The sequence below is a fragment of the Cyprinodon tularosa genome, unplaced genomic scaffold, assembly GCF_016077235.1.
Source record: "Cyprinodon tularosa strain WSP-4 unplaced genomic scaffold, ASM1607723v1 ctg373, whole genome shotgun sequence".
NCBI lineage: Eukaryota > Metazoa > Chordata > Actinopteri > Cyprinodontiformes > Cyprinodontidae > Cyprinodon > Cyprinodon tularosa.
Window position 1 is genome coordinate 136,822 of NW_024039089.1, and position 144,179 is coordinate 281,000.

The 144,179-nt window shown below is 39.5% G+C and overlaps 4 protein-coding genes across 10 annotated transcripts in view; 1 reads left to right on the forward strand and 3 right to left on the reverse strand.

Annotated features, from left to right (window-relative positions):
* The first annotated feature begins 21,057 nt into the window (after positions 1-21,057).
* Positions 21,058-34,184, forward strand: ccdc92 (coiled-coil domain containing 92). Of its 2 annotated transcripts, none has more exons than XM_038296614.1 (4): positions 21,058-21,148; positions 28,547-28,717; positions 29,767-29,808; positions 33,111-34,184. In XM_038296614.1, exons 2-4 carry the CDS (start codon positions 28,582-28,584, stop codon positions 33,917-33,919), a joined length of 987 nt encoding a protein of 328 aa, XP_038152542.1. In that variant the 5' UTR covers positions 21,058-21,148; positions 28,547-28,581; the 3' UTR covers positions 33,920-34,184. The 2 variants fall into 2 exon arrangements, with proteins under 2 accessions (XP_038152542.1, XP_038152541.1); XM_038296613.1 differs by lacking the exon at positions 21,058-21,148 and adding an exon at positions 21,293-21,462.
* A 4,368-nt stretch (positions 34,185-38,552) lies between these two features.
* chmp7 (charged multivesicular body protein 7) lies at positions 38,553-47,134 on the reverse strand. Of its 3 annotated transcripts, none has more exons than XM_038296630.1 (10): positions 46,537-47,134; positions 44,926-45,097; positions 43,813-43,998; positions 43,397-43,530; positions 42,294-42,342; positions 42,057-42,176; positions 39,577-39,675; positions 39,431-39,488; positions 39,242-39,349; positions 38,553-39,061 (listed from the first exon to the last, which is right to left on the reverse strand). In XM_038296630.1, the coding sequence occupies exons 1-10, from the start codon at positions 46,779-46,781 to the stop codon at positions 39,006-39,008; spliced, it is 1,227 nt and encodes a 408-aa protein (XP_038152558.1). In that variant the 5' UTR covers positions 46,782-47,134; the 3' UTR covers positions 38,553-39,005. The 3 variants fall into 3 exon arrangements, with proteins under 3 accessions (XP_038152558.1, XP_038152557.1, XP_038152556.1); XM_038296629.1 differs by having other exon boundaries at positions 38,553-39,094; XM_038296628.1 differs by having other exon boundaries at positions 39,137-39,349; positions 46,537-47,132.
* A 4,454-nt stretch (positions 47,135-51,588) lies between these two features.
* Positions 51,589-65,775, reverse strand: lgi3 (leucine-rich repeat LGI family, member 3). The gene is made up of 9 exons (XM_038296612.1): positions 65,353-65,775; positions 64,588-64,659; positions 61,292-61,363; positions 59,022-59,093; positions 56,616-56,687; positions 56,267-56,436; positions 54,932-55,096; positions 54,761-54,851; positions 51,589-52,759 (listed from the first exon to the last, which is right to left on the reverse strand). Exons 1-9 carry the CDS (start codon positions 65,553-65,555, stop codon positions 52,030-52,032), a joined length of 1,647 nt encoding a protein of 548 aa, XP_038152540.1. The 5' UTR covers positions 65,556-65,775; the 3' UTR covers positions 51,589-52,029.
* Positions 65,776-101,072: 35,297 nt separating this feature from the next.
* The window catches only part of fgfr1a (fibroblast growth factor receptor 1a), a 55,588-nt gene continuing 12,481 nt past the window's right edge, over positions 101,073-144,179 (reverse strand). The window contains exons 3-18 of one of the 4 annotated variants that reach the window (XM_038296619.1): positions 135,475-135,711; positions 133,758-133,847; positions 130,203-130,375; positions 125,186-125,309; positions 123,634-123,824; positions 121,279-121,429; positions 113,184-113,380; positions 110,478-110,623; positions 108,197-108,318; positions 107,655-107,765; positions 105,115-105,305; positions 104,910-105,032; positions 104,757-104,827; positions 104,536-104,673; positions 101,795-101,900; positions 101,073-101,715 (exon numbers count right to left, since the gene is read on the reverse strand). In XM_038296619.1, the coding sequence (XP_038152547.1) occupies positions 101,539-101,715; positions 101,795-101,900; positions 104,536-104,673; positions 104,757-104,827; positions 104,910-105,032; positions 105,115-105,305; positions 107,655-107,765; positions 108,197-108,318; positions 110,478-110,623; positions 113,184-113,380; positions 121,279-121,429; positions 123,634-123,824; positions 125,186-125,309; positions 130,203-130,375; positions 133,758-133,847; positions 135,475-135,711 (2,348 nt within the window). In that variant the 3' untranslated portion in view covers positions 101,073-101,538. Of the gene's footprint in view, positions 101,716-101,794; positions 101,901-104,535; positions 104,674-104,756; positions 104,828-104,909; positions 105,033-105,114; positions 105,306-107,654; positions 107,766-108,196; positions 108,319-110,477; positions 110,624-113,183; positions 113,381-120,352; positions 120,498-121,278; positions 121,430-123,633; positions 123,825-125,185; positions 125,310-130,202; positions 130,376-133,757; positions 133,848-135,474; positions 135,712-144,179 lie in introns of all 4 variants that reach the window. The other 3 variants (XM_038296623.1, XM_038296621.1, XM_038296622.1) reach the window with 3 other exon arrangements.

The following is a 144,179-nucleotide window of genomic DNA, read 5'->3' on the forward strand; positions in this document are numbered from 1 at the left end:
TTTCTTCCCAACGGGTAGTTTTTCCTCTCCACTGTTGCTTCATGCTTGCTAATCATGGACAGGTTCCCTCAACCTGTGCTATCCAAGCTGGACTTCCATCTTCGCGGTCACTGAGTGAAGCCCTAGTATCAGCTCACGCAGTCCACTGGATCTCCCCATAAAGCTCAGCAGACCGTCTCACTAACCAGCAGTCTACAGACTGACCAACTTCATCTATCTCCACTCCACCACCAGTTTCAGGCCTGGGGGGGAAACAGCCCTATTCTTTGCTCCTGTTCATGCATATCTACTCAAATTCAATTTCCTGCCGAGGTCTGAGTGCCAAAGACTAATTAATTGTATCAATAAATTTCTTCTCATTTTCTTTTCTCTCCGTGTGACTTTTTCAGATTCTCCTGTGATTGACTCTGAAAATATATGGATATAAAAACTAAACTAAATCTCTCTGTCTTCTCCGCTCTGAAGCCTTAGTGATGTAGATCTTGGCGTTACGACTCGACTCACAAGACTTGGACTAGAGTCTGACTCAAGTCACAAATTTTATGACTTTAGACTTGACCTGAGAAAATGTTAAGAGACTTTTGACTTGTCTTAAACTTTTTCACCGTTTACTAAATCAGAGGTGTAGGGGTGCTGAGCACCCAGGGAGCTGTCTGGACAGGCAAGATGTATTTCACTATTTCTACATACATTTTCTACAATTTTGAAACTTGTTCAGTGCCTTTTGCCAATAACTGACTCTATCATTCACCAACACATCATATTGAAGACTTTTGTGTTTTGTCTTCCTGTGTTTTTCTCTTGGACGAGCTGTACCCAAACTTAACTGGCTTACTTTAATTTGCTCCTCCCCTTCCCCTTGTGCACCTCTCTCTTTGGACTTGCAATCCTAAAATGGATTCTATTTAACAAGGTAAATATATACAGAGAATTTAGACACACTCCTGATAAAGAAAATGAGTAATTCTAATGACAAACTGAAAAAAACTATAAATAAAAACATAAAAAATTATGATTTGATGAATTGATATTGATTTTGCATTGTGATTTTAAAAATAATAGTGATTTAAGAAATCAGTCCCAGACACATTAGAGCACCTTACTCTCTGTCTGGTCTTGAATATTTCACCAACAAACCATCAACAGGAGTAGAAATCTGATTTGACATTTAAGAAAACACCTGATTGCAGTGATTCCCTTAACATTTTAGTTTGTTTATCATTAATATTTCTGTGGAACCACTATTCAAAATTAATGGCATGATTTTCATAAAATTTTAGCAATTTCACTGGCTGCTGGTTTTTTTTTTCCATCTTTAATGAGAGTATGCATACTCTCTCTCTTTCTCTCTCTCTCTCTCTCTCTCTGTCTCTCACTCTATATATATATACTTATATATGTATATATATATATACCGTATATACATTTATATATAGATGTATATATATGTATACATTTATATATATATATATATATATATATATAATTATTTATTTTTTTTTTATTATTATTTTTTTTATCCAAGTACTGTATAGTTTTTAGACTGTTCTATATTTAGTATGTTTTTGTTTTACCTTTTGCAATTCAAAAAGCACTTACAATATGAAACTACTGTCATGAACCGAGGACAGATGGACCCAGTATTCAGGAGAGACAGTCTGTAGGAAAGTTCAAAAGGTTTATTAAAATAAAAACAAAACAAAAGCGGAGCTGTGGCTCGCGGACACTGCAGGCAGGGGGGGGCGGGGCACCGCCCAATCTCAGACACTCTAGGGAGGAAACACAGGTAAGTGACCACGATCAACCAATAGAAGATTAACTGTGTTGGTCACTTACCTGGTTTAACAATCCAGACCACAAGTGTCCCAGTGCTGCAGTCCCAGAGGTGATGGTGGAAGCTGATCCTGGTCAGGGATCCAGAACAGACAGGAACAGACAGAAACAGGCAGGATCCAGATCAGGCAGGAACAGAGACAGGTGGCAGGATCCAGACTTCCAGGCATCCACAGGCTTCCAGGAGGGTTCAGAGTCTTACTGGGACCAGAAGCATGACCAGTTGGTCATGCACAGGAGCAGACAGGATCAGGTGCAGACAGGCAGGCTCAGTGGAAGAGGGTAGCCGAGACAGGACGTAGGAACCGGAACTTGAAGCTGGACTTTAAACTGGTCTCCACCCAGGAGCCAGGCTTACTTAGATAAAAACTGAACCCCCCGCCATAATGAGCCAAAAACCCAGAGGACTCCGCAGGGGAGGAACAGTGGACGATCAGGAGATGAGACAAACACTAAAACCCTCTTTCCACTGGCTACCAGGATCCAGGACATGAACCAAATAAAAACTGAACAGAAAGACTGACAGAAAGACAAGCAATGATCTGGCACTGAATGCTCAGGCTGAACTGAATATAAACCAGAGGAAACAGGTGAGAGGAATTAATTATGATGAGGCAGGGAGGGAAGAGGGCAGGTGAAAGGAATTACTAATTAAGGGAGAGCAAACAGGCCAGATCATGACAACTACCCATATTTTGGGGTGCTATGATTCAACTAAAAACGCCTACTGCCTAATATTTTATAAAACAAAGTTAAAAGGTGCATAGTCATGTTATATAACATTTGTTAAATGATCTTACACCAGTAAAATCGGTGGTTGCCTACAAGTTATAAGCAATGATGTATTAGATTAGTTATTACTATTAAATTTGTATTCAGTTTTTACTTCTTTTAGATTTTTTTTTTTTTTGCATTGAGAGATACATTCTAGTCGATGCCAACTTTTTAAGAGCTTAAAAGCACCTCAAAGTGAACAAAGTAGCTCAATAAAACATTGAAATACACCAAGGTTTTACAATTGTATTCACGAGGCAAAGTTTCTAACTTTGTCATTTATTTTTCCTAAACATGGCAGCATAAAGGCAGCTAAACTGTGCCTTTAAGGTGTGCCATATATTAAAGCACCAAAAGTAAATTTCCAAAAGTTTTTTACTCATTATTAAAAGGAGAGATTGGGTAGGACAACCTCTGCATGCAGTATCAGCTGTAAGGGAGAAAACTGCTCTTTGGATATGATCGCTCTGCTGCTCTAAAAAAACATTGGCAAATTCTTTAGTGGCATCAAAAATATTTGGACAGGGAGGGAGATGGAGAGAAATTCAAGACGTAAACATCTGCAGGCAGGACGGCTCACAGGCACAGAAGTAATACCTGCCAAAAAGAACTGTGGCCACAAAGAATAAGCAGAAACAAACCAATCTACCGCCTCTCTGCTGCTTTAAATACAATCTCTGCTCACCATCTTATCTCTCCCTGTCTCTCAACCTAGCAAGTCCATTTAAAGATTGTTGAATTTAAGTAATCCAGAGATTGTGATAGATGGTTGGGAAAGGTGCATATAAGAAATTAAATATGCAGGGGCCTAATTGTCAAGAAGCATGCTGTAAACTCTGTTTGCCAAATCAAGCTTTTGGTTTGCATTATTTGGCAAGTAGAGTGGAAAAAAGCAAGGAATCAGTCTGTCAGCTGAAGCCCATAACATCCAGAATGCAGATTCTCATTGATGTTTCTGGCACAGCATGCAAAAACAACCTAGATTGCAGTTTGACATATTTTATGAAATGAGAAACAAATGTTTTTTTTTCACTACTGCATGAGTAACTGGAAGCACAAAAGGCAGAGTGGAAAAAGAGCCTCACAGGGGAGGAGAGGGAGCGACCTTCGAGAGCTTCTGCCTAAAAATATTCATTGAACTGCAGTTGTAGTGTATTTAGTTTGGAGGAGAATGAAAAAGGCTTTCTGATGCTGGCACCAGATCAGCCGATGATCAAATTTCGAGCCAAGCCTAAACGTAATGGTGCTAATAAGAGCCCGGGGTTAGCCAGGCGGACATGGTCCCAGGATGCTTATACAGATGTGAACATTTCTAAATGCAATTAGTTTTTTCTGTTTAAAAACACTCAAAGAGTAAATCAGAGCAAACATAATCTTTATACCCATTTTCTATCTATCTATCTATCTATCTATCTATCTATCTATCTGTCTGTCTGTCTGTCTGTCTGTCTGTCTGTCTGTCTGTCTGTCTGTCTGTCTGTCTGTCTGTCTGTCTGTCTGTCTGTCTGTCTGTCTGTCTGTCTGTCTGTCTATCTATCTATCTATCTATCTATCTATCTACACAGACAAAAAATAGAATTCTCAATAAGTTATTTTTCCTTAAATTGAGGAGGTAAGTAAGACACTTTGCCAATGGAACAAGTCAATTTCCTTTTAAAATAAGAAAAAACAATTTTATCATCTTATTTCAGGTAAATATTATCTAACTATCTTATTTTAAGAGTAAAAATACTCATTCCATTGGCAGATCATCTTATTTACCTGCTCAAATTAAGGGTAAATATACTTAATTTAAGAATTTTTTACTTATTTCTGGATTGTTTTTGCAGTGTATCTCTCTATCTGTCTGTCTGTCTGTCTGTCTGTCTGTCTGTCTGTCTGTCTGTCTGTCTGTCTGTCCATCTATACTGTATGTATATATATATATATATATATATATATATATATATATATATATATATATATATATATATATATATATATATATATGTATATATATATATATATGTATATATATATATATATATATATATATATATATATATATATATATATATATATATATATACAGTATAGATGGACAGACAGACAGACAGACAGACAGACAGATAGAGAGATACACGGCACTGTATCTATATGTGTACTGTATATACACTGTAAAGTATATATATATAATATATATATATATATATATATAGATGGATGGATGGATGGAAGGATGGACATTGTTGTTGTGAGCAAAGATCACATTGGTAAATAGAAACTTGTCAGAAATGAAATTTTGTCAATGAAAATATATGTAATATTATATATACATATATATATACATATATATTTATATATATATATATGTATATATATATGTGTATATATACATATATATACAGTGTATATAAAGTACACATATTATATATATATATACAGTACATATACTGTATGCTCGCAACAATAATGTCCATCCGTTCATCCGACCGTCCATCTATATATATGTTATATATATATATATATATATATATTTTTTTTTTTTTTTTTTTTTTTTTTTTTTTTTTTGTTGAAAAATGTCCATTTTAACAAGTTTCTATTTACCAATGTGTTCTTTGCTCGCAATAATAACGGAACAATATTCCCTCCATAGTATTTTCATATCAAAGTCTGATAAATGTTGCATTTAAATAGTTTTAGGATTAATGCTGTAAAATGTAGGCCTCAAATAATCTGATCAGACCCTCCTCCTTTCTAACTTCTCCAGTGTCGGTATATGTTGTTGTCGTTGCCCCTCCACCCGCGGAGGGCTCGTCACCTTCTCGCTTACTGGAGAGCCCAACACAGCTTCGTTTACACAGCCCCCAAAGCTCTGTTTCTCCCTCATCGAATGTTTGCAGTATATTTCATGCATGCCACATTTGTCAGTGTAATTTCCCTCATCAAGCACTTGGGCTAGCAGATGTGTGGTCACAGAGAGTCACAGTTCTGCACTTTGTGGAGCGATTTGTACCATTTATTTCATAGCTTGGCTCGCTCTGCAACCAAATTACACACCCTGCTGCGGTTGCACCGTGCGCCAACTTGACCTCCTGGGCTTAAAACTCCTTCAATTATCTCTTCTGTATGTTTATGCATTTCATTTAATACTTGACTGCCAGGTAATTAGAGGTGCAAGTCTGAACAATGTGTCATTTGACGGTACCACTATCAAACACCAGACATGCTGCCAAGCACTTGATTCATTAAGAGCCTCGTTCCTCTGGGACAGAAAGGCAGAGAAGTGATTTATGCTTAAGGTGTGTTTATTAGGGAGGGAAATTAAATGGAAGTTGTAATGACTGACTGTGTGGAATCTTCTGCACACTTTACCAGAACATAGAAAAATGGAAAAACAAACAAAAAATAAAGCAAACACATTTTTTTATGGTGGACATGTGAACAAATTTCCATTTGATGGTTTGTTTGGGTGTTTCTGGCACAGTGTCATTCTCAATAATGAGTCAGAGTTTGTTGTTGATAAAGACTTTATTCATTTCACAGACTGGGGCGATTGAGCAGGGCCTGATGTGGGTGGGTTTTGAGCTATGCCCTTGCCTGAATGAAAATACAGCATGGAAAGAATTTCCAGAATGAAACTCAATAAGGTTTTGCCACCGAACAGAGGAATATTAACTGGAAGACTCCTCTGCAGAGCCTTGGGTTTGTGAGGCCGCTGAAGCTGGTCTGAAACCAACGCAAAGACTCAGAGTTCCTGAAGCAAACAAACGCAAATCAATGATGTGCTCTTTTATCATAGATAGACTGATACAAAGGCTGCTGGATATTTTAAGCCTCCGTTTGCTATAATGTTTGTTTTGAATTGATCTTATGTAACAATTATTACCATTGCATAATTTTTGCTGTGTAAATGGAGGAAGAAAAGGAAATATCAGCTTCTACAAAACAGGTTTAAATTTGAGGCAAACACCTAACCGGGAGTCTTTAACAATTGTTTTGGATCGCAACAGAGCGATCTGGATATGGTGTGTAAATGTTTTGAGGTCCATCCTAAAGACATTCCAAGTAAAGACCAATCCGTCATCCGGTTGTTGGGGTCTTTTGTTGTGTATGTGTTTTGTTTTTGTCCATTTGAATCATGATGAGCATATTTGTGTAAAATGCTGATGAAGATTCAAACCTTGGAAACCAAGTCCAGTGGATTTGTTTTTTAAACTTTTACAGAATATTTGTGTAAACTCTTTGGAATGAGTTCCGAGACAGAATTGCTTTGGACAATGCCACCCAGCTTTGGTTAGGATGTTCCTTTTTTGGGATGTTTTGTGGTTCCCATGACCTTGATGACTGAGATTTAACATAGACAAATATCAGCTTCCTAAATAAGTCTTAAAAATAATCCGCTGCACATCAGGGATCAGTTAGACTGATGTCAAAATCAGAATCAGCCTTAAAAAAAAAACTTGTTGGATCTCTAATAGACAGCATCATAACTATATTTTGTCACATTCAAAGTAGGATAATTTTTATATCCATAAAAATATCTAAAAATGTGTTGAGTATTTCTATTTTTACCCTATCCTACCCTAATATAACCAGATTTCAAATGCAAAAAATAGCTTCATATGTACGAGCTTTAAGGCTGAAGTTGTCATTTCTAGAATAGCTCAAGGAAACTCAGGCTGACTAAAGAGCAAGTGCGAAGATTTTTGTTTGATCATCAATTTGTGTCATGAACCGCGGACAGATAGATCCAATATTCAAGGAGAGACAGTCAGTAGGAAAGTTCAAAAAGTTTATTAAAATAAAACAAAAACTGAAGTGGAGCTGAGGCTCACGAACGCTGCAGGAGGGAGGCGGGGCACCGCCCAATCTCAAACACAGGTAAGTGACAACAATCATCTGACTGATTTTCTTAGTGAGTCACTTACCTGGTTTAGCAGTTCAGTTCATGCCCCCAGAGGGGGTTGCGATCCAGCCGATGGGCTGACAGCTGACGCGGCTCGCGTCACCCAGAGTGTCCCCGATGCTGCAGCTCCGGAGGAGTTGCCAGAAGCCGATCCTGATCAGAGATACAGATCAGACAGGAACGGATGAACAGGTTGCAGATCAGGCTGGAACAGAACATGAGGCAGGATCCAGGCTTCCAGGCAATAACAGGCTTCCAGACGGGTTCAGAGTCAGACAGAGTTCTGAAGCGTGGCCAGACGGTCACGCACAGGAGCAGACAGGATCCGGTGCTGATGAGCAGGCTCAGTGGCAGAGGGTAGCCGAGACACAAAAACCTCTTTCCACTGGCCGCCAGGATCCATGAAATGAACCAAGGCAAAAACTGAACAGACTAACAGAAAGACAAGTAATGATCTGGCACTGAATGCTCAGGCTAAACTGAATATAACCAAGAGGAAACAGGTGAGAGGAATAAATTATAATTGGGGCAGGGAGGGAAAACGACAGGTGAAAGGAATGACTAATTAAGGAGGAGCAAACAGGCCAGATCATGACAATTTGATCTAGATAAGGTTTTGGATTAGGGAATATTACATAATAAAAAAGCTTTTAATTTTAAACAGTGATTTAAAATATTGTGTTTGCAGGGTTAAATGTGATTTCAAGACAAGGTTGAAGGTCCAGAAGATCAGTCGACTGACAAATCCTGTGTATTAAATTAGCTTTTAGCAGAAAAGCAAAATATATGGGGCTTACTGCCAACAATGATATTTTTCAAGACTAAAGCAGCACTAAGTAATTTTTGAGTGGCGCTCCTGCAACAGGACATTTTAGAAATTAGCACCGTCATAAAGACTGATTGCCCTTCATGACCCCACAACTGCAGCACTGTCACTTTTAAAGCAGCTGGAAGACCAAATGACTGTATACACAAAGAAAAATGGCCTTATTCCCTTATTTTTCTTCATGTTGCTGGATCTACTTTCTCCTAAACCACCAGAATGCAGAAATGCTCTACGATGACCTGTGAGTAGTGCAGAGAAGAGTGTGTGGCTACTGAAGCCAGTGGACTTACATGAAGCTGCTGTAAAGCTGTTCATCCAACCACGAGAACCAGAACAGAGCTGCATGTCTGCCACTGAGTCGGTAGCAGGCAAAGCTGCAGGGTTGGTTTCCCATCCAGGGACAGTGGGTGAAGATGGCAGACCATCCAATCGTCTCGTTAAGATGTCGATTACTTCATAGGGACTTAAAACAATATATATAAGAGAAAAACCTTACATAGTGCTGCTTTAATGTTGTTAAATAAAGCATAATGAGCAGTTAAACTACATTCCTATATCAGGTTACACTTGGACGAAGTTTCTTTCTTTAGAAAAATTAATCAGATGTGTGCTGCATTTTTTGTCATGGTTCTCCCCTTTTGGCACTGACTTTTTAGTTTTCAGTTATTAGTTATTCTGTTTTGTTGATCTTTGGTCTATTTTCCATTATATTTAAGCAGTCTTTAGTCTCTCTCTCTCTGTTGTCCCCTTGTGCTTGTTTTATTTCCCCTTTGGCTTCCTTCTAGTTAGTTCCATTCACACATGCTCCTTATTTAGCTCATTAGTCCATCCTTTCTTCTGTTCCCCTTATATACTCCACCTCTGCAGTCACTCAGTGCTGGTTCCTTGTTGTTTCCTCGTCTTTGGATCCCTGATGCTGTTTTGTCTTTTGGTTCTTAGTTTTTTGGATTTTTGGTTGTCTGCCTCTGTTTTTCATTACATCTAGAAGATTCACCTCTGCCTCCTGGTCTCTGCATTGAGGTCCTCAACCAACCTCCATACAAATTGTGACACTTTTTACCTTTTAGACATTACAAAATGTTGAAAATCATAATTTACACCCCATTTAAAAACCTTGTACTACTCTGTGGTGATCTGTCAGTCATTTAGGCCCCCACAATGCTTCCCCTAAGAACTAACCCTCTGTCTGCCTGTTCCCACAGAGGGTGCGCCACATTAAGGGCCATCCCAAACCATGTAGCAGGTAGGACGAGTGGACTGTTTATTCCTAAAGCGGGGCATACACTGTGCAATTTTTTTGTTATTTTTATTTATTTTTTCCTTTTCAGGACGACTTTCCAGTTGTGTGAGAATGTTTCGATCGCCCAACTTTCCGCCTGACGACGTGTTGTGCGTTGTGTACTGTAGTCTACAGGGGGTAACGAGGGGCAAGCAGCCACTCACGACAACCTCTGGATCAGGAATCGTGAGGTTGGGAGAAAATCGAGCATGTTTGATTTTTCTTCTTCCTCTCAGACGAAAACACAAAAGCATGGTGGGGCTGGGAGTGAAATAGAGTTCTTTCTGTAAAATTGACAGACTGTAGTAGCCACGTTTGCTCACCCATGTCTTTGTCCAAATATGTCGTCACCTTTTTCTTTTAGGGCTTTCAGCACAAATTTGCACAAATTGCCAAGGCAGCGCGTTTAACTCTAGTGAGCTTCATATTCCTCTTCTACTGGTTTAGGTTTCGGATAGATGAGTCTGAGTAGCACTATCTCACTGCGGAGCTGAGTCAGTGGTTTTTAAACGTACAGTATGAGCAGGTAGATTGCATCAGAGCGTCATGCTGCATAGTGTGAGAACATACATCGTGAGCTGTGAACTCACACTGTACCATGAAACACTGCAGTAGCTGCATGAAATGATTGAAAAAATCACACAGTGTATGCCCGGCTTTAGATAGTGAGTCTGCATCAGTGCAGGCTCGCTGGAATATGGCAGAGGAAACATGGACATTCAAATGTAAGTTCCAGTGGTTTGCTGCAATCAAGGCGCCATCCACAGCTGCAAGTGAGACTTCATTAATATCTGCCCTGAGTTTCTCACATTTGTGGAATGTCATGCAAATCTCTAAAACAATGGTGTCAAAATTCAGTCCTAATGTCTGCTATCTTATAACCTGGCAGTAGCCAGATTGATATGTGAAGAACTGTGTTGAGTTCTACGTTATTTGTTGTGAGATTGAAAGTTCTGATCTCACGATAATCCAGGTTTCAGTGCAAGTGCATCTTATATGTTGAAATTGCATTACAAGAAAGAAAAACAGCAACAGTGCATTACAAAGCTAATTTGAGCCAAGCGGGAACAAGTAACTAGCAGCTTTCATTCAAATGTAGTGGATTAGAAAGTACAGTATTTGACTTTGAAATGGAGGGGTGTGAAAGTTAATAGTACGCCCCCCCAAAAAAATACTCATGTAATCTAAGGATACTCAAAAAAAGTACTTAAACACTGTAATTTAGTAAAGTTACAACTGGGTTGAAGTAACACACCTGAGGCTTTTGGCTACTTTGATCAAAAATGGCGTCAATAATCAATAATACATGGCGTCTCTCAATGGATGCACCGACCTCTATGTATTTATAAACTAATTATACGCTTCAAGAAGTTTTTCATTTTTGATGTGATGTTGTCAGATTTCTGCAGAATGCGTGTTTATTAAAGTAATACTTTATTTTTGCTAATAAAAAAAAAATTTGTGACAAACTTTCCCTTCAAGGATGTTTAAATATTTAGCATGCATTGGATTTTTTTACCTAGATATATTTTCTATTCTAAGAGTTGACTTTAAAGATGCTTATTGTTCTTTTTGTATAAGTTTTATTTGATTTCATAATGACAAAAGTACTTGATTGTTGAATATCATTTTTCTTGGGTTTGAAATGGCTTTTCTTTTTTATAGGGTTTTTTTCCCCCCCAATGAATGAGATGGATTGACAGACAAGGATGACTGTGGTGTTCCTCAAGACAGTTTGTAGCTTGCAGTGTCGGCTTTAATTCTGTGCTGAATACTCTCACATTATCAAGCTGGTGTGGGGATTCTAACCCCAGCAGCTGGGGATTCTGCTTTGTTCTTCAGGTTCCTTTAATGGACGAAAGTCAAATGAAGGAGACCCTCCGTGAGGCCCTGAGGACCCAGCTGCAGCAGCCATCCTGATGGGAGATGTCCTCATTGCTGACGTTTCAGAAAGTCTGCCAAGGCTACAGGAGATCACGCAGGCACTGGAAGCCATGTGGAGGATGCATAAACAGCAGCTAATGTTGAACTCCTTCAGCAGGACTCTCATACTTGGCTTCACAGGCTGAAACAGGGATCTAACTTTGGTAGAGTGCAAAAACCACACACAGATATTCCCACTACTTTCCCTCATTTGGGATTATCAGCATAAGGAGCTCAGTGTTTTACTCTACAGTTCATAAAAGCAGAATTACATAAAAAGGAATATTAAAGATTACGATTCACATGGACTGAAAGAAGTGATTATCAAAATTTAAATAAATAGATAATCTTTTGCCTTTTTTTGTGTTTTCAGAGCATAGATACTAAGTTCTGCCTCTCTTGGTTTAGCTCTACATGTTTCTTTCAGATCAGCAATTTACATGCATTTAAATTCACAATTATTCAGTGAATAAAAATCCGGCAACAAAATTAGGCATGAATCCTTTCTTCAACAGGAAGCCAGATCACAGCTTGAAAGAGTCATGGCAGTTTTATAATGACGGAGGTATGTATGTGTGTATGTGTGTGTGTGTTTGTGTTTTTGTATATAAATAATGACAAAACACAGAACGTTCTACTAGTCCTTGACATTTCTTTTTTTTTTTTACTTTTTTCACCTTACCTGGAGTTCCTATGGGTGTCCGAGTAAAGCTGGTTGCCGGTAGCTTCTGAGTAAAAGATATTTTTCTGTAAAATATTACATAATCTCTCTTAAACTTGTCAGGGTTTGGTTGAGGTTTGAGGACCCAGATGTAGAGGCGGAGAGGCTGAGGAGATTTCTTGCAGTTTTAATGATGATAAAACAGAAAACAAAGGCAGAAATCCCAAAATCCAACTAATGATGAAAAGCAAACCAGAACTATGGAGACATCTCGGGGAAACCAAACACTGGGAGCCAGGGAGAGACGAGGCAGGAAGACAACAGCATGGGAAGAACGCAATGACAAGGAACCAACAAAGAGTGAGAGCAGAGGGAGAGCATATATAGCTGACTGAGACAAAGGGAGGGCTAACGAGCTGAGAAGGAGCAGGTGTGAGGGGAGACAACGAGGGAGCCAAGGGGAAAGGAAAACACACACACACACAAGAGGGCAACAGAGGACAACAGAAAAACATGAGAACTAACATAAATCTAGAAATTACAACAAAAAAGGAAATAACCAATAAAACTCGGAAACATGGAGCAAAATAAAGCACAATAGAAACAAGACCATGACAAAGCTTATACATTTCAGTCATCTTATTGATTTATTAGTTGCAATAAGAAATCCATCCATCCATTATCTGTCAAGCTTATCCTAAGCGGGGTTGCGAGGAGTTCCTATCTCCAGCTGTCTACGGGCGAGAGGCGGGGTCCACCCTGGACAGGTCGCCAGTCCATCACAGGGCAACACAAAGACAAGCAACCATTCACACACACACACACACCTAAGGAGAATTTAGAGAAACCAATTAACCTAACAGTCATGTTTTTGGACTGTGAGAGGAAGCAGGATTACCTGGAGAGAACCCACGCATGCTCAGGGAGAACATACAAAACTCAATGAAGAAAGATCCCAGGCCAGAAATCAAACCCAGAACCCTTTTTGCTGCAAGGCACCAGTGCTACCCGCTGCTTCACCTACAATAAGAAATCAACACTAGCAATTCTAATGAGGACAATAACATGGAATATAATACTTTTACATTATAACACAGCAAAAACTGATGTTGAACAAATAGTTTTTAAAATAAGCATATTTGGCCTTAAACTGAGCAGATTAATTAGCCTGGGTGCCATTCCGAACTTAGTGCCGCCCACAAAGTTTGAGGTCGGGGAAGTTCGGTCTGGCTCTGCTCCATAGTAGCGCGCTTGGGTGACAACAATAATGGCTGCCGCTGGAGAGTTTAGGTGAGTAGATTCTGCTATTAGGTCTGTTCTAGAAGATATCGACAGCAAATTAATTTTAAAAGAGGAACAGAGAAACGCAATCAAGTCTCATCTTCTTATTATAGGCGTACAACTGCACGCTTTGATTTTTGTGGACAACAACTATGCCTCGCTTAACATACGTCACACACTCCGTTGCTCTTATTGGTTGTAGGTCTATCCAATTGAGTGCAGAGGCATTTTTTTTCCTGGTTCGTTCGAAACACGCCCCATAATCACAGCTCTATGGAGCAGTATCAGACTCATATTCTGCCTAGAATTGAGTCGGACTACGTCAGGCTACAGATTAATATGATCTGTCCTTAAAATTTTTGCCCTTAAAATAATATAATTACATATTATCTACTTGAAAGGATATAATGGAGTTACATTTTTTTTATTTTGTTTTAAAGGTAAATCATCTTATTTCATTAGTGAATTGTCTTACCAACCTGCTCAAATCAATGGAAAATATGTCTTAAAAAAAAGACGTATATTTCATTTTTTGTTGTTTATGCTTATGGTGTTTATGCATAACAGGGGCCAGTTCTCCAGGGGTGCTGGCCCTTGTCAGCCCCTGTCTAAAATCAGCCATGCATGGAAGATATGAACCTCTCAAAGTACTTCAGCAAAATGAAAGAAGCTAATGTCGTCTGGATTTTTATTATTAGCTTTCTAGTTCACCAATCAACTGTGGTGAAAATCAAAAGCAAAACCTCTAGCTGCACCAGAAGTTGATCAAATGTTACCTTTGTGCAGCTCAGTTTCCAGTGAATGAATCTGTAGGTTTATTCTGCTCTAAACGCAGGGAAAATGAGATAAGACTAATCTTCTTGCAACTCCAAACAGGATGAAAATACATATGAAACATTAGTCTCTTTATCATATCTTTTCTTCACATACATGCATAAACTGAGTGATTAACTGAAGTGAAAATTGAAACCAAAGTGAGGAATCCTCTGGCATGTATTCTGTAGAACGTATTTGATTCAAATGATAAAGTTTCCTAAAATTTTGTTCCACTTACAATTAAAGCCTGATGTTGCTGATTCATTACTACTAAATAATAAATTTTTTACTCTCCAACTTTCATATGTGCATTGCTCTCCCTGGGCTGTATATAAAGTTGTGTAGAAAGAAATTGGTTCCTGCAGGCCGGCCTCATTAGCAGAATAAAGGCTGAGACATGTTGGCAGCAGGTATGTAATAACGCCACAGTAATGCTGCCCATCAGGATCCTGTATCATGTAACATGTTGGCTCTAATTTCCTCTCTTGCTTTCCTCAGCTTGTAAATTTCCTACTTTTTGTAAAGTTGGCACAAAGTTGTGTCCGAAAAATGTATTGCTGTTGAATTAACCCTTTAATTGGAGTGCTGTTTTCTCTAATTTTATCGTTTCATTTTCCACTTGATTTCCGTGGTTTAATGTCCTGCTACCAACAGCTTTTAAATAAAAATTAGCACTTTTAAATTAAGCCCTAAGGGCCCTCCTGCAGGACCAGAAAGGACCTAAAAATTTAAAGCAACATCTGCAGTTTTACTTAAACTAAAGAGAAAAAAAAATAACTTTTATGAAGGTAGCACAAGTTTGCAGTGAGGTCTGATCACTATGGAGATTTTCTTCATTTATTTTGCTGCAAATTAGCTTAAAAAAACTATTGGCTTAAAAGGTAAACGAGTAGTCCATGTTACCCTTTTTTAGTGAGGCGGACTGGAGGAAAGCTTGAGGAGGTAGATGAAGGCCAGACCTACAGGCTGAACTGGCTGATTTCTGACCTGAGGAGGCAGACGATGACTGACCAGCGGCTTTAAGCAGACGGGATGCAGGTAAAACGCAGTGTAGTATAGAGTGCTGAAATCTCAGAGTCCAGTAAAAGTAAACGTACCTCTACAAAATATGACTTTGGTAAAAGTCCAAGTCACTGACTGAAAGGTTACTTGTGTTAAAGTCTTAAAATATCTGAAACTTCTTGTACTTAAGTATGAAAATTACTGTAAAAATAGATGTACTCAGGTAATGTAATGAAAACTACAAGTTACAAGTAAAACAAGGCAAATGGAGTTTGAAGGACATTTTTTATATTTTAGTAAACTTTGGTAAACAATTTGGTGGGAAATCAGAGGCAAATATAAATGGGTCGTATCACAGCTGGGAGGGATGAGGGTGATTGGGAGAGTGGCAGCTCCATTTGCTTCCCCTAACTAGCAGAGCAGGGAAAGGAAAACAATTAAACAGGATCTATGACAGGAGGTCATAAGGTTTTCTGTGTGTATTTAAATGATTTTACAATTAATTTTTAATTATTTTATATGAGTTGTATTTCTAAACCATAATGTTTTTTTATGTAATTGGTATTGTAATTTTATCTTGTGATTTTATACTTGTGTTTATTTTTAAGGTTGCCTTTTTTATACCTGGCTGGGGGACTACCGATGAAAATTAGCGCCACTTAGCTAACTTGGGTATATTTACATTGTTTTAATGTTGATTAATGTACACTGTCCACTTTCAAATAAACAATAAATGAAAAAGAAAAAAAAGGGGGGAACATCGATTTTCAAGCCTGTCGTGGGGAAAAAGTATTCAACTATTCATCCTAGTTAAATAAACGGAGATCGATGGATTTCACTCAGTCGGCACATTTATTCATATCTTTGCAAAGAGAGAACAGTTCATCATAAAGCCCTTATGGCACAGCATTCAGCCCTGTTCTGCTAGAGCAAGGTTCATCCCCCCTTACTTAGAACACTGCAAAAGTAGTCAAAGTCAAAACAAATTACAGACACTTTGGTTAACAGTAACATGTTATGAATAAACCTTGAGAAAGAATCTAGTTGGTTATGGGAAGAAGCTATGCCTGGTCTACAAACACCAGCCTGGAGAGAATTGTGTGGCCTTGAGAGAGAAACAGACTGAGTGAAAACTTTTATAGTGAGTAAATAGGATAGATTAATATATAATAGAAGAAAGATAAAAATTTTCCGACAACAAAGCCTTTACCAAAGAAAATGTATTAGACTGACATGCTTCACTGGTCAATTTTATTAGATGAACAAGCTTAGATTCAAACCTTTCCATTGTAGTCTGGATGTTTTAAGTTGTAGGGAAGTCATATTTAAATGTCAAATCATTCTGGCTTAAACATGTATAGAAATGTAATCTTTATCAGACGATATTGTCCCAAAAGGTTGAAAATGAAAACTTAAAATCTGTGGGGTTTTTTCTCATTATTTTATGCAGGCCAGTTAGTTATATGTCAGCCCAAACACCTAAATTCGTCCAATCATATATAAACGGCCATCTGTCAATTAAATTTTTTTGGTCATAGCATCTTGATTCATATGTCGAAGCTAATATACGCAACAGTTGAAATAAGAAATAACAATCATTAACTTTACCATTGAGTTCTATCCCAGTGTTCCGTCCCTGGCCCCCCATCTGTCTGGACGACAGGGTCCACATTCAGTAAGCCACAGTAAAATCTGAGCTCATAGCTATGTCTATGACAGAAACAGGACTGAACACTGAAAAACAGGCCAAACTGTAACATCTATAATTGAAGGTGTTGATTGCAGAAGCCCAGCTGATATTTCCCTCCAGGATGAAGTCACCGCCAAACAGGAACAGACCAATAATAACACATCCTGTTATCCGTTACATATGAATACATGTCTAATCTGTCTGCATCAAGAAATGGGTCAATAGATGAACTTCGGAAACTCTTCTGCTTGAGGTGAACCATTCATGCTGGACCAAATGCCCTGGGTATTTTTTCTATGTTCAAGCTGGCAAGTAAGAGAAAACCCATTAAAATACAACCTGAAGTCTTTATGCAAAAAGCAAAAAAAAAAAGAAATTTGAGAGAGTGATTACAGAAAAAAATCTTAGTTTCTTCATCTGAAACTTGCTAACATATTGAAGACTATGCCACACACAAGCTTTAACCACATACAGTAACTCTATGGCAACGTATTTCTATATGTAGACGCTAGTAAAATAAAGAGCGTTGGAAAACTAAATTGGGTTTCCAAGGTTGCCAGCCTTAATATGAAAACAGTAAAACTATTACAACCTAAGAAGTGTTTGTGCTGGCAGCTCGACAGTCCTGTATGTGACGAGCTGCCATGAGCCCGCGTTTCATTTGTGCTCCTGTAAAAAAGTTCTGTTTGAAATCCAATGGCTAGAGACGCATTTAGAGAACGACATAAATCCCCTGTTTGATCTCAGCAAGGGTGATGAGTGCCAAGAAGTTTGAAAAACAAAAAAAATAACACCTCACTCTTATTGGTTTTCCATCAGTATGTGTCCAGCACCCTCACCACATGGCTTCATGTATTTTTGAATTCATGTCTGTGTTTGAAAGAAAGCATTTTATAGGTTTCTACATAAAATATGGAATTAAAACCAAGAACAGGCTCTTGGGTTGATTGGGTGCTGCCAGATTGTTAGTGCGTTAGGTCTGTTGGTGCGTGTGTGAAATATGAAGATTCACCATCTTTATTTTAACCTGAGCTTGATATCCTTTAAATAGAGGCCAAGAAAACAATAAATATAAAACATTACACTGGAGCACCAGATCTTTATTTTTGGAGTTCCTCTGATTAAGCTATTTTACTACATCAGGGGTCTTCAGCGTTTTCCAAACTGATGGCAAGACGGAGTAGGGACCTCCTAATTATATATATTGTATGAAATTGTTTTTTATATCAAACTGGTCCTATAGTCACTCTATTACAGATGGAGTAAAGTAATGAAAGTAATTTCTCCCTGGGATTATTAAAGTAGGATTCTGAATCCCGGTTGATGGGACAGGTGTTGTGAATGAAATGGTGCCCAGCTTGAAAGAGCTCCTGTGTGTCTCTGAATGTGTGCATTGATGACTGAAAGACATCTTCTGCCTCCATTTATCTGTTTACTACAGTGTGTTGAATTCATGTTAATTTGGATTTAAAACATTTATGGAAAAACTTGCAAGGGGGAATATAAAAAAAAAAAGTATAATCAACCAAAACTTTTGCAACCCCCATGCAGTACCTCTGTGGACCCCCTAGGGGGCGCAGATAGGGTGGGATGGAAGCAGGGGGCCGCCTGTGTCCAGGCTACCATCACCGGGTCGGGTTCGGTCGCTCCGCCCCAATCCGCTGGGGACCAGCCCTGGAGCTGACGGTTCGGTTTGAATGCCCAGTGTGTTTTGACTACGTGCTGCACTGTAGTAGACCAAAATCCCAGACGATTTTGAAATTTTGAAAAGTAGGACATGTCCTGGAAAAAGAGGACGTCTGGTCTCCCTAGGTGTCGAAACCCCCTGTTGTTGACCTCCATACTACATGTTATGATAAATGAAGACAGCAGGCTGTATGAAAAACTCTCTATAGGCAAAGCCAGGGCCGGCCGGAGGCATAAGCGAACTAAGCGGCTGCTTGGAGCCTCCTGGTGACCAGGGGGCCCCAAGCAGGGGGGGCCCAAAAACGATTGACCAGGGTTATTCTAAGCTCAAGTTGATAAAAACATATTTGATATCAAAGGCTCAGGAAAGACTAAGTTGACTTGCCGCCATTAGTATTAATAACAAAGTTGGCCAAGCAATACCATTCAATGATGTCATCAGTGACTTTGCCTCCAGAAAAGATAGGAAGGAACAATTTTGAGGTCAATGTTGTACAATTGTCATTGTTGAACCCTTGCTGTTCTAATGTTTGCTTTCATTACTTAAGTATCTTTTTTTTGTAATATTCTATTTTTGATTATATTAATGTTTGTCTATTTTGGTTTTATTTAAAAGATTGCACATTTGCAAATAATTTATTTGATATGTTTTCTGACAGTTTGAATTTAGAAGTTTTAATAAAAGAATTAAGGAATTTTAGGTAATATTTATTTATTTTGTATCAATACCCAACCTAACTGTATTCATTTATAATATTCGGTATAACATTATAGTCTGACATTTATGTCAATAATATTCTAGCGTAGGTGATTCTGCGTGGTGGGAGGGGGATCCCGAAATCAAATCAGCTTAGGGCCCCCAAGTGGCTTGGGCCGGCCCTGGGCAAAGAGTCTCTATTGGATCTTTCTACTTGAGTAAGGACGACTATCTTGCTTACTAATTCTTTGGAAGCCGGAAAATTTGCCAGAAACACTAAAGCTAAGGAAATCAAAAATAATTTCATCCCTACAGCAAACAGGACAAAAACAGAGAGAGATTAAAAGTCAGTTTAGAAAAATAACATTTCTGGCGGTGGAGAATAATTCCATTTACTCAAATAGCCTATATCTGCACATGTGAGGTTCATTCTGAGGTTGGAAATTGAAATCCAATGCTTTGTTTTTAGTTTGTATCATTTTACACAGTAGCTGCTTCTCATAGATTTTCTTTGGCCAGAAATAAGTTTTCTGAGTTTATAATCCCCAGACTCAGAACCTCAAAGAATTTCAGAGTTCTTAAAAGATCATTTGGTAGGTGTCTTAATAATATTTTATCATCCATATCTCTAAGTTCAAAACCTTTTGTAAATATAATCTATAACACAGTTAAATCCCTATATCTTTTGATATGTATTCTAATTTAAGTCTTTTTAGGGATATTGAACTATTTACAACTTATTTTAGTTGCAAACCTAAGTGAGGCCCAGCTAACAAAGATCTGGGATTTGGGATCTTGAACATGAAAAAGGTATATTTTTTCTCAGCTTTAAGTGGCATCGGAATCTAAATATGTCACGTTTTTTTTAGATATATTTATGAATTATGAATATTCACAGATCGATCCATCCATCTTCTGCTTAGTCCTTATCAGGATTGTCGTGGGGCCGGTGCCTATGCACAAGGACCCTGGGCCAGGAATTAAACCCGGATCCTCTATTATTTTATTTTATATATTAATAATCATAATTAGCTATTTTCCAGAAAAATATGCATTTGATGTCTTTCTCAGAACATTGCATTTACTATTTTCAAATTATCATATATTTTATTTTGTGTTTTTTGTTGTTTTATTTGTTATTTTGTTTATTTTGATAAAGTGTTTTTCTTTTCTTTTTTTTTTCCAGAAAATCTCTTATTGCAACTTTTCTTTGCTTTTTAGACTGTGAAAGTGTGAATGGCAAGAATGAGAACTAAGTTTTTTTTTAAAAGCTCCCTGGCTATCCAGTGAATAGCAACACTGCCCTCTGCTGTCTATAAGGTACCTTGCAACTTTCCCATTCTTACATTCCCTTATTTAAATATAATTAATATATATTAATGTAATACATATTATATATATATAATGTTATATTTTTATTAGTATATTATTATCATTATTTTATATATATATATATATATATATATATATATATATATATATATATATATATATATATATATATATATCTATATATATATATATATATATATATATATATATATATATATATATATATATATATATATATATATATATATATATATATATAATGTATATAAATATATAAAAACATTATGTAAATAATTGTTTATTCTACCTTTCCAAAGAAAATATAAACTGCAATGCAATTTCACGACCGTACCGCTAGGTGGCGGAAATACTTCCTTGTTCCGTTACCATGGTGATGACGCTCATAAACGCATAACGGCGAGTGCACCTGCTGCTACCTGCGCAGTTTATGTCATTTAAGGTCAGTAATTGCTTTTGTTTTGCTTTTTTTTTTTTCTCTAATAAACTTCTTGAAAAACTGAACTTGTATTTATAATAAATATGATCAGCTGAGAGACAGAGAGATCCAGGGTGTAAACGTTTAGGTCGGTCATTTGCTCTGGCTTCCCATGGTGCATCGCTTTATTTTGTCTAGTAGCTCAGGGAGATCCGACAGGCAGCATCACCGACATGCCCTGCAAGGTGGACTGCGCTTAGCCGCTAAGGCTAGCCCCTTCATCCTGTGTTTAGTAGATTTTAGATGCTCCTCGGAGGCCAACTATTTGTATCTGAAAGGTAAGCTTTAATATAAACACTATTAACGTTTCGGCGTCCTTAGCTTTTTAGCTAGGCTACATCATAGATTCATTCATTGACCTAATCCAAAAGATAAATGATTATTCTCATCAAAATGTGACAGTTTAAGTGGGATTGGAGATTAAAACCGGCTTGGTTTGTAGATTATATCGGTTATTATCTAGGCGTAAATTGTATTTTAAATGTTTAAATCATTTTAAATACGCTTGTCTCTCCGCCGGTGGTGCAAAGCGTCAATAAAAAGCATGCCCTGTTTTCTGGGAGGTGACGCATTTTCAGAACAATCCAGAACGTGTATTTTATGATCGGCACCTCCTTCCTCCTGCACAGAACCAACCCTCCTTATACCGGACAGGTTCTCCTGGAAGCAGGGCCATCCTTTGTGATGATGCATGCAGACACATTTAGATTATTATAAAGGTTTCCGTTTATATATTATGTGATAACAGCAGTGGATCAGTCCTGACTGTTGCATGTGTAAAGTTGACAGTAGTGCTGATGGAAAGCAATGATCTCTGATTGTTTCTGTCAGCAGCAGCTGAGGTTTTATATGCAGGGTGCTGTCCGCAATGCAGGTGCTGAAATCTAAAGTGTCAGGCATGCCTGCCAACCCCCTCCAGATGTTTTCACCTCATTATAGCTACAAGGAATATCTGTTATGGGTGTACTACTCTTCTTTTAACATTCTGAATGTTACTGTAATGGTCAGGATTTGGGGAGTTTGGTTATATATGAGCAGAGCCGGCCCTAGATTAAATGGGGCCCCTTAGCAGAATTTGAATTGGGGGCCCAAATTATTATTATTTTTTTTAAGTCTTAGGGAAGTCATATTTGAATGTCAAATCATTTTTGCTTAAACATGTATTTAAATGTACTTTTTATCAGACCATATTCTCCCAATACTTAGAAAATTAAAACTTCAAATCTGTGTTTTTTTCCCCCATTATCTTATGCAGGCCAGTTAGTTCTACATCAGCCTGTACACCTAAATTCGGTCAATCATATACCAACGCCATCTGTCAATCAATTTTTTTGGTCATAGCATCTTGATTCATATGTCGCAGCTGATATACACAATGGTTGAAATAATAAATAAGAATTATTTCCTTTCCCATTGAGTTGCGTCCCAGTGTTCACGTGGATGGACGTCTGTGTCTTCAGCAGGCGTAGAGCTAACAGAACTGGCAGCGTTGCGAGGCAAGGGCTCAAACATGTACAGCTGGAAGCCTTCTACACCAAACCAAGCTTCTGCCGCCCTGGCGTCCTCTTCCACAACATCTTTCCTCCTCTAAATAAAAAATGTATGATGGAGGAGACTCATCCATGACCTCCGACACTAAACTCTCCTCTTCTTGCATGTTTCCGCTGTCCATAGCGTTCCTTGACAGTGTAGTTTCTAAGTCACCAATTTAGTGCTACTTGGTCCCAATGGAATTTCCCATTGTGAACCTACTAGCACTAAGTTGCTAACTGGTTAGCAAGATGCTCCTGACAAACCGGTCCCGCTACCTTGATAATTTGACCAATCACATTCACTTTATTCACTTGTGTAAAGTCGATCCCCATTCGGGAGAATTCAGAAATGCAACATCTGGAACAGCCGCTTTCCTGTGACTAATGTAAAATAACGGTGGAGCTGATTCTTTGTTTAGAAAGCTGTGTCCTAAAGAGTCGGTAGAGTTTGTTAACAGGGTTTAATTTAGTTTTGATTAGTTTTGCAGGATTGAAATGAGTAAACACAGACAAAAGCAGCAAAAACAAATAATTTAATTTACAAATATAAAACTCATATGCTAGTAAAATTTTCACACCACATGTATATTAAAGTTATTAAGTACTTAAATTTTAAATAACGGAATATTTTGAACCTTTATGAAATCTGGAATAACTAACTAAAGATTTAATGCATAAAGATCTTTATTCTGTGTAAGAAATGAAACATTTTGAGGGCTTCTTGCTAACCTTTAAGTCCTAAATTGCATCTCTGCTCCCTTATACCTTGGACTACAAAGCTGTCTATTGATATATTAGGATGGAAAGAGAAAGGGCATTGCTCTTAAACATTGCTGTACAAAAACTGAGGAAGATACCATGAAGGTTTTCTCTTGGCTTAGGGCGGTAGCTACTTTTATTATTTGGATTCTCTTTGGAGGCAGATATTGATTGGTGTTTTAGGAAGGACCAGCTGAAGGCATCAAGTTACTGTATATCAAGGTTTGAAGAAAATTACTGATTCTAAACTGTCAAATTTGTTTAAGGGGTTTCACTGAGGGTGGATGTTGTTAAGCGTTTATGTGAGCTGGCTGAAAGAGAGCTCGCTCCAATTCCCTTTGTTTATAATAAAACCAAATTCTTCTAAATATGGTCACAAAAAACCCCATCCTGATCTGAAGACTAAAGGCTTTTTTATGCTTCTGACTCATAGCCTCTGCAACCATGAAATCCGTCTCTGTGTGCGACCATGCTCCCCCGCGCAGAGGTTCTGCAACCGTCGTCGTGCACCTCAAAAAAATCCTGACTACACATCAGACGGTTGCAAACCTGCGCAGACCTCAAGTGTAAATGCGCAGACAAAAAGCAGCTGTGATTGGTCCTTGGTATGCTTTTCCGGCTGTCTGTGTGGTCGTCCTTCTCGATTCGGTGCCAGGGTGCGCGATTTTTAAAAACCGAGGAACAACTACAATGGACAACTACGATGAAAGGTTAATCGGTCTTTTTGCCAACTCCATTAACAGAACCTGTTTCTCTTCGATGTCTAGCAACTCTAGATCCATGTCCGTGACTGTGATATCTTGCAGACATGCCATTGTTCTTTTGGAAAATAATCACTCCCGCCGGCGCCACCGAAGTTCTCGTGACCATCCACCCAAGTCCTCGAATAGGCTCCCCCTTGCTCTTTGGGAGGAAACTGCTGTGCGTAGCTAGAAATTGCAGATGGTGCAGAAGCAAACCAGCAAAACTGGTTCACGACCAGACCCAAGTAACATTTGATGTGTGCGTTTGCAGAAGTATAATCTGCCCTTAAAGATCACCCTTTGCCACTTGCAGCAGGTGTTTACTCACTGTTTTTGCATAATGTGCCTGAATCTAAGCCAAATTAACAAATGTTTAGCTTTTAAATCAAGTTATAATCTTTTGTCTTTGTGTAAACTCTATGAAGCGCAGCCCATGCATTGAATTGTTGGTATTTTAGTGCTGGACTAGACAATGTTTCTGTGATGGTCTTTCATTGCCGTAGGATGGAAGCTTCTTCCTAATGTTTCATGCTGCTGCAGCTCATATATTATTCAACATTGATCTCAGTTTGGGAAAATACTGATGGGTGTGTTTATGAATAATCATAATAAGAAGGATAATTCAAATAAAATCTAGAGTTAACTTTTTTTTTATAGGTTTTATGAAAAGGGTTCAGTTAGCGTGTTTTTTTTTTCTGTGTCCGCCATGCTGCATTATGCTTTATGAGCCACGTCGATGGGGAAGTTGTCTGAGGTCACGTCTTTGCAAGTGGAAAGCTTTCTGAGCTATTCTAGGAAAGAGCCGGGATGAGAGATATGCTCGCAGCGCAGGGTTTACCGGAAGGACTCCACATTACTCATCAATTATAGATTATCCCCTCAGCCTTTATCACACACCGCTGGCTGTGTTTGTTCTAAACAGTCTGTGTTTTGGTGTTGGCACTCTCTTTTTTTTTTTTACTTTTCCCCAGCAAGTCATGAAAAGGGAGACGTTTCTGCTGAAACCAGGGAGCCTGCTCAGTCAGGAGTCTTAAGATTAATTATTCATGTTAGTGAGCTGGTGTTATAAGTGTGTGTGTGTGTGTTTGGGGGGGGGGGGGGGGGGTGTGCAGGGATCAATGTGCTTTTATCCCTTGGTTGTTAGACTGAGTGATTGTGTCTGTCCGTGGCCCAGTGAAGGAGGGAGAAAGGTGGAGCATGACGGAGGAGGATTTTTTTTTTTGTTTCAGACTGACCTGCCCCACCCAGTGTCATCATCATATGTATCAGTGCATAAAGCTGGGGGGGGGGGGTTTGTTACTCATGGGATGGTTACTGGATCAGATGTTCCGTCAGTGTGAGCATTAACATCACAATTTGTCATTTTAGCATCTAAACGATGAGTCACTAACAAATCATCATTGGCTGTTATGTTCTTCAGATCATTTACTCCCACTTTAACTGACTGGGGGGAAATTTCTGGGTGAATTTTTACTGCATCACATTCCAAAACCTGACACAGATCATAGTCCCCAGGATGCTAAATGCCACACAGAGCTGGAAACACTGCATCAATGGATAAGACATAAAAACACGGTTAGAGCGGCACATTTATTGCTGCTGATATTGTTTTCCACAGGATGTGCCTTCTGTGTTATTACTGTTCCCAAAGAAAACGTCTAATTTCTAAAGAACTCAATGAAATATTGTATTGTTCCAAGCAGCAGCATGTTGGTATTTGACTGTGTTGCTGTTTGACAGGTTTCCAGTTTGGTTTGGGAGTTGGGATATCAATTTTCTTCCTCAGCCACAAAGGCACAAATCACATCCTTTTGCTTGTTTTTCAAAAAAGAAATTGAGGGTTTTTTTTCCCAGCTAAAACAGACTAAATAGTTTTAGAAGACAAATATGAAGCAAATATGAAAACTGCCCTTTGGTTAGCATAAGCAGAAATCTAACCTACCAGGAAAATGGCTCCTGTGCTTCTTTAATTCGTCACCAACGCTCAGAAGCTTGACCTGTCCGCTTAAATCGGAGAAATCTAAAACCAAGAAGAAGTTAGTTTGATTTAGAGCTACTAGGATCTGGTAGAAATAAACAATTATCTGTCAAAAGTTATAAACAATTATTTATATTAAGGCCGAAACAATGAATCAGATGAATTGTGATTAAACAATTACTGAAACAATTGTCAGCTAATTTAGTAATTGATTAATCGTTACCTGGATTGCAGAGACTCTAAAACATGCCTTCAGCTAACAGAGCGACCCACGTAGAGCAGTAATTCTATCAACATTTAAAAAAATATATATATATAAACATTCTGAATTTAAGATAAAAAAAAAATGTCTCCTTTCAACATGTTGTATCCAGAACTCCTCAAGTGGAAAAGTTTTAGTTCACCTGGTGTCATTTAGAAAAATTCTTCATGAAGGAACCTATCTGATTATAAATCTAAAAAAATTATCCGCAGATTAATCAATTTGTAAAATAATAATTACTTGCAGCCCTAATTTGTATAGTAATATAGCAAAATTAATACTTTTTCTTTGCCCTACTTTAGACTGTATGGAAGATTTTCTATTTTTTAATAAATCCTTTTGATAAAAATGTTTTAGCTCTGAACTTTAAAGTCGTAGGGAAATCATATTTAAATGTCAAATCATTCTGGCTTAAACATCTATACAAATGTACTTTTTTTCCAGACGATATTTTCCCAAAATATAGAAAAAAAATCCTGTGTAAAAATCTGTGTTTTTTTCTTTCATTATCTTATGCAGGCCAGTTAGTTATACGTCAGCCTGAACACCTAAATTCGGCCAATCATATATCAACATTCATCTGTCAATCACATTTTTTGGGTCATTGATTCACATGTCACAGTTGAAATAAGAAATAAGAATCATTTACTTTACCGTCCCCGCTTTCCTCCTCTAAATATAAAATGGATGATGTAGGAGACTCATCCACGACCTCCGACACTAAACTCTCCTCCTCTTGCATGTTTCCTCTGTCCATAGCGTTCCTTGACAGTGTCGTTTCTAAGTCACCAATTTAGTGCTACTTGGTCCCAATGGAATTTCCCATTGGGAACCTACTAGCACTAAGTTGCTAACTGGTTAGCAAGATGCTTCCGACAAACCGGCCACAACCAAACTAGTTTGCAAACCTTCTGCCACAACAATCCCGCCCCCTAGATAAAAGACAAATCACATTCACTTTATTCAATCATGTTAAGTCGGGCACCACTCGGGAGAATTTGGAAATGCAACGATTGGAACGGCTGCTTTCCTATGATTTTAAACAAAGGATGAATGAGCAGAGATGTAGCCAGTTCCTACTGATGATTATAGGTTTGATACAATGAGGCTTTTTTTCTCTAAATGATTATACCTGGAGATTTTAAACAAACATCTGTTGGACATACCAAGAAACTGAAAAGGGGTCACCTTTTGGTTCCAATGAGGATCGAAACCATGGCGAAATGATCGAACAAACGGAATAAACTAAAAACCAACCTTCTGTCCAGATCATCTTAGTCCCGACCATGATTCCTGTAGTAAAACTTTGAGGGCAGGAAAACTCTTTCTTCATGAATACTGAGTAATATGAAGAGCTGCCAGTACTGAAACAGGCTGTGTTCACTTAAACTTGTATAATAAACATATTTTTCATCAGCCTTTTGCTTTCCAATTTTAGATTTTCTCTTTCTGGCAGATTAATTTGCCCATTCTGCAGCCAAGTGAGGTGCATGCATTGCCGCTCCGTTTTCTTTGATCTGTTCTTGAATCACTTTTTTGTTTGTTTAAATTGAGACTTGTGTAACTGTTATGATTTTTGTCAATTTTTTCGTATAAAAGAAGAAGAAAAAAACAACATCGGCTTAAAAAATCAGGCCCTAAACCAATTAAGATATTAGATATTGACATCTTAAAGCCGATATTAATGCAATTGTGATGAAAAGAGTAGTAACAGTGATAAAAAAAAATTCTAGATTCTGTTTCATTGGTAGGTTGGGCTATTTTAGAGTTGGCTTGTAGCCTCATGTTGTCCATTAGGGCTACCTGAAGCCCACAGGCACCATGTTAGCGACCCCCTCATCAACAGATTTAGCTACTACGAAGGGCTTACTAGATATGCTTACATAAATGGATGGATTTAAAAAAAAGTTTTAGTCTGAGCTGTTTCTAAAACAACACATAATATGTCTTTAATTACTGGCTTTATTTAATGCTGCATACTTTGGACGTCATACACAACAAACTGTAAGAATTCCAGTTATTGTGTGCTGGAATATGATGTTCGTCTTCATTTTTCCCTCTATCGCTTTGCCTTCTCTGTCTTCTCAGTTTTAAGGGTGGAATAAATCCAGACATATATCACCATGGCCTCAGCAAACGTGACGTTGGAGAATCAGTTGCACAGCGCTCAGAAGAACCTGCTCTTTCTGCAGCAGGACCACGCGAACACACTGAAGGGGCTTCATGCTGAGATCCGCAGGCTACAGCAGCAATGCACGGGTGAGCTCCTGCAAAAAACTTCAGCTTTTCATGTTTCTCTGGGGAATCAGCAAATTTTAGACACATTTTCAAAGTATCAACATTTTGAAACAGAAAAAAGAGTCAAAGCGTATATCGGGTATTTGTACCACAGGTTTAAACAATATCTGAGTCATCAGATATTGTTTAAAATAAAACGGTATCTGATATCTTCATGTGAAAAGGTCTTATAAGATAATGGCTCTGCCCAGCATTTAAAGGGATTGTGGAGGATTTTTGCTATTTTTTTAAAAGACCCGCCCTGTCCAGTTTAAAAGAAATCCACATGCACAACCCTGTACCCGGTCCTGAGCGGGACCGCCTATTAGACGTGTACGAGAGCGTGCAGAAGCCCATTTCTCTTCGTGCATGCTCTGTATAAAGTTGTTGTTTTCATAGCTCATATAAGCTTACTGTGTCCGAACGTCCGTCCTAACCCCTAAATCCCTCAATCACTATATATTAGTCGGGTCTGTCAGGTAGCGACAGCCTATGGCAACGGCGGGCCGCTGTGACAGCAAATCCCATAATGCTTTGCGAGGAGAGCTCTCCGCGCAAAGCATTCTGGGATATATCTGCCTCTTCTGAGGCCTTTCTTTTCTTCTCATACACTTTGTAGACACTTTTTCTCTTACGACCCTCGGCCATTTTCAAAGAACCACGGTGAGAAAGGTGAGCTTCAGTGACTGTCTGAAACCGTAGCTCCCTACAGATATGCCTGAAAGTGTGCATGCACGGGAAAAGATAGCTAACTGGGATGGGCACATAGGACAGTCTTACGTAAACATATCCGCAGAATGATTGACAGTTAGGAGGACCTCTTATTTAGATGATCCACCCGTGAATAAAAGATCTTCCTCTATACCTTTAAGTAATGATCAAAATAGATGTAAGAACATCCACTTTAGAGATCAGTTTCATGAACAAAACAAAGCATAAAGTTGTTTAGTCCGGAAATGCAGTGAGCTTGGTTAGTGAGGAGCTCTCAGCTGCATCATTTTTTGTTTCAACATCATTTTCTTTGTTTCTAGACTTGACCTATGAACTCACTGTGCGGAGCTCTGATCCATCAGGTAAGCCACAATATATATCTTATATCTATATCTTGTTATCTATTAATTAATTAAATTACAACGCTCTATTTATTTTATCTAACTACTTTATTTTCCAGAAAAATCGTGTCAATTATCCTGGCAGTCATAGGGAGCCATCAGCAGAGCAAATCCTACTTTATTTGCATTTGATTAAATGAATCAGGCATGTATTATTTAAACCCAAATTTAAGGAAGACATGTTCATGGATTCCGTTTCCGTCCAGTGTGGTTTCCGTCCTGGTCGTGGAACGCTGGACCAGCTCTACACCCTCAGCAGGGTCCTGGAGGGTGCATGGGAGTTCGCCCAACCAGTCTACATGTGCTTTGTGGACTTGGAGAAGGCGTTCGACCGTGTCCCTCGGGGGGCCCTGTGGGGGGTTCTCCGGGAGTACGGGGTACCGGGCCCTTTGATACGGGCTGTCAGGTCCCTGTATGACCGGTGTCAGAGTCTGGTCCGCATTGCCGGCAGTAAGTCGGGCTCGTTTCCAGTGAGAGTTGGACTCCGCCAGGGCTGCCCTTTGTCACCGATTCTGTTCATTACCTTCATGGACAGAATTTCTAGGCGCAGCCAAGGTGTTGAGGGGATCCGTTTTGGTGGCCTTAGGATTGCGTCTCTGCTTTTTGCAGATGATGTGGTCCTGTTGGCTTCATCAAGTCGTGATCTGCAGCTCTCGCTGGATCGGTTCGCAGCCGAGTGTGAAGCGGCCGGGATGGGGATCAGTGCCTCCAAATCCGAGGCCATGGTCTTGAGCCGGAAAAGGGTAGAGTGCCTTCTCCGGGTCAGGGGGGGTGTCCTGCCCCAAGTGGAGGAGTTTAAGTATCTTGGGATCTTGTTCACGAATGAGGGAAGAAGGGAGCGGGAGATCGACAGGCGGATTGGTGCAGCGTCTGCCGTGAAGCGGGCGCTGTACCGGTCCGTCGTGGTGAAGAGAGAGCTGAGTCAAAAAGCGAAGCTCTCGATTTACCGGTCGATCTACGTTCCTACCCTCATCTATGGTCATGAACTCTGGGTCATGACCGAAAGAACGAGATCGCGGATACAAGCGGCCGAAATGGGTTTCCTCCGTAGGGTGGCTGGGCTCTCCCTTAGAGATAGGATGAGAAGCTCGGTCATCCGGGAGGGACTCGGAGTAGAGCCGCTGCTCCTCCACGTCGAGAGGAGCCAGTTGAGGTGGCTTGGGCATCTGTTTAGGATGCCTCCTGGACGCCTCCCTGGTGAGGTGTTCCGGGCACGTCCCACCGGGGGGAGGCCCCGGGGAAGACCCAGGACACGCTGGAGAGACTATGTTTCTCGGCTGGCCTGGGAACGCCTTGGGGTTCCTCCTGAAGAGCTGGAAGAAGTGGCTGGGGAGAGGGAAGTCTGGGCCTCCCTTCTTAAGCTGCTGCCCCCGCGACCCGACCCCGGATAAGCGGAGGAAGATGGATGGATGGATGGATGGATGTTCATGGATATTTCCTACAAAAATAGATATACCATTTATTATTAATGGATTTGACTCAACTTTACTGTTTTATATATACATATATATCAAATGTCTTGGGAAAACTTTACACCGTCTATGTTTTCTTCACTTTCTTGTTCTAAAATTATGAGTAAACACATTACAAGCAACAAAAATGGAAAAGAATAGCAGTCTAATATTTTTCTTTTCACGGACTGTAAATGTAAAAAGGAAGTAGTCAGACAATTCAAAGTGCTTTACGTGAGAAAAAATTTACATTGCAATGGCTGAGAGGCAACAGTAATATTTAAAGAGAAGACAATATGGAATAAAATAGATAATACACTGTCCATTTAGACAAAATTATTTATACATTTAAAGAAAGACTAAATGATGAAGAAAATGGAGTGAAAGTTAAAATTGAAACCTAACTAATAATGTTCAGATATCACAATCAAAGGCCTTTCTAAACAAGTTTTAAATCTGGATTTAAAGCAACAGTCCTCAAGCTACAGAGAGAGCCAGACATTCAGCTGATAACAGGAAGGCTGAACAGAGCACGATCAGTTGCTCTCTGTAATTCTGTGGAGTTTGCAATTTTCAGTTTTATAGAAATTGTCAGCCTTTCAGAAATATCAGAGTTTATTTAAGAATCTGTATTTTAAAGGAAATAAAAAGAAAAAAGAGGCTAATGTTTACCATAGTTATGCTAGCTACACTTAGCTAAGATTCCCTAGATTACAGTGTATTTGTCTCTCAGTAATAATTACAGATGCCTAGAAAGCTGAGAATATAGTGACACTGCTTTGTTCTTATAGCTTAGTAGAGATTTTTTTATTGGCCGTGTAGTCAAAGCATTTCAAAAATCGGAGATTATAAATCAATTGCATAATTTTAATCAGTGTATCTCTGATTAACTATCATTAGGTACTAATATTAATGTTAACTTTTAATTTGATTCATTTTAGATTAGGTCTTGTTTTGCTAAAAAGAAGTCAGATAAATTTAAAATCAAAATTTTACTAAGGCATCTGATCCACATTGTTAGCAGATACTGAAGCTAAGCTCTGCCCCACAGAGGCTTCATTACTGTCACCTTTCTCTGTCAGCAGACAGGCTGCTAACAAGTCTTAACCAGGAAGAACTCCACCGTTTGAGTCTCTGATGTTGACTCGAACTCCCCAGATAGCCCTTCCCACTAAACCACGCTGATGTAGCTGTCTGAGTATGAAGCGTGCCGCATGGAATCAGGACGTGATGTCAGGTTTTTGACAGAGCTGTGTGGGATCAATACTTTTAGGGCCTCCAGTCGGTCTCACTATCATGTTAGTGTGGGACATCTCTTAGATTGGAGAGCAGGAAATGAGATTATCTGTCCCTGAGCTAATGCACAGCCTCCAACCGGCTCATTGCATCTGCACCAACAGGACTGAGTGCACCAGCCCCCCTTCTGAGTCCATGAGGGGAAAATTATACCGATGTTTCCCATCATTAACCGTTTGATTGAAAACTATGAAAAACATTTTATATTGCCAGTTCCATTTGAGTATTAAACATTTTGCTGCAGAGTTTTTGCACACAGTGCAGCACATTTTGTTGGTGTTTTACAGTAAAGTAGGAGCTGCTGTGATGGAGATCAGATGAGAGTTAGTAGGAGCTGTAATGTGAGCCTGGAGCTGTAAAGCACCGCACATGACTCTCTGAGGGATCAGGCTGTCTCTATGTGAGCTGACAGACGGTCTGAGCTTAATGCACGGCCTAAACTCTGCATGCGTCTCAAACGTTGTGTTTATGAAACACGTGTAACAGCTGTGATGTTGTTCATTACTGTGTGTTCAGACAGCAGCGAGGAGCGATGCAAGGAGCTGCAAAGGAGGTGCGAGGAGCTGGAGGCCCAACTTAAAAAGAAGGAGGAGGAGAACACGGAGCTGCTCAGAGACCTGGAGCAAAAGAACGCCATGATCTCCGTCCTGGAGAACACCATCAAAGAGAGGGAGAAGAAGTACCTGGAGGAGCTGAAGATGAAGAGCCATAAGCTGGCCGTGTTGTCCGGGGAGCTGGAGCAGAGGGCCAGCACCATCGCTTACCTCACCTCTCAGCTTCACGCCACCAAGAAGAAGCTTTTTGCTGGGAGTTCCTCCGAGGCGAGCCCTAACGTCAGTCCCATCAGCTCATACAAGCCAACGCCCCCCCCTGCCAAAGAGAGGCAGCCTGAGACCCCCCGCCGCCGTATGAAGAAAAGCCTGTCCCAGCCGCTCCACCCAGAGCTCACAGAGGTGTACCGCCTCGGCCCGGACGGGCGGCGGGTGGTCCTGAGGGAACCGGTGGACGCCATGCCCGACCCCACGCCCTTCCTGCAGGCAGGCCGGGAATCGCCCGAGCACCAGGTGGTGCGTGAACGGCTCCCCGTCCTCCCCCCCATCGCCTCCGACCACTCCCCCGTCCCTCCCCTGGGGGCGGCAGCCAGTCCCCGACACAGTCCCGCTCGGGACCGTCAGTACAGGGCCCACGTGGGCGTGGCGCACCGCATCCCGCACGGCACCCCGCCCCTCGCCCCGCCGCAGGCCGAGCTGGAGACGCTGGCGGTGGACCAGGTCAAGGAGCACAAGGTTGTGCAGAAGCGCTCGGAAGCAGATAGGACAGTTTAACACTGCAGCTGCGCATTCATCTAGGGCCAGATGCATAAAACTCCGTTTTATGATTAAAACAGAGTATAAGCACAAAGGCAGAAACGTGCTTATGCGGTCCATTTGCTGGATTTATAATAAACCTTGCCGAAATACTCATACTGCTTGAAACTTTACTACATTCTGTTTGGTTTCAACCACAAACTTCAGTTTATTTGGAGCTAATTTACTGCTGCAGAATCAGAGCATCATTTTGAAGGAAGGAAAGAAGGGAGGAAGGCAGGCAGGCAGGCAGGCAGGCAGGCAGGCAGGCAGGCAGGAAGGAAGGAAGGAAGGAAGGAAGGAAGGAAGGAAGGAAGGAAGGAAGGAAGGAAGGAAGGAAGGAAGGAAGGAAGGCAGGCAGGCAGGCAGGCAGGCAGGCAGGCAGGCAGGCAGGCAGGAAGGAAGGAAGGAAGGAAGGAAGGAAGGAAGGAAGGAAGGAAGGAAGGAAGGAAGGAAGGAAGGAAGGAAGGAAGGAAGGAAGGAAGGAAAGGAAAGGATATTATATTATTCTGGTGAAGATTCTTAGTCATCCAGGTCATAGTCATTCCAAAAAAGTTTAAAAAAAAATCAATCCACTGGACTTTTTTTTCGAAGTTTGAAGATGTTTCGCTTCTCATCCAGGAAGCTTTTTCAATTCAAAATGTCAGAAATTACGTTGAGTTCGAGGCTTTATACCAGAGGTCAAAGATTAGCAGAGCGGGGTCCAAATTTCTGACATTTTGAATTGAAAAAGCTTCCTGAATGGGAAGCGAAACATCTTCAAACTTCGAAAAAAAAGTCCAGTGGATTGTTTTTCAACTTTTTTGGAATCAAGGAATAGGATGTATGTTTTTTAAAGTTTTGTAGAAACACTTTTGGCTTCAAGTAGTCGATTCTTTGGAGAACCATTTTTTTTAGTGTAGTTTGAGCTGCAGGTAATTTCAGGTGTTTCTCTACCAGCTGTGCCCATCGAGACACTAAAACCTGAACAAATGTATGGCGACCATCTTTGAGTCGCAGCAGATTGAATCTGAAGGAATCAAGTCAAGACTGATTGGAAACATGCATTGTTTTTTATTTAAACCTTCATAGTTGTGAAGTTGTTCTGCTGCTAGACATGAAACTCCACTGAGGTCTTCGGTTCTCCTCTAGGAGGACTGTATCCAGCTCCATCAAGCTTCCACCATGCTTTACTATGGCGGTGCTGTGTTCAGGTTGATCAGCAGTGTTTGTTTTCTGTTTTTCTTTCTGTTTTCAACCATCTTTCTTTTAACAAATACCTCGTGTTTAGAGCAGGGGCCAAGTTGTTGTCTTGACATCAGATTCCTCCACCTGAGCTGTGAATCTCTGCAGCTCCTCCATAGTTACCATTAGTGCTATATTCAAAGCTTGGTTATAGTCGAACTTTTGGATTATGCGTTGGAATTTTTTGAGGTATCAGAGAAATAAGAGTCAATTACATGAACATAAAACCTTCTTTTATATGGAAAGTTTTTTTAAATGATTATATTTTTCCTTTTTAATCTCACAATAATGGGATTTAAATCACCCTTTGCACAGAAGTCATTAAAACAGGCTGAAGGTTGTGATGCGAATGTAAAAAAGTTCCAAGGCGTATGAATACGTATGTAAGGCACTGCTTCAGTCGGTGAATCTAAATCGTTTTAAAATGTTACGCTGATGCACTTTTAATATATCAGGTTCATAAGCCTTTTAAGGGTTCAAGTATGAAGGGTATGTGTTTATTCTCAGTTATGGAACCTGGATTATAATCTAATACTTATGCAACATTAATCCACTGTAACTTCAAAGCAACAAACAGTACAACAGTAATATTAGAACATCAATGTTTGGTTGTTTTCTTAATAACAAATGTCTTCCAGCACATCTTTTTGTTTTTTAAGTTTAATGCATCCGGTTTGACGTGTGAGTCACACATCTAATGTGCAGGAGATGAAATATGCATTGTTTTGGTTTATGCATCTGACCCTAGTGTACGTCCATCACCCTGCAACAAGAGCAAAGAGCCTGAACCACTGTGCAGCCTGCTTTTTTTAACGAATGCTCCACTTTACGTTCCGTTCATCCACAGTAGGAAGGGACTACTGTAAAGCATGCCAAATTTACTTTAATTTAGTTTTAGTTTTTGCTGTTACACTCCCTTCTGAGCTTTCGCTTAGACCCTCTGGTGGATCTGCTTTATGTGGTGCATACAACCAATTTTCAGCCAAATATCTGCGTCAGTGCCTGCTGTACGAAAGTAGCCTTGGCTGTAGGTTACCTTTTACATATCTGGGTTTGCTCCACCTTAACAGTACCCGGCTGGAAGTAGCAACAGTCTATATAACAAGACGTCAGCAGCTTCATAGGATAGAGGTGAAGAAATCGAGCTACTACTCCCCAAATGTCTTTGTTTTAACTTGATGTCTGTATATTCACATGACTGTAGGTAGAAGCTGCAATATATGTAACTGAAACGCGCCAGTTATGGAGTCGAAGTTTGAACTTTTCCTTTGCTTATAGAAGGAAAGCAGCACTGAACATATTTTAATGCAATATGTGTATATGGTGAACTGGGAGGGTTTGTGTGCGTTTGAGCGAGGAGGAGCGTGAGAGTGCGTCTGACGACGGACAAGGGAGGATTGGGTCTGTCACACAAAGGGCATTTTTAAAACACTGCTGGATATTGTGATATCACTAACTGTACTTTTTAAAAGGCTGTCGATTTGTAATGAGGTCTTTTTAATTTATGGTTGATTAAAGAAACCGAGAGAAAAAAAAAAACAGCCCTGATGCACTCTGTACCTATTCGCACCACTAAAATGTTGGTATTTAAATCTCTTAATAGCCTGCTTTTCACAATAAAGTCACTTGTCATTAAAGAATACAATCAGTACATAAAGGGAACTCTCTCTTTTTCTTTTTTGGGTTTGTTGCATGGCCGCAGGAAGTGGAGGTGCTGCAGCACTCCCTAGTGGCAACGGAGATTTTTAAAAAATGTATTGAAAATACTTTGCACAATTTATACATTTGTGCCAAGTATTTAGTCTCTTTTATTTTACTATTACATGTCTTTGGATTTTAGTTTAATTTAAATTAGGTCTGCAAGTAAGGATTATCTGGTGAATCGATTTGTCGATTATTTTTTAGATTTATCGTTTAATCGTATAGCCAAAGATTCGTTCATTACAATATCAAACCAGGTGAACTACAATTTTTCCTATTGTGCAGAAAACATTTATCTTGGATTTAAGTTTTATATGTATTTTACAATTTTTGCATAATTACTGCTCTAAGTGGGTCGCTCTGTCAATTAAAGGCATGTTTTACAGTCTCTATACTCCAGTTAATGATTAATCGATTAATAAATTATTTGACGATTATTTCAATAATCGATAAATCACGATTAATGCGATTAATTGTTTCTGCTCTAGTTTAAATAGTATAATAATATTATTATTTCTTTGTGGTTTGCCTAAAAGGATTTTGGAGCTAATAGTCATGTGTGACATAATCATTGAAATATGTCTCCTTTGGGCTGGGCCGGGTCAGGTCATCATGGAGCCTTTGTGAACCACTCGTGGTCTGATCTGCTACCCAGAACCTGTTTGCCTTGGGAGACCCTATCAGGGGCATTTAAGCCCCCAACATCATAGCCTCTGGGATCATCCAGGCACTGAAACCCGTCAGCCACACTAAGGAGGGGAGGTCAGAGAATAAGTGAAAGATTTGCAGCTTTTAATAATTTCTGTCTATCAGGAAGAGACACCTGATCAAAAATACTGTTTATCTTTCGTCAGTTGGCTCCTTTTTTTTATCTTAACTATGACACTTACGATCTGGGCGGGATGAGCATGATGCTTATGGTTCCTCTGGAGGAATTGCAGAGATCCACAGTTAGTGAGAACACATTGACAGGATGGAGGTTAATCATGAACTTTCATAAATCTGGCCTTTTCAGGAATAAAATAAGAAAAAAACATTTGGTAAACTCACAACTAAATCCAACTGAGAATCTGGTAGGGCCAATATAAACAGGTTAGTCATGATTATTAAAATATTAATCAACTAATTTGGTAAAAAAAAAAAAGTATTTTACTAAAAGTATCGTTTTCATATTTTTTTCACTGTAAAGTGCAGTACAGAGGTTAATCCTCTATTTACCTCGGAATAATGGAGTAAAATAAACTACATTTCTGTCATGTGAAATTTATATTAAAAAACTACAAAAAAGCAAAGCAAAACCCTCCCTAAAAAAATTTGCAGAAAAAAGATTAACCAATTAATAGAAAACCAATAACCAATATATTAGTTGATCACAGATTTTTCATTTTTATTTGAGAAAAACTGAAATGATTTAGTTTAATTTTTTTATAAATGACTTAAAATCAAATTAGAATCCTTTGAGGTGTGATTATAAAATATTTACATTTCTCCAATCAGTGTTTTTTTTTTATTAGAATAAAGATATCAAATCTATTCAGTGATTCAGTTTGTAAAACTTTAACTAACCTAAAATGACTTCCTGTCTCCCTCACTTATAGGTCAACACACTTTTTGCAGCGTGGATGAGTCTAAACAAAGAGAGTTTTTTTCATATCTTTACTTGCTATAATAAATAAATCTTCAGACAAGTGATTAAAATAAATTTTATTTTGATAAACATATTTGGTTAAAGTCACTTAGGATACGCTTTTCAATTGTTAGAGATAACTCTCCCTGGGAGCCAAACAAACGTGGTTATAATGAATCCATTGGCATGATGTTCTGTTACACAGGTTCATCTTCAGAGGTCAAAAGGCCACTTGGCTCATTGCACAGAACTCTAAGACCAGCATCCACATAAAAACAAACACTAGACATTCTTTAACCCCTTTAAAAGCATTCCAGCTTGTGTCATGCTACACAGCAGCTTCCTTATTCAATTATAACAGTTAAAAGTAGATCTATAATAGTCAGAATCTGCATGCCTCCTCAGTATTTCTCTTTATTAGAGGAAGTAAAGTGCCCTGTAATGAATTGGATGTCGAATTCCAGGCGCCTTCGCCAGAGGCCTCCGCCATCCTCCTCGCCTTGTCGATGAATATCACTGTGCTGCCTCTAATCTCTTCTCTGGCGACGTCACCTTCCTCTGAGGAGATCCTGAAAACAGTTGATCACATGTTTGGAGCAGCTCTAAAAAAACAGGAAGGAATGAAGAAATCTGAACATGCAAACCTGGTTCTGATAGAGTTAAACGATTCAGATCTTCCTCTAGCACCTCGGTGGAAATATTTAAGGGGCCACGAGGCGCAGCGGGCAGAGAGCTGAGGATCTTCTCACCGGTAGGACCAAGGCGGTTTGTTGGAACTGCAGGCAGAACCGCAGGGCTCACATCTGGCTCTTCCAACAAGGCTGTTAGCTCTTTCTCCAGCTCATCCATATCTTCATCTACAGAAAAAAAATACGAAAAGCTAAAGCTTTGTGAAATCCTTGGATGAAAGTGAACATAAAACAGAGGGAACAACTTACCTGCAGCCGTTACGCCGCTGGAAATGGTTTGATTCACCTCATCTTGTGTGTCACATAACTGTTCATATTAAATAAGACCACATAAAAAAATCGTTAGACTCAAATGAAAGATCTTAACACACAGTTTGTTTTTTTAAATGGACTACCTCCTGTATTTGATCCACCAGGCTCTCGGCATGTTCAACAGTCACGTCTTTGAGCGACAGCCTCAGAGCGGCCACTCCAGCCTGGTACGCCTGCATGACCTGCACACGTCAAGCACACACGTTATCCAATGAGGGCACACTTCTACTGAGTTTGAATTCAGTGGCTGCGTCCTCTGAAGATTAACCTGACTCCGCCAGATGGATTTGCTCCTCATATCCATCTGGAAACCTTCCGTTGAAGTAATTTTGGGAAGGGGCGAAAATACTGTTAAGCTGATTGGCCTATGTTGGTGATAGACGGGCCAAATAAACCAATCAGATCAACGAAGCATACGACGTACTAACAGCGACGACAAAAACACAACCACAAGCCAGGCTACTCTTGCCGAAACCAGTCGGGAGAAGATCAAAAACATCTTTTCCTCTGAGAAAAGCCTCCAGAGCAGTGTTTTGCTCTTCTTTCAGTGAAGAAATACTCTGTAATTCCAATAAAACTTGCTGGATAGCCACGCTAACGCTAGTTTCATCGACTGAAGCCGCCATGTTCTTTAGACTGAACTGTCGCGCTTCTCGTTGCGTCACACCTCAACCCGCCTCAAAGCCAACGCTGATTGGACGTTCGTTTGGTGAACGGCTCCAATTTTTCTTTAACGGAGAGTCTCCAGACTGATTAGCGAGTGAAACCTTGAAAGCTCGCGAGATCAGGATGGTCTCAAGAGGCTATCTGAAGACCAGATCCGTAGGCCGATTATGTCACAGCGTGGCGCCGAGGTCTGTTCGGATTGGAAGACTCCTCCTTAAGCGGCCAACAAATGCGTCCTTCTTTTTGCCTGTAAATAAGGATAGGGTTCGGTATGTCCTACAAAGCCTTTGATATCCCAGGATTCATTGCGAGTTCAAGCAAGCCAGCTCCTCTGTGATCAGAGAACGAAGGAACTTGGCGCCGAATAGTGGTGAATATTGGAAGTGCAGTTAAATATAATACAAGTATGTGAATAGTTTTTTTTTAATGGTTACTGTGTCATATGTGGCGGGTAATTTATGATTTTTAAAGGTTTTTATCTTTTACTGTGTAAAAGGGTTTGGCTGTTATTTAAAGACATATTCTAATATATCTACAGTGTGAGGACTATAAATCTTTTTTGCAAAAAAAAATTTTTTTGCAAAAATTGCTTAACTAAGTACTAAGAGATTTTGCAGATATAGTTTTTATACATACATTCTTTAGAGTTACTTATATCTTTCTACCCCTTTTATATCGTTACATTTGTTTTTTTTTCGTTCAAGCACCTGGTGGTTGTCACCTTTATTCCACTCTGTATTCCTATGAGTGTAGTCTTTGTTCACTTTACAATAAAAAAAGAAAAAATTAATAAAAAGAAACAGTAGTGAAAAGTTAGGTATTCATTCTTTTCCTGCTTTGTGTGTCAACGCTCACGGTTGCTAAGCAACAGAGCGTACAGTGAAAGCCACTGAAGGCTAGACTTGTTTGAATTCACAGCCAAAACTCTTCCATCCTTCTCATTTACCTCGAAGGATCCAGTCCAGATAGACCGGTGTAGTTACCAGATCTGCTCGGGTCCCTGCCCCTTATTATGACATCAACATACAGCAACTCCACTCGGACAAACTGTTTTACACCTGTTTATTTAGGGTCAAATCTTTTTTGGAGCCTCAACATATTATTACCTTTATCTGCTATTATTTTACCTTTCATCGGTGATCTAAAACAGCTGAAAGTAGAAAACAATCATTCTAAGTCTTGAAAGAAAGTACTGTATTCTAAGAATAAGCTCTGCCATTTAACAAGATGCTAAAAAATAATCTTTAGCTTATTTTTATTCTTTCTATTAAGATCTGAGGACAGGAAGGACAAATGGAACGGTTGTTGTGGTTGAAGTAGCTTAATGTGGCTAACTAACCCAGCTAAAAGAGGCTAACCTGTTAGCTACTGAGCACAGCTAGCTACAGTGGTACCCGGCTCTCCCCCTTTATATCAAGGTCTAACAGTTACTTTGTTCACCATAAACAGATTTTTTTTTTCAGTTTTGTTATCGATCAGGTAAAAATTTATCGGTCATTAAACATACTAATGCTACAGATGACCCCCAAATCAGCACACTGACGCTGCATGATGTTATTATCGTTGTCTGGGCAACCATAATGTTTTCAGTATAGTATGGGAAAAAAGTCAGAATTCTGACTTTAATCTCAGAATTCTGACTTTAATCTCAGAATTCTGACTTTTTTTCTCGGAATTCTGACTTTTTTTTATTGTCAGAATTCAGTCAGAATTCTGAGATTAAAGTCAGAATTCTGAGATTAAAGTCAGAATTCTGAGAAAAAAGTCAGAATTCTGACTTTAATCTCAGAATTCTGACTTTTTTCCCATGTTAAACTGAAATAAAATTTAAAAATCAGTTTACTTTTATTTTTTTTCCAGTGGCCCTAATCCTCTTCCGTAGTGAAGCCCTCCATACCTTCTTATCAGTCTGCGACTGGGCTATTCTATCCAGGATTCCCCTGATGGTTTCCAGTTGTGCGAACAAGCTGTCAGCTCTCTTTTCCACTCTCTTCCGGCCCCTCAAACACCGCAGTGCCTTTGAGACAGAAGTCAAAGAAATTAAACTGACTGCCATGATATCTTCAGCAATCGGCTGAAGAAATAATGCTAAATGCGTAAACATAAAACATTTTTAGAATGGGTTTATAATGACCTGTGATTTCTTTCCTTCCCGCAGCAGACTTCTTGCTTCCTCTTTGCACCTAGAAACAATTTTCAGTGGGTAAAATTGAGTGAAATAAAAGTTTGTTAGGATAATTATCATTGATGAAGTGTGAAGTTTATTACACCTTAATATTAGCTGCCTGTTGCGTGACAGAACTGATGTTTTCCTCAGTAGTTTATCCAATTAAGACAGTTCCTCTCTCCAGATATACACTTATAATTTTTATTTTGTCATCTGCTAACATGTATGATGTAACGATGTGGTGATGTGGGATACCGAAGTATAAAATGCTTCTCTACCTGTTTCAGGGTTTATACAGGAATGAGTAACTCTAATTTAATGTTCTTTTAATGCTCTTAAAAAATGTTTAATGCCCTCAACAATATATATATATATATATATATATATATATATATATATATATATATATATATATATATATATATATATATATATATATATATATATATATATATATATATATATATATATTCAGGGGCTATACAGCATAAGGCAAGTTAAATTCAAGACTTTTTAAGAGTTTTTAATGCCAGTTGAAATAAGACCAAATTCACAAGACCAATAAGACCAAATTCACAAGAAACACAAGAAAAACCTGCTTGCGACAACTTAACCCAAAGGTTTATTTTAACATAAACCACTGCACTAATGTTTCGAATTTTGGAAAACTATCGAGACGGAAACAATATTGGCAAGCCGTTATTTCTTTATTTTTATATTAAAAAAATTTAATAAAAATTGTCAATTTTAACGTTTTATTTAGATTACAAAAATAAATCGTAATAAAAATAATCCTATTTATGATGTTTTAAAAATTAAGACCTACGAAAGACTGATTTAAGACATTTTAATACCAATTAAGGCCTTAGTTTTATTTTGAAGAATTCAATGCCTTTTAAGAATTTTTAAGGACCCCCGGGAACCCTGATATTTATTTTTTAATTAAGGTCTTAATTTAAAAAATAACAATTTAATGACTTAATTATTTTTAATGATCTGTGGAGACCCTGGGAAGACTCTTTAAAAGAAGCCAAACATGGGATTGTTTTTTTTTTATGTCTGAGATCTACCTGTCAGCCTCCTGGCTCAGTTTCTCCACACGCTCTCCTAGAAGTTTCTCACTGCGCTGCAGCTGGTAGATCCCAATATCTATATCACTAACTGGAGACACCCGTTCCTGTCCAGGCTGACAAAACTTCACAATCTAAAGGATCAAAAAATAAATGCATACATCAATATTTAAAGTATTATGTTGTATTTTAGGTAAAAGGGCTGCACAATATCTTGTAATTTGCAGACATTCAGGCTCTCTATACTGTCAATTAGATGCTGAAGTCTTTAATAATTTGTTTTGTCTTTACCAAAGAAGATGAATCAAACTTCTCATGTATATTACACTATAAATCATTTTTATTTATCACAAGTAATATTATTATGACATCGACACATACTGTGCAGCCCTTCTGGGGTCAAAGATCTCTTTTACCTTCTCTCCTTCATGTAAGGAAACTATGACTTGCTTGTCCTTTTGCAGCTGCAGCAGAGCCATGCACAGGGTGCTTTCATCAGCACAGATGTCCGAGGAGAGAGTGCACAGTTCTTGATACGAAACAACGGAGCAGCTGGAAAATTCGCTGTTTTGGTAGACCTTTAGTAGCTCTGCTGCTTTCTCCTGAAGAAGGTGAAGAACAAGGTTCCAAAACATGAAGGCAAGTGTAGCAGATTTAGTGACTTACAGATGAATTTCTAACGCTTTTTAGCAAAGGTACGTACAACACACATCAGCGTACTCTATTGGGAATTCAATGGGCTCAACTGCTACAAACTTTGAAAATTGCAGCATGCATGTTTACTTTACCCCTTTACTTTGCAAACCCTAAAAAAACGCAGTCTAAAGCGAAAATTATCCAAACAGGAAATCATTCAGCAGATGTTCAGAGTTGAGGATATTTTTTTAGTATCCCTAACTTTAGCCTTATACCCTAAGATTTTTTTTTTTTTACTGCGGTTCACCTCTATAGAGGACCAACTCTGCCATATGTAAAAATAAAAACAGAAATAAATAAGCATACAATTAATTGCCCCAAAGGATACAATAAACAAGAAATTTAATTATACAGTAAAACATAAATGTATATATCTCTTTTAATTAGCTTCTTTATTTATTTGCCTTTGTAATAATTACCTTATTTGTTTGTTGTCCATTATAACCTTCAACTTTATTAATTACTTATTTTTTTAAGTATTTATTTATGTGCATGGTATAATATTTTTGTCTGTTTCCCCAGATGGGGAATGGGATCCTTCTCTAATTGAATTAGATAAGTCCAACACTACGTACTACAATGGGAGAATTGGAGTGATATGAATATTATTATACTAAAAAAAATTGCAAAATAATTGTTCGTTTTTATAGCGCTACATGAAACCAGATTGCATGTAGAAGTTGGTTTAATTAATGCTAACATAACCAGATTATAGGGATCTGAATAAACATGCACGTCACACTTTTCTTTTTTACTTTCAAAATGAAATCAGTGGTTCGTGTCAACTTGTGCAAGGCTCTCTGTCTTGTTTGGAAACACAGAGCAGGACAAACCTTTATTAGTTCAAAGATGACAAAGGACTCCTCCAGTGGCACCCTGTTGCTCCCCAAGAGCGTGGAGAAGGTCCACTTGAGTGGTTTCACCAGCAGCATGCCCACACTCCAGGACACCCAACCACAGTCCACGCTGGCAGCAAACTCTGACTCTCTTTGGATCTTCCCACACCTGTCCGACAGCAAGGCAGTTAGACAGATAACCAGCCTGAGGGTTAACTCAGTTAGATAGAGATAATCTGACTGACAGCTAACTCAGATAGAGATAACCTGACTGACAGCTAACTCAGTTAGAGATAACCTGCCTGACAGTTAACTCAGATGGAGATAACCTGACTGACAGCTAACTCAGTTAGTCAGAGATAACCTGACTGACAGTTAACTCAGTTAGACAGAGATAACCTGACTGACAGCTAACTCAGTTAGAGATAACCTGACTGACAGTTAACTCAGTTAGACAGAGATAGTCTGACTGACAGCTAACTCAGTTAGATAGAGATAACCTGACTGACAGCTTACTCAGTTAGAGATAACCTGCCTGACTGCTAACTCAGTTAGTTAGAGATAGTCTGACTGACAGCTAACTCAGTTAGTTAGAGATAACCTGACTGACAGCTAACTCAGATAGAGATAACCTGCCTGACTGCTAACTCAGTTAGTTAGAGATAACCTGACTGACAGCTAACTCAGATAGAGATAACCTGCCTGACTGCTAACTCAGTTAGTTAGAGATAACCTGACTGACAGCTAACTCAGATAGAGATAACCTGACTGACAGTTAGCTCAGATGGAGATAACCTGACTGACAGCTAACTCAGATAGATAGAGATAACCTGACTGAATGCTAACTCAGATAGAGATAACCTGACTGACAGCTAACTCAGTTAGAGATAATCTGACTGACAGTTAACTCAGTCAGACAGAGATAACTTGACTGACAGCTAACTCAGATAGAGATAACCTGACTGACAGCTAACTCAGTTAGACAGAGATAACCTGACTGACAGCTAACTCAGATAGAGATAACCTGACTGACAGCTAACTCAGTTAGAGATAACCTGCCTGACAGTTAACTCAGATGGAGATAACCTGACTCACAGCTAACTCAGTTAGTTAGAGATAACCTGACTGACAGCTAACTCAGTTAGAGATAACCTGACTGACAGTTAACTCAGATAGAGATAACCTGACTGACAGCTAACTCACTTAGAGATAACCTGACTGACAGTTAACTCAGATGGAGATAACCTGACTGACAGCTAACTCAGTTAGAGATAACCTAACTGACAGTTAACTCAGATAGAGATAACCTGACTGACAGTTAACTCAGTTAGTTAAGAGATAACCTGACTGACAGCTAACTCAGTTAGACAGAGATAACCTGACTGACAGCTAACTCAGTTAGAGATATCCTGACTGACAGTTAACTCAGTTAGAGATAACCTGCCTGACAGTTAACTCAGTTAGACAGAGATAACCTGACTGAAAGCTAACTCAGTTAAAGATAACCTGTCTGACAGTTAACTCAGTTAGTTAGAGATAACCTGACTGACAGTTAACTCAGTTAGTTAGAGATAACCTGACTGACAGCTAACCCTCCCTGCCAGGTACCTGGCCATGGTCTGGATTACAGTGGAGAGGCCCAGTGGTGTTTTCTCCTTCCTTTGGAAGGTCTTGTTGAGATCCTGGAGGTTGATGCTGACGGAGCCTCGCTGTCTGCAGCTCCGGATGATCGCAGCTGTCCAGAAGTCCATCTTGCTGTCCCAGTCTGTGGTGTTCACATCTCGGTTCTCCTTGAACGCAGAGAACATGAAGTTCATCCGATCGTCGTCTTCCCACTCGGGTGACAGGTTCATTTTGGAAGCGATGGAAAACTTGTAAATCCCAAATTGAAAAGATTTAAGATCCTAGAACCAGTTTTCTGCTGAACTCTCGATCTGTCACGGTAACTACCCTACCATGGTAGCCACATTTAACACCAGCAACAACCGTCTCTATAGAAGCTAAATTCAGCAGGTATTGCTAAGTGACATTTCGGTTCTCTCATGTCTGGAAGAAAATAACAGCGCCATCTTTTAAGTAAACCGTAAAAACATTTTCCCTTCGCCACTGTGTTGTAAACTCATGCTAACATAGAGCTAGCGCTTAGCTACATATAAACAAAAATGGCTCCGAGTGTTTATCTTTACACCCACACAGGGAAGCGGCGGTTTTCACTGGGCGCCCCTTACAAGCGTGTATTAGCACTAAAGTTCCGCCCACCCCCGGGCGCAAAGGAGGACAAAACAAGCGCAACCATTATTTTACTCAAGGGTATCATACTTGTTTCATGTATGCGCATGTTTAAAAAATTAGATCTTTATTTCAATAAGTAGTAATTATAACAATTAATGGTTCACATTTACTAGGGGGGCAGGGTGGGGCCAGCGTGTTTTAATGGGATCATAGAAAAGCATAAATAAAAAAAGGCCAATACATAGTTATTTAAGATATATTAAGATATGTAAAAAAAAACTGTCTCATTGGAATCTGCCTTTTTTTTACACCGAAATATAAAAACAGATTTTTTTTTAACACCGAATTTTAAAGACTGAAATCTTTTACACAGTGAATTCCTTTTACACCGGAGGTCTTCAACAGGGGGTCTGCGACCCCTAGGGGGTCCGAATAGCTACTGCATGGGGTCCTAAAAGTTTTGGTTGATTTGACGTTTTTTTTTATATTTTCACCTGCAATTTTTTCCACTAATTGAAATGTCTTTAAATCCACATTAACATGAATTCAACACACTGTAGTAAACAGATAAATGGAGGCAGAAGATGTCTTTCATTCATCAATGCAAACATTCAGCAATGTTGAAGACCCCTGCTTTGAACTGAATTTCTATCTGGTAAAAATTTGCCTTAAAAAAAATCAGCTGCAAAAAATGTACTGGCAAAAAAAATTTGGCTTAAAAAAATTCAGCTGCAAAAAATTCAACTGCAAAAAAATTAACTGCAAAAAAAATTTAGCTGGAAAAAGTTCAGCTGTAAAAAATTCAGCTGCAAGAAATTGAGCTGCAAAAAAATTCAGTTCTAAAGAATTCAGCTACAAAGAAGTGGCCAAATTAGCTAATTTCATTGGCTAGAAGCTGCTCGACTGCAGCGAGTGCTTTGGCTTGACTTCACCAAAAGGTCAACACATCTGCAGTCAAATCTCTTGTGGCTGAATTTTCACCAGGAAAAAAAAAAAAAAAAAAATCGGTCTTTAAAATTCGGTGCTAAAAAAATTCTGTGTTTAAAACAAGGGCGTAGGTTTGATTTGAACTTTGGTAGGGACACTATTGGTCTGGTCTCATTGGTGCTATGCAATATGCATGCCCTTTTTTATGCTCGATGTGAGCATCCGTACTGATAAGAGGAATTCATTGTTAAAAGAGAAAAGCAACATTTTGCTCCAATAATAAAAATGTTATAAGCTCTACACTCATTAGATGCTGTTTATCAATGTTTGAAGTATCACCGGCTCTGATGAATGTGGAATTAGGACTGTTTTCCACTTTGAAAACGGTTTGATTTGAACGACTAAGAGAGAAGGTAAATACAGTATTTTCTTCTGAAGATATAGAATTGTGCAGAGTTAAACCCCACTGTTATATTTGTACCTACTATTCTCTCTCTGTATCAAGCAAAATAATACAATCATTAAAATATTAACTTCACTATAAAAGTTTAACATCTGGGCTGTAGTTACTCTGTGTAGCCCATTTCATGTATTTCATCTGGGGCTGAAAAAAATTAATCATATTAATTGATTATTTCAATAATCGTCAACTAATTTAGTGAGTGATTCATCATTAACTGGAGAATAGAGACTCTAAAACATACAGTAATATAAATTTAAAATGTGCCTTTCCCCACAGAGCAACCCACTTAGATCAGTTATTATATCAAAATTGTAAAAATAAAAACAAAAAAATGAAAACCGTAATATCAACTAAATATCGGTAAAAAGGAAACCCTCACATTTTCTGTTTTAGGTGGCTGTGGCTAAGAATCAGAAATGTTGATGGCTTACAGCCTTTATTTGCCCATTTTTCCAGCAGTATTCAGAACTCCTGGCTGACTCAGAATATTTCGTTTTATAAAAGAAAAAAAAAGGTTTTTGTTCTTTAGTGAACATGATATTATTTATTTTTTTTTATCGGGACTAGTTTTGTAGCCTAATATTAATTGTAGCAACCGCTGCATTCTAGTGTGAATACATTTTCAATGTTGTGCTCCAAGCACACGCGGACTAGAAAACAGCCAATCAGAGAGAGAGAAGGCGGAACTTAAGGCAGAACAACCAATGAGAGTGGAGTTAAACAGCGCAGCACAGTTCCATGCGCTGCTACATGAAAGGGACAGGAGAGACCAGGCAGAGGAGCTGCGAGAGGAAAAGAAGCCACTGCTGCAACAACTACTGCTGGAAATTATAAACATGTTGCTCACATCCAATTATTGGTCGGGACAATTAGGTCGGTTCAAAATTTTGGTAGGGACATGTCCCTATGGTCCCTATGCAAACCTACGCCCATGGTTTAAAATGTGGTGTACAAGAAAAGGCCAAAGAGCGAACGTGTGGCTCCGCACTGAATGAGGCGAAATTTCCATTTATTTTAAATTTATGTTGTACCGATAGAACATTTTTATTTTGGGCTTGAAATTTTGAATTTTCTGTAGCTAGAATTTTTAAAAAGTAAAATCCCTTTCAATGGGAAATAAGTATCTGCAACAACTAGTTGTCAAATAAATAGAGATATTTTTGGAATATTAAATCGATGTATATTTATAATTCAGGAATAAAACATATATGACCTATTTTAATGAAAATCGTCAGTTTTAATCAAATAAGAATTAGAACGTAAGTAAAATTTAATTTAGTTCAAAATATAATTTACAAGATTAAAACTGTGATTCTATCTCAATATGACTAAAGCTCTCATCATAACTTTTAAATCATAATTAAAATAGAACTGTAAAGAATAAAAGGAAATGGGCCTAAAAGAGCTATCAGACCCCTATCATCATTGATCTTTTTTTATTGCTATTTTCTCATTACAGGAGCCAGAACCAGTTCTACATGAGCACTGGACCCTGTTGGTCCCTGTCTAGAACCAACCATGAATATAACTGTAAATATGGAGATGTTTTCTGCTGTATGTATGACTGGAAACCGGAAGCAAAGAACTTAAAAATAATAAACTGTATTAGGTATATCTGAAAAGTTTATTGCTTGAATTTTAAACAACATAATACTTGTTTTAAAGATGTTTTAAATATTGCTACAGTTTAAACTTAGATTTGTTTTAACAATAAGCTAACACGATGTGCAGTTTTATTTAACTGAACTTACATTTCTATGCATCTGGAATAAAGTAATACACTTGTTTTACTTTAGATTTTTTGTTCCTCCACAAATTACCAGCATAGGGCTTGGTCGTCATGACCTAAGCACTTTGCGTCGCCGCCATCTTGAAGGCCTCTTTTACCGCTGCTCAGACTACTGCCTATGACTATGGCGTACTGTACTCCCTCTTAGCCGTGTTTTAATTTGATTAATTTCACCTTAACTTGATTTCAACCATGGTAAACCGTTGCTGTATTGTGGGCTGTAACAGCGCAACACATGATCGCCATGGGAAAAACATAGAAAATGGGTTAATTTTCCACCGCTTTCCTGCCTGGAGGCGCAACCACGGAGACCAAGTGTCAGAGATAAAAAAGAGTCAGAAAGTACATTACATACGTGAGTGGTTGTTAGCACTAGCGGTTAGCAGTTGCTTAACTAGCAGGTTCCAGAGCCCGTCTGAGCACAGCTTACCTTTGTACGGATTACTGTGTTCCCACTGTTTGCTGGCTTTATGATCTGCAGCTCCTGAACCCATCCATTCGTGAACTGCACATGAGACTCCAAGGACTTGTAGCTTCAGAACTGTTTTGAAGTATAGGCGCTCACTCATCGGTGCTCCACTCATTGTTTGGAACTTCATATGGATCCAAATTATTAATAATGCTGATTTTGTCAACATACCGGTCCGTGGCTTCTCTATTTAATGTGTCCCGGTAAATTCCAGATCCTTTTCAGGATTTTAACATCTTTTTTTTCCCTACTTCTACGTCTCTTCTTTCAACAAAAACGTTGTATCAGAGCTATGTTTACATTCGCGTAGCCTTCAATATGGCCGCCACGTCCCACAATGCAATGCAGATCCCGAGTCCTATAAAAGGCAACAGACCAAAAGGAGAAACATTTGACAGAATAAATTTCGAATCCTACACAATATCAATTCAAATTCGCATTCCTGATTAAATATGTGACCTCTTTCATTGTATCTATAAATTATATATATATATATATATTTTTTATAATGTCTTGCAGAGGATGGTGAGACAACTGGAGTAGTCATTGATCTCCCTCAGAGACTCCTCACTCCTCTGTACTATAAAAGCAGTTGCATTGCAACTTTCAAAACATACAAAGCTGTTAAAATGTTGAACAGCTATCAAGTTTCTAAATTTGATTTAAATATTCATATTTTAGGCAAATCTGTGGAAGAATGTATATAGCAAACAGCATCTCTTTTTATTGTGAGCTATAAGCAATGACATTAAATTGATCATTTGAGCCACAACAGATTAAATAATGGAGGAACTGAAAGGGCAAAAGCACATACATGTATTTCTATTTAAAAAATGATGAAAAACAAACTTTTTTGTGTGTTTCTGGGTGAGCTTTTTAATGTCGTGCAAAAATGGTTTTCATTTTACCATATAGAGTACAAAACATTTATACTTCTCCTCTCTGTCATTCAGTATCTAAATGTAATCAGTTAAGCACAACAAATCAGAAATACGACAGCGATGCTCTAGCCATAATTTCTTTGAACAGAACAGTGATTCAGCAGCTTCACAACTCTAACGTTGACTAACATATTATTTCCATTAGATTTTAAGTTCTAGTGCAAAATTTCAAAAACAATCATTTAATTAGTTGGTTTACACAAGATAAAGTTACATGGCTTCAGCGTTTCTGCAGTCTTATTGGCACATTTTGAATCAGAAGGTAAATTTCTCCTGTTGTTCATTTGGCACTGAGATCCACCTCCAGGTGCTGGTAGGCCAAGGTGTTACCTTTGAAGCTGGCGGCCAGCAGAATGTCTTTGTTGTCGACCGATACCAGGCCGAACCCCCTGGGGGCCCTCATGTTGAGCTCCTGGAATAGCTGGAAGCGCTGGGTGAGATCGTCCCACAGGTACACCCTGGAGAAGGAGAAATCACTTCCCAGGATGAGGTACTGGCGAAGGCCCACCGTGAAGGGATAGACCACCATCGAACCCCGGGAGGGCAGAGTCTGGATCTCCACGAATCGCTGCCCCTCCCAACGCAGGATCTTCGAGTCACCGATGAAGCGAGTGAGGCAGAGGTAGAGGACTTTCCTCACCCAAAAGTGCTTCACCATCTGTACATCCGCGAGCTCTGTGATGATGGACAGGAAGGCAAACTGCTTCTGGCTTCGGTTCCACTGGTAAACCACAGGTGGCTGAGAGGCGCTGGAGAGGATGAGATGAGGCTTCCCACCGACGTCTATGAACTCCACGTGAGTGTCCCGGTGCCAGGGATGGAGGGACTGATGGGCGTAGAACCCGTTGCTGTTCCAGCGATAGATGCTGGTGGAGCCCGCCTTGGAGCTGTCTGCAACAATGAAGTACCACTCTCCATCAAGCTGGAAGGTGTCGACAAAGTTGGGTTTCCTCACCCGATTGGTGTCAATGTCTTGGATCTTTACAAAGCGCAGGGGTCCCTCCTCCCACCTGTATTCACAGTCAAGCTGTCAGTATATACTCATAAAGGTAGAACAATAAATTTACTTTAGAAAAATCACTTTCATCACTGATAGGAAAAAAAATGTGTGAATTTTTTCTTTGATTTTCTTAAATCTTTTGCTTTAACCCTTAATCACAGGGAGCTGGGCTCTGTCTCCAGCAGTCATGGGCCAGAGGAAGGCTCCACCCTGGACAGGTCGATAGACTATTACATCACTACAGAGACAAACAGGAATAATCACCATGCAAATACACCTGGAACTACGGAAAAATACTATTCGAACTTCACATCATTTTCATGTTACAACAGCAATGTTCTATAATCATATATTAGTGGCATTTTGGAGGATTATGAATTGGTTATTTCTTATTTTTTTAAGAGTACTAATCTTCATCTGAAAATGAAAAGAATATGACATAACTGCAAACTTAACAAGACGTCTAGCTAAAACGATAGGCCTGGCATGAAGAGTATTAGAGAAGCAACAATGTGTCTTGTGGTCAAACTGGAGGAGCTGCAGAGAGCCGCAGCTCAGGCATGACAATCTGTTCTTAGGACAAACAGACTCCCTAAATCTGGCCTTAATGGGAAAGTGGAAGGAATGATGGTATTTAATGAAAGCCAAAACATCTCACATGGAAGACCAGGCTTTATAAATGTTTTAGACCTAATTTAAATTCAAGAAAATTAGTAACTACGTAGATATCACCCTGACCATGTCATCCTAACAACAAAACATGATTCCGCAGCAGATTTAAAAGGCAAACTTAGAAATTTAACTCAAAATTCAGACCAACAGGCAAAACAAGTGCAAACTAAAAACGCTGCAAGTACCAAAAACAACTGCGAGTTAAGAAAAGCTGAGTGAAGCGTGCTGCAAACACAAAATCTGTTGCACATTCAGAAATAAAGTCAGTAAATAAACACAAATATACACCTGCAAAGGAAAGTGCTATATGTAGCCGAAAGAAATCTATGAAAAGCTGTAAACTAGAGCCACATAAGTGCTCCAGGCCTCTAGGGGGAGACAATCAACAACTAATATGGGACCAGAACATAGAGATTACTACAAACTGATAAAGGACCAGACCCAAAGCAAAAGTATACACTGGAGGCCACCCAGAGAAAATACAAAGAAAAAAATATTACTTTTTTTTAAATCCTTTTTTAAAAATATTTCTAATATAGCATCCAGTTTATCCCATTACTAAGGATTTGTTCTCATATGAGTTGCACTGGAAAAACGATCTGGAAATAAGTAAAAAATGTCTTAAATTAAGTGTATTTATCTTTAATCTGAGTATCTAAATGACATAGTTTGCCAATGGAATGAGTACTTTTACTCTTAAAATAAGATATTTAGATTTGAAATAAGACGATGCAATTGAGTTTCCTTATTTTAAGTCTAAATTGTCTTGTTCCATTGGCAAAATGTCTCTTTACCTCCTCAATCCAAGAACAAGTGCACTGATTTTAAGAGAAATAGACTTATCAAGATTTAGACTTTTTTCCAATGTGATGGTTTTCTCCTCCTAATGCATCCCTATGTGGTGCCGGTTTGCAGTAACTTGCAGCTGTTTTTGTTATTTTCAGCATTTTCACTGTTTATGGTTTTGGTGTTAGCATTAATATATTTGCAAATGGTTTTGTTTTTGTAGCACGTTTCCACTTTGCTGCTCTCTGTGATTGCAGATCTTCTCCTTTGCAGCTTATTGAATTTTTTGGCATGCACTTTTTTTTTTATTTTTGAGTTTGCAGGAGATTTTGAATTTGCTGTGAAATGATGTGTTTGCACCCCTTGGCAACTTTAAAAAAAAACAATAGTGGCATTGTCACATCCTATAGAGGAGAAGTGGAGCAGAAGTTTGCCCTCCAGCAGGATATTTATCCTCAATATTCAGTTAGAGCTACACTAAAATGCTTAGCTCAATTAGAATTAGAGAAGTCACTGGCAGCCATTAAATATGGAATTAAACTGTCGTCCTTACTTGTAAATGTGCGATCCACCAAACAGCTGAGCTACTACCATGTATAGAGTGTTGTTTATCACCACGGGTTTGCAGTAAACAGCCGAGCGAGCTTCAGGAGAGACACAAAGAAGCCAAAGACATTATCTTTTCATTCTTTTCAAAGTGCACACTGTCAGTTATAACACTTACAGGTGATGTTATGGAATCTTCTGAAGATCATCTCCACATGATCCCATATATACAGGGTACAGAATCCTGAATCTGACTGAGCAAAGGCCACAAACTGATCTCCGTTGAATTCGTAGGACTCCACAGACACCGAGTGGAAAGGGAAGGTTTCATACACGGCGAAGTCTGTTGGATAAGAAACCAGAGTGAGAACACCTACACGCCAATGACATCACAGCTTCTATGCTGTTGAAGGTTCTCAGTCATCCAGGTCATTGTCATTCAAAAAAGAAATTTAAAAACAATCGACTGGACTTTAAAGGGGATTTGTCCCCTTTAACAACCTCTGTCCTCTGTTCCTCTTTGGCTGTGACTCCATTCTGGAGAGAAATATCAGCTGTGCTGCTGCCATCAACACCTTTGTTTATGGATGTTGGAGATCGGCCTGTTTTTCAGTGTAGTCCTGTTTCTCTGACTGTGACTAACTGGATGTGCTCTCTTCATTCTCTGACATGGGAGTTGGCTGGCTGTGTGACTCCTGGACAGGGCCGCGTTTTACAGTTTCTTTTTGTATCTCTGCTTCTGTCTCCTTGAACCCCAGTCAGCCTCAGCAGATGGCCGCTCACACTGAGCCTGGTTCTGCTGGAGGTTTCTTCCTGTTAAAAGGGAGTTTTTCCTCTCCACTTTCGCTACAAGCATGCTTAGTTTGAGGGTGTAGTTATATGGCACGTTTGGGCTTCCGTAGCCGGGAGCAGGGTGACGCATATACGCTTTACGTCTACTGGTTGTTAAGTGCACGTTGGTTGAATCAATGCAATCAACTGGTTTTCCTTAGATAGAAAACTTTGAATCAATTTGACTTTATGATCTGGTGAACTGTAAAGTGCCTTGAGATCACATGAGTTGTGAATTGGCGCTATAGAAATAAACTGAATTGAATTGAATTTAAAGACCCCCTGTACCCTTTACCCCTGTACCTGTACCCACCCGCTGTACAGGAGAGCGGAGGACCTTGTGTATTCAACCAGGCCAAAAATCCCCTTTAACAACCGACCTTTCAGTCACTTAGATGGGTATAGGGCATGCAGTCTAACAAAAGAAGCAAAACAACCCTCATTCCAAATTGGTGGACCCCTTCCTCTGTTCCAATTTGCATGTTTTCAAAACAAAAACAAGGCTTTGTTGGGCTACCGCATAAAAGCTCAAACTCAACGCTATTCCTGACATTTTGAATTGAAAAAGCTTCCTAGAAGGGAAGCGAAACGTCTTCAAACTTGAAAACAAAGTCCAGTGGATTGTTTTTAAATCTTCTTCTTGGAATACCACAGCTTCATTTGAAAATAAGTCAAATAAAACCTGCTGTGATGCAGTTAAAGTCCCGCGGTGTGAGGTCACGGATTCTACGACCCTGAAATTCAAAGGGGCTGGCGCAATAGATGGCCGGGACCGAAGTGTTGGTCTTCTCCATCCAGTCGACCAGCCATTTGATCTTACAGTCGCAGCGTAACGAGTTCCCACGCAGGTCTCTAAATGATAACAAATATATATCTTTAGATCTCAAACAGGAATCATCGCAACACCCTATGTTAGAAATAACTTTACCTTGAACAGTTATCCAAACACTCCAGCTGTGGAGTGAGATCTTTTAGAGGAACTGATGGAGACTGTTTAATTTATAGCTTTCATGATATCAATACAAACTTACAAATCTGTGAGGATGTCCAGATGTTTGAAGAGATCTCTGGGAAGCTGCTGCAGGTTGTTGTTTGAGAGGGATCTGCAAAATTAGAGTTTTCCATAATATGGATCCACACTGGAAAAACGATCTAGAAATAAGTAAAAATTCCTTAAATTAAGTGTATTTATCCATAATTTAGGTAGGTAAATGAGATAGTTTCCTAATGGAATGAGTATTCTTACTCTTAAAATAAGATTTTAGATAATATACACTTGAAATAAGATTATTTCACTTAATTCTGTGACATTTCGGCAAAAAAAAAAAAAAAAAAAAAAAAAACGTTTTGAAGTTTTTGTCAAGTGTATTTTTCCCATACATTTACTACACCTAAATAATTAAATGAATTCTAGCTAAGAAAAACAGACTAGTTTTAAGCCTTTAAATGAACTGCCTTGTTTTTAAGCCTGTTGTATGCTTGTTTTGAGCAATAATTGGTTAGCCCCTAGAACCCTACGGACCCACCGGTGGGTCCAGCTGCTACGTGACCTCGTAATTTTAACAAACCCCCAGTATTGATGTAAAAAACACATTTGGCACAGTTTGGTGACATTTTTGGATAAATGTGCCAAAATGGCCCCTCCGCCTAAGAAATTTCTCACTAATACCATTCTAAAATAAATATGATTCATCTGATTGAGTCCAAATTTGGTATATTTTTACACAACATTTAGAGCTAAAAGTCTGTACTACTTTTTTGTGCTATAAATAATATTTTGGTAGTGTTTTGCAATGTTTATTTCAAAGAAAATTTTGGCGAGGTTCAAAAAATGCAAAATATTTTGTATTTTGTCCGTAATATTTGAGGCAGGGTCAAAGCTACAATGGTGCTGACACCAGAAAACCATTCTATGACATCTTACCTTTACAGAGGTACCAAAAGTTTGTTCTTAAATCTAATAGCTGTGAGGCTATAATTGATTTACTTTTGTGTGTTTTTGTCAGGCAGAAATTTATTTATTCCCCCTGAGGGTGTAAGAGGTTAAAGGACATTTCATTTTAAGCAATAATGACTAATAAATGAGAGTAAATAGCTTAAAATAAGAGAAAAAATCTTATCAAGTAAAAGAAAAAATAGATTTTTCTACTTGATTTAAGTTTTTTTGGATGCTTACTACTCGGATATTATGTTCTTGTTTTAAAAAATCTTACCAAGTCTCATTTGCTTGCTACTATTTTTTAGAAGGCATTTTTTGTTGTGTGCGTACAGTCTGAACAGTTCAAATAGTATAAAAGTACACCAGAGATGATTATTAAAATCAGATCAGAGAAAATATAGAGGAGTAAGAGCAATTGTTTTTTATGAAAGGCCAATATATATTTTGCAGTTTATGTTACTTATTATTTAGATGTTGTGGAAGAGGACGCCAGGGCGACAGAAGCTTGGTTTGGTGTAGAAGGCTTCCAGCCGTGCATGTTTGAGCCCTTGCCTCGCAACGCTGCCAGTTCTGTTAGCTCTACGCCTGCTGAAGACACAGACGTCCATCCCTGTGAACACTGGGACGCAACTCAATGGGAAAGGAAATCATTCTGATTTCTTATTTCAAGCTGCGACATATGAATCAAGATGCTATGACCAAAAAATTTGATTGACAGATGACCGTTGAGATATGATTGGCCGAATTTAGGTGTTCAAGCTGATGTATAACTAACTGGCCTGCATAAGATAACGACCAAAAAAAGAAACATATTTTAAGACAGGATTTTTTCTAAAAATAGAAATTTTCTGACTTTCGGGTCAATATGGTCTGATCAATGGCGTAACTATGGGTAAGCAGAGTTTGCAGTTGCTTAGGGGCCCCGAATTCTTAGGGGTCCCGTCACTGACACCTGGTTGGCCCCCTACGTGATTGTTGACTAGGACGTCTCTTTGTAATGGTGCAAAAAACTCCTCTTAAAGCTGACATATAACTTACTGGCCTGCATAAGATAATGGAAAAAAAACCCCCACAGATTTCAAGACAGTATTTTTTAAATAGAAATGTTCTAACTTTTGGGACAATATAGTACATTTATCTAAATTTTTAAGAGATCACTGTGTGCCATGGTCCGCCAGATGAGGCTTCCAGACCAGGAAAAGCAAACACATCTAATATGCATATTTAGACAGATCTCTGAGAGGATAAGATTTAAGCTCTGTTTGAATGTAAAGATAAATTCATCATGTCATAGATTCCTGATGAGCACCTGTACAGCGTTAAACATACCCATAATGCATCTGTGCCACACACACTACTGTGATTGGGAACAAATGATATACGGCATCGCGAAACCAATTAGAAATCGATCACAAATCTTTCATCTGTGGATGTTTCAGGTATATATTTTAGTTTAGATATCTCTATGAAATACACCTCCACACTCCAAAACACTTACAGGTGAGTGAGAGATTTGAGTCCTCTGAAGGTGTGCTTGGACAGCTCCTGGATGTCGTTGTTCTCAATGAATCTGAGAAGAAATTTTTTTTAAAGATTTTAAGTCTTTGTGTAAAATTTTAGAGCCTTACAAGTTACAGTCAAGCAATAATGGTAATTCTACTTTCACTGATTAGAAAAACACAATTCAGGCCCAAAATAGTTTCGCCTGAATTTGATATCCACATCATCTGATCTTGCTCTGTCTCTGTTTCGTCTACACTGAGTTGAGGAGCAAACTCTTTTGAAGATGGCTGGATATGATTACATGAGTTTAGTAGGAGGAAGGCCGCAGTGAGGACGCAGTGTAAGTCAGGCTGCAGTCAAAGCCATGCAGCCTGCAGCCTGCCCACTCCTAGCCATCAATTAACTACTTTCTAAAGCACATCAATTCACCCGATGGCATATTCAGCTTTTTTCACACTGCAGAGGCTAAGTGCTCACTGTCAAAGAAGGATTTATTTTCAATTTCACTTCTGGCTCTGTTTTTCAACACTGCAGAGTTTATCTGCTCAGATGTTTATGGCAAAGATACTGCGATGCCAGAAATAAAAGAATTGCAGAATGCTATGAAAAAACAGCACAGTATGTGTATGTGTAGGCTTATGTAACTCCCACAGTACAGATAAGGTTCAAAGTGCAAACACTACCCAGGAGTAATTCACTCTAAACTAACTGGGTGGCTTTTTCTGGTATACCTGGCTGATGTTTACTAGTAACAGCCGATGATAAACGTTGATCAAGATATTGCATGTTGCAGAGTGCAAGCTGTTGAATGTTCGGAATATACAGTATCTGAGGCATTTTCACATAAATGGCAACCATGGGCAACCTTATTAAAACACCCACACACGCCTAAAAGCATAACTGCCTTTGCACTGCAGCAAACTCTTAGATACCACCGTGGACCACTACCCATTTGTTCCTTAATGAAACATTGCAACATGTTAGGTTAATGTCATTGATATTAACTGCCAGTTGCAGGTTAGAAGTGATGTTTTCCCCAGTAGTTTATCTAATTAAGACAGTTCCTCTGTCCGGATATACAGTTATAATCTTCATTCTCGTACTCGTCGTCTCCCGCTTTATCCGGAACCGGGTCATGGGGGCAGCAGACTAAGCAGAGACTCCCAGACTTCCCTCTCCGCAGACACGTCCTCCAGCTCCGTTGGGGGAAGCCCTAGGCGCTCCCAGGCCAGCCGAGAGACATAGTCTCTCCAGCGAGTCCTGGGTCGTCCCCTGGGCTTCCTCCCGGTGGGACGTGCCTGGTACACCTCCCGAGGGAGGCGTCCAGGGGGCATCCGAAGAAGATGTCCGAGCCACCTCAACTGACTCCTCTCGATGTGGAGGAGAACTGGCTCTACACTGAGCCTCTCCCGAATGACCGAGCTCCGCACCCTATCTCTAAGGGAGAGCCCAGCCACCCTGCGGAGAAAGCTCATTTCAGCCGCTTGTATCCGGGATCTCGTTCTTTGGGTCATGATCCAGATTTCATGACCATAGGTGAGGGTAGGAACATAGACCGACCGGTAAATTGAGAGCTTTGCCTTTTCGCTCAGCTCTCTCTCTCTTAGCCACGACAGACCGGTGCAGCGTCCGCATTATTGCAGCAGCCACACCGTGAACAGGACCCCAAGATACTTGAACTCCTCCACTTGAGGCAGGGACTCTCCTCCAACCTGTAAGTTTCATTCTGTAAGTGGTAAATATTTAGGAATGAAATGAGAGCGGCGTCCTTCAGCTAAGAAAAAATTGTAATATTTTGATAAGGCTGGAGCCATTGATGTCTTCTCATCTGCTAACGTGTGTGATGTAAAATGTGATGATGTGGCAGACTGGAGATGTATAAAATGCCTCTTTAACTGTTAATGGGGGCCACTTCCCGAGAAGTGAGCCTGGGGGGTGTGCAGCTGCCTTCTGTAACTATAAGAAACTTCTCTGATCTGAGTAAGATTACAACTTCTATCAAAATCTTTTGTCATGTCTCCTGGTTATTTAATACATATAAGTTAAGAAGTATTATTTAAAGAGTTTGTCCTGAGTGATCTCTTTTCAGGAAAACGAACCGGAGAGAGAAAGCTTCAAGGTGTAGACATAAAGAGCTTGTCTTTAACAAACAGGGATACATTAATGACCCATGTTGTCTTTGATGAGTCATTTCTAACCCCCGAAAATTAAAAAAATACTATTTATTCTATATTGAAAACATGGTGCATTCAGTGACTCACTCACAAGTACTGCAGGTGAGACAGACCAGCAAACGCCTCGTCGGCAATCATCGTGAATGTGTTGGAGTTCAAGAGCCTGTTGAAGCAAAACAAAAAGAAGAAATCACATCACTGTGCAAAAGTATCCCTGATCCTCGAACGTTTTTGCTTTGTCATGTTACAACTCTAAACATTTTTAATTGATAACAGCCTGTTAAGTTTTCTCTATTCTGCTCCTTGACCTCTGCCTGTCACAGTCAGTCTCTACCTGAATGTCTCAATGCCTCCTTAAGGTTCACTTTCATTGCTTGTGTGCACCACCTGGTTGTCCTGTGTTCCTGTGCTCACCATCACATCATTGGGTTCTCTTTTTCTTCTGACTCTGGTCAATACACTGGAAAAAGTTTAAATCTAGATAAGTCATTTTTTCTTAAAATAAGTGCATTTGTTCTTGGATTGAGGAGGTTAACGAGACATTTTGCAAATGGAACAAGATAATTTACACTTAAAATAAGAAAACACAATTGCATTGTCTTATTTCAAGTGCATATTATCTAGTTATCTTATTTAAAGAGTAAAAATCCTCATTCCATTGGCAAACTATCTCATTTACCTACTGAAATTAGGGGTAAATGCACTTAATTTAGGACATTTTCTAGAATGTGTTTCCAGTGTACCTGGACTGCCTCAGCCTGTTCTGCCAATATCTGCTTATGAAGCCCGGTGAACCATCAACCATCTTTAAAAGGGTACCATCGACTATTCAATCCTCCACCAGCCTGTTCTACCTCCATCACCTATTCATTTGATAATGTCTAAATCTGTAAAAAAAAAAATCCTTTAAGCTCAATACTGTGTTGAATTATCTCCGTCCTATTTGTTAAGAGCTACAAAAAAGCGGAGTATTTTTTATTTATTTATTCATTTTCCAGTGTTTTATTTTCATATTTTCAATTACAGAGCAAAAAGCAGGCATTAGCGTTAATTGTCTTGCCTAAAGGGCTGGTTATACTCAGTAGTATGTTGCAGTTAGCTTGTTGCAGGTATGACACAGATATTTTTTGATTTATGCCTATTTATTTTACAGTTATTTACACCACACCACAGCGCAAGAGGGAAAATCACGAACTAGCTGGGATTGTGGGTGTCCGTGTGTCGGTTTGGCAAGCTTGTTTGACGTCTACAACCCCCGTATCCAACGCTGGATGACAGGCAGTTCAGTGAGTGTTCCTGAAAGACTGGCCATGGCGCTGCGTGTTTTGGCTTCGGGTGCAAACCACCAGACCGTCGCACAGAGCTACAGACTAGCATCCTTTTCGGATAGTGTCCGAGGTGTGCCAGGCGTTGAGGACGACACAGTTTCTGCCATTAGGTACCAAACAGGAAATAGGCATAGTGTACAGTGGATGTGGAATTAACCAACGTTCTTTCTCAGGGATGCCAGACAGTGACCTTATCTGCGTCACTGTCTAGCTGTCTACCCCTGGGGGGTCTATCTGAGTCAATGTGTTTTATAAACTTAATTTGATGCAGCTGCAAAGTCATACCACAGATTCTTCTTTCTACTCGGATCTCAACTTTGACTGGTCCGTTTAAGTACACTGCAAAAAATGTGAATCTTTATAAGTAATTTTTTCTTAAAATACGTGCATTTTTTCTTGGATTGAGGAGGTAAGTGAGACACTTTGCCAATGGAACAAGACAATTTACATTTAAAATAAGAAAAAAACAATTGCATTGTCTTATTTCAAGTCCATTTTATCTAATTATCTTATTTCAAGAGTAAAAATACTCATTCCACTGGCAAATCCTCTTACTTACCTACTCAAATTAAGGGTAAATACACTTAATTTAAATAATCTTTACTTACTTCTAGATAGTTTTTACAGTGTAAACTCTGATGTAAACCATTATGATTTAGCTTTGTTGTAATTTTGTTTTCCTGGCGAACCTCCAACCCCGGTCATAACCCATTTGCAACCTAGCTTTCTCCATCGACTCAGACCACTTTGTCCGTTCCTGCTGTTCTACCAACCATACTGGTTTACTTCTCAGCCCAAAGAGTTGTTTCAGTCTCATCTGATAAGAGCACTTTCTTCAAATATTTTCTCAAACCTCTCTGCTGTTACAAATAAAAGGTCATTTATGTTTTTTTTTTGTCTGTATTAAGAAGACAATACAATTCCCCGAAGTTCTAGCTTGTAAAGTGACATTAAATTATCAAAATAATTTTTGTCATATGAGAATTTTACATAAACTCTCAGGTCGGCTCGAGTTTGCAAATAAACAAACTCCTGATTGCATCTAAGGAAACAAGCAGGCCTTTGTGTGGCAAAGCTGAACTGAAGGGAGTCAGTCATTGGCACAGACACTGATACTGAGCCACTTTACCCTTTATCTGCTATGTCACCACTGCTTTCAATAAGCATTCATCTGGAGTAGAGTGGCTGAAGTCCCCTCGTTGTTAAAGCTGAACAGAACGTGTCTGTATGAATACGTACCTGCCTTATTCAGTGGTGTCAAAAGTACACACTGTTGATACTTAAGTAGAAGTATAGATATTGTAGTTTAAAAGTTGAAGTATCAACTTGACCTCTTTACTCAAGTAAAAATGAAAAAGTATGTGCTCCAAAAACTACTTAAAGTATGAAAGTATAAAGTAACCTTAAAAAGAAAAACAGCCAGAGGCCGCTATATGAATTGAAAGCTAAATTTTTCTACTATTTTGAATAATTCTTTGAGATAGGGCCAAGGATGAGGGAGGTCTTGTTGGTCTCCGTCTCCCAATACGCTCTCGCCTGTGTCCGACCTTTCAGACGTTTCAACATCTTTCTCTGAATCCAACATTGTAGCATGGCATAGACAATTCACGTTAGCAGTTTGAAGAACACCTGCTTGCTTCTGATGATTTCCTTTAGCTAACCAATGAGTGTTTGCGTTCTATGACTCATCCAATCACACTAGTTTTCACTAGATGTGGATGGAGCCAATGATCTGCATTGGATGGAGCACATGACGGGAAATATTTATAAACATTAAACCGAAGCCAAGAGTAACGACTAACATTTGTTTTAAAAATGCAATGAATAGAAAGTACAGATACTTGTGTGAAAATGTAATGAGTAGAAGTCAGAAATAGGAAGAAAAATAAGTAATGGAGTAAAGTATAGATACCTAAAAAGTGTACAGTAACGAAGTACTTCGTTACTTGACACCTCTGCTAATGCGCTGTGAAGGTGCATCTGTATAACAGAGCTCATTAAACTAATATTGTCTGTTTGCAGCTCTAATAGGTTTTTTTATGGGGGCTGGAGCACTCACAGGAACTGCAGCAGGTGAAGGTGAGAGAAAGCTCCCTCTGGGATGGTTGTGAAGGCTGCGTTCACCATCGTCCTGCTCAGACAGAAAACATCGAAATGAAGTGACAGCCTCAAAACATCACAGCATGTATTTAAAGGTAGAGAACAGATTCCTCTCCTTGGCAACTGTCTTATTTTTATTGCAGAGGTCAACCCCATCTAGAAACCTGCCAGTGTGTATTTCAGAGCAACTGTTCCAAACTGGGACACACTTTTTTTTTCCATCAGATGTTTCTCCTCTGCTTTGAAATCAGGACATTCTCAAACTGTGCTGCTTTGTTCTTTTAAGCAAACTATTCAATCCACAGGTGATGAAGCGTAAGATGAAAATGCCCCATCATTTAAACAATTCCTGTCTTCATTATTTGCGCTTTAATTTACTAAAAGTGTCTCTCTTCACCCACTGAGATTAGATCTCTCAGAGGAAATATGTCTCCAGCAGCGAGCGTGGGAATCTATTGTTAGTATTTCTCTCTGGGGCTTGACAGGATTGGAACATTACAGGAACATCATCGTTTATTATATTTCGTTTCCTACGGTTTCGGTGGCAGATGATGTAGAAGGAAAATCATCTTTCTGCACTTTATATATCACTAAAACACAGCAGAGACTTCCATGCATCATTACATAACTGTGGGTGACATCAGTGATGTAGCCATCTGTACCAGGCTGCCTGCAGCTGAGGCTTCATGCAGGTTATAAAGAGGATGTTGAATTCTGGACTCACAGAGAGATGATTCCAGGGGGGAAGCTCTTGGGGATGGCCTTAGTGTCCACGCAGAAAGCGCTGTCTTTGGTGCAGGAGCAGGTTGCAGGACAGCGAGGTACCTTCGGGGCTCTCTTGGTGTACGATTCCCCCGGCAAGCAGAGACACAGACAAACAACAGTCATAAAGATCAGCTTCATCCATCTTGATCTGAGCTCCTCCATCCTGATGAAGAAGGTAAAAAAGGAGGCTGAGTGAGTGAACTATGGGAAGTTCCTTCTCAGAGGTAGCAGGCTGGTTGAGAGGTGAAACAGAGCCTGTCTACGTGTAGCGCAGTTCTGCTCAAACTGAGAGCAGAGAGATAGTGAGAGTGAGAGAGAGAGAGGAGGGGGAGGAAGGGTTCTTTGTATCTCCTCAGAGGATGTGGGTGCTTTGCAGATTCCCCGGTTCTGATTCTGTATCACTGCAGCCAGAATGTGCTCTGAAAGTGATGACCTAGGCAGGCATCTCCTACCAGGACCTGTAGCCAATCAATTATTTACTTTTAGTATTGCAGAAAAGCTAGAAGGTAAGAAGGGAGGGGGAGGATGCTAACTCCAGAGATCCTGCATCTCTTGATGAAAAGGAATGATGCAGAGGAAATGTAAGTGCTCTATGCACGGGGTTCTCGCACTTTCTGAAATGCAAACAGTGTTTAGATCCTTTGAATGCATCCGACTTCCCACAGAAACATCCACCTTTAATATGGTCAGCTGAACAGCTTTACAAATACCTTCAAATCTCATAATAACCTTAATTAAAAAGGAATATTTCCATTCTCCTACAAACATTTCAGACCATCCCTTGTAGTTTTCTTATATAATTTGCTTTAGAGCAGCCAGATTACAATTTCATAAACTGTATGCAAAGAAATTCTTCAAACTTTCTGAACATCTTTTAAATAAATCTTGTTTTCTTTGGTTCATTATATAGTCACATTCAGTAACTTTCACAAATAAAAACCTAATTTGCTAAGAATATTGCATAGTCTATTTTTATTCACCTCATTCAACGTGATACCCCTAAAAATTACCCCAACAAATTAGCTTGAATTAGGATGTTTATATTTATGGAAATGTTATGAAAAAGCATAAAAAAAACATTGTGTGTTTGAAACCTAATAACAAGAAAAAGTATTTGTAACAATTTTTCTGATACTTTTGATTTTATTCTGTTCACAAAAACAGCAGAAAATATCAGAATTTAGTACATATTAAAAATAGATATTAAATGAAGGGAAGGGAAATGTGAAGAGGAGGATAGAGTAACCAAAAATCTACTCAAGTATGAGTAACACTGCTTTATTTTGTTTCTACTCATCTTACAATTTACTAAAGTAAGATTAAAAGAGTACTTTGTCAAACGCTTACTCAAGTACAGAATAATTGTTGGTGAATAACATCTGATCACATGAAGTGTAGTATGGAAGCCCATTTCTGCCACTGTTGGCGTCGGCAGACCCATTTCACACGGGCACGTGCCCCGTTGTACATGGGTGGACCTGGGTATTCCTGGGACCCTGATTTTTTAATCCATCCGTCCATTTTCTGATATGTTTAATCCCAAGTGGGGTCGCCAGGGGTGCTGGTGCCTATCCCCAGCTGTCAATGGGCGAGAGGCGGGGTACATCCTGGACAGTGTTGGGTAAATTACTTTAAAAATGTAATCCGTTAGTTACAAGTTACCTTGTTTAAAATGTTATTGTAGTGTAACTTTTTCGATTTCTTTTAAAAAGTAATGTAACTAATTACTTTTTGATTACTTTAAGGTTTTAATGAGTATTGACCCATGTTCAACATTTAATTTTTGAGAACTGAATGTGAACCTTAAAAAAGCACTAAGCTGAGAGGGAACTGCTGACAGGCAATCACAGGATGTCCACAATAAGAGATGCTTCGTCTATCAGTGAGTTGCACTTACCTCTAAATGTTTCCTCAGGTTTGACATAGATCGCTTCGACGTGGACAAGTTCTTGATAGCCGGCCAACACTTCTTGCACTGCACGGTTAAATTTGAGCCATTTTCACAGATGTATATGAAATGCTCCTTAAATTTCCAGTGCTGGAAGGCTGTCATTTTTGATGCGCTGCTTGAGCTGAAATAGAACCGTCCCCTCGCTTGCTGTTCCTCAAGGAGGCTCCACCAGCACAGGATGGATCATCAGAGTGGCAAATTTGATAGAGACAAGGAGCCGTAGCGGGAAATGGCGATACAGGGCGCAAAGCAATAAAAATATCATTACATATTTCGCAAAGGTTTTTCTTTATATTTTTTTTAAAAATTTAACTAAATTTGTAATTCTTAATATTTTCGGGAGTAACTGTAACTGAATTACATATTTTCTCATTGTAACTGTAACGAAGTACAGTTACTCTTTTTTTGTAATTAAATTACGTAACGTCGTTACATGTAATCCGTTATTCCCCAACACTGATCCTGCAGGTCGCCAGTCCATCACAGGGCAACACAGAGACAAACAGGACAAACAATCTTTCACACACACACCTAAGGAGAATTTAGAGAAGCCAATTAACGTAAATCCTCTAATATAGGCCGGGGCCTTTATTTCACTCAGGTACATCTTTGTCCAGGCCATTACTGGAAGGATGCCAGAATTAGAGGCAGGCCTCTATTCCTATTTGATCCAAACAGACTACCAGTGGAATGAATAAAAACGAGATTTTGTGTCTCTTTGAACCTATGAAATATTAGGTTCATTTATTGAAAAAGTACAGCTACCATAACGGTATACAGAACATTATTCAGACATCTTCCAGCAGCTGCAATTTTTCTGCATGGCAATTCGAAAAAGAAAAAAAAAGACACAGAATGGAATCTTGGCCAAACTTGTTGGGATCTGGAGCTGTACCACCTTCCTCCAGCAGAGTGCGCAGTGGTTCTCCTGGAGCTGGAGTCTTCCAGCACACCTGAGACGCATCTACTCATCAGGAGACCTCCCCTTTATAACCAGCTGCCAGACCTTGCTTCGACGCCGCAGTGTTGACCTTAGTTTGGTTAGCAACCTGAGCCTAGAAACTGAAGAATCTTAGCTGTCTCTAGAGAGAGATCAGATTCTAACTCTCCTCTGTTTTTGCCTCACAGGAAACCTGTCTCTAACCTGAAGCTCTGGGTGAGCTTAACCTGCCAATCTGCCCTGAAGAGCCTAACCTGAAGATTCCTATGTGGATTCCCCTGCTGCTCTTAACTAAGAGCTGGAAACTCTGATCAAGGTCTGCCATTCAAAGTCAGAAGCTAGACGCCGCAGCTGCTCTTGAACTCTGCTGAACAAACAGTCTCTGGACCCAGCGGTTCCCTCTCTCTCAAAGAGAAGCCCGGAATCAGTCAAGGTATAATCCTGAATTATCAAAGACTCATTATTCATCTGCCTGCCTTCTAATCAAACTATCATCTCTGCAGACTTCAGTAACCAGCCCGGACCAGTTCCAGATCCAGTACATTATCTTGTGATTGTGAAACATTCAATAAACTCTGTTAAACTTTTACCCAGCCTCTGTTGTGTTCTGCATGTGGGCTAAGAACCTTAAACCCATCATGACAAAACTGACTTGCGAAACCAAGTTTTAAAAAGAATGAATGGAAACTGTTCTGCCATCACAGCGAAATTTTATTTGAGGCAGGCTAAGTGGAAGTAGGCTACCAGAATCAAATATTTCAAGGGAAATTCAGAACAACGAAGGTGAACGAAATGTTGTCATTTTCACGCTGGCTGGTTAGCACCAGACCTACCAGCAAACATTGCCCCCCTGTGGTACTTGTATGTTACAATCACAAGTTGTTGGGGACTGCCCAGGAACATCCTTGGTTCTAATTATAGCGCCGGCCTGTATAGGAGTCCGGCCATTATTTACCTCCACTAATGTAATACAGGCCAATATTAGAGGATTTACAGTAACCTAACAGTCATGGTTTTGGACTGTGGGAGGAAGCCAGAGTACCCGGAGAGAACCCACACATGCTCAGGGAGAACATAGAAAATCCAAATCAAACCCAGAATCTTCTTGCTGCAAGGCAGCAGTGCTACCCACTGTTCCCCTGAGCAGCCTAAATAAAGAGATATTGATGTAAAAACTGCACATTTTATCATGAAATTGGGTGTTTTTATTACCATAATCATATAAAAATCATTATGCATGCAAAAAACCTAAAACTTGTTCTAAGGGGACCTCTAGTAACCATGGGGCCTTAAGCAGTCACTCAGTTTGCTAAGTAAGTAAATAAGGTTTATTTATACAGCACCTTTCTCAAACAAGGGTCACAAAGCGCTGTACAATATGAGGCATACAATACAAAACAGCACCATATAAAATAAATACATACAAAATACGTACAGTCATAGCAGCCCTTGATAAAATGAGTCTTGGTTACAAAAAAGAATGTTTTTAGTTGTTTTATTTAAGATAATGGAGTTTACCCAGTGCAGGTAAAGTGGTAGAGCATTCCACAGTCTGGGTGCGACAGCTTGGAAGGACCTGTCACCTTTCATCCTGAAATGTTTTCAAGGGATCATTAACAAGTTCTTCTCAGCAGATCTCAGACTACCAGCAGAAGAGTTAGGCTGAATCAACTCGCAGATATAAGAGGGAGCCTGTCCATGCAGGGCTCTAAAGATGCACTGGAAAAACGATCTAGAAATAAGTAAAAATGTCTTAAATTAAGTGTATTTAACCTTCATTTGAGTAGCTAAAATAGATAGTTTGCCAATGGAATGATATTTTTACTCTTAAAATAAAATAATTTGATAACATGCAGTTGAAAGGGTTAGGGTTAGGGTTACATTGCTAATGTGGTAAATGACTATTCTAGCTGCAAATGTCTGGTTTTTGGTGCAATATCTACATAGGTCTATATAGGTGTGTACTACTCCCTTCAGAGGACAGCACAAACAGGCTCTAACCGGAGTAGAAAAAGAAGTGGGAGGCCGCGTTGCACAACTGAGCAAGAAGATAAGAACATTAGAGTCTCTAGTTTGAGAAACAGACGCCTCACAGGTCCCCAACTGGCATCTTCATTAAATAGTACAATAGCACAAAACACCAGTGTCAACATCTACAGTGAAGAGGCGGATTCTGGGCTTCAGGGCAGAGTGGCAAAGAAAAAGCCATATCTGAGACTGGCCAATAAAAGTAAAAGATTAAGATGGGCAAAAGAACACAGACATTGGACAGAGGAAGACTGGAAAAAAGTGTTGTGGTCGGATAAGGAAGGCTATCACTCCATTTTGTAATGCCATGCCATACCCAGTGGACAGTGCTTGATTGGACCCATTTTCATCCTACAACAGGACAATGACCCTAAACACACCTTAAAATTGTGTGAGAACTATTTAGAGCAGAAGCAGGCAGCTGGTATTCTATCGGTAATGGAGCGGCCAGCGCAGTCACCAGATCTAAACCCCATTGAGCTGTTATTGGAGCAGCTTGACCGTATGGTATGCAAGAACTGCCCATCCAACCAATCCAACTTGTGGGAGCTGCTTCTGGAAGCGTGGGGTGCAATTTCTCCAGATTACCTCAATAAATTAACAGCTAGAATGCCAAAGGTCTGCAATGCTGTAATTGCTGCAAATGGAGGAAAAGTAAGCGAAAAGTAAGCGAAGGTTTGATGTAAAAAAAAAAATCTTTTTTCAAATACAAATCATTATTTCTAACCTTGTTAATGTCTTGACTCTATTTTCTATTCATTTCACAACGTATGGTTGTGAATAAGTGTGACTTTTCAGGAAAACACAAAATTGTTTCGGTGACCTCAAACTTTTGAACGGTAGTGTATCTAGATTTAGATTTTTTCCAGTGTGAGGACCAGAATTTTAAAGTTTTCAATGGGAAGCCAGCTTTCAGGACAGAAGTTCTTCTGTTTATACATGTCAAGATCCTCGCTGCAGAATTTTGCATTAGCTGCAATCGAGCTAAGCCTTTTTTGTCACACAATTGAACAGGCTATTACAGTAGTCCAAATGTGATGAAACAAATGCATGGGCGGGCTCTGGCAGCTGATGAGCCCCCAGCAGGTAGAACTTGTTGCCAGGGGTTGGAGCAAAGGTGGTGTCTGAGGCAAACTGCAGGTTCAAATTCGAAAGGCTGCAGCATTACAGCCTCTAGGAGGCACACAGTAGCAGCTCACTTCTCCTTTGAGAAGAGGTTTCTGAACGATTGAGCCAGTGACCTCCACATTAACAGAGACTGGTGACCCCAAGGATAAATCTTTTTTTTGTTGGACTGCACCGTGGTGCAGTTTGTAGCTCTGTTGTCTTGCAGCAACAAGATCCTGGGTTGGATCTCTGGCCTTTCAGGGTTTTCTACATGGAGCAATGGTTTGCATGTTCTTCTTGTGAATGTGTGGGTTCTCATCAGTTAATATCACTGTATTCCAAGATCCAAGTTTCTCTCAGGTGTGTGTGCATGATCTCATATATCTGTGTTTCCCCTGTTATGGACTGCTGACCTGTCCAGGGTGTACACTTCCTTTACCCCCAGCTTGCTGGAGATAGGCAGACCAATAGAGCTTAATTTATTTAATATAGAGCAAAGTAATGAAACTTTGCAAATAACTGACATTTAATGATATGATTTAGACAACTTTTATTGTCATTTTGTATACACAGAGTGTATGCAAAAAAAAATAATATTTTTATATGGCTTTCATGACATTCTAGAAAAGTTTAAAAACAATCCACAGGACTTTGTTTCCAAGTCTGAGGACGTTTCGCTTCTCATCCAGGAAGCTTTTAAATTTCAATATACATGTCAGAATACAGTAGAAAACATGCAAATTGAACAGACCTGTGTGTCGCTGAATGTGTGCATTGATGACTGAAAGACATCTTCTGCCTCCATTTATCTGTTTACTACAGTGTGTTCAATTCATTTTAATGTTAATTTAAAGACATTTCAATTTCTGGGAAAAATTGCAGCGGGGGGAATATAAAAAAAAAAAGTCTAATCAAGCAAATTTTTCACGACCCCCATGCAGTACCTCATTGGCCCCCCTAGGGGTCCCGGACCCCCTGTTGAAGACCTCTGCTCTAAAGAATAACTTAAAGGAATAGTACACCCAAAACATGATTAGCCTTCATTTTCTACTCACCCCCATGCTGAACAACACTCTGGAGTACTTTTTTGATATCTCAAATGCATCTGGAGATCTGGGAGGCTTCTTGCTGTCTGCTGACAATAATGGAGGTCTATGGTGCCCGAGACAGAAAGGTCCATAAAAGTCCACAAAAAACGTGTCAATATTCCTCAATACTGCTCGTCCAATGTATTCCAAGTGTCCTGAGTGGGTAGCGTCCAGAATTTACTCGAAACGAAGTCATTTAGAATGTTTTTAGAGCATAAACAGTAGTGTATAGGATTTCCTGAAAGCGCGATCACGACGCTACGGAAGCCGGCAGACCAAACCAGCGCATTTAGCTCGGCAAAGAACTCATGCTCTTCCTCAACACTGAAGTCCTCAGACATTTTTCTTTCGTTGTTTCTTTCTTTGCACAGGTAAACAGCACATTTCTTCTTCTACGCTTGCATTATTGGCAGAGCGGACGCTGAATGCGCACTTTCATCTGGTTTGGTCTGCCGGCTTCCGTAGCGTCGTGATCGCGCATGTGCGCGCTTTCAGGAAATCCTATACACTACTGTTTATGCTCTAAAAACATTCTAAATGACTTAGTTTCGAGTAACTTCTGGATGCTACCCACTCAGGACACTTGGAATACATTGGACGAGCAGTATGGAGGAATATTGACATGTTTTTTGTGGACCTTTCTGCCTCGGTCACCATAGACCTCCATTATTTGAATGTCAGCAGACAGCAAGAAGCCTCCCAGATCTCCAGATGCATTTGAGATATCAAAAAAGTACTCCAGAGTGTTGTTCAGCATGGGGGTGAGTAGAAAATGAAGGCTAATCATGTTTTGGGTGTACTATTCCTTTAAGGGGGGGAAAAAATCACTGAAATGTACAATGATGATCAAAGATGGTGGATTCTGACACAGGAGGGCGCTGTTGCATCTTAAATAAAGTCAGTATGTGGGGGTGGCACCGAATTGTGCAAAGAGCCAGTGAGTGGTGCCAGGCATTACCAGTGTTCCTGCACAACGACCCTGTTGTGAGAGGATGCAACGTGCCGTCTCTGCTGCTCTCACAAGAACAACATGTGGCCTGAAACATCTGATCCCCAGCAAGCAGGCTTCATTCAGAAACCAACAAACGATGCTTCATGTCATTCAAACCACTCATTTAAACCCTAAAATATTTGTGTTCAGCACAAAACAAAACTATTTTCCCCCTCATATCAACACCTTTATGTGAATAGGTTTACTGTGTTGTGGGTGGCATCCCAGTGTGTCTCATTCATGCATCAGTTTCCTGTTTTCATTGTCTTTTAATGGTTCATTTTCTCTTTGTCCCTCAGTGCAGCGTGCTCATACACGTCCCAGCTTCTTTTGTGCTTACTGTATGGGTGGATTTCTGTGATTTGTGCTCAGTGAGCTCTCTCTGCAAAGCTCCACCCAAGCAAACCTCCGGTGGGAACCAGTATAATTGCATGGCACAGAGAAAGAAGCATGAAGCAGCAGCTGGAAGGCCCGGCTTGCCCTGTGTGAAGCACAAGGAATCTGAAATGCATCTGAGATTAGACCACGAAACTCTTGACTGTGCAGGCATGTTTCCTAAATAACAGTCTTTAGCTTTAAATACTGTTTAGGGGCCATACTGTTTTGGGAACTCTGCTTGGTGAAATGAATTGTTTATGGCATTGAAACCTGAATGATTTCATTGTCTCAGCATGTTTCTTAATGTGCAAGAAACAATTCAGTGCTTTAAGTAGGGTTTCCTTGAGTGGTTATGAGTAGTTATTATATTACATTCAAAAGATAAAACTCTAAGAGTTTTCACATTAAGGAAACAAAGGCCAGGTTTAGTGGTAAGCACTAGCTGGAGCAGGATCAAGGCAAAAACAATGCTTTGGCATTTTCAGATCACTCTAATATTTAAAATATCACCCTAGCTCCAAAGCACATGTTTACTTAAGACTTAGAGAAAGAACCCAACTTTTCTATATTTACAGAGAATAAAATTGCTGTCATACACTACAGAAACTGATCTACAAATGTGTCAACATTTCTTAAAATAAATGTATTTCTTCTTAAGTGAATTTTCCTTGTTTTGAGCAGGTAAGCAGCACTAATTGCCAATAGCAGAAGCTGTTTAAAATAAGAAAAAACAACAACTGTGTTACCTTATTTCCAGTGTATCATATCTAATGCTGCTATATAAAGTGCAGATACTCTTTCCACTGGTAGATCTCCTTTTCCTGCTCAAATAAAAAGAGTTTGCATTTCTAAATTTAGCTGTTCTAGGGAGGATAGTTGGAGATCAAACAGCATCATGAAGATCAACAGATACAGAGAGGAAGATTTAAAGCAAATTTACACTGCAAAAAATCTAAATCTAGATAAGTAATTTTTTTTCTTAAAATAAGTGCATTTGTTCTTGAATTGAGGAGGTAAAAGAGACATTTTGCCAATGGAACAAGACAATTTACACATAAAATAAGAAAACAGAATTGCATTGTCTTATTTCAAGTGCATTTTATACAATTATCTTTTTTTAAGTGTAAAATTACTCATTCCATTGGCAAACTATCTCATTTACCTGCTCAAATCAAGGGTGAATACACTTAATTTAAGAAATTTTTACTTATTTTTATATCGTTTTTCCAGTGTAGGTGTTCACACTGCAAAAAATTAAATCTAATTAAGTCAATTTTTCTTAGATTAAGTGCATTTTTTCTTGAATTATGCAGGTAAGTGTGACTTTTTGCCAATAAAGTAAGACAATTAACATTTGAAATAAGAAAAAACAACAGCAGTCTCTTATATCAAGAGCATAATATCTAATTATCTTATTCTAAGGCTAAACATATTAATTCCATTGGCAGATCATCTTATTAACCCTCTCAAATTAAGGGACAAGTCACTTATTTTAAAGAGTTTTCTACTAATTTTAAGATCGTTTTTGCAGTGCAAACAACACTCAAAGCTTCTAACAGTTTAATCTGTTACCTGGAAACAGAGAGAGTTTGACACAGCTGTAAATCTACCAAGACTGGTCTGTCCACTTAACCTGACAGGCTGGACACGCAGACAGGAAGGTCATTGTAGCTCTGGAGGAGCTGCACAGATCCAGAGCCTCAAATCCAACTCTGATGAATCAGAGGAAAAAGAAGAAAGCCACTGCTGAAGACACACAGCACATGATTTTGACAATGTTCTTTACTGACCAACATGCATAGCGCCATGTGTGGAATGTCTGAAATATGAACAAAAAAGAGAACTTTTAAACCAAATTCTTAATGCTTTGTCAGAAATCATATAGAATGGTGTTTGATAGCAAAAGTGGGAATGCTATCCACTAAGCAGAGAACAGATTCATTTCAGCCTCAGCTCCGGCTTTCAGTGTCATTGTTTCCTTGGCCAAGACACTTCACCTGCATCGCCTTCTGATGATGGTCAGAGGCAAGGGTGTAACTTTGTGATGAAAACTGGTGGAGGCTGATGGACCTACAGTTACTCGACCCGAATGCTTTCATTAGGGTTTTTGTATTTTCCAAAAATGAGCTCAAGTATATATTTATTGAATGCTTTGCTATTGTTGAGAACACAAGGGAACCATAATACACTGATATATTTATAGATGTTAGAGATGCCTTTTAGTGTATTATACATATAGGGCCCCAAAACCTTAATATATTAAAAAAATAACGAATAACAGACGATTCCGATGCCAAAATCGATAAATCATGCATCCCTAGAAGTACAATTCCATCCATCCATCCATCCATACATCCATCCATCCATCCATCCATTCATCCATCCATCCATCCATCCATCCATCCAAATATGGATATGCTGCATTTTAATTATAGCATAGCATATTAAACTTCCTTGTAAACTTGGAGATATATTTTATTGCATGTTGCATATCCCAGTAAATCTGTTTCACCTTTAAATCTGCAGCTCTCCCTACTTCTCTCTGTGCTCTGTTTAAAAAGATTTATGAACCTCTTTACTAATATAATGATGCCAGAAACAACATTTCAATATATGTAGAAGCTCTGCACTCTGATTCTGTCTGTATAATAACAAAACATGTTCATTTTAAGCTGTAACTGGAAGTAACGGTCCTCTGAGAAGCCAAACTTCTTTAACAAAAAAAGAAGAACAAACTATGTAAGCTTACAATTTGTCGCCATTTTTAGCTGAAAAAGCTCTTTATGTCTAACAAACAGATTTTTCAGTGGTATGATCTCTAATTTTTTAACCAACCCGTGTCCTAACTTTTACTTAAACATCGAAGTAGCTGCTGGTTAATATTCACTGAGTGCCGCTGTGTGTCTCTCCTCCTCCACGTAGCTACTTTGTACGCAGTGAAATGCGACCGCGAATCAGATGTCTCAAAGCGACAGATCCGATGATGTAACGCGGAGATGCAGGACACGGGAGCAGTGCGAGAAAGGAAAAAAAACACTTTCTCAAAATGCTCTGAACACAGATATAGATGCACCCAACTCTGTTACCGTTGGCTAAAGTAAAGGAGCAGAAAGGGGAAAAAAAGCAGAAATTATTGGTGGGGACATGTCCACACCGGTCCTTCAGAAAGTTACGCCGGTGGTCAGAGGGACTGGTAGCACCGGCATATGGCAGCTTTGATTCTGTCAGTGAACCCCAGGGCAGCTGAGGCTACAATGCAGCTTACCACCATTGGTGTGTGAGTGAATGACTGAATGGCTGAATGAATAAATGTAGTGTAAAAGTGCTTTGGTGAAGTCTCCTGACTTGAAAAGGCGCTATATCAGTACAGGTCATTTACCAGCTTCGAAAGGTTCCTAGGTCCACAGTTAACATGTAATATTGCACATGCTATCTTTATATGCAATATAAAGGGTTTGTTGCATATTTGCAACAATGAGTGTCTAAGGGTTAACAGGGACAAGTAAGCTGGTCTGAGCTGATGGGAACTTAATACAAGGCAATGCTAGAAAGGTCAGAGGTCAAGTCAGAATGGCCCAGTCAAAGTAAAAACCTAAATCTAACCAAGAATCTGATGCACACAGGAAAAAATCAAAATCTAGATAAGTAATTTCTTCTTAAAATAAGTGCATTTCTTCTTGGATTAAGGAGGTTTAAGAAACATTTTTCCAATGGAACAAGACAATTCAAATTTAAAATAAGAAAACACAAGTGAATTGTCTTATACCAAGTGCATCATCTAATTATCTTATTTTTAGAGTAAAAATACCCATTCCATTGGCAAACTATCTCATTTACCCACTCACATCAAGGGTATATACACTTAAGATATTTTTTTACTTGTTTCTAGATAATTTTTCCTGTGCAAGACTCATAGATTTATGTTCACCGTTGCTTTTAGCTTAATTTTACAGTCCTGTTATATAATAATATCGGCTTTAAGTTTTATTATCTAGTTTCTGGGTTTGTTATTCATAGCGTCCTGGTTTGATTCTCCTGTTTTATCTCATTATGCTTCGAATATCTGCCTGATTTTTGCCTCTGCATTTTTGTTATCTTCCTGTTGAGAGTTATTTTGTTTCTGCTCTTAGGGCCAGTGTTGTTCTAGTGGTTAGAGAAGTGCGCTTGTGCTCTGAGAAGGTTGCAAGTACCCGGTTCGATCCACAAGACTCTTAACCCCACACTGCTCCCCGGGCGATGCACAATGGCAGCCCACTGCTCCATAATGGGATGGGTTAAATGTGTTTTCTCCATTGTGAGATCAATAAAGTAGTTCATTTCTTTTTTCTCTGCCATTTATTCCATCAAGGTCAACTTTTGCTGTATAAGAAGCTCTTCCAGGTAAGAATGTTTCATTCCTTAAAGGAAACAAAGTGCAGACATACTGGGAAGCAGTCAGGGGCCTCCCACTCCTCTGTTCCAGGTGTTGGACACCATCAAGGAAAATAGCTTGGTCTAGAAGAAGCCCAGACCTTTTAAATCTGCTCACTGTGTATTTTTTATTTATTTTTGTCCTTGTCCACTTCTCAGAATAATTATTTTTTTAGTTTAAAATGTCTCTGTTGGTTTTTTGTGGATTGTTTGGATTTTATCTCTGATTTAGATCCATCTTTCTCTACATTTTGTCCATAAAATCCTTAAAATTTGTTCCATCTCTCCTGCCTTTGGGTCCTCGTCGACATCAGAATGAATCAGAGGAAGGTTCTGACCCGACTTTTATGCTCTGCAATGTTTTACAGCAGCTTCACATTATTGTTTATGTCCAGCAGTTATGAAGGAACATAAAAACATATTTAGAGTCATATTTATGCCCACCTTTACAGGGGCGCCCGGCAGCCCCATCACTGCTGCTAAGCCAGCTGTGTCTTTGCAGAAGGTTTTTAGCTGCAGCTGATGTGATTTAAGGAGTTTATATAAAAAAGAAAAGAAAACAAGCTTACCACTAAACAAACTTAAAATCAACATTAAGTGCTTTAAAGACAAAAATGAATTAAATGAATTAATTTAAATTAATTAAATTAAATTGATGAATTAGATTAAACACAAGTTAATAAGGCAAAACAAAGGCTTTAATCTCGACAGTTTAGATCATATCATGATGATCTTCCGTACTGAGTAAAATGTATATATAAATGAATTAATTTTAAAAATGAGATTTATTATTATTTATTGCCAACCTAAACATTATTATAATTATTTAATTTAACATTTCATAATTTAATCTGATGGTTAAATTTTTTTTTTATCTGAAATTACATTTCAGTATTTCATTGTACCTTTAATGACACATTTAATAATTTCATGATAAATTACATAAAGAACATACATTTTTTCCTCCTTGGACCGTTTCAAAAGGTTTAGAAGGACTTTAAATACATTAACAGAAAATGAGTCCTAAAGCTTTACTTTCTTCTAAATTTATTCTAAGATTAGGCTTAAAACTTTCCTTTTTGATAAAGCTTATAGTTAGAGTGTCTCAGGTTATCCTGAGCTATCTCTATAGTTATGCTGCTATAGGCTTAGACTGCTGGAGGACATAGGGACCCCCTTTTCATCATTCTATCTCTATTCTCCCACTCTGCAGAATCTGTTGGTTCAATCTTTAACGTTCTGCTCTCTCTGCTTTTTCTCATAGTAGCTTCGCCTTGTCTGTTTCTGTTTAGCTGTGACTCCATCCTGGAGAGAAATATCAGCTGTGCTGCTTCCATCAACACCCTTGATTATAGATGTTGGAGATCGGCCTGTTTTCCAGTGTAGTCCTGTTTCTCTGACTGTGACTAACTGGATGTGCTCTCTTTATCCTCTAACATGGGAGCTGGCTCGGAGCTCGTCTGCCTGGCTGTGTTTTTTTACTGGACGGGGCCGCCTTTTACAGCTGTGTCTCTGCTTCTGTCTCCTTGAACCCCAGTCGGCCTCAGCAGATGGCCGCTCACACTGAGCCTGGTTCTGCTGGAGGTTTCTTCCTGTTAAAAGGGAGTTTTTCCTCTCCACTGTCGCTACAAGCATGCTTAGTGTGAGGGATTGCCTTCGAGTCAATGAGTCGATGCAATCAACTGGTTTTGCTTAGATAGAAAACTGAATCAATTTGACTGGATGACCTGGTGAACTGTAAAGTGCCTTGAGATGACATGTGTTGTGAATTGGCGCTATAGAAATAAACTGAATTGAATTGAGTTCCAGTCTGAGGGAAATTGCAAACTGAGAGGATTTTTATCTATAATCCATGGGAATCTGAGGTACATTTAGTAAAATGAATTGATCTGAATGCAGAGAGTAGCAACCTGATTATTTTCTATCAACAAGGAAGAGGAGAAAAAGGGGGAATTAAGCCAGACTCTCAGATTTTTTTTTTTTTTTAACAATACTTTATTGTCTTTTAGAAACTAGACAAACATCAACAATTCAGCACAGCAAAGTCTAATACAAAATATGAAATGTCCAGCAAAATGTCCGGTATATGAATTTCAAATACACATCAGGGTCAAAACCTATACTCCATATGATAAATCAAGGGAAAAAAAAGATAAACAAAAACAATCAAACATAATGTTTAAAGACAAACTGTGATCCCCCTTTGTGTAATAGCTCGGCAAGCTCACTAGGCAGATGATCAAGCAGAGGCTGCCATACTCCATAGAAATCATTACAATTTCCCTTTATAATGGCACTGAGGCGCTCCAGCGGAAACACCTTGAACATTTCTCTGTACCACTGTGTTACAGAAGGTGGCTGTCCCCGAATCCACTGAAACAGTACACGTCTTGCCAAATGTAAAAGTTTACGGAGTAAAGTCATTTGTGTTGAAGATAGAGAAAGCCCTTCTACAGAAAGACCAAGAATAAACAGCACAGGGTTCAGTGGGATTGTCTGGTGAAATATTGAGCGAAGCTCTATAGAAACGTTATTCCAGAATCTAGCAATTATAGGGCATTTCCATATACAGTGGCAGTAAGTCCCCACATCTGTATTGCACTTTACATACAGAGGGGAAATTTGAGGGTGAATTTTATGTAAAAACTCTGGGATTGTTGTTCTCTACTTCAAAAAGAATTTAGATTTTAAAATAGAAAAATTCAATCTATAACATGGATGCATAAACCCTGCATTTTATTTCAGCGTAAAATTCTGTTTAAAGTAACAGATTATAATAAAAAATGTCTCCAGACCTTTACTGGCTGATGATTTTCTTTTTTTGGACCCCGCTGATTTGTAATTGGTTAGCTCTGCTTTAGAGGAACGCAGCCACAACCCTCTGCCTTTAGGTCGATAATGTCTTATTTCAGTTGCTTTGTTTCAGAGAATACTAAGAGGGGAACTCATAATATCCCAGAGGGGATATTAAGGAAAAAAAACAGCAAGCTCAAATGAAATGAGTTTTGATTAAAATTTTAGTATTTTATGCTTAAGAGAAGCCACTAAAAGTGTGATAAATTCAGAATAACCCAAAACTTTTATTTATTTAGTGAATAAATCAGTCCTTCAGTGCTGCTTGGACGACACTCCTATCATCTTTGTTTCCTGTATCCCTCGGTTAGGGGTAAAACGTTGTGCCGTTAAAGTGTACTTCTTCCATTACGTTCCTTTAATCAAATAAAGTGGAAGGTTCAGCCAAGTTACTGCACAATTTAACAGCTCGGCATCAGAAGGAGGAACACTTGAGTGCATAAAGCTTGGCCAAAATTAGTCATCAAACATTACAAACGTCCCTGTTTCCCCCTCGTCGTGTTCATATCCTCCACTGCTGAAAGGACGGCATTCATCGCAGGTCAGTCCTGCTTATTTAGGACTGATTTCTGTTTGGATACCTTTCAAATGTATTTAACTGCGACTCCCCCTAGTTTCAAACCCACATCCCATTCGGATTAGCAGCCAAGCTTCTTTAAAAGTCTTCTTTGTCAGTCTGTTTTCATTTCAGTTTGGTTTTCATGGTTTATCCCTGAGGCAGCAAACGATCCAGGAAAACAGAATAGGAAGGGGAAAAAAATGTTTTACCTCTGCTCTTTTCAGGGAAATTCCCAGACGTTTCTTGGCATTGATGTTTAAGACGTGTACATACACGCCACGGTGCATCTGTACTCTAGATGCAGTGCAGCTGAAGATGTCTATTCATTATATCTGCACTCTCGCTGAATCTCTGTACACAAAGTGGCAAGCAGTAGAAAGGGCACAGATATTCAGGTGTTCCTAAGGCTGTAAATCTAAAGCTTTATCTCTGTGTGTCTGTGGGAGCGCACTTCAGAAGAAGCCTGTAAATCAGTTGGCCAAATCTGGGCACACGTTGACGTCAGACCTGGTGAGTCAGGAGCATCTAATGCACTCACATGTGACGGTGAATTCAATAAAAGTAAGTGTTTGTCCCAACGCATCTATCATCCCTGATGTGTCTGACGTTAACATGCAACCGTTTGGTTGGAAAGATGCAAACGAGCTTTCGGAGTCATTGTCGTTTTGATCTGGATGGGAAATGAGGCTGCAAAGATGCAACCTGTCGGTACCTTTCTGTTTTCATGCTTAAAGGAACTCTAGTTCTTTGCCTTTCAATGTCAGTGTGGCTCCGTCAGAAGATGGCACCCTGGCCAATCCCATCCCAAGGCTCAATTCAATTACAAAGGAGTACAAAGACATATGGCTCAGGGACAAATGATATGATTAGAGTCCTGTTGCTGTTTTAGATTCATACCCACTCTCAGCTGGGCACTCACAGCAGCAGGGCTGCAAGCTAAAGACACCAACCCAGGAAGGGCTCCTTCAGCGGGGCGAAACTGTCCTCAGGGGCTTTCAACATCTTACCGAGCAATATAAAATAAGCAGCCATGATAAGGAAGAGTCCTCCAAGGCAACAGTCATGCAGCTGTCTTATTTTTCAGTTTGCACAATGCTGAGGAGTAACTGTATTCCAGCTATACACCCCCACCCCCACCGCAGAGGTGAGCTGCCATGAAGAGACAAGCGATACGCCTCTTGGGACGAGGATGTGTTGAAGGAATGCGTGTGCAGGTATCCTGCTGCCTGTGGGGACAGTGGAGAAAGGCCCTGCACACAGGTTGATCCTGGCTGATAAAGGCCCTGACAGGCCCGGATTACATGTCTCAGCCTGGAGGAGGTGTCTGTGTCTCATTCCTCCGCTGAAGAAAGTTGATCTGGTGGGAAAGGGGCGGGGCCATGCCTGCAGGCGTCAGTTTTTGTGTGAATGCCAACACACACCTTGTTAGGCAGACAGCACTGCCGCTAACGCTTCACCCCCTCTCTCTGGCAATTCCACTGCAAACAAACAGCCTCATCGTCTCATTCAGCCGACCACACCCGCTCCTCCAGACAACCTAAATTATCTAGAGAGAAGAAATCAAGACAGTCAAGCTAAATACTGCAGAGAAAAATACACCTAAGGTATCCTATACTGAGCCAGCTTTGTTTTAGGGAATTGTGTATAGTATAATATAGTATAGTAAAGTACCCTGCAAGAAAATTTCTTTCTTAAAATAAATGCATTTTTTCTTGAACTGAGGAGGTAACTATGCCAATGGAACAAGACAATTTACATTTAAAATAAGAAAAAATAATTTTTATTATCTTATTTCTATTGCATATTATCTAATTATCTGATTTTAGGAGTAGAAATACTCATTAAGGTTAAATACCATTATTTTAAGATATTTTTACTCATTTCTAGATTGTTTTGGCAGTGTGTAGTACAGTATAGTATAGTATAGTATAGTATAGTATAGTATAGTATAGTATAGTATAGTATAGTATAGTATAGTATAGTATAGTATAGCATAGTATAGTATAGTATAGTATAGTATAGTATAATATAGTATAGTATAGTATAATATAGTATAGTACAGCAGTGTTTTCCAACCCATTTTGACTTGCTTACCCCTTTGAGCATTTTTTCATACCATGAGTTCCCCTCTTAGTCAAAAGTATTCCTGATTGTCCAAAAGTGAAATGTACAACAACATTTTACTTAATCTCTTAATTTGAGCATTTAATTCTTAAGCATTTAAGTCTTTCCATCTAAAAAAAAAAATAAAAAATAAACATAAATATGCTGCCTGGAAGTTAGTAATGAATCTAAATGAATAAAAAACAATAATCTTATATTATAAAACTGTATTTAAAAAACTGGAGCTAGTAACTCCATTGTAACATTTGAACTTTATGAATTGGGAACAAAATACAGAACAAATATCAAAGTCAGACTAACTTGAACTATTTCTACTATGTTTTCATCACAAGCTGCTCTGATAGCTCAGTGTTGAAACCAGCTGATCCCAGGCTGTTCTCTACATCCAGTCTGTTCCTCTGCTTAGTTTGGATGTTTGTCACAGCTGAAGAAAAATTTACTTTTGGTCAATAAAAGCTTGTTTTTTTTTTTAATTGGGTCCCAACAAAGCAAAACAGATCCTAGCCTTGTTTTATTTTACTACCACAGAAATAAAAGATGTTCACGTACCTCTTGCAATGCACTCATGGACCACTAGGGGTACGAAAAACCCCAGTTGGTAATCACTGCAGTACAGTACAGTATAGCATAACTGAAATAATGTACAATAAATACTGTATAGTATGGTGTAGTACAGTGCAGTCCAGTATAGTAGTAGCCTCGTGAGACCATCCTGATCTCGCAAGCTTTCAAAGTTTCACTCGCAGATCAGTCTGGAGACTCTCCGTTGAAGAAAATTTGGAGCCGTTCACCAAACGAACGTCCAATCAGCGTTGGCTTTGAGGCGGGTTGAGGTGTGACGCAACGAGAAGCGCGACAGTTCAGTCTAAAGAACATGGCGGCTTCAGCCGATGAAACTAGCGTTAGCGTGGCTATCGAGCAAGTTTTATCAGAATTACAGAGTATTTCTTCACTGAAAGAAGAGCAAAACACTGCTCTGGAGGCTTTTCTCAGAGGAAAAGATGTTTTTGCTCTTCTCCCAACTGGTTTCGGCAAGAGTAGCCTGGCTTGTGGTTGTGTTTTCGTCATCGCTCTGTTAGTACGTCAAATGCTCCGTTGATCTCATTGGTTTATTTGGCCCGTCTATCACCAACATAGGCCAATCAGCTAACCAGTATTTTCGCCCCTTCCCAAAATTTCTTCAACGGAAGGTTTCCAGATGGATATGAGGAGCAAATCCATCTGGCGGAGTCAGGTTAGTATAGTATTACCTAATGTAGTATAGTAAAGTGATGATATATAATAATACTGTCTAGTATATTAAACTGTAAAGTGTATAGTATATAGAGGACATGCAGCCACATGATTACTGTCTGCTGCCGCCATGATGGACAGCATAAAAACCATCTGCGTACGCCGTAATATTACAGCGAGAAATTTACTATAGAGATGTAAAACAAAACATGAGGAGAATCTTCCAACCAAGCATCGTCTAAAACCGTGGAACATTTAGACGGGGAGTTAAAACAGCGATACGTTCTCTTGCTTGAGTGCAGGATCCCTATCATTTTCCTGTTAGCCTGTTTTCACAAATTTAAGACTCTTATGCATCAGACACCCCCGACTTCACTTAGCATGACTAGTAATCATTTCTTCACTCATTCATTTGCTAATTATCACCCCAGCATCATAATGACTTTAGATGTACTTTTATCTGAAGTAATGATGGTATTTTCCGCATGGCATACCATTTTTAGTTCATTGTGCTTCAGATAAATAACTCATACACATTAACCCAGAGGTGAGAGGCCTTTATTTGCCTTGAGGCCGCCAAAAGATGGCCTTATGACCTCACAGGCCACACTGTTTCACCTGAGAGGGATCTTTGTTGGTCATCCACTCCTGGGGAGGTTAGCAACCCTTTTTAAACTTCCTTTTTGTACATAACCTGAGTGACTGTATCCTCAAGTGGAGAGTCATATTTGTATCGGCACTGACAAAATCTGAAGGGCTCACTTCCTGTCGAGCATCAATGAAAACATGCCGTATTTACAAAACCACTTAATAAGGCAACAAAAACAAGTTGTAAATTGCTCAATTTTATTGTCTACCATTTTAGGCCACATGAGAGGCATTTTTTTACTGCTGCATGAAACGAGAACGTAGAGAGCTTGTATACAGACTGATATCCTACGCAAAGCTGAAAACACATTTGAGTTTCTGGAAATATAGCTTATACAGGCTGCACTGTGGGTTTCAAATATTTCTGCATGAGCGTACTTGTTTTTGTTTTTAGTGCTGGGTAGAAAAGCAGCAGTGAGTGACAGGGCATGCTCCACGGCTCACCCCTTCTGTCATGTCCGTCCCATAGAGCAGCTCGGGCACCAGGGAGCTGTCATACAGACAGCCGTCTCCACAAACAGGGTCCAGGGGCCTCTGTGGAGACCAAAAAAAAACATCAACAAGTCTAGAGCATGGTTGACACCAGGACACTAACCATCACCGCCTGTCAATGCTGCAATTGAGAGGCCAAAACCGAGACTTTGGCATTTGTGGAGAACACTTTCAAATCTTTGAGAGTATTAGATGAAGTGCAGCCAAAGCCACAGCAGCCACATCCAGAGCCTGAACAGCTGTGTTTCCTCCTAACTATAGTTAACTAGGGTGGGGAATCTGTCAGAGAGGGCAAACGGAAAATTAAAATTCCGTCTCTTGTCTGAAATCACCAATCTGTGGTGCACTGGAGCTAAGACTGTCTGCTGCGGTTAGCCACACACTTAATGTCAAAACAGCCTGAGCTTCTTTTCTTTTCTTTTTTTTTTTTTTTTTTTTTCTGTGCTTGGCATGTGGAAAAATGCCAGAGCACGAGGCACATCTCCTTCACCTTGAATATGGAGCCTGGCCAGAATGTTATTTATGACTTTAAGGACCGCACTGCTGCGAGACCCCTCCTCCTTTCCTACCATAAATTATCACTTCCTTTAAGAGGAGCCCTGTTGCATAACAACAGTTGCTGGTCTTTACTTCCTACTGGCTTAAGCAAGCAGAAAATATACACCAGCAACAGTACAATCACCTTTACAAGCATCATGCTATTAAGAGTCTGTCTCCTGACTGTACGGACCTGAGAAGATATCCATCTTTGATGACGTGTCCCGTCTTTTAGAGAGGTAGCGGTTGAAGTTGATCAAGAACATATGGTCCTTTAGACTTCAAAAACAAGCAAACTGTTTAATTCACCTGAGCAAGCTTTGTTGAAAAGCAGTCGAATAAGTTTTAGGCCAAAAAAGCTGATAAATATGAAGCTGAGTGAAAGAAATACAGCTGGATATTTTATTCCCTGCAGATTCAATTCAATTCAGTTTATTTCCATAGTGCCAATTCACTAACCTGACTCCGCCAGATGTATTTGGTCCGCATATCCATCTGGAAACCTTCCGTTGAAGTAATTTTGGGAAGGGGTGAAAATACTGGTTAGCTGATTGGCCTATGTTGGTGATAGACGGGCCAAATAAACCAATCAGATCAATGAAGCATATGACGTACTAACAGAGCGACAACGAAAATACAACCACAAGCCAGGCTACTCTTGCCGAAACCAGTCGGGAGAAGAGCAAAAACATCTTTTCCTCTGAGAAAAGCCTCCAGAGCAGTGTTTTGCTCTTCTTTCAGTGAAGAAATACTCTGTAATTCCGATAAAACTTGCTCGATAGCCACGCTAACGCTAGTTTTATCGGCTGAAGCCGCCATGTTCTTTAGACTGAACTGTCGCGCTTCTCGTTGCGTCACACCTCAACCCGCCTCAAAGCCAACGCTGATTGGACGTTCGTTTCGTGAACGGCTCCAAATTTTCTTTAACGGAGAGTCTCCAGACTGATTAGCGAGTGAAATCTTGAAAGCTCGCGAGATCAGGATGGTCTCACGAGGCTAGCGATTCACACCAATGTCATCTCAAGGCACTTTACAGTTCACCAGATCACCCAGTCAGATTGATAAAAAGTTTTCTATCTAAGGAAAACCAGTTAATTGCATCGAGTCGTTGAATCGAAGGCACTTCCTCACACTAAGCATGCTTGTGGCGACAGTGGAGAGGAAAAACTCCCTTTTAACAGGAGGAAACCTAAAGCAGAACCAGGCTCAGTGTGAGCTGCTACAAATGTAAAAGGCGGCCCCGTCCAGGAAACACACAGCCAGGCAGACGAGCTCTGAGCCAGCTCCCATGTCAGGATGTAGAGAGCACATCCAGTTAGTCACAGTCAGAGAAACAGGACTACACTGAAAAACACGCCGGTCTCAAACATCTATAAACAAAGGTGTTGATGGCAGCAGCACAGCTGATATTTCTCTCCAGGGTGAAGTCACAGCCAAACAGGAACAGACCGGATGAAGCTACTATGAGAAAAAGCAGATTTTGCCAAACACAAGTGACACAACAAATTATTACCAAAATAATTAGAAACATCGGCTCGGGATTGTTCAGTGTTTTTCTTGTCTCAACGCTTGATACATATTTTAAGTTTGCAGTAATTCAAAAAAATCCTATCAAGTGAAGTGATCTTGGGCAGATCATTAAATTTGTTTCTAATGTCTTTTTTTCTGTAAATTCAATGTTCTTTTTTATTTTTATTTTTTGAAGTGTGATGATCTAATTTCATTGTTTTTTTTTAGTTGATGTAGGTCAACACTTTGAAGAAACTATTGGGTTGACTTTAATCAAAGTTTAGGAATGCTTGTGGGAGTTTTTCATATTTTTGAGGTCATATACTGATGTTAGATGAGAGGCGCTGGCTGATAGTTGCTACTAATTTTCATCCCATCTGTGTTCTGATAGGTTGAGGGCCAAAAGTCGAGTTTTTCCACACCAAACTCACTCATCCATGTCTTTAAAGACTTTACTTTGTGCACAGGTCAAAGTCATGCTGGAGTAGGGAGGGACCATCCCTAACTGGAAGTGGTCCAGTTCACTCAGGACCAGATTTTTGCACATGACCCTGAGGAGTGAGGTTTATGGCTGCTCAAATGGAAAAGCCAAACCCATCGGATTACCAGATAGAAATTACTCAAGAAAACATTTCTCCAATGATGTAGAATCAGGTGCCGCTTTACACCACTGAACAAGGTTAAGGTCTCTGCTAATGTTATGCTGGTTTATGGTTTATCTTTTTCTTTATACTGAACGTCAGTTTAGGTGAAGCGGGCAGTTATTACACGGTTAAGCAAAAGAGATAATTCAATTCCTATCAGACAGAATGTGAGAGCTGTTTTCTTATATTTTTCATCCTCTGACATGGGAGCTGGCTCGGAGCTCGTCTGCCTGGCTGTGTGTTTCCTGGACGGGGCCGCCTTTTATAGCTGCTTTTTGTGTCTCTGCTTCTGTCTCCTTGAACCCCAGTGGGCCTCAGCAGATGGCCGCTCACACTGAGCCTGGTCCTGCTGGAGGCTTCTTCCTGTTAAAAGGGAGTTTTTCCTCTCCACTGTCGCTACAAGCATGCTTAGTGTAAAGGATTGCCTTTAAGTCAATGAGTCGATGGTTTTCCTTCGAAAGAAAACTTTGAATTAATCTGACTGGATGACCTGGTGAACTGTAAACTGCCTTGATGCCGTGTTGTAAATTGGCGCTATGGAAATAAACCGAATAAATTTAAGCATTTTTTTTTTTTTTTTTTAAGAAATACTTCTAAATGCCTCCTTTCATGAGATTTGGGGATATTTAGAATAAAACAACCAGTAAAGAAAAATTTCATGTTTCAAAGTACAACAATTTCCAGTGCAACTGTGTCAAAAGAACACCAAATATTACCTGATAAACGGGTTGGACGGTAAGTTTTGGCAGGCAGTGGACTGAGATATTATAACCAAATGATAAAAATATGCTTGTAAATGAAAAAAGAATGAAAATAACCCAAACATTATTCCAAAAAGCTTTTAAATTGACAATAATTTGATATCATTGTGGGATCATAACCCCCCCAACCCCCCTGCCAGTTACGCCCCTGACAGGGCTACAGTTTAATGGTGTAGGTCTAGTCCACATGTCCATAAACTTTTCAAATTAAAATAAACACTTTTCCATCTGCTGCCATAAAAATATTGAGCAAAACATCACCTATTTCTTTAAGTTTATACAACAAATGAAACAACCTACTTTCAAAAAGAAGAAAATTAATTGTAATTTTTTTTACAGTGATCTCAACTGAATGAGTCCCTTCATTAGTGTTAAAAATTAAGAGAAATTTAAAGCATGACGTTTAAAGTTACGATTGGTTTCCTTTGTTAGATATTCTATGCATTTAAATAAAAGAGCCTCATGTGGCTCTGGAGCTGTAGGTGTCACACCTCCAATGTGGTGAAAGTCCAAAACCAAGAAAGAATCTTTAACCGAGGAATAGAAATAGATTTTATTAAGTGACTGAGGTTGAGTTGTTTTGCAAAGAATTGGCAGAAACACCGGACTCTAGATGTGTCAGACTTGCAGCTGTTTACAAAGAAAAAATCCCCAGACGAATGATTAGATCTGAAGGCAGAATCCAAAAACATCCCACGCTTTTAGGATTTTCATTCTGACAAATAAGACAGTTTCATTTCCAACTTCACCATTATGCACCGCTTTGTTTATTGCGTAAAATCCCAGTGAAATACATTCACCAGATTGCAACGTGAGTAAACGTGGAAAGATTCAAAGGTATATCTGAGTAATACTGGAAAACAGAAGAGTTTTCTGCAATCACATTTGTTTATCGTATTTAAGGCTATCGCCAAACTCGCATTAAAACAAAGGTTTGTGACAAAAACCATGCAGATGCTGCCAGTCTGCACAACAAACATCAATCAAATGGGTAGAGCACAGGGATGTTTACTGGGATCCCTACAGTTAAGTGTGTTTGGATTCTTGTGCTGATTAGCTCTAAACACCAGACATCTGGAAATGACTGAAAAAAGAAAACTAAAGAAAAACTTCTGATGATGTGCGTTTCTAGATCTACAGCTGTAAAGTTTTTGTTTCCAACTCTTTAAAGAGAAAACCATTTTTCTTTTTTTTCCCAATACAGGTGCTGGTCATAAAATTAGAATATCATGAAAAAGTAGATTGATTTCAGTAATTCCATTTAAAAAGTGAAACTTGTATATTATATTCATACATTACATACAAACTCATATATTTCAGATGTTTATTTTGTTTAATTTTGATGATTACAAATGACAACAAATGAAAATCTCAAATTCATCATATCAGAAAATTAGAATATTGTGAAAAGGTTCAAAATTGATGGCCCCTGGTGCCACACTAATCAGCTAATTAACTCAAACCACCTGCAAAAGCCTTTAAATGGTCTTTCAGTCTAGTTCTATAGGCTACACAATCATGGGGAAGACTGCTGACTTGACAGTTGTCCAAAAGACGACCATCGACACCTTGCACAAGGAGGGCAAGACACAAAAGGTCATCGCTGAAGAGGCTGGCTGTTCACAGAGCTCAGTGTCCAAGCACATTAATAGAGAGGCGAAGGGAAGGAAAAGATGTGGTCGAAAAAAGTGTACAAGCAAGAGAGATAACCGCACCCTGGAGAGGATTGTGAAACAAAACCCCTTCAAAAATGTGGGGGAGATTCACAAAGAGTGGACTGCAGCTGGAGTGAGTGCTTCAAGAACCGCCACACACAGACGTATGAAAGACATGGGTTTCTGCTGTCGCATTCCTTGTGTCAAGCCACTCTTGAACCACAGACAGCGTCAGAAGCGTCTTGCCTGGGCTAAAGAGAAACAGGACTGGACTGCTGGTGAGTGGTCCAAAGTCATGTTCTCTGATGAAAGTAAATTTTGCATTTCCTTTGGAAATCAAGGTCCCAGAGTCTGGAGGAAAAGAAGAGAGGCACTTCATCCACGTTGCTTGAAGTCCAGTGTAAAGTTTCCACAGTCAGTGATGGTTTGGGGTGCCATGTCATCTGCTGGTGTTGGTCCATTGTGTTTTCTGAGGTCCAGGGTCAACGCAGCCACATACCAGGAAGTTTTAGAGCACTTCATGCTTCCTGCAGCTGACCAACTTTTTGGAGATGCAGATTTCATTTTCCAACAGGACTTGGCACCTGCACACAGTGCCAAAGCTACCAGTACCTGGTTGAAGGACCATGGTATCCCTGTTCTTAATTGGCCAGCAAACTCTCCTGACCTTAACCCCATAGAAAATCTATGGGGTATTGTGAAGAAGAAGATGCAATACACCAGACCCAACAATTCAGAAGAGCTAAAAGCCACTATTAGAGCAACCTGGGCTATCATAACACCTGAGCAGTGCCACAGACTGATCGACTCCATGCCACGCCGCATTGCTGCAGTAATACAGGCCAAAGGAGGCCCAACTAAATACTGAGTGCTGTACATGCTCATACTTTTCATGTTCATACTTTTCAGTTGGCCAACATTTCTATAAATCCTTTGTTTTTATTGGTCTTCAGTAATATTCTAATTTTCTGATATGATGAATTTGAGATTTTCATTTGTTGTCATTTGTAATCATCAAAATTAAACAAAATAAACATCTGAAATATATGAGTTTGTATGTAATGTATGAATATAATATACAAGTTTCACTTTTTAAATGGAATTACTGAAATCAATCTACTTTTTCATGATATTCTAATTTTATGACCAGCACCTGTATATTTTATTGAATTTTTCTCTTTTCAGAATCAGAAATACTTTAATGTACAATAAACTTACAAACTTAACATTGCAGACATGAACCTCTGCATACTAGCATTCACTCACGCACTCATCATTCAAACCTGCATTTGTTCTAAAATATACAAAACTCTTTAGATTATGATACAGAAAAAGTAACAAGACAATATGGAAATAAAAGCTGTATTCAAGACATCCATTTAATAAGCTCCGCCTTCAGTCTCTATGATCCTCATATATGGCTCCCAGAGGTTCTCAAAGTCTTGCTGTTTACCCTTGGCGATACAGTATATGTTAATCTTTCCAGTCCGAGTGAATTTGCAATTTCCCAGGGAGGGGGCGTCCATGCTCCTCCAGTATAATGCAATAGATCTTCTGGCTTGAAGAAGTCCACACTGCAAAAATGATCTAGAAATAAGTTAAAATTTCTTAAATTAAGTGCATTCACCCTTAATTTGAGCAGGTAAATGTGATAGTTTACCAATGGAATGAGTAATTTTAAAATAAGATAATTAGATAATATGCACTTGAAATAAAACAATGCAACTGTATTTTCTTATTTTAAGTGTAAAATTTCTTGTTCCATTGGCAAAATGTCTTTTTTACCTCCTCAATTCAAGAACAAATGCACTTATTTTAAGAAAAAATGACTTATCTAGATTTTGATTTTTTGCAGTGCATAATCTATCAATTTGGTTTTAGTCTGTGATTGTTTAAATACCACTGGGTATATTCCTAGAACACAGATTTTAACCTCTAATGGGACTTTAACCTTAAACACTTCAGATAGACACCTAATAACCTCCCTCCAGAACTTCTGGAGAAAACCATTTTTCTCATACATTACCAGAAGAACTGACTAACTCTGCTGCGGTGTAAAACAGGCTACACTGGAAAAAGTTTAAATCTAGATGAGTAATTTTTTCTTAAAAGAAGTGCTTTTGTTCCTGGATTGAGGAGGTAAAAGAGACATTTTGCCATTGGAACAAGATAATTTATACTTAAAATAAGAAAACACAGTTGCATTGTCTTATTTCAAGTGCACATTATCTAATTATCTTATTTTAAGAGTAAAAATACTCATCCCATTGGCAAACCATCTCATTTACCTACTGAAATTAAGGGTACATGCACTTAATTTAAGACATTTTTCCTCATTTCTAGATGGTTTTTCCAGTGTAACAAGAGCAAGCGTTGTGTAACAGGCAGAGCCGTAAGAGTGTGGATAGCTGAAATTCCAGTATTCCCAAATTAATTTGGATTCCAGATTTACAGACAATTGCTCTGAGTTTAAAAAAAGGAGCCGCTTCTCCCTTGACGCCGTGATTAGAAACTCCTAATTAGACACCAAGCTGCTCCTCATTCCACGCAGCTCACAAACACAGTCTTCATCCTGACTCCAGAAATCCAGCCTCTCAGCTGAGCTTAAGCAATTTAACTGTTGCGACACCGGAGCACAGATAATGAACTTTGCTCCCCCGAAACTCTTCCTGTGCCATCTGTCAGGTGATAACACCCTTAACCTAATGGCACCTCTGCACCATTAGCAGGTTGTAAAGCAAGGCCTCGCCGAGCCTTTCTGTGCTTAAATAGAGCCCTTCAACGTCACCTCAGCCACGGCACACAGACCAGCCTTTATTACCGCTGTCTCTGGGAGATTATGTTATTTATTCTTAAAAAAAAAAACAATGATGAGATCATTTATATACCCAAGACCAGGAATACATAAACATTCAGATATACAGTTGCTTGCAAAATATTTCCTGCTCTGTTTTTTTCCAAATTTTATCACGTTACAATCAAATCCCAGTTATGCGAGCAGCCCCTTGAATTCGTTGCACAGAAATAATAGAGATGGAGCGATACATTGGCTGGTTCGTAATGGTTACCAATTTTTCTATGACAACTCCCACATCCCAGTGCTTTATTAATGGATTTTATGTGGCAGAGTACCAGAAAGTACCTATAAACAAAGTATAACGAAAAAGCGGCATGGTTTTGAATGCTTGCCTTAACTCCATAGATAGAGATAGATATATTATAAATGTGTCACAGCATTTAACTGTCAAAGATAAACATAGTACGGAACCAGTCGTAACAGAAACATGTCCTTGCCAGAGGTTCCTAGGTCCAAACTGAATGTGTAATAACTGACACTGTGGGAATGCAGATGCTTTTGTGGCTGTAGGAAATTCAAAGAGTTTGTTGCAGATTTGCAACAACAGGCATCAAATGGTAAAAAAAATAAAAATTTGAAAGTGGGTGTTACATTTCTATTCATACCCCTTAATACGGGTTCACCACTTTGGTTAAATCAAGAGAATTTAGTTTTTTATTAATTCATTAGGCCCTAGTGGCCTTCATTTTGCTATTTTTTGTTATAGACAGGAAAGTGGGATGCAAGTGAGGCAATTCTGCAAAGATCAGCAGGGCTGGGACTCCTGTGACAAACCGGTATGGGTCATGCACTTTTTTTTTTTTTTACTTTCACAAGTGTAGCAGTATGGCAATTGCCATATTGCTCCTCTTGTTTCATGCATATAAATTGCTTTATTATAATTATGCAGGGAGTTTTACAGTTTATATGGACACTGCAATGTAAATAGAGCAGAAAAACAGAAGAAAAAGGAAAAAAAATAAATAAAAAGGGAAAAGATGAAAGAAAGAGGAGATAGAAAGGAGACAATGACAAAACATTTTCAGTCTGCTTCATCACCTGTAACGAGATGAAAAAAGAACAGCACAACCGAAAGACACGGTACGAGATATACAATAAAGCAACATCTTGAAACTATCGCTAAAGTAATATTATTAAGTCTGACATGTACTCTGTGTTACCTGAAGATATGAATGTGGGGTTTCTGTATGGAAGTGAATCTCTAAGTACCTGGAGCCAAGCACCTGTCATTGCTTGTGAGGGTGTACTTGTGCATGTAAAGTTTATCCATAGAGAAAATGCTCAATAAAGGTTGTGGAGAGGTGAAGAGGCGCCCCCACCCCCCCAGAGCACAGAGTCCAGCGCCGGGAGACCCAAAGCCCCAGATGCCCAAATGGATCACAAAAGCGAAGGCACCAAGGAGGGGCCAGCCCCGGAAATCAGACCCCCACCAAGGGAGGAGGAGAGACAGCCCCCCCAGCCACCACCATGCCGGCACCCCGGGGAGCCGCGGGGACGAGTCCGCGGGCTCCGCCAGCAGCGGGCAACCCTGAAGTGAATCCGGTCCTGGGCCCCTGGGATCCGAGGCCCCAGGGGCGCCCAACCCCCAGACGGGAGCCCCAGCAAGGCCTCGGCCGGCCGGGGGCCCACGGAGAGGCCGCCAGGAATGAGCCAGCAGCCACCCGGGCATCCACCCCAAAGCCCAAGCTCCACCAGTGCGCCGGTGAGCCCCGACGCCTGCCAGCGGAGGGAGAGCAGGACGGGGGGAATGGGCTCCACACTTAGCGGAGACTTGAGATGTGTTTGGGTCATGCACTCTACCTCCGCACCGCAGCAGCACCCCGAATACGAGAAATAAAAAAACGTAAAATTGGGGGCCTGAATGCAAAATATTATGCAAATACAACTCTGCACACCATTGGGATATAGAGGTAAACTCGTACACCTGCTGGTCGATGATCGTTTTCTGGTTCAATAGGGATTTAGCAGCCATGCCTTGAGATCACATGTGGTGCATGCATTCCCTCCATATGCTAGCCCTTCTTTCTTTACACAATTAAGAGTTGTGTAAATAAGATGCATCTAAGTTACAGGACTGCAGCCTGATGCAGAAGACTTCAGAGAGGGGTGGAGGTCCACGCCGCAAACTAAAGCGCTCAACCTCCATGGCATGTTCGGTAGTTAAGCCAGGACATTTGTTTCAGGCAATATGAAACAGGGATGCATGCAAAAGCTGCAGGGCAGTGGCACTTAAGGACAGACGCTTTCAACCCCTGGTTTGGGATGTTTCCGTTTCAAGGACGATACGAGTGAAAATGTTAGAATCTAGGCGTACAAAACTGGTAGAGATACAGCTGATAAACACTTCATTAAGGTTTAGACTCAAAATATAACAAAGTTAAGAGATATTGGGGAAAAACAACTGATTCACATCTCAAAGGATTTGATTCCTGTTGGTGTTAATTCAATTCAATTCAGTTTATTTATATAGCGCCAAATTCACAACACATGTCATCTCAAGGCACTTTACAGTTCAACCAGATCATCCAGTCAAATTGATACAAAGTTTTCTATCTAAGGAAAACCAGTTGATTGCATTGACTCATTGACTCAAATACAATCCCCCACACTAAGCATGCTTGTAGCGACAGTGGAGAGGAAAAACTCCCTTTTAACAGGAAGAAACCTCCAGCAGAACCAGGCTCAGTGTGAGCGGCCATCTGCTGAGGCCGACTGGGGTTCAAGGAGACAGAAGCAGAGATACAAAAAGCAGCTGTAAAAGGCGGCCCCGTCCAGGAAACACACAGCCAGGCAGACGAGCTCCAAGGCAGCTCCCATGCCAGAGGACGAAGAGAGCACATCCACTCAGTCACGGTCAGAGAAACAGGACCACACTGGAAAACAGGCCGATCTCCAACATCTATTAACAAGGGTGTTGATAGAAGCAGCACAGCTGATGTTTTTTTCCAGGATGACGTCACAGCCAAACAGGAACAGACGAGGCAAAGCTACTCTGAGGAAAAGCAGAGAGAGCAGAAGGTTAGAGATTGAACTAACAGATTCTGCAGAATAGGAGAACAGAGAGAGAATGAAGCAGAATGATGAAATGGGGGTCCCTATGTCCTCCAAAAGTCTAAGCCTATAGCAGCATAACTATAGAGATAGCTCAGGATAACCTGAGCCACCCTAACTATAAGCTTTATCAAAAATGAAAGTTTTAAGCCTAGCCTTAAAAGTAGACAGGGTGTCTGCCTCACGGACTAAAACTGGTAGTTGGTTCCACAGGAGAGGAGCCTGATAACTAAAATATCTGCCTCCCATTCTACTTTTAGAAATTCCAGGAACCACTAGTAAACCTGCGGATTGAGAGCGAAGTGCTCTGTTAGGAACATAAGGAACAATCAGATCTCTGATATAAGATGGAGCTTGGCCATTTAAGGCTTTATATGTGAGAAGGAGGATTTTAAATTCTATTCTTGATTTAACAGGAAGCCAATGAAGAGAAGCCAGGATAGGAGAGATATGATCTCTCTTTTTCATTTTCATTAGAACTCTGGCTGCAGCATTTTGGATCAGCTGAAGGCTTTTAACTACAGTTTGTGGACTTCCTGATAGTAAAGAATTACAATAGTCCAGCCTTGAAGTAACAAATGCATGGACTAGTTTCTCAGCATCACCCCTGGACAGGATATTTCTAATTTTTGCAATGTTCCTCAGATGAAAGAAGGAAATTCTAGAAACCTCTTTGATATGGGATTTAAATGACAGGTCCTGATCAAAAATAACACCAAGATTTTTTACTTTATTATCTGAAATCAGTTTAATCCCATCCAAATGAAGTGACTGGCTAATCAGTTTCTTTTTCAGAGACTCTGGTCCAAAGACTATAACTTCTGTTTTGTCTGCATTCAGAAGCAGAAAATTAAGAGTCATCCAGGTTTTTATGTCTTCAAGACATGCCTGTAATCTATGTAATGGGTTAGCTTCATCTGGATTTATAGACAGATATAGCTGGGTATCATCAGCATAACAGTGGAAATTAATCCCATGCTGTCTAATAATTCTACCAATTGGGAGCATGTATAAAGTAAAGAGAATTGGTCCTAGCACTGATCCCTGTGGTACTCCACAGGTAACCTTTGAGCGTGTTGAAGATCTATCATTAACATGAACAAACTGAATTCGATCAGATAGATAAGATTTAAACCAGTCTAGTGCTGTTCCTTTAATTCCAACAAAATATTCAAGTCTTTCTAAAAGAATATTATGGTCAACTGTATCAAATGCAGCACTAAGATCCAACAGGACGAGCACAGATACAAGTCCATTATCTGAGGCCATGAGAATATCATTAGTGACTTTCACCAGAGCTGTTTCAGTGCTATGATGAGCTCTAAAGCCAGACTGAAACTCTTCAAAAAGTTCATTATGGTGGAAGTGATCGCAAACTTGTTTGGCAACTACTTTCTCAAGAATTTTGGATAAGAAAGGAAGATTGGATATAGGTCTATAATTGACCAAGTCATCTGGGTCAAGAGACGGTTTCTTAAGCAGAGGTTTAATTACAGCAATCTTAAAAGCTTTAGGTACATATCCCTGTAACAGAGATAGATTAATCACATCTAAAATGGAGGAGGAGATCAAAGGGAATACCTCCTTAAATAACCTGGTTGGAACTGGATCTAACATACAAGTTGAAGGCTTAGATGAAGACAATAATTTTGCTAATTCAGAGAGTTCAACTGGATCAAAGCAGTCTAAACCCGGTTCAGATTCCATGACTACCTCAGGTACAATCGCGGATAGAGGAGTGCTTATGATCTTATTTTTAATAAGATCAATCTTATTTATAAAGAATCCCATAAAATCATTGCTGCTAAGAGCAGGTGGAATGGACGGTTCAACAGAGCTATGGCTCTGGGTGAGTTTGGCAACTGTATTAAAAAGAAATCTAGGATTATTCTTATTCTCCTCTATTAATGAGGAGAAGTATGCTGCTCTTGCTTTACAAAGGGTCCTCTTATACAACAGTAAACCATTTTTCCAGACTAGGAAGGACTCTCGCAGGCCTGTGGAGCGATATTTTCTCTCCAGTTTCCTAGCATTTTGCTTCAAAGTACGCAGCTCTGCATTAAACCAAGGAGCAAGCTTTCTATTTTTAACGGTTTTCATTTTCAAAGGAGCTGCGTTGTCTAAGGCAATACGCAGAGAACTAGCAACCCCCTCAACAAAATCATCAACCTGTGAAGGGGAATAAGCTAAGCTTTTGCACTCTGCAGCACTGCTCAGTGACACAGAGCAGAGAGAAAGTGAAGCAGATTCTTTAAAATTTATAACTGCACTATCTGATAAAGATCTACTAAAATTGAACCTTCTTTTGGGGGAGGAGAACTCTGTTAAAGTAATCCTGAAGGTTATTAGAAAGTGGTCAGAGAGGACAGGGTTGTGAGGAAATACTGTTATTTCTTCACATTCTATGCCGTATGTCAGCACAAGATCCAAAGTATGAAGATGAGAATGCGTGGGACTATTCACATTTTGAACAAAGCCAATAGTGTCTAAGATAGCATTAAAGGCTGCTCTTAAGCTATCGCCTTCAATGTCAGCATGGATGTTAAAATCTCCCACTATGATGACCCTGTCAGTATTTAATACCAAATCAGAAAGGAACTCTGAAAACTCATCTAAAAATTCAGAGTAAGGACCTGGTGGACGATACAAAGTTACAAAAAGAAGAGGTTTTCTTGCCTTGAAATTTGGATCAGGGAAATTAAGGGTTAAATGTTCAAAAGAGTTGTAGGAATTAATTGTTTTGGGAGTAATCAGTAAGTCAGACTCGAAGATTGTTGCTACTCCTCCTCCTCGCCCAGAACTTCTGGGGATGTGAAAATTTAAATAGCTTGAAGGAGTTGCCTCATTTGTTAAAGTACCTTGGATCTGTTATTCATTAGCAAATAAATCACTGAGGCCCTTTGATGTAATACAAAATGCACTAAAGGGTAACTGCACTGACCTAAGCTGTGAGAACTTGCTTTTAAAAAGGGGTCAGATGTTTCGCCTGTTGCATGGAGACGGCAATCCAGGTGATGCATCAGCCAATGGCAGGAAGCCAGAGACGGGCATCAAGGTTGGCGCAGCTGATGGATTGGGGAGAGCAGCACCAGCACTCCGCCAAGCCGCTGAAACACGGTCATAAATCACACGTTTACTGCCAGTTAGTAACTCCGTGCACTCTCCGGCATTTCTTCTGATGTCAGCAGCACATTATCATATCTAATCAGACCCCAGCAACCCGCTTTTAAAGAGACGAGGGGACTGAAGTGGCAAACATCGCACTCATCCCCATAAACATCATTCACACCCAAACCATAAAAATAAAAAAAAACAATATTTATAGATCCATTTATGGAGTGAGGTTCATACTCGGAAAGCTCAGCTTGTTTAACAATAATATTTTATTTAATGCAATCCTTTTTTACGGTGACATACGTGTTCTGCGACGGCAGCGAATGTAACCCCCCTCCCCGTTAAAGCGTTTACATTACGGTTATACAGTTCATCACATGAAAGTAAGGCGCAGTGGAAGTGCGTGACGCTGACCAAGGCGGATCGCTCTGCAGGCTGACAGACCAGGCGTACAACCAGGGATATTTACAGCTGCGACCACTTTGAGAATACACATCATTGCAAGAAAGAAAAATAAAATTAAAAAAGGCTTCGGAAATCTTCCTTCTGCTGAAGAAAACCCCCGAAGCACGGAGTTAGTTTGTACTGCAAAGTTGAGATATGGAAGTAAATGAACTGTAAAAATGAAAACTGGCCACAGAATTATCAGCAATTATTTAAAAATAAGCTCATGTAACAACAGCCCCCCCCAGACTATATTAGAAAACAGATCAAACAATACCATCCTTGTACAAAAGACAATAAATCCGTTATGGTAATAAAAATAAGAGTATATTGTAAATATATATTCATATTTTTTTATTTTCTAACCGTATTTACAGGGAGAGGGTGAATGAGGGCGCTGCAGTTCCTGGATTTGGTCCAAAAAGCAGAATTATGACCATTAAAGTAAAAAAAAAAAAAGAAAAAAAAAAAGGTAGAAAAACATGTTTATCCATCCGCCCCGTTCTCCTGACCCAACCGTGGAATGCCCAAAGTGAAGAGGGTAAATGTGAGTCTGCTTATTTACTGAAGCTTTGAGGAAAACCGCCGCTCCTGGTGAGGCAGAGCGCCCCACGTAACATCATCAACGCCGCAGTCCGAGCGGTCCAACAAGTCTCAGAACTCCTCTCACAGAGGATTATAGTTATTCATGTTAGCTTCATCTCTGGGAATGTGTGTGGGGGGGGGGGGGTCCGACCCCATGAGGCAGGTGGGGAAAATGAAAATGAGGTCTCAACGTTTCTTAATGGCTGCCCTGTTAGAGTGAGGGGGGAACTTGGGAAGGCAGGGCTCCTCCGCTCCTGCGTCGTGGGAGAAAACCGAGTCCTCGCCAGACGAGCAGGTGGAGCTCCGGGTTTCAGGGTAGCTGGGGGAGTATTGGTCCATAGGCACAGAGAGCTCCAAGTATTCCTGTAAGAAGGAAGAACGTCAAGAAAAAAAAAAAAACATGTCTTCCAACACGAGCAAAGAGCATCCGAGGCAGACTCACCTGGTTGGACGTCATGGCCAGACATCTATCCAGGTCCTCCACAAGCTGCTTGAATGTGGGTCTCTGAGACGGCACAGCATGCCAGCAGTCCCTCATCATCATATACCTGCACAGATCAGAAGATTAAACTGTTAGGCTCCCTGAAAAAACAAAACAACCTTTTATTCTGAGATCAAATCTCACGTTAGAAGAATGTTAAAGCCGTCAGAGGAGAGCTCATAAAGCAGACATTCAGTCCTGGAAGGTGGACGACGAAAGTAAGCTGCACAATATGTTCCAGCTGGAGCTCGCAACGAGAGTCGAGCGCTTTTATTTCATCGGCCATCACGCAAACATTATGAGGGAACATTTTAATGTTGCCAAGCACCTGGAATGTTTCTGCTATACAACAACATGGGTGATAGAAATATTAATGCCAACTGTTTGGATAGAGGACAAGCTCTGAGACGGAGCCAAGGCCAGTCAGCATGGCAGGAGTAAACACCGCTGCTAGCGTGTTTAAAAAGCAATACCTGGGTTTTACTCAGGTTCAAACCTGCTTTAGTTAGAGTTTGAAAAGTGTGGCTTGCATCTATTTTCTACCCCTTTTTTGGTGATACCATAAAATGAAACTAATCTGAATCAAATTAGTAAATTATTGTTATCTAATCCCAGTTTAAATGCAGCTTTTCTGAGAGCCACTGACAGCTCGGGTATGACATGTTTACTAGGGGTGGAACGGTTCACAAAATCCACAGTACGGTTCACGGTTTTCGGTTCGGTATATTTTGATTGTTAGCCTGACATGTTTGGTCATGTTGCTGTTAGCATAAACAAAACGTGTTGCGCAATGCTTGCACAGTTTTTATCCACAACCTTCTTTCCACCGTCATCGTAGGTCACTATAATGCTGCGTTCACACCGGACGCAGCAGTAGCAGCAAAATCGCGTCTGCTGCTTCCTTTTTGCTGCTTGTACCAGTTTAGTTCTGACGCGCGGCCGAAGCAGCTTTGCTGGTCTGGCTGCGCGGTGAAAAAGTGTGTGTGTGTTTTTAACACTTTTAGCCCATTTTCTGTAGTGTCCAGGATGAAATCGAATGATCGACAACAAAATTTTGACGATTGGTCCTGTCTCTGCTATTTGGCTCATGCAGAATCCCCCCCTGGCTGCTTCAGAATGGCTTCCATAGTGCATGTCCGATAATGTCCTTAAAACAACCTTAAACGTTCTTTTTTTAAAATATGCTACTCACCGGGTCGTCAGCGCTGTTCAATGACGTTCCAAAAAAAGTTTCGTGAAGAAAAACTGTTCCTGTCTTGTTTTATTTTGCATTTTGTAAATCCCAGAACTATTTTTTCCGATACATCACAACCGCTTATAAACTTCCGCTTCCCGTTCGAATCTGAAGCGTTGCACACTCCAGACCACTAGTTGGCGACAATGTTTGTACCGTCAAACTCCAAGTCCAATATGTCCTCCTCAAGAATCCACCTTTCGTATTCCATTTTCAGAGTTTTTTAAAGTGTTTAACAGAGACGTTAGCACCTCGACGTCGGAGTACACAGAGTGAAGCAGAAACACTTGGGCCTTGCGAAAAGATTACAACTAAGCGTAAACAGGCCCCATTTCCGTTTCCGTGGCGGAGGGATATTGACTATTCCAACAGAACTCAATGGGATTTACAAAATGCTAAATAAAACACTACAGGAACGTTTTTTTCTTTACGAAACTTGTTTTTGAACGTCATTGAACAGCGTTGACGACTCGGTGAGTAGCACATTTTAAAAAAAGAACGTTTAAGGTTGTTTTAAGAACATTATCGGACATGCACTATGGAAGCCATTCTGAAGCAGCCAGGGGGGGATTCTGCATGAGCCAAATAGCAGAGACAGGACCAATCGTCAAAATTTTGGTGTCAATCATTCGATTTCATCCTGGACACTACAGAAAAGGGGCTAAAAGTGTTAAAAACCGGAATTTTCCTTTAATAAACTGTTTCAGAGGAGTGATCACAGCGCTCTGTATCATCAGCAATGTGTCTCTCTCCCTGCCAGCTCCCAGATCAGCATTTCTGATTGGTTGATGCGGCGCGTCAAGCAGCAAAAGTTCAATTTTTACATCTTGAGCGCGTTAACCATTGAGTTTGCATGTAAACTTGCAGCCGCGTCCGGTGTGAACGCAGCATGAATGCAAAGTGGTCCCTTACAGCAGACCTATAAAGTGCTGCTGGCACGTCTTCCAACTCCTGTTCTTTCCCACTCGCCATACCCACACAATTCTTCACAAAAACTGTTTTTTTTCTGCTGCACCCCGCTAATCTGCTTCGCTTCTTATTCTTGTTTACTACTGGTGGTTCTTCTTCTGCTCTGGAGTGTAAATGCTTTGCCTATGAGAAAAAGAAGAAGCACGCGAACCGAACCGAGACAGTCAGACGACAGAGACGAACGGTTTGGACGGTTCGAACGGTTCCATCCCTAATGTTTACACGATGCCCAGACATGGCATTCTGTGAGAAAAGGGAAGCAGCCAATGTGTGGAAGAAGCTCTTCTAGTCAAATACATAAATAATTTAGTCTAATAAACCAAAATATAAAATGTGTCTCATGGGAAAACTCCTTTGAGGCAATGTGGTGGCAGTAAAATGCTTTAGTTTTTAAATCAGCAGGGACAGAGGAAACTGAGTGATTTACTAGAAAGCTGTTTGGAAACAGATGAAAACAGTGAAATCTATAAAACGGTGCGGCCTTATGCCGTTCCCTTACAGCTCATGAGTGCATGTTGAAGGCTTGTCCATTCTGTGACCTTCCTTCAGCAGCTTGAACAACTCCTCCACCGGAACCCCAGGGTATGGAGAGCCTCCCAGGGTGAAGATCTCCCACAGCAGAACTCCAAACGACCAGCTGAGGAGAAGGTTTTCCTCTATGATTAAGGCTCTCCTTCAAACCAGATGGACTGAATCAGCAAAGAGAGAGGAGATACTCACACATCACTTTGGTGTGTGTATATCCGGTCAAACAGGGCCTCAGGAGCCATCCACTTCACTGGTAAACGACCCTGGGAGACACCAAAACATTATCACTATAGCAACCTCCTATTCCAGTTTCATTGGGACAACAAAAGCTTGATAAAAACTCACATTGGTGGTCTTCTTATAGTAATCAATATGGTGGATATCTCTAGCGAGGCCGAAGTCTGCGATTTTCATCACGTTGTCCTCGGTCACCAACACGTTGCGAGCTGCCAGATCTCTGTGGATGCACTGAAAGCATCACGTTAGTCAGACTCTGGAGTGAACGCCGGAGGTACTTAAAGGAACTGAACCGTCCGCGCTCCTCGGTTACCTTTTTGGATGCTAAATACTCCATGCCTCTAGCAACTTGGTAAGCACAGGACACCAGGTCTTTGATGGACATGGTCTCCAGGGGAACCTGGTCCGGGTTGTAGCAGTACTCCATTCCTGGAGGGCGCCGGGCTCGCAGGTACTCCCTAAGGTTCCCCTTGGATGCATATTCGACGATGACGTACAGTGGACCTAAAATAGAAATAAAGAAAGAATATTTAAAGTGATTCTGATTCATCCTCCATTAAAAAAAAACAAAACAAAAAAAGTAACCATTCACATTGCAAATTTGTGCGAAACCATGTCGATATTCTGGGAAATGTCCCCTTTCTTAAAATTAGCAATTACGGTATTTAAATTAAAAAACAAAGTTAAAATTGTACGTTAATATGTTGGTTCACCAGAAAACAACATGGGACCAACAGACGCCAATACATGAGAGATGTCTACATTTCATTCAGGACGCTAGATGGCGCCATCATCCTCCAACAACTTCCTTTCTTCTTCTTCTTCTTCTTAAAGGCTGGTTATACTCCCGCAGTGTGTCGCTGTGAGCTTGTAGAAATTTTTTTGATTTATGCCCAATATTGAAGCGTGGTCTGCGCTATGTTCTTCCACGCCACAACGCAAGAGGGACAATCAGGAACTAGCTGTGGGTCTAGATACGGCCGAGGCGGTGAGGAAGCGGGGGCAAATTTTTTCGACAATTCAGGTGGAAAAAGGGTCCCAGCGTTCCCGTGCAACTCTGTCTTCTAGCCGGTCCATCTTCACGAGTCGTTTTCCGCGATGACGGTCATAAAACAAAACAAGCTGGTAAGGAACGAAACAGGAAATATGCATAGTGTAGAGCGGATGTAGATTTGACCAATCAGACGACCTCGTTTCTGAGTATAAATCAGCCTTTACAAGACAGTCATATCCAGCTGCGGATCACATGACTCGTGTTTTTATTGCAGTTTTGCGAAATATCAATCTCAACTAGACCGATAAAAAACACTTCTTTGAAACGTAAAAACGTTTTAATCAAAAAATGTGCGTTATTTTCCCTGAAATTGGAGTGTTTCCATTTAGCGAATGTATTTTTGTAATTACAATTTGCGCAACTGGACATATGAACATTTTTAAAAACATTCCTTTTTTTTTTTTTATTGTGCAACCAAGTTACGCAGCTGCTGGCGGGAACATAGAGTAACAACACCCCACATATTGTTACATGTCACCGGTCAGGTGGCTGAAAGAGCACAGCTGCCCTTTTCCTTCATCAATCTGGCTGTTCGGAAAGATTTCAGCCACAAAAAAAACCAGGAGTAATATGGAGGTATTTTAGTTTTATCATGGTTCGTTAACGTCCTGTTTAAGATACTTTCTCTGATGAACACTTATTAGATTTTTTCCAATTTGATCATGTCGTGACAATACATTTCATATGAAAATATTTTTTTTTACTAATGCGTTCAATTTTCACATGTTTTTAAAAACAACTTCTCGTTTGTGAGGTACGACGGAGCATTAGGGTCATGCTAGATTTTTTTCTCCCTCTATTTGGAGAATAAAGTCGTAAAATTACGAGAATAAAGTCGCAATGAGAATATTCTCGTAATTTCATGACTAAAAGCTGTAACATTACGAGAATAAAGTCGTAAAATTACGAGAATAAAGTCGCAATGAGAATATTCTCGTAATTTTATGACTAAAGCCGTAACATTATGAGAATAAATCATAAAATTACAAGAATTAAGCCGCAATTTTAGAGAATAAAGTCCTAAAATTATGAGAAATAAGTTGTAGTTTATGCCAACTCTTAAAAGAAGCACTTTCTTCCCTAAAATGAGGAATTTAGAGCATCATGTAAAGTCTTTTAGCACCAGCATCAAATTGGGCAGTAAGTCAGAGTAAGCTGTTTGGTGGAGCTGGTCTGAGCACAGAGCTTTCTTTCTGAAACGGGTTGTGGTATGATGAATTTATTTTCGAAATGTTACGACTATTTTCTCGTAATATTACGAATTTATTCTAGAAAAGTTTTTTTTTAATCCTCTAGCCTGGCCTTGATACTCCGTCATAGTGAGGAGTTTGTTTTAATGTCACTTGGTTGAAACTCTTGGTCGAGTTTAAGCCAAGATTGAAAAAGAATGGGGCTAACTTCTTACGGTTCATCAAAATAAACTGGAAAATCAGGTAATCTTTGTGACACATTGGTCTCAAACACTTTCAATCAATTAGCTCAACATATCAGTAGCTAAAGGCGAGTAGAACAACTTAATCCACTGCTGCTGAGGAAAGGTAAGAACCAAATATTCTGACAGAAATAAAAGCAGCGTCCATTTAAGGTTACATGAGGTTAGCTCTGCTTTTTGTTTTTAAAGCATGAATGAATGCATAGTTGAATCAAGCTGTGAGCTCGGAAGCTGGTGTCAGAACCCTTTATGCATGCTTTCCTAGACCCTGCACCCCCCCATGGGGGGATTACAGCAGCACCCTTCTCTGGGGGACAAATGTGTGTGTGTGTGGCCTGGTTCAGGTCAGTATCAGGCTTCTCCCTACCATCCTGTGTGCAGGCTCCCAGCAGATTAATAATGTTCTTGTGCTTCCCAATGATCTTCATCATCTCCATCTCTGAGATCAGGTCTGACAGGTCTTTCTCTGTAGCGTCAGCTAGAGGGGACAAAAAAAATAAAGTCACAATAGGGTAATTAGTAGTCTCTCTGCTGGTGAAGAGGCAAAAAAAGGCTTCCCAGTTATGACCTAGCCAGATATAAACACCACTGCTGCAGCTGTTTAGTAACAGAGCTCTGTTTGTTGTTTGTTGAACGCTCCCTGGGGACAAGCACTTAAAGCACGAGACAATAAATGCTACTTTCCCTCCATCTTCACTCAGTGGTGTTTAATGAACACTGTGTTATATGGGATGGCAAAGGGTTCTCATAAATTTTTACTTTGCTCTCATATTTGCTCCCTGGCAGGGATCCAGCTGCTGACCAAGTTCAAAGTTGTTGTTTTTTATCTGAGGGTCCATCTTTGTACCCATTGCTATCCTGTGAACATAAAGCTTTACAGCGGATAACTTTCTCTAATAAACCACTTACGTTTCAACATTTTCACCGCGACCTTGGTCACTCGATTCGGTTTCTCTTTGTCCAGACCCAGAACCTCCCCCATCATCACTTGACCGAAGCAGCCTTCGCCCAGCGGCTTACCGAGAACAAGTCTGTGAGAAGGAGAGGAGACAGTGGAGGAATTTCAATGCGGCAAAAGCATTCAGTTAGGAACAGAGCAGAGATTTACTGAGCAACTTTAATACCCCGAAAAATAAAAAGCGAATGCGCACTCTTAATGAAAAACATGAAAGCATGTCTATAAACAAACCTCATATAACGGCATAAAGCAAAGACGCCCTTTGTAATAATAAAAAAAAAAAACGAACTATAAAAAAACCTCCAGTTATTTGTAAAAAAACATGGTAACCACATACATATATAAATAAAATAGTAATTTCAAATGGAACTGGACTACTTCATAAAAGAATAACCCACTGAAAGCAATAATTTAACTCAAAAGTAAAAAAACAAACATTTTCCATTTAAGATTTAAAAAAAATCTAATTTGTCAGTAAATGTGCTCCATACAGAACGCCTCTATCGTCGATTTTACCTTCACCAGAATCAAACTTTGTTAAAACAAACATCTACTAACCACTAAACACTCGCCTCATTTTAGCTTGTGCGCAATAGTTGGTCAAACCCGAATGGCCTCGCCTATTAAAAGTACATCATGCAGCTCAAATGTTAACAAGTGGAAGCATTTTAAAGTGCAGAACTTACAAAACCTAAACCGCAGCTGTTTAAACAGGTTTAGAAATGCGTTTTTTCTTCTTCCTCCTGGAAAAAAAATAACTATTCCGACTGCTAGAAGCCGCTAGTGAGGTATAGATCATAACATGCACATTTCTTTTCTTTTTATTCACATGTGTACAATTTTAAATTAATCTGATGAGGTATGTTAATGCTGCAGGAATTTTCTTATATGAAATGGATCCAAATGGCAAATCATTCCAAAAAAATTTTTGGCTAAACTTTTCTTCCAAGGTAAGTTTTTATAAGGAGGACAAAAGAGGTGGTAATATACCACGGTGTGAGCAGATATAAAGTAGCTCTCACATTAGGCCTCTTTCCCACTGAAATTAGCTGGTTAACGTAGTTTTTTTTTAAAACAGTTCAACCTGCTAACAATCCCTTCCAGTTGACCGAAAAAAGATGGCTTCTGTCCCCTCACCACTGCGTGTCTGATGTGTTAAGGGCAGATTATACTTCTGTTACCGCACACATCAAATGTCGCATCGGTCTGGTCGCGAACCAGTTTTGCTGGTATGCTTCTGCACCGTCGGTCTGGAATTTCTAGGGACATAAGGGGAAGCCCATTCGAGAACTCGCGAGAACTTTGGCGGATTTTTGGCGGATCTAGAGTTGCTAGACATCGATCTAGGCTCTGCTAATGGAGTTGGCAAAAAAGACCGATTAACCTTTCGTCGTAGTTGTACATTGTAGTTGTTCCTCGGTTTTTAAAAATGGCGCATCCACGGCACCGAAACGAGAAGGACGACCACACAGACAGTCGGAAAGGCGTAACAAGGACCAAATCACAGCTGCTTTTTTGTCTGCGTTTCTGCTTGAGGTCTGCGCGGGTTTGCGACCGTCCAACGCATAGTCAGGATTTTTTTTAAGGTGTGCAACGACGGATGCAGTGGCTATGCGTCATATATATAAATTGGACTTTAGCATTGCTGATGTCACCCGTGCAACAGGAAAGCAAACAATGGATAGCAACATGCAAGGAAGCCAGGGCGTATTCAGTGTGCATTATTGTTTTTCTCCCTTTATCCGTCCAAATCCCTCTTACCAGTGTATGCCATGCTTAGCCAATTAAAACGGAGATGTTTCGGTTTGTTAGATGAGACACGGTGTGTTGACGTCGGTACGTTTTGCTGAATGGTTCCACCTAAATTAGCGGGTCGACCCAGCTCTGATGTTCCCACTGCATTCCGATTGGAGTCTTTATTGTGCAAATATATAATTTGTCTGCACCATCAACACCAAGTCAAATTCCTTGTAACCTACTTGGCGATAAATCTGATTCTGAAAAGTTTGTTTATTTAAGAATAATAAACAACATCTTAGATTAGTCTAAAAAATTAACCACTAGATGAATCGATATCCGTCCATGCATCGGAGAGTACAGCTGTCTCCAGTTCAGCATGTCAGACAGCAGATTTAATCCCAATCAAAAACATGCACCGGCATCTATGCTGAGCCCCAAATAGAAAAGCAGGAGCCACCACCGATTAGCTCCAAGCTTTTTATGAAGACCTACTTGTCTCTGAAGATCTCCCAGCGGGGATCCTGTGGGAGTTCACACTCAGATACTCCCGACAGCATCGGAGTGCCACTAGAGGAGAGGCGGGAAGGACGAACCAGCATCACTCCAGAGTGGTTGGAGGAGCTTGAATCCACAGAAACCTGAGGTACAAAGGAAAAAAGGGGAACATTACTCCTCTCAAAGTGAAATAAACAATATCAGAGTGTTAATGAGGCCGGAGGGAAGCTAAACATTTTCCTGTGTAATTTAAACAAAACTTACCAGCTAACTATAATCCAACTCACTTAACCAAAAGCCTTCTAGATCAGTATATAAACTATAGCAATGTTTCCAAATGCAACAGGAACAATGCACACTGCAAAAAAATTTAAGTCTAAGTAATTTTTTTTTTTAAATAAGTAATTTTTTTTTTTACTGAGGAGATAAATGAGATATTTTGCCAATAGAATAAGATCATTTACATTCAAAATAAGAAAAAAAACAACAACTGTAGTCTCTTATTTCAATTGCATAATATCTAATTATCTTATTTTAAGGGTAAAACTGCTCACTCAATTGGCAGATAATGGTTTCCTACTCAAATTAAGGGTAAATACAGTTATTTTAAGAAATTCTTACTCATTTTCATTTGTGCAATGTGTTTCACTTAAAAGTCAAATAGAGAAAGGAAATGCAGAACTAAATTTCAGAGACTAATTGGAAACTGATGTACAAAACACTACTCTCTACCGGCTCCAGCTAATCATACAGGTATTACAAAAGAAGACTGATACTTCTTCAAGAAGGTTGCTATGAAGAAATCACAAGGAGTAGACTTATAAAGAATAATGAAACGGAGAGAGCGACTTTCTTTCTTCGACTTAAAGGGGATCTTTGATCTGAACTGGTGAAAATGGCCACTACTTGAGAACCTTCATGACTGAAGTGAATGAAAAATCGTCACCCCAACTGTTTTCATTTCACCTCTTCATTTTGTTTATTTTATTTTGCTGCCTGAATGACAAAATAAAGAATTTAAAAATAAAACTTCCCATGGAATCAGAAGTTTAATTTACAGTAGCCTTTTGAAACTGTGCTAAATGGAACGCAACTGAACTGGACCGTGCCAGACAGAACAGAACTGAGCTAAATCTAGTACTAGTTCAACAGTAGGGCTCGGCACGGTTCATCTGTGCCTCGATTCTCTGATAAACAAAGAGTGCGTGAGCAGACCGCGTCATCATCTATTTACAGTAAGCTGACTGATTTTGCAGGTTTTCCAGCAAGCCTAGCTTTGCAATTCACAGATCTCTCCACCTGTTCACAACAAGAACTTCCTCCCAGTCTAATAACATTAAAGGTATACTATGCAACCGGTGTTGATTTTCCAGTGAGGCTCCCCCCTGAGGGCGAAAGTAAAAGTGCACTGTCGTAAATATGCTCAGCTGTTCTCCTGGTTTCTCCATCAGGCCAGGCGCGGTTGTTTTGAGCTTAGCAGACAGGCGAACGCAACGACTACTGCGGTAGAGAGCACTTTTCCTCTTTCTTGCCTGCTCTGACATGGGCTTTCGCTGTTTTCTCCCTGGTTCCGCCATGTTAACTGCACAAATATCGCCACTGCGCTAGCAACGAGCATGCATTTCACTGGGGGTGTGTAGCAGTTCTCGCCGTATAGCAAGACCCACTCTCGCGATGCGCGAGACTTCTGAGCCTGTGGGTGCGGGCCGAGGGCTCCTGCAATTGAAGTACGGTATTTCCCCTACAGACCACCAAGGCGGCCGAGAAAACCTTTGTTCGACCTGAAATGACTCATTTAATCATCCAAAACGTTATGGAACACATTAATTAACTGAAAAATGTTGCATAGTTTGCCTTTAAATGGCATCAAAAGAGCGTGGCGCGACCCGGGATGATGACAAAACCGAGGCTCCGCCAAAAGGTTGAAATTTTGGCGGAGGATGCTATCCAGGTTCCTGAAGGTTATGGGCGCCACCATTTTTTTTTTTTTTTTTTAAACAGTGTCATGTATGGCAATATGACAATAACAATTGCATTAATGCCAAAAAGAGGGCCCAACAGATTGTACTTTCACAAGTGGAGCAGTACAGCTATCGCCATAGTGCTCTGCTTGATTTATGCATATAAATAGCTTTATTATAATTCATGCAGGGAGTATTACAGATTATATGGACACTGCAATGTAAGTAGAAACAAGAAAACGACAAAACGTCTTCAGTCTGCTTCATCACCTGCAAAGAGATGTAAAAAGAACAGCACAACCAACGGATATAGTGTAACAGATACAATAAAGTGGCCGCCATTTTTAAAGTGTAATTCCCGCCCTTAAGAGCTGTAGTATCACGGACCGTCGATAGGAGGTGAGGAACCGTGCTAGCATGATTTATAAGTGGTCGTAAGAATCAGGCTCGGTAGGGTTAACTGATGCAAGCTCGGTCTGAACTCTGCACGGATGGGTTTCAGAGGGCTAGTGTAACTAGGGCGAGAGTTGGAGTTCATATTCCCATACATACCTGGAGTAAAACCGTCACTGAATAGAAAGAGCCTAAAGGCTTGGTCAGTTGGCATTCCTATCAACAGATTAATCACTTTATCTCAAGCAGCCACAGATGCTGTACATTTTGGAGTTTATAAGATAAAACAAGCATCTAACAGACGAAAAGGTGAAAGGGTATAAAAGATGCAAACCCCCTATCTACTTTCTGTTACCTGTCTGCGCAGCGGGATGCTTTTGGCCAGCTTGTGGACAGCCAGCTGGCCGTTGAAGTCGCTCTTCTTTGAGGTGACTCGGATTTTGAGGATTATTACGATGGTGATCATGAAGGCGATCAGAAAGAAGCCAACGCAGTAGATGACCACCTCCAGGTAGGTGCTGCTGGCTGGGGGGTACGGGGTGATAGCTAGATGTGGAGCAGGAGGCGGAGGAGGAAGGTAGGCCGTTATGAATGAACTAAAGCTTCATGTCAGGAAAACATCAGGCTCAAAGCAAGGCAGAAGAAATGCTCTTACACATGAATTTAAAAAAGTTCCAATGTGTAAAAGTCAGACCCTTTGACCTGAATAGGGCAGGAACCCAATAAATGCCACATGGACCCTCAATTCAGTAAATTTAGTCCAGAATCAGAACAAGTAGAATTGAATTGAATTTGATCAGGTTTATGCAGCGTATGGACAGAAACTTGTGCCATCAGAAACTGAATTTGCATTCAGTAATTTGACATTAAATGCACTGGTTTAAAATGTTAATATCACTAAACTGAAAGCAAATTAAACAGTTCCAAACTGAATTCAGTTGCTTTAAATTGTATGTACTTCGAATAAAAATTCTCTGATTGCTAATCTTTTATTCTTTCGATTAATAATCGAATAGCAAAAGATTCTTTAATGGAATTAAACCAGGTGAAACAAACTTTTCCATTTGAGGAGTTCCATAGGGCATATCGACAGATGAAATGATGTCACTGTCAGCTAAAGAGAAGTTTTAGAGTCTATATACTGCAGTTAAACAATCCATTCATCACAATTAATCTGATTAATCTTTTCAGCCCCAATATAATCCAATATTTAGTTTGAGAATTGTTTTTTTGTGGTCCTTTAGCTACAGAGAAATCAACCACAGAATCACTGATCATAGTTGAGCAATTTAAACCTAGTCTCTGGTGGCGCAGTTTCAGCCCTCTGCAAAAATATTCTTTCCTTCATTCCTTCTGTCAGACATTCTGAAGTTAGAGCCACAAAACTGAATGCATTATTGGGCAACTTGAGGCAACACAAAGTTGCATTTATATTGGTAACGGAGGGAAGAAAAATAGGCAAGTGCTTCAAAAGAAAACTTTTAAAAGTTAAAAATCTGAAAAGGTCGGACATATAAGCTGCTAAGCTTATAGTTGTCCTACTGAGCCATGGCTCCCTGCAGAACCTCCAGTTTCTCTCATCTCTTATAGATGTTTTCACAACAAAATTGGTCACTTTTTGTTAGTTGCAAGCAGAGAATACATTCTGTGAATTGAAATTTGAAACAAAAACAATCAGAAATGATTTTTTTAAGTAAAAAAAAAAAAGATTTTATTTCATTTATTTTTTTAATCAGTTATCTTTTTAAAGTCTTTACATTTTTTAAACTACTTTTCAGCTTTTTTCATTTCTGTTTTTCAGAAGTTTTACCATCTGGATTTTTTTGAGCATTTCACAGATCAAATTTTTTTTCCCTTCTGGGTTTGGCATTGCATGCATGGAAACCAGCAACAGCATCATATTGATCAATGTGTGCACCAAGAGCAAGACTTTCTGAGCGAGACTCAAAAATATTAGCTTTCAATCAAAATTTGAAAAGAATGCAATTAATAAAACTAAATAAAAAAAAATGTGTGTAAAAACAATAAAATCTGTAAAACAAAAAAAAAGTGAAAATATAAAACTATAAAAAAGGAAATAAAATACAAATCTGAGAAAACGGTTAAGTTATTCTCAAAACCTTTTTGTTAACCCTTTATAAGGCAAGTCACCATTTTTGATCACTTGCATACCCCTTACAAATGGAGTCCGACCCATCCCTCAGTGAGATCTAGAAGAACAAGATCTATATCCAGCCATTCAGCAAAGATCCTGCTGCATAGCTGTAAATCTTGTTTTGGCATCTGACCAATTAGATGAGACCTTGAAGGAAATATTACCTACTGGAAATTAAGTTGAAAAAAAAAAAGTAAAGAAAAAAGGTAAAAAGCAAATTGAAAAGTTAAGAAGTAAACTTCAAAAGTTAATAACCCTAGTTAACATTTATATTTAGGGTTATAAACTAAAAAATGTCAGAACCACTATCAGCATTAATGCCTCTAAGGTTATGTTGTACCAAAAAAAATTTGTTTCTTTTCACTCTCAGAATGATTTTCATTAAATTCTTATAGAAGCACTTTTGTTTTCTTTCTTAATATATTCGGCAGGTTGGCGTTTCCTGTTATTACATTGGCGTTAGTTTTTGCCATCAAATTATCCATATTTTTTTATTTTACAAAGGTAATAAGGTCTTCTCCTGGATTCCAATAACACTATTGGCTTGAAATTTAGATTTTCAAAGTATTTCACTGAGTGCCCTAAAATTATAAGTGTTTCTGGATTTAATTTTTTTTGTAATTTATCTTTTTTTTTTCTTTTTTATAGGTTTCCATTTATAAAATGTGTTCTTCACTAGCGACAACACTGAAAGAGACTTGACTCCACATAGTTTCTGACGGGTCCCTTACGATGGGATTTGTTTCATCTATATTCTAAACCATAATAATACAGGGATTAAATTACACAGACAGACAGAAATAATTATATTAGAGGTAAAGCAAAATGTGGCTGAATTTAAATGCACAAAACAAATTTTCCTCTCAGAAATAAAAGAATACGTAATTTTCTTCCACTTCTGAACCAGTATGTACTTTGTAATGGTTTATCACACAAAAACAATAGAACAGTTAATCTGATGTTCAATTTGCTCTTGATTTTTTGAGGTCATCACAAGGATCTGACTTTCACACACAATCATTGCATTAAACAGCATTATATGACACAATAAAGCAGAGATTTTAACAAACATGTAAACATAGTACTCAGATGGCTTTATAAAAGGGTATATGCTCAGTTTGAATTCATCATCCAATTGATTGTCATGCTTTGTAACTGCTGACGTAAACAGGTTGTGTGCTGGTTCTGGTAAATCAAAGCTCTTCATGGAAATTGTTTGAGATTTATAAAACAAATAATACTTAGACAATAAAAACCTTTGAATTCAGAACTTGTTTTTTTCCTCCCACTTGATAAAAGTAAAGCACCGACATTTATTCAGACCAGTAGAAGGGGTGTAATGGATTGCACTTTTTATAAAATGGAGAAATAAATATCTAATCTGAGTCTTAACACTAGTCTGAGTGTTAAGCTTCTGCATTAGGATACAGTGTTTGCTCATGCTTTAATGTGCTGATGGACATCTCTCATAAAATTATGTGGTAAGATAACAGTCGGTAAAAACATACATCGAAATGCAAGTCAATAAACATGAGTAAGATTTGTTTTTTCCCCCCTTGTGTTTAAAATCACACATACATGTGAAATTGGTTGCTTTATTGTGAGAAATAAAGTTTTTGGGTTTTAGAATATAAGTTATCTCTTTTCGAGACTTCGATTAAAAATCAAATATGTCAAAGTAGGAGAATCTAGCAACTCTGATGAAGCAGTTACACTCCTTACCCGTTGGTGGCGGCAAAAAGTCACTTGGGGGAAGGGATTTCGCCAAGTGACAGTAAAAATGAAGAAAAGGAAGATAAAAAAAAAAAAATCATCCCATTTTAGATCTTAGCTTAAATCTCGGGCCGTTTCTCAATTCACAAGAACGCGAGTATGAAGAACACAGGAAAGTATGGACTTGGGGAGAACGGGAGCACGCAGCATAAATATGGGTCAATTGGAGCAGAATCGTACTCGTGACGTCGCCACACGCTCGGCTCGACTGTAGCTGCATTTCACCTTATGTTATTAATAGTCTCTAGATAATAAATTCTTACTTTTTTCCATTTAATAGGGGAATAATAAGTAACACAGTCAGATAAACACAAATTAATTGAACATTTTTCCAAATAAAACAAAAAAACTCGCCATTTCAGCCAGCAGTACTTCCCACACGGCTATGCTGATAGAGGGCTGCTGCAGACGGGCTGCGGTTAGCCTCGGAGGTCTGCTGGTTGCTGCGGTCCTCTCAACTTTGGAATTATCATTTTCATTACGCATTAAAATCGGTAAAAGGACCATATGGTGAAGCTCAAAAGCATAATGTTATCGCCACAAATTATATCAAAACATACTTTTATTGAACAACAGCAACAGAAAAGAGAACTTTTAACTCAATTCTCTGAGCTCTGTGAGCGCTCCGTTGAAAGATGCTGCTGAAGCGCATGCTGGGACAGCTGTCAATCTCAAGAACGGACCAGTCTGATCTGATGCATGCTGGGTAAATAGGGAGTGGCGAAAACAACGTCCTGTCACTTTGTCTGTTCCTGGTCTGCTGTTCTTGTGAATTGGAACAGTACTTTGTTTCTGCATTTTTTATTTAATTTTATTTATTTTTTTATTTTTTCCTACTTGCTTTGATTCCGTTTTATTTTCCTGTATTTTAATCATGTAAAGCACTTTGCATTGTCTTTGTACTGAATTGTGCTATACAAATAAATTTGCCTTGCCTTGCCTTGCCTTACTAGGGCTGAGGCTGAGGACACGAGCACACGAGAACGCACTAGTTCACATATTGAGCAACGGCCTTGTCCTCAAGGCTTGTACATTTTTATATTAATGATGGTTGTGTCTTTCTTTTCTCATTTAAGGGCAGTATGCAAACAACCATCAGGTGCATTACTGCCACCAACAGGTTAGGAGTGTAACAGCTGCATTCGGGGTTGTTGAGCTATACTCGTGAATTTGAGATTAATACTTCTAGTTTTGCACACTTTTAACTTCTAAACTTGTCTTCTGACAAATAAAAACACTTGATACATCATGGTTGTGTTCTCTGACAACAAGTTTATTGGAAAATGTCATGTTGATTGACCTACATTTACAAATTCAAACACCCACTCATACACTTTATTGACAACCATGTCAATAAATGTAAATAAAATTGTTTTACTATATTAAAACGATAAGAACATTATTAATTAGGAAAGAAAGGGGCTAATAAGTTTAAGGAAATACGTTTTTTCATCTTGTTTAGGGACTAAACTTTGTAGATAAATCTTGCCGTCAGGCACAGACATGGATGACAGGCTAGCCGCACTAAAGCCTGATTAAAGTGTCGAGATGTTTAAGACCCTAAACTATTGTAGCGAAGTAATTATATTAACAAAATAATCCTAAGCAATATTTTATTTTGTCCTTATGAAGTTTGGGAAATTAGTAACTCCCTCATGTGGGCTGGAAATATAAAGGTTGTACTTTTTATGTTGCAGATCAACATCAGGGAAACGTATTGAGTCAATATAAAAACACCAGAATTTCCCCATTTTGGGACAATAAAGGGATTTTCTATTCTATTCTCAAAGAGAATAGAACTTGCAAAGGCTGCAAGTGGCCTATAATGATGCTATGCGGGTACTTTTGAAACGTCCAAGATGGTCCAGTGCAAGTGAGATGTTTGTCACAGCAAGAGTCAATACCCTACAAGCTGTTTTACGAAAGTTAATGTATAAGTTTATTTGTAGGTTAAATGCATCTGAAAATGATATTATTTTGTCATTTACTGATACAACACGTAGTGCAATCCAATATCAGTCTAAGCTGTGGAGACACTGGTATTCCTGTCTTCTTAAAGATCCTATTTAGTCGATAATGGTACTTGTATTGTGTTTTTATCATTAACTATTTTTATTTTATTTTTATGTATGTATTTATTGGACCATGAGTCCGGAATAAAGTTTATCTATCTATCTATCTATTCTATTCAAAAACAATTATTTATGATCTGATCAAAAACTCAACCCAAACTTTTTTTGGTAAATAAATAGAACAAATTGTTTAAGAATGTGTCCCTATTCCTGGATCAACAGGTAATGCTTCATGCTGAACTGCGTCATCGTTTGACTTTCAACGACAAGGCAAGTGCGGCCTAGAAGTACACCTAAACAGAGATAAAAATAAAAAATAAAAGATTAAATCTTAAAACTCAAAATCTTTTCATGAATTTCTTATAAAAGCACTTTTGTTATTTTTCTCAATATATTCGGGCAAGTTGGTGTTTCCTGTTATTACATTGACATTAATTATTGCCATCAACATATCCATATTTTTTAATGTTACAAAGGTAATAATGTCTTGTCCTGGATTCCAATAACACTATTGGCTTGAAATTTAGATTTTCAAGTATTTCAGATATAAAAAAAAAAAATAATAAAAATTTAAGGAAATAAAATTCAAAACCGTTTAAATTATCTGTCTAACTAGGGAGATGCTTTCAAATAACTTGGTTATAATGCAAAGATGAAGGCTTAAAATAAATTACTTTTGAAACAGGATTAATTATTCAATACTTTAAGTGTATCTGTATTTTTCATCTCAATAAGATGAATTGAATCTGAAATTAAGAAAGTTTTTAAATATTAGGTTAGTGTGATGTCTCTAGAGTTCTATTATATCTCTACATAAAAAAAGACCTCAAAATTCTGAAAAGACTCCAATAAAATGATGACCAGTGTGTCCCAAACCAAATATTCTGACTGAAGTGCACCATTACACCCCCCAAAACAACCCCAGCAACACAAGTTTCACCAATGTGAAAAGGCTGACTGACAAGCTGCTTGATAATTGGAGAAATGCCCATTCCAACATCCCCAGGAATGAGACACATCCTTTACAGCCAGCCAATTATCAAAGCCAGCCACTGTGCTCACAGCATGAAATGACATCAGCAATACATGTCATTTGAAGCACTGTGTCAGAGAAAATCACCCTGATACCAATTTGAATGCAAACACCCGTTAAGCAGCAGAGAGGAAGAGATAGCCAGGTGAAATCTGAGCACAGCCGCCAAACAATCCTCCAATAAACTACTAAAGGGAATTCTAAGTGAGATTTTAGCCTTTAAAAAGTGTCCTGGGCTGTTTGGCATTTGCAGATTTCCCAAAGAGAAGTAAAAAAGCAGAGCATGGCTCTTGTTCTCCGCCTCATCTTAAGGGCTAAGATGGAGCTGGAGTCATGCTGAGCTCAAAGGGAGGCACAGGCTTCCTCTAACATTTTTCCTTTAGAACCGCAGTCAGACATGATGCGGTTCAAGCAAATGTGAAGGACAGCCATGGAAGAAAAAAAAAGGTAAACAATAAAAGAAAGAGAGACAGAACCACTGATACCTTCCAAGACTGTCAACCATGCGGAGGTATGAGAGTACCCGATAGAATTGCCCGCCAAGCACGTATACTCCCCAGCGTCATCAAAAGAGACATTTCTCAGATGAAGGATTTCCATTTCCTTGTCCGTGGTGTTAACGCCAGCAGTCTAGAAAATAAAGGAAGTAGACCCAAAAGGCCCGAGAGGGAAACAGGGGGACCATGAGTTTAGGATTCTGGAGGAGAAGAGGACAGAGGAGCGTTCTCCTCCTGGTAAACACAAGGACCATCTATCTAAAAAGGTAAACACCCAGAGACCCAACAGGGGGCTCCGTCAGGAAGAGCCCTCCAGTATCTGTTAGTGGAAAAAGATTGTTAGACTGAACCTGCACTGCTGAACCTCACTCTGGGCCCAAACCATCACCACTTAAAATACCTCAGTCTCATCTCTGCATGCAAGAGATGGGCATGGAGGATTCCGCAGCAGAACAGGACACACTTGGGACCAAAACTCTGACAAAAGACAGCAGACACATACAAACAAGGGGAGCAGAAACACAGAGGGATGATAAACAGGGGGATAAACAGGAGGGGGGGGGGTCATGGGAAGATGGCTTTAAAGGGCAAGGAAGCAGGAATAAACGGAGAAGGCAGGAGAGCCCCTTATTAGGAGGGCACAGCGCAGGCATGGGGCAGGAATGAGAGCGGGTTCAACATCAACCTGAGACTAAACACTTTCAACTGTTCTGCTGGGAATTTTCCATAGCGTCATTTACAGTCAGGATCACTGAGGAGACGGGGAGGGGAGAACGGATGGAGAGAGGAGAGAAACAGCTGAGCTTGTTTCAGGTTTAAAGCTTTTTTTTCTTTTTTGGTTTTGTTTTCCAGGTGGTCCTAGAAACGCCTCCCGCCCGTTGTCCCCCGCACTACTGCGTGGTGCTGGTGGTTACCTGCAGGGTCATATTTGATGACAGTCAGCCAGGCCGACTGATTGGCCTCTCCTATATAATTGGACACTTTACATATATACTCTCCGCTCTCCTCCTCAGTCACATTGTAGAGGGTGAGCACCTGAGCGTCCGAGCTATTGACCCCCGAATGCTAGAAATAAAAACAAGTCAGGTGCAGCAGAGGAAGAAAAAAAAAATCAAAACTATATACAAAACTAAAAGCAGAAAAACAGAATAATTCAGAAACAAACCGTCAACAACTACAAAAATACAGATTTTACTGGAAGTTCTGAGTCAGAGGTGGGTAGAGAAACCAAACATTGTGCTCAACTATGTAACATTACATCATTTCACTTAATAGAAAGTGTTTGGAAAAAAGGCTACACAAGTAGTGAGAAACTAATCATAGTATCTGATTTACTATTTAAATGATATAATGAAATGATTGTATGTTAAAGACTATAACAAAATAAAACAATAATGCTGCTGAAAAAACGCATTGAATCAAATCTATAGATGGTGTGAATTACCTCCAATATTTACTGCTTACTTACTGCTTAGTAGGGGTGTAAATAATAATAGTTTTGTATCGATGCATCGATCCAAAAGCCGACGATCCGATGCGTCGACACGTCCGCAAGAGAATCGATTCATGTTTTTTTTTTCCCGGTCTATTTTTATCCATTTGCTCTGGGCGTAATTCTCCCTCCCGTGCTGCGGTGGCGTTAAAGCTATTGTGCCCTCCTACCACGCTTCCTGGTTTTGCTCTTATAGCAGTGTGTTGCAGTAAGCTTCACACAGACATTTTTGATTTATGCTCAATAATGAAGCGTGGTCTGTGATACATGCTGTGGGTCTAGATACGGAGAGGAAGTGGGGGCGGGTTTAGTCCTACGACGGAGGGACATGAGGGCCAAAAAGAGCGGAGATCCAGGTGGAAAAAGGGTCCCAGCGTTCTCGCGCACGTCGCTCTTCTAGCGGGTCCAACTTCATGAGTTGTTTTCCGCAATTTCGGTCATAAAAACAAAACAAGCCGGCCTTCTGTTTGCGGTCAGCTACAATTTGGGAGAGGAGCAATGGAGCGTCTGTGGAGGGGAGGGGGCGGCGACGTCTTTAGCCGAGGTATTGCATTGCACTCATTGCACTGATTTTGTGCAGTATTTTCTGATGAAAGGCCTTTCAGAATCTATAGCGCAGGGGTATTATTATTTTTCAGTGAATGACATAGGAATAGGTGGAGTTAAACTTTTCTACTTCTGTTATTTGCTGTTGTTTCTAAAAAAAAAAATGCATAACGATATTACTGCTTTTGATTTATTTCAAATTTGAAACATTGTCTAGCCTGTAAGGTGCAAAAAAAAAAAAAAAAGAGAACCAATAATCTAATCGAATCACATCGTGGTGTATTATTGAGCATAGAAAGTAATCGAATCGTTGGGTCAGGATTTACACCCCTACTGCTTAGCTTGACCTCCGAATAAATGTCACAGTAGGTTCAGATATAAAGCTTTCGTGTTTTAACGCAAATGTTAACAGTTTTTATTTCGAGCACTTTTCCTTCAAACTTGTTTGCTATTTAATGAAATTAGTCATGGCGGATAGATCAGCCAAACGTTTTACTCAAGAGTAGAGAAACCTTATATAAAGACATTACTCAAGTAAAAGGGGAAAAAAAGGAAGGTGCAGTAACACTATTCTTAAAAGCTGATTTAAGTCATTAAGTTGTTACATTAACAAGTTACTACCCACCTCTGGTCTGGGTTAAGTCAGAAGGTTCCAGCCCTTAAACATATCAATAAAAGCTTAAGTTCTTTACTTTTAACACATTTTCTAGAATTTTCATTCCATAAAAAAAAAAAAAAAAACACCTTTTACATTTTAAAATAGAAATATTTCCATTAGAAAATACATGGCAGATATCTTTTAAGTCATTAAACAGGGGCATTAAAAATCAATGTTTAACGGATGAAGTTTGAAATGTTTTGCATCTCCATCCATACTTTAATACTCTAGTTTTAAAAAAAAGTGCATCTATCCGCCATGACTGCATTTTTGGCCGATATCAGCCTTTTTTTCCTTTCCCCACAGTGTTGATCCCTCCATCTGCTATCCAGCACTAATGTTTTGTCTGACTTTTTAATAAAAAATTCTTTGTTTAATCTGAGACTTCAAAAATTGGCACCCAAAGAAAAAACAATTGGCAGCTCATATCTGGGATCAGTTAGACTATTTTCCAAAAACTGTATCAGTCGATCTCTAGAGTCTCAATATCAATTTAGTAAACAAGGAATACAATTTTGCACACATAGAAATTCTCATATAAAAAAAGCATTATGAAATATGTCCCCGTCCTACCTTCAGGATGCGGACATAGGGAACACCATCGGGTCCGATGCGGCTTCCATTGATCATAATGTGTTTCAGCCACTGAATGTGAGGCTGTGGGTCGCTGAACACTTTGCATTCAAACTCCACGTCGCTGCCCACCACTACGGTACGATTGGCCGGCAGACCAGCCTGCAGGATCGGCCTGTGTGGGGAGCGCTCTGCAACACGGCAGAAGGGCAAACAAATCTTAGTCTGAGGCACACATGTACATGTAGGAGGACACATGGCTGAGAGATCAGCAAACAAGCCTAAATAAAAATCACTCTAAGATAGAAAACTGGAAAAGGCTGTTACACACTTCAACATGTATATAATAAATGTTATACATCACAGAAAAAAAGTGTTGCTCCTGTAGTTTATACCATGCTTGCAAATGTTTAATTCAATAGAACAATGCTTGTAAATGTTACAGGTCTTTTTGATGAACATTGGGCCAAATATGTGTCCAAATGTGCCAAACTCTGTGATATGCATTTTACTGGTAATAAAACACTTTTTTTAAGCTACAACATTTCTTCAGAGAAAAGTTTTTTATGAAGCTGAAGTCATACATAGTGAAAATATAGTGAAGTACTTATGAAAGTACATCATTTTAAACTTTGGGTACTGCATTGCATGCTCTACTTTGTCTTAAACCAGAATAAATAGCATAAAATTAAAATACCTCAAAACATTAATACTATTCTATAATGCTGATGAAGATTCTCAGTCATCAAGGTCATAGTCATTCCATAAAAGTAAAAAAAAAATATTCACTGGACTCTGTTTTCAAGATTGCAGGCTAACCACTCATCAGTTACTATTTGCATGTTTCCAAGCAATACAAAGCCTTGTGTATATAAGACTCAAACTCACTGCGGATCCAGACATTTGAATCCAGAAAGCTTCCCGGAGAGGTGGCGAAACGTCTTCAAATCTTGAACACCAATTCCAGTGGATATTTTTTTTTTTTTACTTTTATGGAACTATTCTATAATATTGAAATCTCACAGTCTCCGGCTGTTTGGTGCGTACAGAGATAGCATCTTAGGACATCGACGTGAATTGAAGCTCTCTTGTGAATCTACTTTAATAAATGACGCTTAGGTAACAGACCAACGAAGAATCTGGAAGAATGTCAGCTGTGCAGGATTGTCTGACAGAGACATACTTTGGTACTTAGTGAGCTCTTGTGACTGTACTTTCTCCATGCTGCACCAATCCAAGTGCTCATCAGGCTCTAAGCTTCTACTTAAGCCGGAGTGGAGGGGGAGGGAGCCCAGGGGACGGCAGCGATGGAGGAAGTGGGACTGATTTATAAGGCGAATGGTGTAAGAGCAAGTCAGAGAGCAGGCCCATAAGGAGTAATCACTTCTCTGCTCCGACCACATCCATCACTCAACAAGTAAACACGGGTGTAGTTCATCAAAACCGACTGCAGCCCTGTGCTGCTGGGAGCACATTTGATTGGCTGATCGATTTATACGACTGGAGCCGCAGGAATTTTCAACAAGTGGTTAATCAAAGATTAAGACATTACCGACTACATCCAGCTGATAGGTGTGATTGATGCTGCCGTACTGGTTTTCCACCACGCAGGTGTAGTTTCCCTTATCGGAGGGAACTACAGACTCCATGATGATGGTCCACACTTGGTCCCTCAGCTGAACAAACAAAGAAATGGGAGAAAAAAAACAAACAATTGTCAAGGAAACTGACCTGTAAGAAAAATAATCATTTAGCACACCATTTTTTTTTCTGCAGAACAGAAGCAAATGTCAACAAATCATCCGACTCATTAAACACAGGAACATTTTTAAAAAGTTTTTTTTTTTTTTATATATATGCGTGTGCCCCAACCAGTCTTATTAGCGCCAACTGATGTCTGGCTCCTTTTTCCGGGACATGTTATAATTTTTCTTCCATAAATCTGCCAAGACCGGTAGTGTGTGATTAACCAGCAGACCTCTAAGGCAATGGCAACATCAAACATACATATACACAGACTGAGCCATACAGTCTGCCTCATTTAGCTAAGAAATGAGATGAAGGAGTCCAGCTGCCTGCTGCCAGATGTGTTGTGCTTGGCTTCATATACATATGGACTAAATTATTCCATCGCTTCTGCACGTTGCTTTACGGACGATATGAACAATAGAAGTCCTGCTATAAAAGTGAGGGAGGAGGGGGGGGGATGAATGGCAGACGCCCTTTAGCTGCTTATGCAGACTTTTGTACCATGACCTAAAGAAAAAGATGAAAAATAAAAGAGCAGCCAGATGGTTCGGCCTGCAGACGGGCTGCTTTAAGGGTTTAGGGCAGGAGGTTTCTAAGAGGAAACTCCTAAATGTGTCCCAGCTGGAAATGGGAGATTGCTGGGAAGGCAGGGATGCACGGCCTCAGACTGAATTAGGCCACACCATGACAGGAAGAGCAGCTGAGGGGAGATTGCTTCTTCCACTATGAACATGCGTCCTACACCTGTGTTTGAGTGACTACTCAATGCAGCTTTCCTATAGTAAATAGCTGCAGCAGATAGTTTTTTTACTCCTCTGTGTGCTGGTGAAGATTCCTAGTCATCCGGGTCATAGTCACTCCAAAAAAGTAAAAAAAAAAACTGGAATTTGTTTCTAAGTTTAAAGATGTTTTGCTTCCCGTCCAGGAAGCTTTTTCCAATTCAAAATGTCAGAAGTAGCATTGAGTTTGAGGCTTTATAGAGTCGACAAAAACAAAGCCTAGTTTAGGCTAAGAAAACATGCAAATGGAACCTGATAAAAGGAGCCGTTCCAAAAGGGCGGATCAGTTCGTCAGGTTCAACCTGCATGTTTTCTAAGCCTAAACAAGGCTTTGTTTTGGTCCACTCTATGACTGTCTACTTTTATGCTGCGTTCACACCGGACGCAGCAAAATCGTGTCTGCTGCTTCCTTTTTGCTGCTTGTACAAGTTAGTTCTGACGCGCGGCTGAAGCAGCTTTGCTGCTCTAGCTGCGTGGTGGAAAAGTGGGTCTGATGCGCGTTGGGCGGAGCTACTCTATCCTTTTTTTGCCTTGCAGCTATATTTGCTGTGATCAATGGGAATAAAGTAGTTTTAATATGTTTTAAAGTGATAAAATCCACCTGAAAACTTAATAATTGCAGTCAGTTCATCCAGATTACCATCCTGCCTTCCAATATTATTTCTGTCGGAGCCGCTCAGACCCCCACATACCGGCGGTGCACTGTCAGTAGGAATCCCATTCAACAGCAGCGTCTGGCCAAGCCGCATCCTCGCGGTTCGCCGCGGCGGCTGGAAGGTCGTTTTCATCTAAATAATCCAAACTGCAGGCACCAGGATAATAAAAGCGAACACGTTTTGTCAGCAGGTTTCAGCATTTTAAGTTAATTTAGGCGTTAATAAACTGTTTCAGAGGAGCGATCACAGCGCTCTGCATCAGCAGCGATGTGTCTGTCTCGCTGCCAGCTCCCAGATCAGCTTCTCTCATTGGTTGATGCCGTGCGTCGAGCAGCAAAAGTACAATTTTTCCATCTCGAGCAGCAGCGCGTTTGCGGCGCGTCGCACGCGTCAGATGCTTAAACGCTACCGACGCGCTGCGGGACTTTTTGCTGCGCCTTTACGCGCGTCAACCATTGACTTTGCATGTAAACCCGCTGCTTCTGCTGCGTCCGGTGTGAACGCAGCATTAGACTTAGACTTTATTGTCATTTTGTACACACAGAGCGTATACCAAAAAGAAATTTGGTTCTGACAACTCTCGAGACATTTCCATTTCTAAAGTGCAGCAGTGATAAAATGTAAACATGGTAATGAAATGTAAACTAAAGACTGGTATATGATTTACAGTTTCCAACATTCAATGCTTTTTTTTTTTTTTTTAAGTTATAAACCTTTTAATTCAACATTCATCAGTCTAATGGCAGTTGGGAAGAAGCTGTTCTGGAATCTGCTGGACCTGCATCTGAAAAAGCCTCAAACTCAACGCTATTTCTGAGATTTTGAATTGAAAAAGCTTCCTGGATGGGAAGCAAAACGTCTTCAAACTTGGAAACAAAGTCCAATGGATTGTTTTTTACTCCTCTGTGAGTCAAATGACGGTGGTTCATGCATCAGAAATGCACATTTTCATCCACTAAAGGTGGAAAAAACTAACTTGAAAAATTTACTGTAGAAGCTGCCTATGTTTTTATTTATATGATTACAGCAATTTTCTCCTATCAGTCAGCCGCAAACAGCCGCTTGACTTCTGTAGCGCTAACGACAGCGCTCTCATTTCAAAATAGAGTAGAGGGGGCTTCTATCTACTTGCCAATCTGGGATTTTAATCGAGATGCACGGTGCACTTTTTTTTTTATTTGAAAGCCAAACATCAGCGCCGGTGTTCTGTCAGATGAGCATACCGGGTCAGACCAGCATACTCATAGATAACCAATGTATCCCTTTTGTTTTTCCCCTTTGTTATGTACGAAAAATAAGCTTTAAACTACTTCAGTGGACGTGCATTCCTACAGTCATGTACAAAAAACTATTTAACTTTCTTTTTGGTGTTTTTTTTTTTTATTTTTATTTTTTTAAGCGTAACGCAATTTGACTTTAAATTTTTTTTTTTTTGTACATTACTAAAGGGATACACGCCTGATGAGGTAGTTTAAAGTCTATTTTTTGTACACAACTAAATGGATTAACGCAAATCTGACGCCTCGCGCATGCGTATTGACTATAGGTATGCTGATCTGACAGAACACCGGAGTCCCCGAATCCATGGATCTGCGAAGGATGATCACAGTTCAGGGAGCTTAGGAGCTACGGCAGCATTAAGGTCACTACAGTCCTTCTGTCTGACCAGGAACTGAAATCGATATCGCGCTTTGGGGAAGGATGACCTGGACAGCAGAGGTAAGGCGAGGAAGTGCTGTGGATCTCAGACTGGAGCAGCAGGAGCGCAGAGCAAAAGGCCCAGTGGAGAGCACCAATTTTCATCTAATTGCGTCGCTAGAAATGCCTCCTTCGCATCGATTTGCTCCTGAACGCACCGCTACATAGTAATAGGATGTAAACAATCGCTTGAGTCGCTCCATTCCCATCCGGTTTATAAATTAAGGCCCCGTCCACACGAAGTCAAAACGAACACGAAACGCTAATATTTTCCAGAACGTTTGTCGTAAAAACGGAGACGTAAAATAAATGTGATCGTCCACACGAATGCATGAAAACGCTGCAAAATGTATGCCAGGCCTGTAAGTGGCGCTGTGGTGCCAAAGCAAAAATAAGCGACGAAATGTTGGGCATGCGCACTAATATTTATACACGTGTGCCCTGCGGGTCCATTTTCGTGGTTAAGTCAAATTCAGGTGCTGAACTATGTCGTCGATATTGCTCTGTTCTTCCTGGAGATATTCCAGAAGAAGAAGATTCTGTTGTAAGCCCGACAGCAGGGTGAGTAGCATGAGCAGCAACCATTCAACACAGTACGGCGCCATTGTTGTTGTGATACTGTGTCGCGCATGCGTGTTTAGAGGCGACGCTATGACGCATGCGTGTAAAAAAAAAAATGCGGTTAGAGCTTAAAGATGGAAACGCGAAAACGGCGTTTCAAAATCTTCCCACTCAGAAGGCTGAAGAAAAAAAAGATCGTTTACAGACCCCCGAAACGCCGGCTTCGTGTGGATGAGAGGCTGGTTTGGTAAAAAATTTGTGCGTTTAGGCCAGGGTTTGACTTCGTGTGGATGGGGCCTAACCCTGTGGTAAATTACAGGAAAACAAAATTTCCATGCTACCATGTTATTTCCGCCAATTTTTTTTTTTGTAATGACTGCACAATTTGCTACTTAAATCTTCAAAGTATGAACTGAAAACAGAACTAGAGATTTCTGGATGTGGTATATATTGTTGAGTGGGTGAATTTAACCTTCCTGAGCTACAAGTTTAAATGATAGAAGCCTAAAAGATATGAGATTAGGCGTCTCTCCGGTTCTCAAATGCAGATTATGAGATAAGAAGGTCTCTTAAAGTTTATGACGTAATTTCCAGTAAGAAGTAAATCAATAACAGATCATGCCTACAAATCAAACGTGCTGAACCCGGTAAGTAAACCCAGTGACTGGCATTAATTGTTTTATTAACCCCTCCAAGTTATCTAAGGTGCTGTAGTATCCGACTACGGCAACAGTAATCACATCCCAGGATATAAATACAGAAGGTACGCTGGTAAATTTACCGCATGGATGTAATTACAGAGAGGACGATCACTGACACCTGGAATGAGGACAGCCAGGGCTTTTTTTCTCCCCCCCCCCTCACTCAGACATATAGCTAGGATTGCCCACCTGGAGGTATAACTATGGCGCAGCGTTCCTATTTGGGGCATTGGGTTTCAGTTAGCATTGTCTCTCAGGTCAACGGTGAAACTTCTGTTCACTCCCAGAAAGTGTTTCTTACTCCAGGGGGTGGGGGGGTGATCAAATGTAGAGAGGACATTTACAAACACATCCTCACTATGAGGCTGGTGCAACGGCAAAACTGACGAGAGGATCCGCAACTTAAAATACAAAACATTTATTACCTTGAAGCCTCCGATGCGATGGTCTCTTTTGAACTCCTTCCCGTTCTTGTACCATTTCAGGGTGGGAGTTGGGTTGCCGCTGGCCTGGCATCGAAACTTCACGGTCTTACTGGCCGGAACAGCGTGAAGCTTTTTCTCCATTTTCTCTGGGTGAGCCCACTGTGGGGCCATTGCTGATAAACACAGGAAGAAACATACAAGTGAAACGTTTGATCACATTTGTTATTTGCAGAACAATGAAGCAGACGGTGTGGAAACATTTAGAGCCGTTTAAGCCATGTGTAAAAAAAAAATACAAACAAGAAAAAAAAGGGAAGAATTGTCCTTTTACACTGGAAAATGTTGAAATCTAAAAAATACTTTTTTTTCCTAAAATAAGTGCATTTGTTTTCGCATTGAAGAGATAAAAGAGACATTTTGCCAATGGAACAAGACAATTTACATTTAAAATAAGAAAACACAATTACATTGTCTTATTTCAAGTGCATAGTATCTAATTATCTTATTTTAAGAGTAAAAATACTAATTCCAATGGCAAACTATCTCATTTACCTACTCTAATTACAGGTAAATAAACTTAATCTAAGAAATTTTTACTTATTTCTAGATCGTTTTTCCAGTGTAAATTGGGGGAACACTGCAAAAACAATCTTAAAATGAGAAAAAAATTCTTAAAATAAGTGACTTGTCCCTTAATTTGAGAGGGTTAATAAGACTATCTGCAAACGGAATGAGTATGTTTAGCCTAAGAATAAGATAATTAGATATTATGCACTTGATATAGGAGGCTGCTGTTGTTTTTCCTTATTTCAAATGTTAATTGTCTTACTCTGTTGGCAAAAAGTCACACTTACCTGCTCAATTCAAGAAAAAAATGCACTTAATTTAAGAAAAATGGACTTAATTAGATTACATGTTTTTGCAGTGAAAATGAATGAAAATTCACAGAAAAGAGAAAGAGCTGCGACTAAAACTAATCCTGGCTCCAGATTTCTTCCATAGAAAACATTTCACACAAGAAGATTTTCCAGTTAGATATTTTACATCCCCAAAACAAAACCAGTAGGTAGGTGTTACTTTCAGAATAAGATTTAAACCACTGAACCTTTCAGACATCTGTGATATTCTACACATTTTACCAACCAGTCTGCATCAGGCGACGCCCTTCCAGCCCTCAGGAGCTGCTGTGAAGAGTCGGATCTAGTTCACAAATATCTCAGCCCGTAGCTCTAAAGATAACTTTGCAACAGACTGGAAACCCCTAAAAAATGTACATCTAATCACTTCACTTTATATTAATGAAACCATATGAGGTGAAGTAATAATATTAGTACCGGTACTTCAATTCATTCTTTGAACACTATTACATTGTTGAATACACACATTTTTTTTTGTTATTTAATAGACCTTTTTCACGACAACCGGAAGCTGCGTCTGAAAGGGCTGGAGCACTTCCTGTTTTACTCTGAAAAATGTCTCTCCTCCGGTGCTTTTCGTCATCCTTACTTAGTTTGCGAACACTTTCTTTCGCGGATGCGGAGGAAATCGCTGCGGCGAATTCCCCCACCAACAAATCTGTGAAAGGATACAAGTTCTTCCACGAAGAATATATCCACAGCTATCAAGGTAAGAAAAGACGTAGCTTAGCGAGCTAACCGCTAGCTGCAAGATATGAGCTACACAAACATCGTAATGAAGCCTAACTTAGTATCTAAATTATGTGGAATATTGGAGACGGACATAGTTTAAACTTTTCAGTTATATTTTGACATTCTGAAATTTGTTTGCCACTACAGTTTGTGAAAAACAGCATGCTAGAATGTTATGTTAGTTCTGAGATTCTAGATGATGCTTGACGTTGAAACTATGCTTTACTTCTGCATGACTGTAGTGTCAAATATTGTCGAGGGACAGGTAGTTGTCAGAGCTAGATGCTTCAGATACATGAAGAAAAATGAGGAACCGCACAAGCTGCAAGTTTGAAACAGTCAGAAAGCCGGTTGGCTCTTGTTCGTTGGTTCGGGTTCCTGTTCATGTTTGACGGCTGAAGAACTTTCACGTATGACTTCTGGACTACTTAGAGCTTATTCTAACATTTTCCTGTTCAGTTGCTACTATTTGTTTTATGTTTCTGTTGCGGTTGCAACATAATCTGTGGGAATGCATGATAGGACAGATATGGCTGTTTTCTTGCCCCACATGAACAACCAGGTACAGAACAAAAACAACTGCGCCGAGACTGAGCCATTTTCTTAGACTTTTATGCTAACGCTATAGCCACCGGAAGTTGTCAAACCCCACATCCGCTTTAAAACCCGGAAGTGTGAAAAAGGTCTATTGGACATTTAATGACCTCATAGGTGGTATACACTAGAAACATTTTGTTTTTTCTTCAAATAAGTGCATATGTTCTTGAATTGAGAAGATAATTGAATTGAGAAGACCCCTTCAGGGTCACAAAACACAGAATGGGAACACTGCATGGGAACGCATGGGAACACAGAATGGGAACACTGCAAAAAATCTGAATCTAGATAAGTCTTTTTTTCTTAAAATAAGTGCATTTGTTCTTGAATTGAGGACTTAAAAGAGACATTTTGCTAATGGAACAAGACAACTTACACACTGTGTTTTCTTATTTTAAGTGCATATTATCGAATTATCTTATTTATAAGAGTAAAATTACTCATTCCATTGGCAAACTAGCTCATTTACCTGCTCAAATTAAGGGTGAATACACTTAATTTAAGAAATTTTTACTTATTTCTAGATGGTTTTTGCAGTGAAACCCTTATCAAATTTACCACCGGAATTAAACAAATGATTCTTTACCAGCAGCAGCAGAGCTTGATGCCACACTCAGGAGGTAATTTAGTTTAAACGCATCCAAAACATGAAGCTCTCTTGATAGACTACAGTAACACTCTCAAATTCAAACACTTCCATTAAACAAAACACATTTCTTCATTACAAATGCTGATTTGATGTCATTTCTATGTATACTTTCATTCATTCATTGATTATATCTCATTGAAATCACTTTAAAGCATCTAGTTCTACCTTTTTCTAAGAAGGCATCCTCATTAGAAAGGTTTGATCGCAACAAAAGAGAAACTAGGCGAGTAAGGTGAAGCTGTGAAGTTCACATCTCACTGGGAGATAAGTGAGGGAACCGACACTGGGTCGGCATTCCTCTCGAGCTTGGCAGCTGCTAAGACTCCTCGTGGGCCGAGTGGCCAGTAGTGATGAAAACAAACGGCCAGGCTGTCTGAATTACACAAGAAACAAATTGGTGGACAACTGAGGTTAAACACGATTAGACACCAGAGAGATTATTCACGTGAAAGCCGTCACGTAGGCTCTAGAGATCATCTGATTCAGAGTGAAATCATTCACACCACTGTGACCCACACGCATGGCGTCCCTATAATTGACCAATAAAGCGGTGAAATCGCCGAGCAGCAGCAACTGTTAGTCAGAAGCTCATTCGGGGTGAGTCAGCGTCCAGCAGTTGTCGCAGAGGTTTTGGTAAAGTACAGATGTAAGAACACTCACGCATCAGCTTCTCGGTGGTCGACAGTTTATTTTCCTCCGATGAAGATTCTTCTTCATCATCGTCATCTTCGGATGAGGCCTGGGCATCAACTAGGAACAGGAATAAAAAAAATATATAGGATCATGACAGCAGGTTTGTCAGCAGCAAATTATTATCCAAGTAGAAACATTTAAACTGTTCTACACGCTGCAGCTTCTGAGAAAGTAAACGATAGAAATTAAAGGAATAGTACACCCAAAACATGATTAGCCTTCATTTTCTACTCACCTCCATGCTGAACAACACTCTGGAGTACTTTTTTGATATCTCAAATGCATCTGGAGATCTGGGAGGCTTCTTGCTGTCTGCTGACATTCAAATAATGGAGGTCCATGGCGCCCGAGACAGAAAGGTCCATAAAAGTCCACAAAAACGTGTCAATATTCCTCCATACTGCTCGTCCAATGTAATCCAAGTGTCCTGAGTGGGTAGCATCCAGAATTTACTCGAAACGAAGTCATTTAGAATGTTTTTAGAGCATAAACAGTAGTGTATAGGATTTCCTAATAGCGCCCCCATGCGCGCTCACGATTCTACGGAAGCCGGCAGACCAAACCGGAAGGAAGTGCGCATTCAGCGTCTGGTCTGCCGATAATGCAAGCGTAGAAGAAGAAATGTGCTGTTTACCTGTGCAAAGAAAGAAACAACGAAAGAAAAATGTCTGAGGACTTCAGTGTTGAGGAAGAGCATGAGTTCTTTGCCGAGCTGAATGCGCTGGTTTGGTCTGCCGGCTTCCGTAGAATCGTGAGCGCGCATGGGGGCGCTATTAGGAAATCCTATACAATACTGTTTAGGCTCTAAAACGTTCTAAATGACTTCGTTTCGAGTAAATTCTGGATGCTACCCACTCAGGACACTTGGATTACATTGGACGAGCAGTATGGAGGAATATTGACAAGTTTTTGTGGACTTTTGTGGACCTTTCTGTCTCGGGCGCCATAGACCTCCATTATTTGAATGTCAGCAGACAGCAAGAAGTCTCCCAGATCTCCAGATGCATTTGAGATATCAAAAAAGTACTCCAGAGTGTTGTTCAGCATGGAGGTGAGTAGAAAATGAAGGCTAATCATGTTTTGGGTGTACTATTCCTTTAACTGATCAATTTAAGCATTAACAGGTGAATTCAACAGGAAAAACAAGACTTATTCATCACATGGAAATCACCCCAAATAACATTCCTTTTACATTTTTTGACTAATGAAAATCAAATAAAAGTGTTTTTTGGGCAAAAACATGTTTCATCTGGTAATTATTTCAATTTCTATGGAAATCAAAGTACTGCATCTATCAAAGAAAACTGTTTTTTTCCCTCTTTTATCCATTGCAGACATTATAAAATCCCTAAAAATCAAAGACGGCCTATCAGACCTCAAAGAAAACCATAAATCAATACCTAACTAGTAAAAGATTGATCGTTGCATCTCTGGCTGAAGCTTTGTGTGCTCACACTCAGCAAGGCCCGGCTCGTTAAGTAATTGACAAACATACTGTAGTACAAGCTAATTTAACAAAGAGCAGATCATTTCATTCACTACAGGTAATTTAGTAAAGCAAACACTACTTTCCATAAATAGCTTTTTAATGTTGTATAAACATCTAAATTTAGATCCAACAAACAGCTCTAGGTTTGTTTTAGACAAACAGCTCAGGTAAATTCATTAAAAGCCCACAGTTTACCTGTGACGTTGAAGTAGACGCTGTAGTTGCCGAAGGTGGTGCACGCGTACAGGCCGGAGTCAGGCGGCTCCACCGCCTCGATCTCCAGCTGGCCTTTGCGAATGCGTGTGTGCTCTCCGTCCACGATGGCAACGTGGTTTTTGGTCCAGTTAACGGTGTGGCCCAAGTCTTTGGAAACGCAGCTCAGATCCAAGCGCTTCCCGGGATATAGGGTGAACAGCTCCGCTTCCACAGAGACTACAAGAGATCAATAAACAAACATGGCTACAGTGAAGACTTTACACGGAAAAAATAAAAATCTGATTAAAGTGTACCAGAACCCAATGTTTCCGGATCATTTTGAAATGGACTTCCAAATAGACAGATGACATCAGTCTAACTGATCCCTGATATGTGCTGCTGATTTTTAAACCGGCAAAAGAATACAATAAACATTAGACACGTTAAGATTGAAACAATAAGAAAAAAAAATAATTTAATAACAGATCAAAGAAAATATTTACAATGAAGAGCAAATGAAGTGAGCAGCAATGCATAAACATCATGTGATCTCAAGGCACGGCTGCTGTATGCAGTAATCAATACTTGCCCATACTAAGAAATATACGAGATGCTAGAAAACAATATTAGCCAAAGACATCTGCCAGCCAATGTATTGGTCTACCTCTACTTACAAACGCTAATCCCAAATTAATCCTGCAGGCTGAATGGTATTCATTACACTGCCTGCGCACAGTGGCGGTGAGAGGTCAGAAAATTCGACCTGATTTGATGCAGGATTCAGACCTCATTAAATTTTCATAAAGTAAAAACAGCCGGAACAATCCAAGAATCAAAAAACTTCACTAAAGACGTATTAGCTTAAAGGTATAGAGGATGATCTTTTATATCCTGGATGGATCATCAAAATAAGTGGTCCTCCTAGTTGTCAATCATTCTGGTGATATGTTTATGTAAGGCCGTCCTACGTGCTCGTCCCGTTAGCTATCCTTTTCTGCGCATGCGCACTTTCAGGCATATCAGACAGTCATTGAAGTTCAACTTTCTCTCCGAGGTTCTTTGAAAATGGCCGAGGGTGGTAAGAGAAAGAAGTGTCAGAGGAAAAGAAAGACCACTGAAGATACAGATATATCCTAGAATGCTTTGGGTGTAGAGCTCTCCTCGCAAAGCATTATGGGACTGTCACAGCGGCCCACTGTCGCCATAGGCTGTCGCCAGCCGATTGCGGAGACTAATAAAGATAAAGAGGCACCGCACAGTGAAGGAGGAGCTACGTGATCAACGGGGCAGTTAACTAAGTTCACTATAAAGTCCACTATATAGTCGCTTCTGTATGAGGACACAGTGAGCTTGTATGAGCTTTTGAATAGCACATTTTAAGAGTGTGCACAAGGAGAAATGGGTCCGCATTTTTCCCCAAAATACCTTTAAAGACTTTATTACATTGTTTACTGAGATATATATATATATATATATATATATATATATATATATATATATAAGCAAACAACCAAATAAATAACGGGACTGCATTAATTAAAAAAAAAACAAAAAAAAGATGTTCAAACTTTGAATTGATTCCAATATCAACTCCTAAAGATCGTTTCATATACCCAAAGATCAAATAAAAAAAAAAATCATTATCTACTATTAATTTGCTGCTAAATGTATAATAGTAGTATCAATATGATGCATAGCGTTAGTCATTTAATTCAGGTAATATAGATCGGATTGAAAAGAAGCAATTCTTGAAATTATGTTGAAAACAATCATGAAATATAGCTTTATCTGCATTCAGCGCAGGGCTGAAACAATTCGATTATTGTGATTAATTGATTATTGAATTAATCGTCAACTAATTTAGTAAGAGTGTAAGAGTGTAGAGACTCTAAAACACGCCTTTGGCTGAGAGAGGAACCCACTTAGAGCAAAAATTATATCAAAACAAAATCGTAAAAGAAATGTATAAAAGTTTTGCTTTTAAGATAAAAAAAAAACTATGTCAATAGGCTCTATCAAGAACTCCTCATGTGGAAAAGTTTTTGTTTCGCCTGGTATAATAGGTGAAAAAAAAATCGATTTGTAAAATAATGGTTAATTGCAGCCCTGACTCAGTGTATCGCCTATTGTAGGATATAAAAAGTGAAAATATGTGAATGTTTTATCAGTTTTAAAATCCATAGAATAACATGTTTTGGTTTTACCACCATTGGCGTTTATTGTATAATCTAAGAATTATCTTTAAAGGACATCAGAGCTTCAATGTAAATTCAGTGTAAGGCTCGTCAACTGTATGCAATGCTAAATAAGAGGAGTAGAAAACCTCTTTAGGCAAACAATTAAAAACTAAAAACTTTGAGGCTTTACCTTCACTGTACAATAAATGAAGCAGGTCTTCTATATTCAAACTGCATCGTAAAACACTTTACATCCATTTACCTCTTCTGTGCAAGTTGCCAACATTGCTATAAAAATATCAAGTTGGTCAAGGCTTCATTTTCAGGCAAAAAAAAAAAAAGAGAGAAGCTCCTCAGAAAAGGGAGGAGTAATTAGATTACGGGAATGAAAGGAGGAGATATGTCACCGAGAGAGACACCTGAGCCCCCCTGGTTCTAAATGACCAAGCAACCGCTAGAAGGAGGAATAACCCAATTATACCGACACGTTGTCCATCACTGCGCTGTTTGTCTTGTAATGAAGGTGAAGAGCATTGCTGACCAATTCTTGCTTTAGGATGATACTTATTTATCTAGAACATACTCTGAACCAAACAACTCCCAAAAAGTATCATTTACCTTAACAAAAGAAAAAAAAAACCCCAGCTAAAAAGTCATTATTAACATTAACCAAGTTTGTTGGTAGAAACTTGCGTCTCTCCTCTTCACAAAGCTCAGCCTCAAGCTTTGTGGATTTCTAAGGCGCCCTAAGGCAGCACTAAAGTACATCCTTTTTACCCATTACCTCCACAGCCCATTCAGCATCATCACAAACAATCAGATACTACACTGGTAAACAATCCCTCAAGCACGGGATTTCTCTAAACCTTTTTCAAAGTACATTGTGTGACTTTTCTTCGACACTTCCTCCCCGATCAGATCCAGAGAGCACATGTATACAGAACAACATGAGGGAAACATCCGCAGCCCCGGCTAATCCCTCCCACCATGACAACAAAGGACTTCAAACAATACAGGGGAAGAGGGAACGAGGAGAGCAGGCCAGTGAGCATGTGCACAGGAGCGAGTAAAAGCGGGGCCTGCAGTGGCAGGTTCTAGTGCCAGTTGCCATGGTGACCTCACTTGGGCCTAGTAAAGGTATTTCCTGGATCACATATGTCTGACAGGCCCTTAATCCCAGCAGGAAAAGGGGCCGGGGGGGTAGGATCAACTTTCTCCTCAAAACTAAAACCAGAGTAGGAAAGAAAGAGGCGGCAGCATTCAGGCCATCTCTATTAGCCTGTTAAACGGAGCATATTGGGGGAAAATTACAATTTGTATCCTGTATTTGCATGTCTAAACTCGTTATCAGACCAACAACGCTAAAAAAGGGCCTGTGTGCAGTTTACTCAGGCGATAATGCAGATCTGCTGTGGAAAAGTACACCATGATCACGGCTATGAGGAGATTCACTTAGCTATTAGTTGTGCTTCTTTAAAAGTATGTGGGAACGGTGAAAATCTCCTTTTATCTTTGCCAACATCTGCAAGATTTTTGATAAATTGGCAGAATTATAACATATTGTAACATATAATCACTCTCTATGGCTGGGAGTAATAATAATCTGACTTGAATCCAACAGGGAATTTGAAAAATTAGGGTGATGGGAATGAGGTCTTCCAAAGCTCAAAGACTTGGCCAACGATCCCTTTCCAAAAATACTGGCAGAGACATCCAAATAGCTGATGAGCAATAATAAGAAGGGTTTAGCTGCTATAAAGGCAATCAGTACCAGTCCACATGAATCAGAAATTCCATAAAAATTTGGAACATTAAAAAAAATAAAATAAATGATGTAGAGGGTTAATTATCTGTTCTTGTAAACATAAGGAGCATTTTTAATGGGGGTTTTCCACATCTGTTTAGTTTTGTGTTTTTCTCTATTTGAATTAAGCTTTAAATACAAACTGAAAAAGTTAACACCCCAAACAAACAAAAAAAAACATTAGAAACACAAATAAGTTATTTAAAGAATCCTTTAATGTTCAAACTAGCATCACATTAGTCACTCAGGATCTTTTCTTTAAGTTTAAGCCGTTGATGTTGCCGCCTTCTGTCAATAATAGAAACTAGGGCTGCAACAACGAATCGATAAAATCGATAAAAATCGACTTTTAAAAGCGTTGGCAACGAATTTCATCATCGATTAGTTGTGTCGCGCGATTAATGTGTCATCCGCCGCCGCCGTCATCACTGCCACTTGACTGAAACGGGGGAAGAAGAAAAAATACGGCAGAGTGAGCCAGCGCTGCAGGCGCAGTGTTGCCAACTCTGCGACTTTGTCGCTATATTTAGTGACTTTTCAGACCCCTCCAGCGACTATTTTTCAAAAAAGCGACTAGCGACAAATCTGGCGACTTTTTACGGTGTCACTGGCGGCTTTTGAAGACTCTTACCTGAAAGCATGTATTGTGAGGCAGCAGCTGCAGTCAGAGCCGCAGGATGTTTACCCTCAGCGTCCAGACTGCAAATGAAGCGCGCATGCGCCGGGATTGACGGCGCAAATTGATAAAATAGCCTTTATAAATAAATTAACTTGCAAATTATGAGGGCAAGGCTTTTAAAGTTTAAATCTTCTGGCAAAGATAAAGTAAAGAAGATCCTGCAATTTATGGAAGTAAAGCAGAATAAAATCCAGCAAGATCAGTAATATGTCAATTAATTATCTGCCACATTCCCATGTAAATATCTGTCTTTGGAGGATGTGTTTTTTAGCACCCCTAGTTCTCTCATTTTTATTCCAAATACAATTTATAATTTGAATCACGGGGCTATTTTTATCTCTATGGTTCAGTATTTTCTCAAGTAGCAACTTTAACTGCTATACTTTCCTATCTTAAAAGGCAGAACTCTTCTAGTCTAAAAAAACTCATTTGTTGAAATGGGGGGACCTATTGTTTGAACCACTTAGGGGCTTTTAAAAACAAAACTACCTGTCTTTTTTTTTGCGCTTTATGAAACAAAGTAGCCTATATTTTGTGGATGTACAGCTACATTTCTCATGTAAGTTTGCGTAGTTTTAACACAAACATTTATTTTTCATATTGCACCGGTACAGTTAATGAGCAACCTGTACTTGTGTGCTTGTTTGTTCTGTCTAAAATGTTTATTTTGGAATAAAGAGGTTAATATAAAAAAATATTTTTTGTCCGATTCATCGATTAATTTAAAAAATAATCGGCCGATTCATCGATTTTTTAAATAATCGTTAGGTGCAGCCCTAATACAAACTATGGCTTTTTTTATTTTATTTTTTACTCTGAATTTCTGAAAACATATAAGGCACAAAAAAATGTAAGAAAAACAACAACTAACATGGCTTAGGAATTATGTCTTTAGAAAAACAGTTGTAGAAAAGTGAAGCAAAGGCCTAAACGGTCCAAACACAGTTCACTGTGCGTGTTTGTTTAAGCTTTGCTCTAATTACTGCATCACTGCTCATATAGTAATAATCTGCTCCAAGTGCATCTGATCATAAAACACGTAGATCTCACAGATAGGAGAAGCAAAGTGACAGAAAATGGAATAGGGATGGATAAGACTCTGGAAAAGAGGGGCAACAAGTTTCTTTCTTCAGAAAAACATCTGGATCTTTTTTTTTTTGTCTACTTTTTTGTGAACACTTAGCAGTCATGCTTAAATAATAAACAGAAACGGCTTTCCATCCATTCACCTTAGTTTGGGCTTTTTCCATAAAAAACAAAAAAGGAAAAAGGCACTTTCGGGGTTTAAAAAAAGAAATTACAGGTTTTCTGCATTTTGTATTTTATTTGACACAAAGCCGAAAGAAAAACTCAGAAAGTTTCAAGCTTCATGTTAAGTTAATATCCATTTTTTACAAAGAGTGTGGCTTCAGTTAAGGGAGGAGTTTTAGTGTCCGTTTATCAGGATCGCCTCGCTAAAGGGCTGGTAGTGCGTCGCAGTGAGCTTGTTGCAGATATTTTTGATTTATGCCCAATTTTAAAGCGTGGTCTGCACTATGTTATTCCATGCCACAACGCAAGAGGGACAGTCAAGAACTAGCTGTGGGTCTAGATACGGCCGAGGCGGTGAGGAAGTGGGGGCAAGTTTGTGCGACAACGGAGGGACATGAGGGCGAAAAAGAGCAGGGATCCAGGTGGAAAAAGCGTTATCGTGCACCTCGCTCTTCTAGCTGGTCCATCTTCACAAGCCGATTTCCACAATGACGGTCATACAAACAAAACAAGCCGTCAAGGTACCAAACAGGAAATGCGCATAGTGTACAGCGGATGTAGATTTGACCAATCAGAGACCTCATGTCTGCGTTCACCTACAATTTAGGAGAGTTGCAGCAGGGTTTCTGAGGAAGGGGCGGAGACTTCCCTGCATTCACCGCGGCACCTACGCAGACGACCTAGTTCACGAAGTATAAATCAGCCTTAAGTCTGATCTCCAACTTTAACAGTCAGAGAAATGTCACCAGTAAAAGAGTGTATATTGAAGGATGGGAGAACTTCAATAAATAAGAGCCGTTTGAAATTTTGAGCAGTCCCACTTCTTTTCAAATTAGGTTTAGACTTGGACTAGACTTTATTTATCCCTTTGGATTACGCTTTTCATTTAAATTCTGGTTCCACTAGCTTTTATAGAGTACAAAGAGTTCAAGCAAAATGCCATTAAAGTTAAAAATCTGACAAACAATATAAAAAGAGTGTATATAGTACCAAAAAAGCATAAAAAAAGGAAAAAGTTGTAATGTCCTGGAATATGTTTCCTTTAGATATAAAAATATCTGCACAGTAGAGAGCTAACGGAAGAATACACAGCAGTCGACTTGGATTATTGCACTCACACTGCAGAGATGTACTGACCATATAAATAAGTACAAATATGGGTTTGGCGTATCCAATAATCTTGCTTTTGTGTCCTGGAGAGGCTACAAGATCATCGGTTTGAACAGCTCCTGAAAATAGACCTTTGCTGCAGTTTCCGGGTTAAACCCAAAAGACAAATTCCCCCAATGTTGGACAGAAAAGGGATATTTTTGTTTTCCATTTCTACAAATACAAATTCAGGTCCAAAACCCTGAAGTCAATGGCTTAAACTAATTTCCTTTCAGATCCATTATTTACATGGAGGAGAAGAGAAATGGTGTCCATCGAGTTTCAGGTTTCCCATGGTTTGTGCAACATTGAAATTGAGGCGACAGCTCAAAGTGGGTTGAAATAAAATAAGCGTCATTTACATAACCATAAACACAAAGTATGTCACTTCTGATGGTTGTCTGATATTTTGTCTCTGTTCTCTGAATGGAGACGCCACTGATAAGACGGTGTCAATTTCCCAGCTGGTAGTTGTAACTCCAGGTCTCATAAAACACCCATAAAGCTGTAAAAAAACGGCTTCTTTACTTCATTAAAGGAAGTCTATTTGGTCTTAGGAGACGGCTGAGCAAACTGTAACAAAACGTACCCAACCTCTACCAAACAGTTTTCCTGGCTAAGTTAGAGCTAAAAAAAAAGGGAAAAAAAGCTCATGATGAACTTGTCAGAGATGAGCCAAGTTTTCATACTTCATCTAAACTGCGGATGTTTCATCTTATTTAATCTTCCTGAAACTCTGATAGGATTAAAAGGGATTAAAGACCAGTTTCAGGAACAACCCACCTGGAAAGTTCCAACATAGAAGCAGTCGACCGTCTGTTAAAGTTGATGGACACCATTTCTAATCAAACTAATCAGAAAAAAACAAAGGAATTTTTTCAGCACAGAGAGTACGGATGGGGCTGGAGGGAGGGGGGTCTACTGAAGGAAAAGGAAAGGTCGGCACCAGACAGTTGAACTTTCTCTGGCTACAACATAGGAAGCAATATGCTGCGTGAATGACTTCTGGGATTTCCTGCCCTCATCGGGAGCGATGGCAGATTTTAGGACCGTCGAGCTAGTAGCCACACCAGCTGAACGTCAGAAAACAGTCATTACAGCCTTTTTCTGTTGCCAAAGCTGCATCAGAGTGAAGACTGTTGGTGAGATGAAGGGGATGACCCACCGGACAAAAGATGGCGCCATCAGCACTCAAAAACTAAGACAATGCACGATGGCAATCAGTGAAAACATTCAAAGAGAGAGTGCTCTTGGTCAAAGCACTCCTGTGGAGGACCTTTTCATTCTCAAATGAGCCACAGACAATCGGCATGGATTAGCACATGGGAGCTACGTGGGTCAATGCATCATTCAAATTAGTTTTACTACATTTACATCAAACGTGAGGACTTTAATTGACAAATGTAGTAAAACTAAGACCACCAACTTTTTTAGATTAACATTCAGCTCTAAGAGAGCCGTTTTACCTTTTCAAGCACTGGAATAAAATGTAAATTCAATAAGTTTGTAGTTACCATCTGCTGGGGATAATGCGTCTGCTTATTTTAATTCTTGTTCAAATATTTGGGTTTTTTATGCAACAACTCAGAATCTAAATAAGGTCTACATTTTCCTTTTCCTGAAAAATTTTATCTAAACGTTTTGC

Bases quoted from the DNA above. Each gene is read 5' to 3' on its own strand.
- ccdc92 (XM_038296614.1), top strand. From the start codon at position 28,582: ATGGCCTCAGCAAACGTGACGTTGGAGAATCAGTTGCACAGCGCTCAG. The intron at 28,718-29,766 runs GTGAGCTCCTGC...CTTTGTTTCTAG, and splicing joins GCTACAGCAGCAATGCACGG to ACTTGACCTATGAACTCACT. The intron at 29,809-33,110 runs GTAAGCCACAAT...CTGTGTGTTCAG, and splicing joins GCGGAGCTCTGATCCATCAG to ACAGCAGCGAGGAGCGATGC.
- lgi3 (XM_038296612.1), bottom strand. From the start codon at position 65,555: ATGGAGGAGCTCAGATCAAGATGGATGAAGCTGATCTTTATGACTGTT. The intron at 56,437-56,615 runs GTAAGTTTGTAT...GTTATCATTTAG, and splicing joins CTGGACATCCTCACAGATTT to AGACCTGCGTGGGAACTCGT. The intron at 55,097-56,266 runs GTTTTATTTGAC...CTTATCCAACAG, and splicing joins CTTTAACTGCATCACAGCAG to ACTTCGCCGTGTATGAAACC.
- chmp7 (XM_038296628.1), bottom strand. From the start codon at position 46,781: ATGAACCTGTCACCCGAGTGGGAAGACGACGATCGGATGAACTTCATG. The intron at 43,999-44,925 runs GTTTGTCCTGCT...CACCTTCTTCAG, and splicing joins TCATCTTTGAACTAATAAAG to GAGAAAGCAGCAGAGCTACT. The intron at 39,350-39,430 runs GTAAGTTGTTCC...TTTTTTCTGTAG, and splicing joins CAGCGGCGTAACGGCTGCAG to ATGAAGATATGGATGAGCTG.